Here is a 144,179-nt window from a genome sequence, read left to right on the forward strand (position 1 = left end):
AAATATCTTGGAGCAACATTAACAAATATAAATGATACTCGGGAGGAAGTTCAACGCAGAATAAATATGGGAGAAGCTTTTATCATTCAGTCTGGTCTCAAAAAAGCTGAAAGTTAGAATTTATGAAACGATCATATTACCGGTTCTTCTGTATGGTTGTGAAACTTGGACTCTCACTTTGAAAGACAAACAGAGGGTAAGGATGTTTGAAGATAAGGTGCTTAGGAAAATATTTGGGGCTAAGAGGGATGAAGTTACAAGAGACTGGAGAATGTTACATAATGCAGAACTGCATACATTTTATTCTTCACCTGACATAATTAGGAACATTAAATCTAGACAGTCAGCCCGAAGTTGCGGGTTCGATCCCGGGCCAGGTCGATGGAATTTAAATGTTCTTAAATACGACAGGCTCATGTCAGTAGATTTATTGGCATGTAAAATAACTCCTGCGGGACAAAATTCCGGCACACTGGCGACGCTGATATAACCTCGACAGTAGCGAGCGTCGTTAAATAAAACATAACATTTTAAATCCAGACGTTTCAGATGGGCAGGGCATGTAGCACGTATGGACGAATCCAGAAATGAGTATTGTGTGTTAGTTGGGAGGCCGGAGGGAAAAAGACCTTTGGGGAGGCCGAGACTTAGATGGGAAGATAATATTAAAATGGATTTGAGGGAGGTGGTGTATAATGGTAGAGACTGGATTAATCTTGCTCAGGATAGGGATCGATGGCGGGCTTGTGCGAGGGCGGCAAGGAACCTATGAGTTCCTTAAAACCCATAAGTAAGCAAGTAACGAAAGTGGGAGAATCTTAACTGAATCTTATATCAGTTACTCAAAATATTCATTATAATTGTTCTATATATTAGGTCGGGGAAATCCGAAAGCCATTTGTTAAAGAGCAATTTAGCAGCTCTGTAGGAGAAATCTAGTAGTAATTGCAAAAGCGAATATATAGGTATGACTTAGGGTCGTATTTATAGACGAGAGTCCACACCTGTGGAGTAACGGTTAGCGCGTCTGGCCGCGAAACCAGGTGGCCCGGGTTCGATTCCTGGTCGGGGCAAGTTACGGTACCTGGTTGAGGTTTTTTCCGGGGTTTTTCCTCAACCCAATACGAGCAAATGCTGGGTAACTTTTGGTGCTGGACCCCAGACTCATTTCACCGGCATTATCACCTTCCTCTCATTCAGTCGCTAAATAACCTTAGATGTTGATAAAGCGTCGTAAAATAACCAACTAAAATAAATAAAAAAAAAATACAGACGAGACTTTGGACCAAAGTTGACTTTTGGAAAGTACAAAGTCACCATTTTCCTATTCACAGTCGACACTTTGACGCAAGTAAATTTCAATCGTGACTTTACTTCGAAGTCGCCGAAAATCTAGACTTTGACTTTGACTTTGACTTTGACTTTCGTTCGTGGACATAAGGAAAATGGCTAATATTTGCAAAATTGTCGTATTTGCCGAGATTATTGAGGACATCCAGGAGATTATTAAAGCTTTTCATGTTTCTTAGCGTATTTTTATAGATTATAAATTCAAATCGAGGTACAGATTAAAATATATCCTCGTCATGTTTCAACTTTCATTGATGAAGAATCAAAAAGGATTATCTGTTCCACCAATACATAATACAATTTATTTCATCGCGATTTTAAGCTATAGGTAAGGATTGATAGCTTGATAATGATTCTGACTATTTAATTCCATAAAGGATAGGTTATACAGTTGGATATGCAGTTAATTTATAATCCTGCTGTCGTCATAATACTGTTTTCTGCATATTGATTTCAGATAATTTTTAAGTAGTTTCTGCAGACATGCAGGGAATAACTGTGCCAACTGACAGCAGGATAATGTGTCTCTTTTATAGTCTATCATTGGTGGCATCTTCTTATCATCTATATCTTCAGAATAAAATTATTTTACAGTGAAATGATTTGAGGGCTTAATGTGAAACTAACGTAACTGCAATCGATGTTTTATTCACAAAAAATTTCTTAACAGGCAATACTATTTCATATGAACTCTACCATCATGTTTTTTAGTTACGAATTGTGTTACATACAACAGTGGCGGTTCCTGCATATTTCTTAAGAGGAGGAAAGAAATTAACAGCATTAAATGACTTCTTCTTGAATGAAACATGCTACAAATTAGCCTACATGCATACATGTGAGACCAGGTTTTGTTAGAGTTGGCCTTCCCTTCTGTATAGCAATAATCTGTTCTTGTAAACTGAGTTTCCTAAATTGTCCAAAATATATTATGTTTTCACTTCCATTCATTGTTGAATAATTGCACAAATTAACAATTACAAGGAAATTCACAACCTCGTAGCATTTTTCGAGCACACTACAGCATCACACGTGTTGGAAGAGACTAGCTACTAACTCGTAACCGGAACCGTTTTACGGAAATGGAAATGGGAATGGGAAATAATCTGATGAAAGCGAGAACACTGCACCCACCCACATGGTATGTGTTGCCACATGTACATTTTACAAGTTCAGTATCACATACGTTTGAAGAATGTCAGTTCTTGTAAAGTCATACAATCATTATTGTTCAAAGCTGCCGGTGGCCGATTAATTTTTTATGTTAAAAATTATGTAGTTTGGAGTATCTACTTTCAGTTTCAAATATATTTGTACAAAACTGACAACTTGGCTGTTGCCCTCTCTAGTAAACAATGAATAGAAGTGAATTTCAGGGGCCAACTACGTAGAACTACTTCCTCTTTGTTTTACATAAACCCGACTTTAACTTTCAAATATCCACGAAAATTTCAAACCATGAATAGTAGCCTATATAAAGTGCAATGAATAATATTTTTGATTTATAATTAAAAAAATAAAGTTTACATGGTGTCTTTCATAGCGCTGCGTTAAAACTGTTTTTGTTGTGTCTCCTCCTAGATGTGTTATAGTCCGGTTGAATGCAGCATCGTTAGATAGCAGCGGTAGCGAGCTTGCTGCACGACCAGTCAGTTTCTATTTCCCGCCCAGAGGAGGATCTCCTCACTCTCCGTTCATTTACTTGCTTTAAAACTCTGCTTTTTTTCTCTGGCCGCTAGTGCGCTGTTGTCTATGTGTGTTAACTGCAGTAGAGGAGGAATGGAGTGCCTTTCCTCTACACAGACAATCTCGCATCTTTCTCACATTTTTCTACAGCACATGAGCGCTCGTGTTTAAAACTCGATGAACCGAGTTTTTCTTATAGCTGTGAACTTAAAAATTATCGAATCTTCCTCGAATTTCAAGGCACATATTTTATTTGGTATTTACTTTCAAAAGAAGAAAATGTGAGGAGGACGTTCCTCCCTTCCCTCCCCCGAGGAACCGCCACTGACATACAATAATTTTCGAACTGAGTTACGATTTTTGTGACCAAGTAGAAGAACAAATTATTATCGATTGGTGTAAAAACCTAAAAATGTCAATTTTTACGTTAGTTTCACACTAACAAGGGAATCTTCTTTCATGGTGAATTGAGAAGGCGGTAATGCCGTATATTTTTGGAAAGAGGAGACAAAAGTAAGTCAGCAGGTGAAATTTTTCCGCCTGAGCTCCATAGGGACAAAAGTTATGGGACTGTAAATTTAACATGACAGCCTGTGAGAAGTGACTCAATGTGCATACTTAAAGGTTAAAATGAAGTTGTTTTTGAAGTCACTGAATTGTAAACGAGATATTACAGCTGTTGTACGTTTTAAATATCGCTAGGAGGCGGTCACCTACTTTCATTTTACGGAAAGGTAAGTTTTGCTCGAGCTAATTCTGCTGATAGCTACTCTTATATTTCATTTTTGTTCAGATTGTGTGACTAATCAGACACTCCTCGCCTCGCATCGTACGAATTAGTAAGCCAGCTCTTCTCCGCTTACGGAAGGTTATGGAAGAGTACGTATGTTGACGCTACTACTTGTTAGAGCTCTAATATTATTTTTGTTTCTCATTCGCGTTCTGTTGGGGCGCGTGACAAGTAATTGTTGCCGTTTGTATCATATACAGAATGCGTCCGAAAATAGTGGTTCTGCTGCTGGTATGCGAGTTTGGGATCAGTGACGCTAATCCGTCAGTCGCAGACATCCGGATGTTCCATCAAATGAGGGATAAGTTAAAAGACGAACAGGAGGTCGTGGAAACCTACACGTCGCCAGTTTTTTTATGAGATACCAGATTTGGACGTGGAAGATGGGAAGCAGGATTATGGTGACATCAAAGACGAACCAATGGCGGGACGCCTAAAAGACGATCAGAAAGCGGAGGACGCTGAAGAGACGGAGACGTCGTCGCAAATCAGCACGTCTTCTTACGCTCCCTCTTCTAAAAGAACCAGAAACGTAGTCGACGACGATTACAAGCAGAAAGCGCTCCACTATATGAACGATGCAGTCAGCGGAAAGAGACGATTTTTCACCTCTGTAAAAATCGATTCCCTCTAATCACACAGGGGATGCTTTACGATTACGATGGAAAAGTGAAGAAGAAGAAACCTGAAATGTTAAGTAGCTACGAACGCTATCATTCATGGCAGAACTATCAGGCTTTGGGGCCTACAGGTGAAGGCTCAAATTGATCCTGATAACCATCTTAACTTCAGAGCTTCTGACTCGTGGGTATGGGGATTCAAACAGCGGAATCGTATCTTTCTCGTTCTGTGACGCATAAAATTAGTAGGAACTTCTCATCAAAGGAGGCAGAGGTGAAGCAGAAATCAATTTCATGTCAAAGATGAAGCAGTTGTTCATCGATCGCCGCTTCACTCTTCGCCAAATCGTCAACATAAAGTCGATTTGTAAAAGAGATTCACTCCGGGCGAACCCTGCTTTTCAAAGGAGGGAAGAAGATTTATGCCACAGTAGGATCAGAGGCTGCTACGACGCACTCCTAAATGATTATGCCAGTCATTTCTATGGACGGACAAATCTTCCCCCCAATGTATCTTCTGTCAGCTGAATCACAGAAAATGTTCCCTAAAGTAAACCTGCTGACCCATATAATATCAAATCATATGTTTCTGTTTCAGCGAGTATGCGGAAACCAGATATGAAGGATATATTTTCGCAAGTATTTTCACCCAGAATTTCTTCGTTGCATGAAGATGGTGTCCTCCTGTTGCTGGATTCATGGTCAGCAAATAAGGACAAGGCACTCATCAAGTCGACAATTCCTGACTCGATTAGGACGTTTTAATGGCATTTGATGCCCCATGGATGCACTGGCTTCATTGAACCTTTTGATGTTTATTTCTTCTGCCCATACAAAGCGTTTGTCAAGTATATCACGGATATACTACTATTATAACTACGACTGATTTCAACATCTGGCACAGAGACAACTTCATTCAATTGCAGTCCTTTGCTCTGTATCAGTTCCACCGCCCTTTTGTTTAAAAACTTTCTTCTGTACGCCTGGTATACAGCTGGCTACTTGGACGACGAGCCAGAGCCTTTTCAAATGCCAAGTCAATACTGCTTCGACTCTGTAGGAGGTAATGAGTAGAGTGCTTGTATATCTTTTGCTTTCGTACGGTGTGCACATTGCACTAAATGTTACTGTTTACATCATTCTGCATTCTATCATCGATGTCCATAATGTTTGCAATTCAATTATACAACAGCTGTAATATGTCGTTTGCAATGTAGTGACTTCAGAAAAACTTCATTTTAACCTATAAGTGTGCACTTTGAGTCACTTCCCACAGACTATAGTGTTAAATTTACAGTCCCATAACTTCTGTCTCTATGGAGTTCAGGCGGAAAAATTTCACCTGCTGACTTACTTTTGTCTCCTCTTTCCAAAAATATACGGCATTAGCGACTTTTCAATTCATCATGAAAGAAGGCTCCCTTGTAAGCCCTCGAATAATTATTCTTATGTAAAGCTGCAATAACGGTTAACAATCGCTTAACATGTACCGATGTTCAATTGCTTAATTGATTTGCGACTCAAAAGATTGGCTTTGATTGTGGCAATGCCTACTCTATTTCAACTATCTATTAATTTAATTCGTTTACAAGGCAGTGAATTTGATTGCCAACATTAGAACAAGATCGTCAAATCTCGACTTACTAAAGTCAAAGTCAAAGTCTCAGAAGTATTTTCTATGGATAGGACTTTTAACAAAGTTAAACTTTGGATGAAGACTTCCCAAAATCGACTTTCGTAGTAAAGTCTCGTTTATGAATACGGCCCTTAAGGGGACACTCAACTTAAAAATTGGAGAAAAAGTGTCATAGAAATGAAAAATTAAATTTCTACACTAATTTACATGACAGAACTAAATCAATATGCAGAATTCTTCCCCTCTTCATTGAGAAGTCACAGTCAAATGCACAAAGCCAAAAAATAAAAAATTATAATTAAAAGTGATATTTCAATTGATTGATTAAAAATTGAAATATTTTTTATTTTGAAAAGTATTGGATCTAGTGAGCTGAGATTTTGCATGTTACTTTCCATGTGTGCATTAAACTTTTCCTCCAAATTTGAAAAAAGATTGGTCAAATAGGAAAAAAGTTCCAAAATATAGTTGAGTGTCCCCTTAAGACTTTGAAGGTATTCAAGTTTTTCGTATTCTGCACTGAACTTTAGATGTAAAGACATCCAAAACTTAGGAGCTATACGCCATTCGGGATCTCGGGAAACTTACCAGCGTGTCAGAGGAAGAAGAATATGGCCTGAGAAACTTCCTTCCTTCGCTACGCTTCTATTCGCAGCAAGCCAGCTCACTCAACCCCACCATAATGTTCTTTCTATTTGCTACGACACCCACAACCATTTTGCTTCAAGAGGTAACGATTGACCTATACCTATCACCCCTCACACGTAGTTCCCTTTCCTTGCATTGCCTAATGCAGAACTGCAACGAATTCGAAATATGCTGGATATTCCTACAATCGGTATCATAATCTTTCGTCAGCGGACGCGACAATTGTAAGTAGACTCCACCACTACAAAGTCAATACTTGGTATACAACGTCTTCCCTAGGCCTATCACTTTCACAGTACAATATAAATCTACATAGCCTTCTTATAATTATCTACCAGAATTAAAACTGTTGCTCTCTGGATTACACACATTTTTGACACCCTTTTGAGAAACTCCCAATTACACGTTTACCTGTAAGTTCCTCTTGTAGGCCTATATTTGAACGAATTTCCTTGCGAATGTTTTCCTCTAAGCCTTGGTTTTTCTGAACCGACACATGCGAGATGCGAGGCCCGCTTCGCACAAATCCGGACTACACTAGAGATAGTGAGTGGTTTCTATAGCTACAAGGTATGAGGTCTTCTTTGCTTGTCCATCCTCGCCTACTTAATCGCACGCCACCTGGATCCCGTTACAACAAATGAAATTATTTAACTTTTAGCAACTCAAGCCGATTATCAGTGTCTCGTGTTTTCATTCAGTTTGTGTGTTTCTTGCTTGATGAGTTGTTTTATGCGATTATGTACAATCAAAGCAAACATTAGAAAAGATAAAATCTAACGTATTTTCCTTCTGAAAACTGGACCGAGGTTAAGAAGAGTTTTCATATCGTGGTTTGAAAAGGGCGCGTCAGCTACTATGGCTATTTGCGCTCTTACCTAAAATTCTTCACAAAACAAAAACACAAACATTACAATAACCAGAATGCTAAAAGGAACTAAAAAGCGTTGTTACGGTAAAAACGAAGTACACAAATGCAGTATCCACAAGGTGATTTGTAAAGAATCGTAAAAATGAGCAGTTCTTAGACTCTAGGAACTATTCAAAACGAACCAATAAAACGATGAAACTAAGACCATCTGAGATAAATTCTATAGCACATTTCAAAACAATAAAATTTTATATAATATTCGGATGTAAAAGGTCCAAAATGTCAGTATGTTAAAAACACTACAAAACAACAAATGTTACCTCCGGATTTAAAGGTTCCGCAGCGTAAGTAAAACGGGTCAATAAAAAACTAAATCACCCTGTCAAGTCTTTTGATATCGTAGGGAAAAGATATATTTTGTCAAGTGTGTTCGAACAGAAAGCTTTCGTTCTATATTTTCAAAGAATATTTTGAATATCTCCGTAGATTCAATTGTTTTCGTTTACGACGACACGTTGTTACAGACTTACTGCATTTGAATAAATCACATCGTTTTATGTTTCAAATAATAGATGAACTGCACAAAAGAATTCCACGCGAATCAGCATTTGTAAACTGCAGCTCACATAAAAAACAGTAATCAGCCTTTGTTGAATATGAGATCAAAAGAAAATCCTCCGCTGTATGGAGTTTAGCTTATTGGTGAAGCATAAAGAACCCTATGCTGTGCGCATTTTCTATTTTGAATTCATGTTTTCCTATCTTTAAAGCATATGTTAATGACTTTAGTGCATATGAATCCGCATTGTAGTCATTATATGCACTGAATTCGCTATTAAACTCGGTTGCGAAGATCATGAAACGTCTTACACAGGGCTTTCATTTCAAAACTTCCCAGTCTAAATAACTGATTAATTAAAATGAATTCAATTTAAGCAAAATATACGTCAATTTAGATATTGAAAGGGAAGTCTGAGACCATGCTTAATTGCATTTTAGATTTCACCCGCCACCCCCCCCCCTCAGCCACCCTCATTTTGAAATTTCAGTCCACACCTGTGGAGTAACGGTTAGCGCGTCTAGCCGCGAAACCAGGTGGCCCGGGTTCGATTCCCGGTCGGGGCAAGTTACCTGGTTGAGGTTTTTTCCAGGATTTTCCCTCAACCCAATATGAGCAAATGCTGGATAACTTTCGGTGTTGGACCCCGGACTCATTTCACCGGCATTATCACCTTCATCCCATTCAGGCGCTAAATAACCTAAGCTGTTGATAAAGCTTCGTAAAATAACCTACTAAAATAAAAAAAAATTTGAAATTTCAAATGGCACTCCTACATTTTTAAACTTAAATATGAAAGAGAATTCAATTGTTTATACATCTCATTCATTTGTTTTTGCACCTTTTGTTTTCCATCGTCGCCTGGCAATCTGTATTTTTGTTATTAGCCTATCAGTTATTGTAGGATGAAAACACAGCTTATTTTGTGTAATTTCCTAAATTTAATCAATAAGGATGATTTATGTTCTCTCTTGAAGAGTATACACCATTTTAAAATAATTTAATACAGAAACACAACTAGTAAATGATATGCTCAATAAGTTTTTAAAGCTTTCTCTCCAGCTCTAATCAATAATAACAACAATCCTGGTTTCCAAGCGACGATAGAAAACAAAAGATACGAAAACGAAATAATGAATTACCTGAACATAATAGCTAAAGAATTTAACTTAAATATTAAAAAAAAAAAGACAAAAGTTATGGGATTCAAAGAAAAAACACCAATAAGATTAAAAATAATGCTTAATGATGAACCAGTAGAACAAGTGAACCATTTTGAATATTTAGGCTGCACATTATCATATGACAATATAAATGATTTTGACAAAAAAAATATTAAAATTTCAAAAACTAGTAGGAACAATTAAAAGAACCTTCGTTAAGAAGGTAAGGACAGATACAGTTCTGAAGTTTTACAAAACAATGGTCATACCAACATTGATATATGGCTCAAAGATTTTGAACCTAACTAAACAGCAAGAAAGAAGAATGGAGGCAGCAGAAATGAAATTGTTGAGACCATTGGCAGATCATAAACAAAACAAATACATTAGACAGGAATTAGGCATTTCAAATATAATTGATGTAACTCATACCTATATAAATAGATGGCACGAACATGTAGAGAGAATGTCATCAGACAGAGTTCCAAGAAACTGCACAACTATAAACCCATGGGACGACGGGATGTAGGAAGACCGAGACGACGATGGAGTGACCAGTTTTAGACTTCTATTAACTATTGGGACGGAACAGGCCGGACGGCCTAACCCGTGATGTTTATGATGATGATGAACAATTGAATGCTCTTTCATATTTCAGTATAAAATATAGGGGTGCCATTTAAAATTTCAAAATGTGGGTAGCTGAGGGGTGGGGGTGAAATATAAAATGCAATTAAGCCTGGTTTCAGACTTCCCCCCTCAATATCTAAATTGAGGTATTTTTTGTTTAAATTGAACTCAATTTAAATAATTAGTTATTTAGACTGGGAAGTTTTGAAGTATACTTACAGCATGGTGAAAAATGTAAATATCTCACATCAAATTAAATCAAAATTGACCCTAAAATCATTGTAATTTCTTTGTAAAATTACTTTTTGTCTTGTTTCAGGTATGTGGGAGCTCGGCGAGTTGTTAAAGAAAGAAAGAAGTCGTAGTAAAATGGAGAATTTTCACCTTATTTTAAAAATCGTTACACAAATTTAAATTAAATTAACTTTTACAGTTTACTTACACTTACATAGTGTTGGAAGAAAACTATCTACTTAGCCTTTTGTTCACTGGGAAAATATATTAAAATATAAACGGTGCAAAGTATAGTGTGTCAATTCAGCACTGAAGAACCAAGATGAACGGAGAGCCTGCGGAACTTCTGATGCCAGCCGCTGGCTACATGGCTGCTGCTATCGTCCTTTTCACTATCGGATTCTTCGGCTTCTTCTGCAACCTGTTGGTCATCATACTTATGATCAGGGAGAAGCAGGTAAGCCATAGCTTTACATCTAGCCCTCTTCATATTCAGTTCAGTTTTTCCTTGTGTTGAAATTTCCTTCATTGTTCCATTGATTGCATTTTTTTCGTAACAATCTGATAAGTCAGATGTCCAACACGGCCAAAGACTCAACACGGATTCTCGTGGACTGAGTTCCAACAAATGACAACACTACAGAGTTGTTTCCGATCTCTGATAACGAATTTGAATGACATCATGTGCGTCAGGAATCACACCGACAGCTGAATTGCGGCGAGAAGTGACAGACCAGTAGTGAGTGATTTCATAGTCAGAGTGCACGGTGTATCACATAGCAATGCTCAAGAAAATCGAGCCTCTTTGGAAGTGGTACATAACAACCCTTTCCGATGCCAAGTACAGTTACACCGGGGACAGAACATCTAGAAGCTTGGAGACCGTTACTTTTATGCGGTCCGACCACCCCTTCCTACAGCACTAGCAGGTACGGTATCATTCATCTGCAAAACATTTTCTGAACGGAAGTTATTGTATTGTAAGAGCGCAGCCGGATCAGTAAAGTAGGTGGCCAACGTTTTCAGTTTGTATTGCAACGAACAATTCTGCTGTGTGTGGGCTCTTCTGTAGTGACGTCACTGAAGCCTCTAGTTGTTCTGTCCCCGGTGTACGTGAAAATCATAGGAGCCTGCAAAAAACGTGGTTTCATTATTTCCAAGAAAGATATCTTGTGCGTACCTAATAAGACTGGCAAAGCTCGGATGGGATTAATTCCGTAATGGAAAAAGCAAGCAAATCCACCCCCCGTCACAAGTCGCCGCACCCCACGAGATGATACAAATTAATTCCATTCGAGCTTACCAATCTTATTAAGTACACAGAAGATGCCTTTCTTGGAAATAACGAAACCTCGTTTATTGCAGGCTTCTTTTATTTTCACTTAACTGTACTTGACATTGAAAAGGGTCGTAATGTACCCCTCCCAAAAAAGGCTCGATTTTCTTGGAAATTTCTGTTGTGTGTCGCCGTGCACTCTGTCTATGAGATCACTCACTACTGGTCTGTCACCTCGCACCACAGTTCAGCTGTCGTGTGACTCCTGATGCACATGATGTCATTCAAATTCGTTACCAGAGATCGGGAAGGATCCTGTATAACCCCAACCATCTCAAACGTCAATATTATATTTTTAAAACTGCAGCGTAAGAGCATGTCTGCATAAATATTCCGCAGTTGTGCACCTGTACAGCATCTTGAAAACCACGTCTACAATGTCACTATGCTAATAACACAGCCAATACTCAAGTGCAGTCATGTTAGTATATTTCATGTGCACTCAATTTTGTTCTTTATTTTGGAAAATAAGTTACATTTTTCTTTTGTTTTTACGTTCGTGACAATGACAAAACCATAATTACGAGAAGGAAACATGGAGATACTGACAATTATGGTACAAGTTTCGTGTGCAATTAAATATATTTATGAAGAAACTATTGATCATAAAGATGAAGACAATAATTGAGGTGCTGGGTGCAATAACAGCTTAACTCTACTTAAGCCGTTATTCCGGCGATGGCATTTTAATAATCTTCCATGTCTTCTCTATCGACTGTAAAAGTTGTATTTCATTCCATTGACTCCAAATGGCAGGGGAGTCCATTATGTGAAGTACTGTGCTAAGATGAAAAGTTGTTCTGGCTGCGAAACCAGGTGGCCCGGGTTCGAATCCCGGTCGGGACAAGTTACCTGGTTGAGATTTTTTCCGGGGTTTTCCCTCAACCCAATACGAGCATATGCTGGGTAACTTTCGGTGCTGGACCACGGACTCATTTCACTGGCATTATCACCGTCATTTCATTCAGACGCTAAATAACCTAGATGTTGATACAGCGTCGTAAAATAGCCCAATAAAAGAAAGATAAAAATTTGAAAATTCGCAATACAAACATATGTTACACTCATGTTTTATACACCAGGGTCTTTGGCAGTATCATATACTTACAATACTGTTTTATAGCCATTCAGTCTTTCTGTAGGACATAATATACTAGCAGAGAAAAAACTTAACATAAAAAAATCCCTGTCGTCCTTGCTTTTAATTATCAAAGAAAGATTATATTATTTCATTATTGAAATTCTTAAAACCAGAACATTCATGTTCTCTTCAAAATATTTTGGGTTGTGAACGAGTGCTAGATGAAAATCATCCTGAGAGTGAAATCAGTGATCATGAATATGAATATTTGACACTATAGTAGAAGAGTTTTCATCTGTAGCAGAGTTTCAGAATTGAACTTCTTAATACAATTCTGTTTTTCTTATTAGAAATTTAAAACATACGTTATTTTGTTCTTACAGTATATTTCCATAAAAATATGAGAGCTTATCGGCTAAAATTTTTATTGTGTATTAATTTGATAAGCTGAAGTATTAATGTATGCACTATTATTTCTTATTGTTCGTTCAATAAAGTTCATGCATGTTAGTGAAATAACATTTTTATATTGATTTTAATGCCTAGGTTTACCGGTTGTACTGTATGTTTGTGAAACTTGGTCTCTCACTTTGAGAGAGGAACAGAGGTTAAGGCTGTTTGAGAATAAGGTGCTTAGGAAAATATTTGGGGCTAAGAGACATGAAGTTACAGGAGACTGGAGAAAGTTACATAATGCAGAACTGCATACATTTTATTCTTCACCTTACTTCATTAGGTACATTAAATCCAGACGTTTCAGATGAGCAGGGCATATAGCACGTATGGGAGAATTCATAAATGAGTATAGAGTGTTAGTTGGGAGGCCAGAGGGAAAAATACCTTTGGGGAGGTCGAGCGTAGATAGGAGGATAATATTAAAATGAATTTGAGGGAAGTGAGATATGACTGAAGAGACTGGATTAATCTTGCATAGGGTAGGGACCAATTGCGGGTTTAGGTGAGAGGTTCCTTAAAAGCCACAAGTAAGTAAGTTTAATGCCTAGGTACTCTAATTTAAGAGGTCTCAGTCTTTCTATGCAATAACCACTTACGTTTTCCACACTTTATTTACAAATATTTAAAAATGGGTTGTGTTTAAATTATAACTGATATTGCATTTGAATAATTTATACAGCCTAAAATATTGTACAGAACAAATGATGCGAGTATATGTACTATTAACATTTCTACATTGTTATAAAACTTTGACATTGTTTTTATCAAAACATGGGTTTTCAACTTAAGCTGTTATTACACCCAGCGCCTCAATTTATAAAAACAAAGTATTATTTTAACAGCAAAAATAAAAATGCACTCGAGTTAATTAATTATATTATCTGGCGAAATTAGACAGTATAAAATCGCTGATTGAATTGGGACAGGATGGTGAAAACAAAGAATCTTAATTTAAACTTGAATTTAGAACGCCATCAGTCCATCAGGAATGCCTCCTCATTTGTTAAAATTAAAACTAGTACAGTAGAGATCGATTATCCGAAACAATTGGGGACGGAGGGTGTTCAGATAACTGATTTTTCGGATAACCAATCATTTACGAAAACAATTTGTACCTGTGTCATAGGAGAAGTATGAAACAAAGAAACACTGATATTAAACACAAAACTGTACATATGGTATATATTTTGTATCACACAAATAACACAGAGAACTGACTAGCCTAGTTTGAAAAGTTCAAAATGGCCATTAAAGTAGGCCTAAAATTTAGGAAAAGAAGTCCACATTTCTTTTTTTTTTTTTATTTTTTATTTTTTTTTTATTTTTATTTATTTATTTATTTATTTATTTATTTATTTATTTATTTATTTATTTATTTATTTATTTATTTATTTATTTTTTGCTTCAGAGCAGATATTAGTTTTTTTCCCGCTAAATGTCGCAAACAGCGCTAGCGAAACTTCTACATGACGCGAGCGCAAATTTGAATTTGCCGATTGGAACGCTTTCGGTGAACCGATTTTTTTTATTTTATTGGGTTATTTTACGACGCTGTATCAACATCTAGGTTATTTAGCGTCTGAATGAAATGAAGGTGACAATGCTGGTGAAATGAGTCCGGGGTCCAGCACCGAAAGTTACCCATCATTTGCTCGTATTGGGTTGAGGGAAAACCCCGGAAAAAACCTCAACCAGGTAACTTGCCCCGACCGGGATTCGAACCCGGGCCACCTGGTTTCGTGGTCAGACGCTCTGACCGTTACTCCACAGGTGTGGACCGGTTAACCGATGTTTCGGTTGAACGGTATTCGGATAATCAACGCTCTACTGTACTATTATATTAATTCGAAATGTAAATTTGAACATTGGATTATGTAATGGCAGAAGACTAATTACAACTGCTCTTCATGATAATTATATTGATGGAAAATTTTCAAGTGAAAGTTACAGAGGTAAAATCAAAGTGAGAATTAACGGAGGGGAAGCATATTTAAAAAAAAATTGGGAGGTTCTATGAATCGTTAGTGTTTTGAATTAATATTTTTTATTGTTACAATAAATTGTTCATAATTTGAAAATAGAAATGTGGACCGCGCTGTTGAGATATATAGTCAGTTGAACTGAAACAGAATAACTACGTAGGTAGTGATGGCCCCCACGAGACTATGCAGAGTGGCCAAGTTCAGTGGAAAGACTCCTCTAGCGCTGAATTCCAGACCACAGTTCGCCACTTGCGCGGAGAAACGTCTCAGCTCTACATGCTCAACCCCTTGTAGAAGAAGCAATCGCTGCACCAATGCCAGGGTGTCCTCACCACGAGAGGATGCCAGATGACAGCACAGCATGACGGCGCCTGTTCGCAATCCGTGGAAAGCGAGCCAGCAGGCCAAGCAGAGAACCTGGGCCATACATGGAACGCAGTCCTTCAACGCCAGGGACAGGACTTTCATCAAGCGATAGCCTGTTGTAACGGCTGAGACGAAGACGAACATGGCCTCCATGAGTAGCGGCAGCCCGTACAAGGCGTTGACGAGTCTGGCCACTGCGTGCACTCGCATGTGAGTGGAACGAAGAGAGTGGATATCGAGATCCACTGGAGCCATCCGCGGTGTTGGGTTTACTGCTGACAGCCCATGGATTGTGACTTTTGACGATCCTCTTAGGAAGCCATTCAGCATCTTCATCCAGCGGCCCACCAACCTCACGAAAGTCACAAATTGGATGACAGTGACAAGATTAACCAGATGTGCCAGGGACTCGTAGAAGATGAACACGTTTCTCTCAGTCAGAGAAACTTCCGTGTTAAAGTACAGCAAGACACCCAAACTGCTGCTCGCCAGTGAGAGCACCCCCACCTGAGAAAGATCATAGACGGAATAAGCGTCCTCTAAGGTTCCACCAGTTATCTATTTTCGTACCAACTAAAAGTGGCCCACTTTGCTTATCATCAGACTTTCCTCTTTATATGCCCTAGTAGATTACGTTATATATTAGGACCCCTCTTTTCAATATATTCTTTGAACGGATGAACGCAGAGTGAGACAACTGACCAAGAGACTTAGAGATCATAATATAAGTAAGGTACCTGAGGATATTAAGGCCCAGCATGTTATAAGGCCCACTAACTAGATTTTCCATTAGTTATACACTTTTGCAAAAGAGAGCAAGAGCTCTTAAGAGCTATTTCTTCTTGCATTCGAGTGAGATATAAAGAAATTAGGTTCCCGTTCTTGTTTGTAGCTGATTGATGGCAACAAGTTATGTGTGATTATTTCTGCTTTCTTCATAAAATTCTGCAAAATTTAAGTTGATATTTAATCGTTTTACAGTGTGTTATTAATATAATATTAAATGCACGTTATTGTGTAAACATTAAGAAATTTGGGGTTACCGTGAAACTTTCACTAATGAGCATATGAGCATTCCATAAATTAAAATTGGCGCGAAGTAACAGAGCAGGAAATAAGGCCCATGAAATAAATAAGTGGAAACGCCCACAAGTTCATAGAAGTCCCCGAACTATAAATTTCAAACTCTGAAGCACAATCTTTTTTTGCAAGAAATTAAACAAATGAAAGACTGACAATTCCTAATGCAGAAAGAGCATTGGATGAACCATCAATTTCAGGATTTATACACATCCAGGGGATGCGGATGTGTTCTGTCTGCGAAGAAAATTATTGTAGATATGCATGTGTGTGTGTCTCTTGTGAATGTTGGGTGCACGATGAATGTGTAGGTCAAAAAAATTGAAGACTTTTTGTATGCCCAAATTGTGTTCAATACTTAAATTCTTTTTTGTGGGCTTTATTACGTGTCACAGCAGGATATAAGACCCAGTGACATGATGTTAATTTTCGTTGCTCACACCATTTATGTGTCTGTCTGAATATTTATTTGAAGTAAAATATTATAGGATAACTATAGAAGTATGCTATTCCATTATTTAAAAATTGCTAAAAGTCTCCATTTCAAAGAAAGAACGTCTCATTCCTTAGGTGGGCCTTATTACCCCCGGTTACCTTATTTCAATTAATCTAAATAAATAATCCTAGATAAACACCTCGAATCTCTGTGCAAGACATTTGAAGAGTCCACTGCAAGAATGATGGATGTCACTTTCTTGTCGAAAATGAACCAAGACTGTCAATGCATAGCTTAAGACATATAGAATGTACATAGAGAGTTATATGGCATTAACACTGATAGTCATTGTCCAGTAATGACCGGAAAATCACAGTTAAGCTTTGTGCGCTAAGCATTTCAAAATTTCAATTGTTTCTCCTGCAAAATGTATTCCAAATGACATCCATCATTCTTGCAGTGGACTCTTAATCTAGAATGAAATGAGGATAATGGGAAGTAAAATCAACTAAAAATTACATGAACATGCGTTCTTGCTAGAGAATTTTGGGCAGGAGAAAAACTATATATGCTCCAAGCCTGTAGTCCACTTGTCTCACTCCGTTTGTCGCCATTTCATTGAAGAATTCTAGAAAATTTGAAATGAAGCAGGATTTCGCGTTAATTTACATTTTTCTCTGTCTCAAAATCTTCCTTTCTTATTGTCACTATCATTGACCTGCAGAAGAAGTTCATTCCTCAATCGGCTGCCATGTTCTCCGACGAACTGCCCATCCATGGTCTGGATCTCCGTCCATAAGGAATCAAAGACACGTCTGTTTAGCACTCCCAGGCAGAGAGATGTGGCACTGGTGCCGTATAACGCCGCCCTGGAGATTACGTCTACCAGGACAGTCGTGGACTTCTCGTTAGGATACACGGACCCCATGTAGTTGACCAGCTGGTGGATGAAGCCGGCTACTACAATCAACGACACCACACAGCTCCACAAAATGCTCGCCTGGGGCGCGAGACCTAGAAGCGCAGATGCCCAAAGAACTGGTCTCATGGCGGAGACGGTGCCTTGGGGTCGAAGCGGCGACATTGCGGCTCGCAGAATGCGCTTACGTAAAGTGTCTCCAAATCCATAATCCACTGCTCTTTACGTAACAATCAATTCTGAATGAAGACTAATTCCAGCTTTTCCATTATGACGAAGCCCACTAATGAATGACGCTACCGGATGCCTCGAAAACAGGTTAACTCCATTAGTTTTTGTTATAATCCTAATTTAAGACAGATATTATACGAAAAATAAATTAATCTGAGACAGATTTATACTGCTTATTTTTTTCTTTTAATGTTGAATAACTCGGTTGAGTGGAAGAGAAGGCCTTACGGCCTTAAATCTGTCAGGAAAAGTAAAGCTACTGTTACTACTGTTGCTGCTCTACTGTTATTTTCGAATAACACTAATGCAACTCCGTCTTCTTTTCAATTGGATATTTAAGGATGCTGTATCAACTACCAGGTCCTTTAGCGTCGATAGGATTGGTGATAGCGAGATGGTATTTGGCGAGATGAGGCCGAGGACTCGTCATTGATTATCTGACATTCGGGAAAAACCTCGGAAAAACCCCAACTAAGTAATTAGCCCAAGCGGGAATCGAACCCACGCCCGAGTACAACTCTGGATCGACAGGGAAGCGCCTCTGCTGACCGAGCTACGCTGGGGCACTTCGTCTTTGAATGCTAATAATTTAATACATATGGCGAATTTATAGGAATCTTATATGTAAATCAAATGATAAATGACTGATCTATCCAGAAATGTTTGTTTTGTTCCCCGAAATAAAATTGTACATTGTTTAAATAATAACACAAAAATATAATATGTAATACCCTTCCTAGTTTTGCATACTTTCAACCGCTTACTACGGCTAAACCATGAAATATATAGATCGGTACATATTGTGTGTGAAATACGTTAATCCATTCCGTTTTGATCCACTTTTTACGGTTTAGGAGTAAGAATAATTGAACCGAGCGAGGTAGCTCATACTTTCCGCATGGGACTCACATTCGGGAAATCTGTGGTTCGATTCCCGGACCGACCAACCTGACTGTGATTTTTCCGTGGTTTTCCACAGTTACTTAGGCAAATGCAGGGTTGGAATTTTCATTACCAGGGTCCATTTCCCTTCCCCTCCTGCATAAAAAGAATTTAGATTTCATATCATGCATCATCTTCATCTCATTCCATATACATATTCAGGTCAAGACGCATGTCTTCGTCCACTTACTGGGGGGGGGGGGTCCTCTCCGCAACCGTCCCTGGGTTCCTAGTCTTCTGAAATAATTCTGCCAGGATTCATTTCTTAAGAGCGCTTCAACAGCATAGAAAGGCCGTTGGAATGGATCCTGTGCTAATTGGTCACCTTAGCGGTATGAACTTAGGGCGGAGGGTTAGAAGGCCCTCATTGGGTGAGCGGGTAAGGGGTCACATGCGACCTGTGGGCTGGTACACCTCATTCATTCCATAAATTCGGGATGCACGATAGACCTGAGTATGGTCGACGTGCAAAGGGTCGTCCCTAACCCGCCCCTACCCACCGTTACCTAACCTAAGAATAATTGAGGCGCTCAGCGCTCAAATGGCTCAACCCACAGAATTATATTTCCACTTAACCTCTCTGTGAGTGCGCGAAATTCTATACACAAACTAAAATTGTGCTGAAAACTCATGGAAAGACTGGAATTGATTATTAGACCGATTTATACTTTGAAGAGAACATTATGAGGAGCTCTTTAAAGCAATGAACTCAATACGCAAAATTTTGTGGTACATAATGTCGTTGGTGATAGCGAGATAGTATTTCGGTGACATGAGACCAAGGATTCGTCATGGATTACCTGATATTCATCTTACAATTAAAGTTTTGGAAAATCAAACTAGGTAATTAGTACAAGCGGTATTTTAACCCACGCTCGAGAGCAGCGGGATCACGAGTCCATCTGGTGGCATACTAATAATGGAGTAATAATATTGTATACAGGGTGAGTCGGGAGGAAAGGTACATGGTATGAGGGGTGATAATTTTGGTGATTTTGAACTAAAAGTATTCTATGAACATATGCCCTGTTATACAAATCTGGCTTTCAGGTAGTAGCTCCCTGTGAAGCAGGTTTGAATAATTTCAAGGCTCCGGAACAATTTTTCCTTGAAATTATTCAAACCTGCTTCACAGGGAGCTACTACCTGAAAGCCAGATTTGTATAATACACTCGTTATTGGAGGTACGTTAACAGAAAGCCACAATTTAAAGTCACACAGTATTTGTGTGCACTCACAGTTGAGTTCTGGCGTCTTGTCAGACCATGTGAGTTGTGTGGATATAAAAGGAAAAATTGTGACGGTGTCGTGTATAGTTCCTGTGGTAGCTCAGTCGGTAGAGCGTTCGCGCGCTAAGCGAAGGGTCCAGGGATCGATACACGGCTGCGGAACAATTTTTCCTTGAAATTATTCATATGCCCTATTCTTAACAGAATCTGACATACAGTCGTTTGAAAATCACGGGCATCAGTCTCATGTCCTTCATTAGCACTTATATGCGGACGCAACCAAAACGACATTATAGTAGGATCAATGAAACGTATCCTGGGCTTTGGATCGGTCGCGGTGGAGTCATTTCTTGGCCACCGAGGTCACCCAACATTACATTGGATTACTGTGAATGGAGTTGGCTTAAGAGCGAAGTCTACAAGCGCAAAATGGAAACTTCTCGCTCACATTTTATATGCTTTTGCTCAAGTAAAGGAATGTCCTAATCAGCTCAGATCAGCAACACAGCAGCTTCCTACAAGAACTGCAAAGTGCATTAAAGTTGACGGTGGACTTTCTGAACATGTTCTGTAAAGAAAAGTACATAATTAAACAGGATATAAGGTAACAATGTTTTAATTTACTATCACCTCCACTTTTCAAGTTTCTCATTGTTTCCATTAGTTTTCTCCGAAACCGTTAAGAACAGGACGTATGTTCGTATAAACTTTTTTTTTGTTCAGAATCACCAATATTATCAACCCTCAACCATGTACAGTAGTGGCAAAAAAAACCGGACCTACCCTTGTAGCTGATTCCAGAACCTTTTCACTCCAGAGCACGATAGACTGGTAACTAAGACTTTCATGGTTCGAATCCTGCCAAAGAAAGAAACTTTTTTTGTTCCTTATTCAAAATTATTCCCAATACTTTTCGATTGCTGGCAAAATTCATGTTCTGGGAATAATAAGTTAATTAAGTAGTAAAATATTGCTGCAAATATAGTTACCAATCTATCGTACTCTGGAGTGAACAAGGGTCTGAAATCAGCTACAATTGTCGGTCTGATTTTATTTGCCACTACTGTACCTTTTCTCCTGACTCACAATGTATATGGGGCGACATACAATCATTTTTCCGAAGCTAAATACATAGCCTACTTTTATACATAAGGACCAAAATATTTGAAGATCTCTTAAGTTTGAGTCAGTTAATATTACTCGAGCCTTAACGCTTGTATCTAAATGTTATATGTCAGATGCATTTTAATGTTTATCCCTTCATTGAAGACTTTGACCATAATTTATAAGCTGATGTGGAAAATAGCTGGCAATAATAACAGAAGTATAAAAAATTTATTTCACAGCTGCATTTTTCTTCAGAAATTTAAGAGAATCTACCAGAATTTGAACCAATAATCATATGGTGAAAAGCTGTAAGCTCACTAAGTTACAAAACAAGGGGTATGTTCCGTCAACTAGTTGCTCTGACATTCAACGTTGCTGGTGAAATGGAAGGCAAGAAGCACAAACGACACCTGGATCCAATTTTTTAATACATAAAAACTTTTTAATTGCTGAGCTGGGGCAGATAATGAAAATTTCTGCGAGATGACGACGTCTAACATGCATGAAATGGCTTTCGACTTATTTGTAATTCCACTCTTCTCAGCCAGGTTCTCGTTCTGCTGTATTATTGGTCTGTCTTTGTACTGTTTTGTTCTGTGCTATATTACTCTACTATTCTCTGCCCGTCCTCCACTTTGTCCTAATTTAAATTTTCCTCCAGTTTTTTCTCAACAATTTCTATAATGATCTATTTCCACCGTACCTCTCCTGCTTGTTTCATGAATACATCATCATCATACTCTTACTTCAGTAAATCTTTTGTGTGCTTATAACGTACGTCTCCTCTTTCTGCACTCACGGTTATGCTAAAACGACTCATGTTCATCGCGTTACGATAATAATACATTACCAGATGTTTTACAAATAATAATATTAATCAGAAATAAAGTAAGATATGGAAAATTTGATTTTCGCATAGGCTATTTTGCACTGAGCATTTCAGTATCGATTTCTCCAATGCATGTCTCTTCTAACATCGGAAAACTAACAGAAATAAATTTCTCAACATCATCTTTTAGGTTAGTGATGTTTTCAAATGAAACTCTATATTTTTTGTAGTCTTATTAATTCAAAATTAGTAATAAGAGATTATTTTGTTACTATATTGTGTCCTGTGTGACGGAAGCAGCTAGTGCAACTGTAGGCAGCCACTTAGTGGTTCATTCATAGTTTTCTGCCCAAGACAGGTCCTCTGTCTTCCTCTCAGTCACCGTACATGATTCCTATGTTTTAATGTTGTCTATCATCTGATATTCTCTTCTTCCCCAAAGTTTTCCCCGTTCACCATTCCTGCCACAGAATCCTGTAGTAGACAGTTTTTTTTGGCCAGTACCTAGTATTTTTTTTTCCTGATCAGTTTCAGCATTATTTTTTCTTCACCCACTCCTCCTTTCATTTATTATTTTGTCTATCCATTTAACACGCTCCATTCTTCTCCATATCCACATTCCAAATGTATCCAGTCATTTCTCTTCACTTCATGTTTCTGCCCTGCAGTGCCACACTCCACACAAAGCACGTCACTAGTTTATATTTTGGTTCTTTTTCCAAAGGTCCGCAGAAAATATTGTTTTTTGTATTCCCTTACCATTTCTATCATCCCTTTCACTTCCTGCAGCAACTCTTGTCACTACTTGTAGTACCTTACTTACTTACTGGCTTTTAAGGAACCCGGAGGTTCATTGCCGCCCTCACATAATTTTAATATTATCTTCCCATCTACGTTTCGGCCTCCCTAAAGGTCTTTTTCCCCCCGGCCTCCCAACTAACACTCTATATGCATTTCTGGATTCGCCCATACGTGCTACATGCCCTGCCTATCTCAAACGTCTGGATTTAATGTTCCTAATTACGTCAGACTTGTAGTACCTACTTACTAACATATTTCAAGCTGTCCACTTCTAATACTGCTTCATTTCAAATTGCAGGTTTACCTTCTTTATGTTTTTTCCGATATTCATGGTCTTCATCTTGTTTGCATTTATCTCCATCCCATATTGTTTACAGACATCATTTAGCTCCATTACCATATTCCTTAGTATCATCTTCTCTTGTGCTAACAATACCATATCATCAGGAAATCTCATGCACTTTATTTTTCTTTCTCCTACTATCACTCCTTCCATTTTCAGAAAACAGTTCTTCACTAAATATTCTTATATTTTTTAATTGGAAATATAGCAGTAGTGATAATACAATATATTTTTCTTTCATCTTTTGTCTTAAGGACTCGAATTTCCCTTCCTGTTTAACTGTTTATTTGAGCTGTATTTTAATTGGAATATATATACAGGGTGTTTCCGAGTTGGTGTTACAAACTTTCAGGGATGATGGCGAAGGGCATATCTATCAATTTGAGATAAGGAACCCTGGTCCGGAAATGACCGAGTCGAAACTTACAAGCAAAAATTGTTCTGTGGAAATGAAATAATTTTATTCCTCTGTATACCTTATTTATATGTATTTATCCGTACATCTTATACATACTGTATTCATTTGACGTGTTTACGTTGTCTACTTACAGTATTCCATTCAATGCGCTGTCTGAGGGATGGGGACAGGAAATTACACTAAATCAATGCAGATAGCGTAATGTGTAACGGACATGGTCGGTCCTGATAAGCACGTCTGTAAACAGCAGTGTATGTGTACAAGTTGCAGTGTCCAGTCGATCAGTCCTACTGAAACGGAGGAGTACACGAGAGCGGAATAAGCAGACCTGATTTTCGAATACGGATGAGCCAATGGGAACAGTAGTCAATCTCACAGATTGTATCGGAACAAGTACCCACGTAGGAGACATCCGACTCATATCATTTTTCTACGACTGTTCCAAAAGTTAAGGGAAGAAGGACACGTAGTGCCAAATTACAATTCCATTTCCACACAACTATTTTTGCTTATAACTTTCGACTCAGTAATTTCCGCACCATGGTTCCTATCTCAAATTGATACATGTGCCCTTCGCCATCATCCCTGAAAGTTTGTAACACCATCTCGGAAACAACCTGTGTATATATTTTCGTTGCATCTTTATTTGTGTAGCGATTGTAACCTAAATTTGTTGTAAAATAGTAACGGGACTCCCTGATCATATATCAGTAAGCCATAGAACCGAAATTCAAGACAACACAGTACAAACCTAGGAGAAAGGATACGCACGAGGTTCATGCGGAAGAATTAAATCTGAATTTATCTTTAAGAGATCGAACTGAAGTGGGTTGAAGTTTAGTTATAACGTTACAACTTGAAGTTTATAACAGGCTTGTAAAATAATAATAATAATAATAATAATAATAATAATAATAATAATAATAATAATAAAGAAAATAATAGAAATTTCGTAAATTGCACTTGAAACAAGGTCGTAAAACACACTGTGACTCCCTCTATTACCAGTGTGTAAGGCAGGTATCCATTACTCATCCTACTCACCTTACTGCAAGAACGCTGTATAGAAGAATTTAATATGCGAGCTACTTTTCAATTTATATCAGTTTAACGTTTCCTCTTCACCTTACATTTGATATTATGTTTACGTAGAAACTCAGTCGTGCCATCGGTTTCATTTATGCTATTTCTTTAATATAGAGATTCTTCTCCAGTTCCTTTCAATTAATTAACGATATCTATAATTGGAAGCACTTTAATGTTCCGTGTAAATCTCAGACAATAAAAGCTTCATGTGTTAGTTGTGTTCACCCTTTCAACAGACGCACGTTAGAATTCGGTTTTTGAATAACAGACACACAGACACATAGATCATCAACAAATTCAATTTAAATGAAGAGTATATACGAAAAAAAGTCACTTTGCTAAAACGTTGTCCTAAATTCCAAATCTGAAATATTTTAAAATTGAAGCTTTTAAAAAAGAGATTTACAAAATTATTCATGATATGTAATATTAACAAATGTGTGTATTTTTTACCTTTTTATTTCTGTCGACTATATTCGTGTTTTTATTCAATGTCACTGGCTTCTGTATGACTGTCAATTTACATTAAAATAATGTGTTTTTTGTTCTATTTTCTATTTTTTCCTTTGTGTGTTAGTTGTCGGTCTGAATTAAGTTAATTAGTGTAGCCTATTTAGTAAACTGCCTCTGTAAATTTCATGTTGTATTATTGGCTAAGACCACACCGTACACGAGCCTGCACTTACAGTAGTGGCTAGAAACATGTTTTGTTGTATATTTTTGAATTTACTCATTTTGGTTACTAGCTAAATTATATATATATATATATATATATATATATATATATATATATATATATATATATATATATATATACAGTAGCGTGCAAATTAATCCGAAAACGACATATTTTACATTTTCTGTCATTGTTGGCCTTACAGCTGCTCATACCGCTTTAATTGACATCTGAAGTACGTGTAATTCCATTGTTGAAGGTCTGCAGTTATTATTTTCTTTATAATATGTGACATTTTGCCTGTCGTTTTGTACTTATAAGCATTTCAGTTGTGTTGAAGACTTAATACTGCAATCCTGTGTACATTCTGTCGTCTTCACAAATGGATACAACTCTACGAAAACGGTCTAAAATTATAACATTAGCAGAGCATTCTTCTATGACACAGAGGCAAATTGCTGCAGAATGTCACATCGGTTTGGCTACTGTTAATTCGATCATAAAACGATACAGGGAGACTGGATCCATCACACCCCAGAAAAAAGGAAACTGTGGCCGGAAGAGGAAGACTTCACCTGCAGATGATCGTTTAATTGTCAGGAAAAGTTAATTAAATCCTACACTAACTGCTGTCGACTTAACCCGCGAGTTAATGGCTACCACTGGGGCGAATATTCACGTCACCACAGTGCGGCGTAGGCTTTTGGAAGCTGGACGAAGGGCTCGTAAGCCTATTAAGAAGCAATTGCTAACCCCTGTTATGTGCAAAAAACGCTTAATGTGGGCAAAATTACATCAACACTGGACAGTGAATGAATGGAAGAACGTACTTTTTTCCGATGAGTCTCATTTCGAGGTCCACGGCCACCGTGTTCCTTACGTACTGAAAGGATCCGAAAAAGTAATAGCAGATCATCTCCAACAAGCACCCAAATACCCCCCTAAAGTAATGTTTTGGGGTTGTTTTACTCATGAAGGGCCTGGAGCATTAATATCTATCAAGGGAATGATGAATTCTGACAAATATATTCACTTATTGGAAACCAGAATCGTACCCCAGCTGCAAAAATCATTTCCGGATGGCAGAGGTGTGTTCCAACAAGACCTGGCACCATGCCATACGTCTCGAAAAACTACAGAATTCTTCAACAAGAAGAATATTCAGGTACTCCCCTGGCCAGGCAACTCACGCGACATCAACCCCATTGAGAACTTGTGGTCAATTTGCAAAAGAAGAATGCAAAAAATGGATTGTTCTACAAAGGAAAGATGATTTCTGCCCTCATTGGTGTATGGTTTCGCGATGAAGAAATGAAGAATATTTGTGGGAAATTAGTGGAATCCATGCCAAATCGTCTCAGAGCTGTTATTAGGAACAAGGAAGGCCACATATATTACTGAGGTATATCTTAGATCCTTTTTTTTAATCCCGTTTGAGCGTTTTTGCATAAGTAATTACGTTGTTCGGATTAATTTGCACGCTACTGTATATACGGATGACGTGACTATATTAGGAGAAAATCCTCAAGCGATTAGGGAAAACACGGGAATTTTACTTGAAGCAAGTAAAGAGATAGACTTGGAAGTAAATCCCGAAAAGACAAAGTAGGGGAGGTCGAGGCAGGTTCGGCACGTTAAGGTAAACACTCACATAAGTACAATAAAAAGACAATTTATTTTTCAAAATCTTAATGATAAGTACACTTGATATATTTATATTATGTATATGGATCAGAATTTGTAAAAAAGTGAAGAATTGAATTAAAAACAAAAATAAATTAAAGACGCTACATTTGCCGAAGTTGCCCCGCACTCTGGAGCAACTTCTCAGTATTTGTATCCTCAACAAAATAGGTCATTTCCGAGTTCAGATTTCATTTACAACATAAAAAACTCTCACAGGACTAAATTTAAAATCTGAACGTATCACAAATGAAGTGTCCAAATAAATTTTTCACGACTGTACATGTTCATATGCTCAACATATGTGTGGCTAATCTTTGTTTAGACAGTTTTTTGACTTCATGAAAGCCTCAAGTCAGGTAGATCCAGCCATCTTCTGGTTTGTGTTCAAAGGATGCTCTATATGATTGGATTCTGCGAATCCGAAGGCTTATCTTCGAAATTCCACTCTAGACTTTACGAAAAACATTTTCTTCAGATTGATTGCATGCTCCTTCAAATTTTCAGCCATATCTGAAGCAAACACTCTTTTAAACCGGACTTTATTTTATACATCTGGTGCTGAAAGATCTACTTTCAGCGAATACTTATGTGTAGTTCATGGCACTCCATAATTTTTTCGGCAGATGTCAGGCTTATCTTCTCTTATTATGCTCACATAGAGCTTTCTTGAGTGCGTCCTGGTCATATTTGTTTTCAGTTTTCCACTTGTAATTTAGAACCATTTAACTGGTAATAAATAGGCAACTAAAGTGTACGAGGGTCACTCCAAAAAGTAATGCACAACATTTTTTAAATTTATCTTTTATTCTACACCTTTGCAATTTGTGGAGGTCATAGATAAGACTTTCCCGCTTGTATTCATTTTTAATTTAAGTCGTTCTCGTTAGTGGCTCCATGATAGCACTCCTTCAAGATGGTTGCTGTACTTGACATTCGTCAGAAGCAACGTGCTGTTATCGAGTTCCTGTGCTGCGAAAACGAGACTGTGGGAAAAATTCACAAGAGGTTGGAAAAGGTGTATGGAGATGCAGCTGTCGATCGCAGTATGGTTAGTCGGTGGGCAAGTAGATTATCTGGTGAAAGAGAACACGCCAATATTCAGGATACTCCTCGCAGCGGCAGACACTGCACTGCACGACGTCCTGACAATGTGCAGCGTTTTGACAACATGGTTGTGGCTGACAAACGAGTAACAGTGAAAGAATTGTCACCCCAAGGTTTGTGCCAGGTGGGTTCCGAGGATGTTGACAGAAGCTCACAAAGAAACCCGAAAAATAGTGTTCAGGGAAATTTTGGACAAGTATGAGAATGGTGGAGATGACTTTATTGCAAGAATTGTAAAAGGAGATGAAACATGGCTGCACCATTTTCAACCGGAGACAAAGAGGCAGACAATGGAGTGGGATCATGCTAATTCACCAAAGAAAAATAAATTCAAAACTGCGCCTTCAGCAGAAAAAGTTATGGCTGCTGTGTTTTACAATTCAGAAGGGCTCTTGCTTGTGGACATCATGCCACACGGAACCACCATTAATTCTGACGTGTATGTGGCAACTGTCAAGAAACTTCAAGCTCGACTGAGCTGTGTTCGACCACATCGGGAGAAGCAGGATGTTCTGCTATTGCACGACAACGCCCGGTCACATGTCAGTCACAAGATCACAGACCAGATCAGAAAACTTGGATGGGCAACACTGAAACATCCGCCTTACAGTCCTGATCTGGCACCATGCGATTATCATCTCTTTAGTTAACTGAAGGAATCTCTTCGCGGAACGAGTTTGAAGATGACGACTCCCTCGTGCACGCTGCTAAAGAGTGGCTCAAACGTGGTGGTGCAGACTTTTATCGTGTAGATATATAGGCCCTTGTTCCAATGTGGAGTAAGGCAGTTGAAAGAAACAGGGATTATTTGTAAAAGTGACATTTTGTCCCTAAAGGATGTATCTACGTTCTGTGAAAATAGTTTAGCTATAGGATAAAAATGTAATTTTCAAATATTGTGCATTACTTTCGGAGTGACCTTCGAATAATTGCTTTAAATTACTTTAAACTTTATAATTACTTATTTTATATAGTTAACAAACAATATAGAAACACTATCCTCTTCCTCTTTTCCATAGGGCAAGATCGGCAGCTTACTGCCGAAGTTGCCCCAATTGGCAAAAAAAATTATTAATCAGTACCCTTACTAGGGGTTTGCAACCAGCTTGTCAAGCTCATAGTCTGATACAGATTTAGTCGTTCTAAATAATGATCCCACTCACTAATCTCGTCAATGTTATCGTTACGGATTCTTTAAGACATTCAATATCATAATTACAATAAGCCATGAGTTAAAAAAATATATTTACCTGTCAGATCTGCAACTATCTATATCACACAAGCGATATTCACAGCAAGCGGCCATGTTTTCTCAATACACTACCTCTGAACAAGCCCTTATTTGCTCAGGTCTTCGAAACAAATGCTAAGACGAAGTTGCCCCTAATGCCGAACTTGCCCCGATCTCCCCTATATGATTATGCCTCGTGACGAGAATATTGTACGAAATGGAAATATAAAAATTAGAAATTTATCTTGTGAAGAGGTGGAAAAATTCAAATATATATATATATATATATATATATATATATATATATATATATATATACAGAGTGTTTAAAGAGTACGGGGCATAATTTCAGGTATGTATTTCCCACATGCAGACAATCAAAATAGTTCATTACAACATGTGTCCGGAAATACAACATGTGTCCGGAAATGCTTCATTTTCGAGTTATGGCCTTCACAACATTGAAATTCACCGGAACGTTTTTCTTTCCGCAGGTCGTTGTCATTACAGAAGATGTTCAAAATGTCCACCTCCTGCTTGAATACAGACCTCACATCGATGTCTAATTGACCTGCGAACACGATCCCATACTCCAGGAGTATTGCGTATGTCCTCAGAACATGCCACAATTCGATTCCGAAGGGATTCCAAATCAGGCATCGGAGACGAATAAACCAATGATTTTAAATGGCCCCACAAGTAGAAATCGAGAGGGTTCAGATCAGGTGAGCGTGGAGGCCAAGCAATTGGGCCACCTCTACCTATCCATCGATCAGGAAACCTTCGATCCAAGTACCGGCGAGCCGTACGACTGAAGTGTGCACAGTCTAACGCCTACACAACACTGAATGTAACCTTCGCCTCGGAATGAACTGTCAGAGTGCTCTCTTAATGTCTCCTTTGACGGCAATGTTGTGAAGGCCATAACTCGGAAATAAAGCATTTCCAGATACATGTTTAATGAACTTTTTTAATTGTCTACATGTGGGAAATAGATACCTGAAATTATGCCCCGTATTTTTGGAACACCCTGTATATATATGTGTGTAAGTATACTTACTGAATGGAATGTAAAAGAAAACAGAATTATCCCACAAAAAACTAAAATATATCTCACGTCGTAATGATTCTCCGTGACAAAAGTATATGATATCGAACTCTCCTGAACATATAAAGACCTAAGCTTGACAAGCCTAAAATGCCTGATAAATTCAAAAGTTATGGTAAAAAATGTAAGGCACCTATTTAAACCGTACAATGTATTAATGAAGTCAAATATCTTAATTTTAGGATTAAAGAAAATGTCTTTTGTGTATGGTCCAGAAAACGAAAGTTCCTGATTTTATTAGGGTGCATATTACATACCTAATGTTATATTCTAGATCAGCTGTTCTCAACCTTTTCAATGACGTACCACTATTTTTAATTTAGGACATTAGCTGTACCACTAACCAAATTTATTATGGGAAAAGGCTTGTGTTGCTCCCTGTGTCATAATTAACGTTTATATGTTCCATTGATCATTGTATTTAGTCGTGTTTAATTAACAAACAGTTACTCTTTGAATTTACTCAATGGAGTGCTCCATAAAGTATACAGGAACATGCATTATGTCCCTATTTGTTACATAACAGTAAATTATTGAATATTAGAAAATTACGTAATGAACACATAATATCTTTATTGATGTTGTAATCTGTAACTGAAATACACAAACACTTTCAGGTTCAGTGCGAAGTTGTACTTGTTTAGGAAAACACAACCTTGCATTAGGTTTCAATTGAGTTAATTTGAATATTAAATCAGGTTCAATATTCAACTAGTTCCTGCACTTATTTTTTAAATAAATTACATAAGCAAATCAATATTAAAAAAGTAAGTTGTTGTAAAAAACATAGAAAGCACCCCTGCTTCATTCCCAGATCCGTAACCTAATCGTTATAGGAAATAGTTACTTCGTTGTATCTATCGTAGCATCAATATGCCTAGAGATTCTTTTATGATTTGGACAATATGCACGGTAGACTTTTGAAGAGATTATTTCTCATAATTTATTTCATATACCACAATTTCGATTCCACAATCTTTCTTGCTATCATAACTTAAATACCCTGTCATAACACGATAACATGCTAGCAATATTCCATTTTACACATCATCTCTGTATTCCTCACCTTTCACTGTTGCTACTTCTCGCTACTGGAATTCTTTGCCGCCTGAAGTCAAGGGCTGCCGAACTTTGATTTCTCTCTCAGATATCAATTAGAAGAATATCTTATGAGGAGTTGTCAGACCTAACGCGTTATAAATATTTAATGTATTGTATTCCACTGTGTTATTTTTATTTTTTGTTTCTTATTTTTATTGTGTACACTTTGTTCAATTGTCTTCATAATGTTATTATTAGGACTGAAAAAAAAGTATTGGTTATAAGTTAACAAGCAAACATTCTGATGGTGGCACATGAAAAAGTTATTTTTTTTTTTCCATCATATTAATCATGTCAAAACAAGTGATTATACAAATTTTGGCCACTCAACCACAATTACGAGGGTCGTAAAAAATAAGTTCTCCAGGGGCCGTTAAGAGAAAGAAAACACAATTTCATTGCAAAAATTTATTGAAACAGACACAGCAATTGTTGAGCTATTTTTTAACATATTCCCCACCGGAATTGAGACATCTGTCACATCATGGGATCGACAGAGAGGTGCAGACGGCTGTTAAACGTTGGTTCCGATCCCAGGGGACTGACTTCTACGACACAAGGATACAAAAATTGATCCCACGATATAACAAATATCTTAATTCCAGTGTGGGATATAATGACAAATAGCATAACAATTGCTGTGTCTTTTTCAATAAATCTTTCCATGAAATTGTGTTTTCTTCTGTAAACGGCCCCAACGAAACTAACTTTCTGGACGGTCTCGTAATTGCGGTCGAGTGGCCAACATTTGTATAAGCACTTGTTTTGACATTATTAACATGATGGAAGAAAAAAATAACTTTTTATCTGCCCCTCTCTCCATCAGAATGTTTGCTTGTAAGCTGCATCGTACGTAGAGCTCTGTGCTTACAAAATACTTGTGTGTACGCTCGACTAGTTGCGGTAGCGGTTGTTTGTACGGTCCGCTCCGTATGAATGACCTCATAATACTCGTAGAATTTACATTTACAGCATTACTTGTGTTTCAAATTAATTAACTCAGAACAAACATTGTATTTACAAAAAATATCATTCGTATCAATTAAGTCAAATACATTTTCCCCATGTTCTGAATTCAGTCATTTTATTACCTGTTCGTTGTTGGATTTTTGTTTCGGCTTTCTGATACAACCTCACGTCACTTAAGCAGGTCTACTATTGAGGAATATTCACTGTTCAGCTCTTTGCTCCTTACAAGACTGTAGAGACACCCGGCAACGGTAAGCATTTTGTAAACAATGTACAATATTCAGAAATTATTTACTACCCTGATACCAATACTTTTCTTCAGCCTTAGTTATTATGTCAATCGTGTTTGCTTCTAATTTAATGCTTATAATATGTTTTCCACAGTGTTCATTTTTGTGCACTCTTTATTCAAATGTCCGTTTATGATTTTATTATGTAAACCATGTTTATTTATCACTTAGCACCAATATGTATTCCACTGTGTTGGTTTTTTATTATTACTTTTTATGTACATTTTATTTAATTTGTCGGTTTCTGGTTTTATTATGTGAATCATACGTCTTGCTTGCAACGTTGTATCAATACGTCATCCAATGTGTTTATTTTTAATTTTATTGTGTACATTTTATTCAATCGTATTTGCTTCAAACAATATTAATGTGTATTTCACTGTGTTTATTTTTTCTTTTTCTAAGTACATTTTTATTTAACTGTCTCTTTTGATTTCAATATATAAACCATATCTGTCTATATATTATTATTATTATTATTATTATTATTATTATTATTATTATTATTATTATCATCATATCTGTCTAGCTTGAAACTAATATGTAATTACTTAAATCGGATACAGTTGTATGTTCAACTGTATGTAAACAAGTTTTAATCCTGGTTTAATGTAAGTCAGGGCCCTACGACCTAAACTCTGCCACGTTAAATTAAACCTTTATTATTATTATTATTATTATTATTATTATTATTATTATTATTATTATTATTATTATTATTATTATTATTGGCGAAGATTTTTACATACGGTACTCTATAAACAACATGCTTACTTTTCGTTTCCTTTAGGCCTACATTTCATTCCGCATAATGAATATAGAGCTACATGAGAATTGCAAATTTTGAAATTGTACTTAGTCTATTTCTTAAACACTACTTTTGATATTTATTTAAGTGCTTGATTATACGTGGTATATGATTTATGAGTACATTACAAAGGCTTACTATTTTTTTACTAACGTCTCTGCTGGTAAGCAGAAATAATGTTCATCGTACAGGGTGCGTCAGAAAGAACGGATGGATTTCACATGGCAAGAAAATTGTAAAGATTCATCAACTCAAAAATTTATTGTTATGAACATATTCACCAATACATGCAGTTTATTTATGGAAAACAACATTATCCATATGATGTCCTTGGCTTTCAATACAGGCATCGAGGCGTTTTCTGATGTTCACCATCACTTTCACAGTCATAGCTGGTGCAATTGCCACGATTTCTTCACGAATCGCTGTCTTCAGTTCGTCCAGTGTATGTGATCGATGTTTACAAACTTACGCCTTCAAATGGTCCCAAAGAAAGAAGTCGCAGGGCGCGAGATCTTACCGTAGCCTCGGACAATCTCAGTGCAATAGAATTTCGTCCAGGTGATTTCTTCTTTAATGTTGAACCTGTGATACGAAATGAAGCCACCCACCGCAAAATTGTATTCCGAGTTGGAATCCAAGCGTGGCATCCGATGTCGAAATGGTCCTGAGTGGCGATCACAGACTCTTCATTTTTCAAAAATGTCTCTACGATGAAAGCACGTTGTACACCAGACCAACACCATATTCTCAACTGAAACTGCTGACCCAACAGTCGTGGTCCCCCTCACTATATCTCTCTCCTCGTTGCGTATCGATAGTTTGAAATCCATCCGTTCTTTCTGACGCACCCTTTAGAATGTCCTATGCACAAAAATGTCCACACCATATTGTCCTGCACTATATCGTTCAACCCAAAAGGTCCATCCTAGGAAACGTCCACAAGGCAACTAGTCCATACCAAAATGTCCACGAAGTAATGCTATGTCAGTATGATACTGTGACCAAGGAAAGGAAACTGCTGCGAAAGTAGACATAATAATGAGGCGGAAAAGTAATTAACACAACGTAACTACAGTAACTGGAATTCTGAAATATGTTCAGTCATGATTGAAGTTGTAACATCACAAAAATGGAAGCAAATTCTAATGGTAGACGGTTATATGTATAATTTCCACTCAAAGAGTAAAAATGAGGAGAGCTTTTATTGGAGATGTTGTGAAAAACTAAAGCTCGCCTCACGACAAATAACTACATTGGAGAATGGTGAATACTGTAAATACCAGAACCGAATGAGACCTCGAAATTGTTTTAGCTTGAGAGGACTTTGGGCAGGAATGATGCAATTTTCTTACTTTAATGAAATCATGCAATTTCTGTGACTCCTCACTTATTTGCAAACATTTAGTAACCATTTTCATTAATAAATTTGTCCCCATCTGCTATTAAAAATAATTTAATCTTAATATCTATTTCATTCAACAGATGGACATAGGTGGACATTATTGCGTGGACATTTTGGCATCAGGAAACTGAACATATTTTTAATGTTGACATTTTTGTTTTTGGACCTATATTTAGTGTGGACATTTTTGTCTTTGGACTAAATAAAGACTGGACATTCATGTAGTGGACATTCAACGATGGACATTATGACCTGTAACGCCTCTGCTTACTTTTTCGCGGTCATGATGAATCTGGCTATGAGGTTGGGGCACTTATTATGTCGGATTCTGTTAGCCCCGTCTAGCAGGATGACACTAGTATGGAAGTAGGCAGATGGATGAAGCGATAACAATGACGGCAAAATGAACCCAAGTCCGGCGCTGAAATTTACCCAGTATTTGTTCTTAATGGACTGAGTAAAACCCCGAAAAACCTCAACCAGGCAACTTGTTCCAATCAGGATTCGATCCCGAGCCCACTAGTTTCGCAGTCAGATACGCTGACTACTAATCCAAAGCAATCTATGCGCTTGACTTAAGCGTCTATAACTATCCGACTTTGCCGGCAAACATCGTGCTTCCAGCCGCCACACGCGGTCGCACACTCACGGATGAACGTCTGTTTGAAGGCTCTGTAGTTGTACAGTAGAGGCAAAAATACCGGACCGACCCTTGTAGCTGATTTCATAGCCTTATTCACTCCAGAGCGTCGGTGCATATTCCTTGGACCCGAAACCACTTGTGCAGTTGAACAACAGCCACGCAGCTGGTTTGTTATACTAAAGGCCGCATGTTATCTCTTTCCAATACATTATATTAAAATCATATTTGTCATCTCTCTAGTGAGGATAATTTGTGCTGGCATAATCAAAACTCCCTGATTGTTTTAATAACAATACTGTTGCACATCAAAAATCATTATTAGCATAGCTATCTATATTTATATGTCCAAGGAATATGCACCGATGCTCTGGAATGAACAAGGCTCTGAAACCAGCTACAAGGGTCCGTCCGGTTTTTTTGCCACTACTGTACAATGGCCTACATGCCCAAGAAATGGGTAGCATAATAAAAAAAGCCTACTGAGAATGCAAATATGCAATCAATCAGAAACTGAATGTAGTACCCATACGTCTTGCTGTTGCACTATGCATTGTATAGAGGTAACATGCTTCCACTGGACGTTAATTATTAATTCACTGCTTTTCAATTGAGGATTTGGGGGAAAAACCAGGCAGCTCCAATTTTTTTTTTTTTTTTTTTTTTTTTCATTTTTGAGTTATTTATGCACAGAGGACAAAAAAAAATACGCTCTATCGTTTGGTCGAAGAACCAAGTAGTTCCAAGAATTACATTCACATGCATTTTGGACCTGCCTCTTCTGTACATGCTTATTGTTTGGCAGTACGTTTTTCTTTATTATCTCGAAAAATACTGAATTGTAACTGCCTGATTTTTCCCCTAAACCCCTCAATTATAATTTTCAAGGTTTACAATACGATGAAAGAGTAATGGAACGGAGAAAAATTCTCTCCGGCGCCGGGGTTTGAACCTGGTTTTCAGTTCTACGTGCTGACGCTTTATCCACTAAGCCACACCGGATTCCACCCCGGCGTCGGAAGAATCGTCTCAGTTTTAAGTTCCAACTCTTGGGTTCCCTCTAGTGGCCGCCCTCTGCACTAAGTCATAGATATCTATGAACCTAGGACCGAAGTCCACACAAGTGCTGAGGTGCACTCGTAATGAGTGACTAGTTGGCCGGGATCCGACGGAATAAGCGCCGTCTTAAATCACGAAGTGATTTACGCATATCATATATATTATTATAATGTACCGAAGTACATATGATATTTCCATGCAGAAATTCTGCGTTATCATACCGTTCCATTACTCTTTCATCGTATGATAACGCAGAATATCTGCATGGAAATATCTTATATACTTCGGTACATTATAATAATATATAAGGTTTATAATGTTAATCAGTTAGCCATATTATATCCCGATATACAAGAACTGAATGGATGAGAATTGCAAGAGAATCCCAGATACTCTGTGAATACATCCTCATAAGCCGACATGTTCCTCTTCATGTTTCAGCTGTGGACGCCGCTCAACGTGGTGCTGTTCAATCTCGTATGCTCGGACTTCTCTGTGTCCATCCTGGGGAACCCCTTGACGCTGACGGCCGCCCTCGCCCGACGATGGATCTTTGGCCGCACGATGTGCGTTATCTACGGTTTCTTCATGTCACTTTTAGGTACTGTGTTTCTTCATCACGCTCAATTAATATCAACTCGCCTTCTCTCCGAAGGAGAATTTCTCTTTTCAAAGACGGATACATTTCAATGACCATCACCAACCAAAACTAAAAGTAATTCGATCCCTGTGCCATCATAACGTTGCTCTCTGTGCACCATGAGAGGTGGATCTACTTTACGTACTTCAGTTGGACGACTCGTAAGATACACGTTATACATAGCCGTTTCACGGTAGTTGAAGTATGACCTTGGATGCGCTGTGGACGAAAATGCGTCTACTCCGTAAGATTTCCACGTGCTGCCGCCCACGTAACCTGCGCGAGATAGCTAAGCCATCGTTAAACTACAGTGAAACGGCTTCTACTGGGTGTTCATTTCAAAGTGTGTCATGACGTCACTGTTGTTGGGTCACCGATTTGAAGCGAGTTTCAGCTTATATGTTAGAGAAGTTGCCTATTATTTAAGGCGTTCTTCAATCTGAACTTGAGAACGTGTACGATATAACTTGAACGTCGTAGCAACAGATGGCGGTCTGTACGGTCTGTGTGCTACCATAACCTCTTTCGAACTGTGTTTTGCGCCGGCAAGTCGTACGCAGGGTATTCGTTATCATCGGTTGCGTACGGTAACATTCCACAACACAAATCAAATGTTCCGTGTCCATGTTGACCGTCGAAGTTAAGGTCAACAAATACGTAAGTAATCGTCTTAACCCTCTCCCGATATCCCAACAGTATGTATTTCAAAACAGTTCACATTCCTGCCACTACCGGCGTTACCGTACGTATCGGCACGTACTCTTCAGAATGAACGCCGTACTCGCTAGGCAACTTCTCTGCCTCATAGGTTATACACCTCTGCGGAAGTGTAGGAAGATTGAATTGTCTAGGCTCATCGGCTAGCCACATGACGGCATACAGCGAGCCATGACACACTTTGAACTGAACACCCAGTATAGCTGTTCACTTGGTCTTTTCTCTTAGGGTTGAAGGGCGTGACTTGCTGATTCATAAATACAGACATTGGTGTACACTCGGCGCAATGGATAGCTTGAGAGTGTAAACAGTCACGCAAGGTCACATGCTCTTTACCTCGCCATGTGGTTGGCCCGTATGGGGAGGGAACAGACTGCGGCTTGTTTACATACTCAAACATCCACTGCGTCGTCTATACAGTCATTAACAGGCATTAACAGAGAGGGTAATAAATATTTAAATAGCCATAAGTGAAAGGTACGGAGACTTTAAAGCTGGAATATTAAAGTAGGTATGTTATATAATATCTGTGATGGTTGGTCAAAACATTATAACTTCAAAAAACCTGTTTTGGGATACAAGCATTTTTATTTTCACTTTTCCTATACAGAACATAATTCTAGTTTACATACAAATGTGAATGAAAATAACGTAAGATTAGATGGAGATATCACGGATATACCAAACGAAAGAGAACTGTTTTTTTTTTGTATAGGACTGCGCTTTCAACTATAAAGGGCCATTTTTTTAATTATCGTATTCTGACCAAACACCACAGATATATACTTGTAATTATAATATAGGTATAGTAATATATGTACATTATACAATGCATCAACACATTTAGGTCTATAGAGTAAAAAATTCATTTGTTATTGACAGTTTCTCTAGGCTCCAGGGCATCCAAAAGAATAACATCCTGCCTATCCCAAAAAACTGACATTTTCGCCACTGTTGAAACTCACCACCCACGGCCTCACTTGCTTGCATCTACTACAGTGATGTCAACTGATGCCCATAGGAGCAAGCGCGCGCTTTAGAGCCCAGGAGAGCCTGAGCGGTTTACAGCGGAAAGGAAAGAGACAGACGAAAGAGGTAGTACATGCCGCTTGGTCGAGCTATATACAGGGATGGCCAGCACTGATTCAATGGATAAAGGGAAGAGAACTTATTAAAACTGTATCCATGTTAATTTTTAGATTTGTCTGAGAAGTATAAGTGAATTATAAGAATGTAAGTTTTAATTTTAAAGTTCATTTTTCACAAGTTTGCTGTTTTATTCAAAAGGAATATTTTCTCAACTTTTTAACAGAAAAGTGAAATTTTCAGATATGTTTGTTTAGTAGCCTTACAGGTGCTAAAACAAGTTTTCGTAAATCTAATATATCGTAAATACGTATTTCTGAAGATAGTGTATTAAAATGTTTGAAAATATTCGCATGAAAAATGTTTGTAAGGAAATTAATTAACAAAGCAAATACTGTTACATCAGAAACAAAAGATATGTGCCTATGTGTTGGTAAAACGTCAGCTCTATAGCTTCAGCAGATTTCAAGATAATTTAATATTCTGATAACAGAAAGTTGCGTACCAATATCATCTAAAAGCATAATGCGATAAGAGTTTTATTATGTAATATTAGTTACAGTTAAAACATATAACTAGACAACTTTCCTTTGTACTATAATATCGTTGTGATTACTTTTATAAGGCTAAAGATACCATCAATATCAATTTCAACTTATCATGTGATATTCAGTGTCTTTCTTTGGGATAACACTTTCTTTATGTTTAATTCACTTAGTACAGTACAGTTGTAGGTATTATGGAATTTGTATGAATATTCCTTCTTTACTCTTTATTATGTTATTAACGTTTAAAACACAACTGCAATATTAGGCTAAGAAATAGGTGTTAGTACTTTTGTTTTACAGACAATATAGAAAATAACAAACAGAAAGAAGCCATATAAAATTAACGACATAAAATTTCACGTTCCGTTTGAAGTTTGTGCACCAGTGTTTTCTTAATCCAACAGGTTGCTTATTTCTCCTTCCTTACCTTGCGCTTAATGCCCGCGCACGAAGTCAAGGTCAGAAAAATGCGCTTGCTTTGACATCACTGATCTACTGTATGGTGTCCGTACACCTTTAGCAGACGTCGATTGATGTCAATGGGTGCAATTTGTTCGGCAGTGAGGAATTCCAGTAACACATCTGTTTCTTGCGCACCTCTACGTCAGATACCAATTTTGGTAGACTGCCCTGCTGCCACTATTTCTCACATGGCAATCAATCTAACAGGACATTAGCGTGAAGTTTTAACCAGAGATAGGAAGCTGGTACAGAAACTGTAAAGTTGTGTGAGATTGGACTATATCTCTACCAAAAGAAATGTAGTAGCGCAGCTCTCAATGTCAATGAACAAAGACAAACATGTATCGCCGGATGGTAACCAAACTTGTGTCCCAGTCTTTTACGGCTTAGAACAAGAAAACAATGAACGAATAATAAAAAAAACAATAATTTGTAATTATAAACTTCATAACTGCCAATCTAAAATAATTTACCCATACATATAAAAAGTATAAAATTATGATTCTATATATTCACATTATAATAAATAACAATTCATTTTATCAACAGCAATCTCACTAGAGGTATTGATTTATCTAGAGAAAATCAAAACTCGAGGAGTGGGATTTCATTGACTATTACATGATTAGAAGAAAGTATATAAAGATTATAAGTAACAAAGTACTCCAATACAATAAAATATTAATTGGCTTACGAAAATACAAGTGTCTTCAAATGTATTATTGTACCATCTCAACATTACGCTAGATGGCAGTAGTGTTTTATGATTATGTTTTCTTGTTATCAGTTGTGTCAACTATGGAATCTTCATTGAACTCTGTGGACGGTTACTAGCAACGAGTTAAATACTAGTATCTAACTCGTTGGTCACTAGTCAAGAAGGCTTTCTTGATTCAGTTTCATTTTTATTAAAAGATTTGCATTTCAGTTCAATCATCCGGATCCCAGTAATCAACGTCACTTGACAGATTATTTTCAATAACTCTTAGTATTAAACAATCTCTGATACGTGACTATCCATAATAATATATAGCAGAAGCTATAACAAACATAACTTAAATAATATAAACAAGTGTTAGAAAAGTTTTAATTAGGGATGATGAAATAAACAAGAAACGTTTTAATTAACGATAATGAAATAAAAAATAAACATGAATAATTTTAAAAGAAACAATTATTGAAAGTAAAATTTTAAAATTTGAATGTTTTAATGGTTGGTGGTTCAGTTGATGTTAAATTGGACGTATGCGTAAAAGAAGTGAACTCGTTGATGTACAGCTGTCAAAAGAAAAAGTGGCCGCTCTCCTGAAACAAAGTTCCCTTCGGGTATCTTCGCTACAATTCGGAGACAGGCGATGTTACATGTTGCTGGACCAAGTTGCCTGATATCTACAGTTATAATTGAAGTATTCTGTGTGTTATTCGATAGCGTAATGGTAGCGTTCAGGTCTCTTATTCATGAGGTCCTGTGTTCGACTACAACCTCGTGCTTTTTATGTTATTCTTTGTTCTGTTTTTTAGAGAGACAAACTATACATAATGGATCCTTTCTCTTTTACGATTATTTTAGTAATTAACATCAGGTTCATTAATATATTATGCCATAACTTTATCATTATCATATTGTGGCTGCAAATGGAAAGAAAAAAGATTTTATTGTCAATAAAATATCTTTCGTGGCATAAACAAAACAAATTTACTGGCGTCGGCCTTAGAACATTCAAACAATTAAGCGTTCAAAAAACAAAACAAAAAGCCACAATTCAATATTTAGTCTATCGTCCTCTTATCTCGATCGTCTTGCAGTCGAGTGGGCATGGAATCGATTAGTCTTTGCAAATAGCGACTGTTCTTAGACACGATATTCCAGGCATTCTGAACATACATACATAAGTGTTCTGCCCATGGGCAGGTCTTTCATTGCAAACCCAGCAATCTACAATCTTTCCTTTTTCTGCCTTCCTCTTAGTCTCCGCATATGATTCACATATCCTAATGTCGTCTATTATTCTTTTCAACCAGAGACCCAACCAATCCCTTTTTCTCTTTCTAATCAGTTTCAGCATCATTCTTTCTTCACCCACTTTTTCAAACACAATCTTATTTCTTATTCTGTCTGTCTACTTCACACGCACCGTTTTTCTCCACATCCACATTTCAAATGCTTCAATTCGTTTCTCTTCATTTCGTCGTAACGTCCATGTTCCTTCTCCATACAATGCCACACTCCACACAAAGCACTTCACTAGTCTCTTCCTTAGTTCTTTTCCAGATGTGCGCAGAAGATCCTTCTTCTTCTATTAAAGGCTTCCTTTGTTCATGTTTGCAGTTTTTCTTGGGAAGGATAGGCCTAAATGCGGTAACATCCCGTTGCTTTCCGCACACCACTATCTCTTTCGCATCTTATTAAATTCCAGGGGGCCCAAGCGTGGCGATGAGGAGAGTGGATTTGACTAATTGGGTCCTCCGGACTTCACCGAAAGTCACGGCAAGGGTTAAATATTAGTTCTATCAGGATGTTTGACCCGATCAGAGAACGGGAAATCCCAATTAGCCTTTGCCCCCCGCATCCTGGACTAACTTCTGCGAATCATCAAAATCTTAGAGTGTGATTGGGCCAATTTTTCCGAAAATGTTTCCACACTTTTGCCCTCGTAGCTCAGCGGACGAACGTCGGAATTTAGATGTCAACGTCTCAGGTTCAATTCCTCGTTACTCCTTTTCATTTTATTGTGGTTCAAGATAGTATAATGTAATAATACAAAAAGAAAAACTAATACCAGTATTATGCAACTGCATTTTTCCAAACCTAATATTAAATTTATGTTATTTATATCGCTAAAGAACGATTCCAATATAAATAACTTGAATATTATTTATACAGTATCACTAAAGAACGATAACACAATATAAATGATAAATATCGGTTTGTTTAATTAATATAAGATATTATATAATACGTATTTAATTATCTAAATAAAATAACCTATTTTACAAAGAAAGATGGTTATTTGTGTTATAATAATTACATACATAATATATAGATTATTTATATTGCGAAAGAACAATAACAATATAAATAACTTGAATATTATTTTATAATGCTAATGAAGGAAAACAGAATATAAATGATAACTTGGATATTATTTATATCGCTAAAGAACGATAAGAATATAAAAAACGTGAATATTATTCATATCGAAATTTCATAGATTTATTACAGATGTATTTAAGAAATTGTAGAAGAATTAGTAATTAGTAACAGTGTCCTATTTATTCTTCTTGGAGCCAAATTTGTAACTTTTAAAAGTGTGGTTACTATGTTGAAGTGTATATGTTGCTACGGATGCTTGATTTGTTATGTATGTGAGTCAGTTATGGGATGCTTGATGTCGTCGCAATGTCGTAATTATAGTTTGATTGTGTTTGTGTGACTATTGTGTATTAATTTATGATGTATGGTACGGAAAGCTGCATATTTGTGTTATAGAAGTGTTACGTATGTGTGTTGTTAATGTTTTTGTATGTTTCAAATTGATAACTGATATTTGTTTTGCAATCGCAATGCCTAATTTACGGATTGTTTTTTGTTTTGTTTACATCGTGTAAGCTAATTTAATTTTCTTTTCTATTTCTCTTATGCATATGTTTTTTGTGTATAAAACTATAGCCCTAACATACATATGTAAAATAGGGCTACTCCTATTGGAGATACAATAATAATATTCATATCGTTATAAAACGATAACAGAATACAAATGATGACTTTAATTTTATTCATATCTCTAAAGAATGATAACAAAATATAAATAACGTGATATCCATAAAGAACGATAACTGGATATAAACGATAATTTGAATATCATTTACATCGCTAAAGAACGATTAAAAAATGAAATGAAAACTTGAAGAAGGCCCGAACCCACAACCTTTGAATCGTTAAACAAGCACTCTGCCGCTGGTCTACGAGGCGCAGATATAGAACACTTTCATAGTTCCGGAACTGCTTGTACAAGCACATGCATCGTGTAACATCGCCGCGACCCGAAGTGGACTTTGAAAATATTCGCTGTTCACGAGTGCGGCCACTTTTTTTTTTTTTTTGACAACTGTACTTGGTGTATCCCTCAACTTATTCAGGATTTACGAATGGTGTTTTTCATATATGACCAGTGATGTTTATTAATTCTTGTTCTTGAATGCCAATGCGAGTCATATTTGAAAGTGCTGTGCATCGACTGGAGTGGTTTGTAATTTTCTGATTTTTGACGTCCAGACCAGTGCAGTTTGAAATGTTGGCAAACAAAGAAACAAATGCTAGGGTAGTGATAAAAATAAACAAATGCTAGGGACGCGATATAATTAAACAAATGCTAGAGACGCGATAAAATTGTTCGATAAGCAGCCATGATTAGTTGAAAGACGTCCTTTCGTACCGTTTTATTGGTCAAAAGTAGTGTGACGTAGTGTGACTCTGAAACATGATACAGTGTATCTTATTATCACCAGGTGAACAAACAACTTTAATCTAATAGTGTATCTTATATGTGGTACATAACATTAAATTCATAATTGTTTTCAAGAAAATTTTTCATTTCTATTTTAATAACACTCAGGAAGTTCGTATCGTAATTCTTCCTGATGTTGAACTTGAACTGTAACGCAACCGAATGCATAGTAGCACAGCAGCACGAGACGTCAACAGACCAGCAAAACAAACAAGTATTGACGGCTGGTAAATACACTTGTATTTCAATGAGCATTTAACGAAGAATAATCTGGGGAAAAATAAACGTATTACACACTCTTATTTGGATAATGATTTAATAAAATATGAGTTTACTTTATGCAATCATGCACAATATTAACATCACGTAAATAATACAATAATAACAGAATATCTCACTTTGTTCAAAACCTGAACTATTAATATAAATTAATAATATTCTTCAAACTATTCACGACTCTACACAGCTCCACAGAATGCCACTATGCGTTGTTTATGTTAAATACGTATCATCTGCAGTGAGAGGGAGCAGGGCGAGGCGCGGGTGAAACCTATACTCCACGCTGTACTCAACTAAAATCTACTGTTTTGGTACGAACTTCGTACCTATGGTTTTAACCTTTACTACAACGTTACTAACAACCGGCTCAGAGGTTGTAGGTATATATATATAGAGGGATTAGTATCCTCAACACATGTTATAAGATATTTAGTAGGATTTTAAATGAAAAATTAAAAAAACATGCTGAAACTTTCCTTCTGGAGTGTCAAAATGGCTTTAGAAAAGGAAGATCATGTGTAGATCCATTATTTAGTATCAAACTATTGTTGGAAAAAAGAAGAGAATTTAATTTAGAAACCCATATAGCTTTTATTGATTTTGTGAAAGCTTTTGATAAAGTCCGAAGAGACCTTTTATTCGACATATTACAAGAAAAAAATATTCCAAATTTGCTATTCCAAAATATAATAGAAATCTACACGGACAGCAAAATAAGTGTCAAAATAAATAACTGTATATCCGAAAGAAAATTAGTTAATAATGGAGTTCGACAAGGTTGTCCACTATCACCGACTTTATTTAATATTTATATAAATGAAATTATTTTAAAATGGAACCAAATCTACACATCAGGAATCAAAATAACCAGTGCTCTAACATTAAATACCTTACTCTATGCCGATGATCAAGTCATAATTTCCAATTCAGAGGATAATTTACAAAGAGGATTGTATACATTAAATGAAATATTAAAAGATTTTGGGATGGAAATTTCAGCACAAAAATCAAAAGTAATGGCATTTTTAGGACAAGACCCAGTGAGAAGTAAGATAATACACAATAACCAATGCCTCGAACAAGTGCAAAATTTCAATTATCTGGGTTGTGAAATATCTTATCAAAATGAAAAAGATGTGAACAAGAAAATTACCAAATTTACACAAATTCTAGGAATAATAAACAATACATTAAAAGCTAAATTAGTACAAAACTCTACAAGAATAAAAATATATAATACACTAGCATTACCCACCCTTCTATACGGAAGCGAGATTTGGACATTAAAGAAAAAAGACATGAACAGAATCAAAGCAACGGAAATGAAATTTTTCAGGAGAACAGCAGGATATACTCTTTTAGACCGAAAAAGGAATGAAGAAATTTTAGAACAATTAGAAGTAGAGTCAGTAGAAGAAAAAATCACCAGATACAAATTCAATTGGCTAGATCATGTAAGAAGAATGGAAAATTCAAGAATCCCAAAAATTATGATGCAATATAAACCTAGAGGACATCGTCGACCAGGAAGACCGTTAAGAAGACTGCTAGATGGGGCCGAAACAGGTCTACAGAGGCCTAATTCGTGAAGGATGATGATGATGATGATGATGATATATATATATATATATATATATATATATATATATATATATATATATATATATATATATATAAGGAGGTATTAATTTCGGAACGACTATCGCAAAAAATCAATGTTTTCTTCCTTTTCTGGATTGGTAACATTTTTTTGCGAGATCGTGCGTATTTGCTTGCTTTCCGCACAAAACCAATCCGCGGTAAGTCTAAAATTCCACATTTAGTATTCCCAACCTAACACACTTAACAATTTCCCTCTTCTTACCGCTTAAGTGGCATATTGATTTTACTGCTTTAGGCTTCTAACATATTATTTTTAGAGACGTTCAATATAGTAATAATTATAAATTGGAAACTTACCACTGCAATCTCACCTAAATTCCACTGTTAATTATTGTTTTTAAATATTTGCAAAAATTAAGTAAACTCTACAACTCCACTAAAGTTACTGCATTCGTGATGCAAGTAACATTAAGGAAGCAGTGAAAAAATCAACAAGATTCCAGATGCCGATGTTACTACTGCAATATGTTATATAAATAATATTGTTGAAATATTAAAATGAAAAATAAATCATTACATAACATTACCGTTTGTTTTGAGTTCGCATTTATGGACTGGGGGGGGGGGAAGACAGATGTATATCACGGCTTGCTGGAGTATAGTAAACACAGAAAACATTTTAAAGCAACAATGTTGAAGATAGATATTTTTGTTTTAGAAATTTGCCGTCATTGAACAGAAATCAAGATGGAGATTTCATTGCAACTAATTAGAAATTCCTCTTTCAGGTATGTAATAAACGATCTTCGCACAAAATAATGTACGATATATGAGTGGTATGTTTTCTTTCAATTCTCGGAAATTAAAAAAGCTCAACTACGTTTCGCTTTTTCAAAGTTTTCCTCGAACATGAAAATTCAACATACCGCTCTTGTAACGCATATTACTATTATGTTCGTCTGTTATGCATTCCCAAGTAATTAAGAGAGAGAGAGAGAGAGAAAAACTCATCCGGTCTTAATTAAGGATGACCACGAGGATCCGGAAATGAATAGCAAACAATAGAATTAATTAAATATGAATATTGTTATAAAAATAAAGTGTAATAATTAATCACCATTGATTATCAATTATAAAATAAAATCTGAGAAGATGACTATAAAATATACTGATAAAAAATGATTTTATTTAAAATTAGCATATCCTTAATTAAGGCCTTCTGAGTGGTATAAATGAAATTGTATAATCTGCAGGGAATCTTTGAGAATTTACGAGGTGATTTTTTGAATTTCAAAAGATGATATTGATAATTGTTTTAAAAAATGATATGTAAATTTTGGTAAGGAACTCCGAGCACCAAAAAATAAACCTGTCACTGACCAATTGAAGAGAGGGATGTTATACTTGGCACTAAGGTAGGGAATACAAGGTTCATAAATGGCCCTCTTTTCCTGATCAACCTGATGAGCTTGGTTTAGATTTCTCTCCATGCGTATAGTTGGATCTATGATAATAGCCTTTTGTTGTTGCCTGTTTATTGCTATTATATCCGCTCTTCTGTGAGAGTCGTCTTCAGAAATACAGTGGACCTCTTCATGAACTTCCCAACCCTTGTTCCGAAGAAGACAGGCGATAGCTCCACGGACTCTATGATGCCTGTTGTTACGCAATAACTCTCCTTTCCGACAAAAGCCCAACACGTGGCCAAGAGTTCCTGTCTCGTTGCAGCCTGGTTGACGGCAATGGGTCGTGCTGAAAGCTCTGCCAGGAAAGGAGCGCACTGCAATAAGGTTGCAGGACATCTTGATTGCATTAATATATTCTGAAGACGACAAATTCCTTTTGGTGCTGACCCATGAATTGGCTCTTGAATATTCTTCATAGATGACTACACCTTTCCCCTTATGAGGTAACTGACACCAGGAGTCAAACGATCTCTTTCGCAATTCATCACGCAGATGTATTCCAGTTGTTCGAGGTGTTATGTTGGCTTCAGGGATTTTCAGGCGCTTGAGAGCAGTTTTCTTCTCCTCTTCAAGATTCCTGACAAGAAGGAGATGATCATCACTGACTTGTGAGAGTCGTTTACAGATGTTAAAATGCTGAATATTAGTTTCCCATTCGGCCTTAATAAGTCCTAGGCCACGTACTTTTTTTAGAAGAATATAGCATGTCTTTAGGTGTATCATCAGGAAGAGATATCATTTCTTTGACAGCACTTCTAATTACTTTATCTAGATCTTTAAGGAAGCTGTCAGGGAGCTGATCAAGTGGAGCACATTGCAAAGGATAGATGAGCCCAGGCCATATATATTCATTCACAATCTTCAATTTCTGATCAGGCTTCAGTAATGGAGTTTGTGTAAGATTGTTAAGATCACTTGTTAAATTTGTTATAATTTTATTTTTATCTAAGAATATTTTGTCGCGAAAATCAACTCCCAGATATCGAATTGTTTCAGATTTATCATCAGTACTATGTATAGCTGATCCATGAAGTGAAATGAGAGCTCCTTTAGTTAAAACACCTCTTTCGAGAATTATACACTTGCTTTTAATAGTGTTAATTTCAAGACCTAGTTCATCTAATTTACTTTCAGCCATATCAATGAGAGCTGTTGCTGACTTTTCATCTTTTCCAACGAGAGCCAAATCATCAGCAAATGCGAAAGCACTTAGGTTTTGAAGATCATTGGAAAGTGTAAAACCATATTGGTTGCTAATTTCATGATCTGTTAAATTTTCAAGAACGCAATTCAGTGCCAAATTGAAAAGTATTGGAGACAATGGAGAACCTTGAGTAACGCCTCCCACTCTTTCATTGGATGAAAACTTATATGATCACTTTGTGTATTTTCTGGATAATATATTACATCTTCACTCTGTTGGAAAACTTGTATAGGATCCTGATTGTTTTTTTATTGGGTTATTTTACGACGCTGTATCAACATCTAGGTTATTTAGCGTCTGAATGATATGAAGGTGATAATGCCGGTGAAATGAGTCCGGGGTCCATCACCGAAAGTTACCCAGCATTTGCTCGTATTGGGTTGAGGGAAAACCCCGGAAAAAACCTCAACCAGGTAACTTGCCCCGGCCCGGATTCGAACCCGGGCCACCTGGTTTCGCGGCCAGACGCGCTGACCGTTACTCCACAGGTGTGGACTCCTGATTGTTAACTACTACAGAATTTCGATTTGTTGTTTCGAGGGGTTTTTGCAAACTCTGTTGATATGTAGCTGAAGTGTCAGTAATGATTTTGTTGGGTGAAATATTGCTTGGGTTATTAAAATCTGATGAATTAGAAAATGCTGTGGTATGCCTATGTGCCAGTTTTTTCTCCTCTCTTCTGGATGGGCTTTACCCATATGTATATTTATTCCTGCATTGGATTTACATAATTTTCAGCAAATTAGACAACGTGCTGTTTCTTCATTTGTGCTATCTTGTGACATTTTATAAGATAATTGTATATCAAACAAAATATTTGTATTTCACTATTGTGACTGAAGCATTTCAACATTTAAATTTATAAAATACATAGTTCGATAATAATATGCACCAAAAAGTATAGACTATAAATTGTTTGTTCAGAAGTAAAAGTTTCGTAAGTTATTTATAATTATGTCCTTAGCAACCATGTATCAAATCCACAAAATATATATAAAAGTAAATTTCTTCTGAAGAAATGAAAAATAACTGTCACTGACATTCACCTATATAAATAAAACTGTATTCTTCAATATTATCACTTCGAACAATAAATACTTAATGATATTACCAAGAAAGACTATATTAAATTATAACTCCAGGTGGCCTAAAACTCTTTTGGAATGGTCACCTCATGGTAGAAGGAAGCGGGGTAGGCCAAGAACAACCTGGAGAGGACAGATCCATAGATTGATGAGTGACAGGTCTCTGGAAGGAGATGAATGGCTTGACCGGGAAGATTGGCGAATGGGAATACAGGGTAACCGCTAAATAGTGGAGAAACCCTCAAAAGCAAGCAAGCAGATCAAAACAATACCATTCAGCTCAATCAGTTCATATAAAAGAAAAAAAATTGGCAAAACGTCATTTCTCACACTAGTTTATTATACCGTGTCGGACTGTAAAGAAAACAACTATAACAATGTCCATATTTTGTGTGTCGTACAATATAAATTATATAGTATTGTGAAATTTTAATTTTCCTACCAATTTTTTTATTGTTCTATTAAAATTATAGCATCTAGCCTATTAACCTGTTATATACTATAGCATACATTGCGAATTTAAGGGTTAAAGAATAGTTTATATTGATTACAGGATTGTCGAAACCACCGCAATCCTTATTCATGTTATTGCGTGACTGTGGAAAGTGTAAAGCAAGCTTGATTTGCTTTCTATGACAACACTAGTAATTAGTGCACCACTCATAATACGAAAACGTTACCATTTGAGTACTAAGTGAATATTATAATTATGTCAATAATTTTCTCAAACAATACTACTGTTATTATCGTTCAACACAAACAATCTTATCTATGTACAGTCTTAGAAAAAAAATGACCGGTTATCATACGTCGGAAGACCGGTCGATTACGTGAGAGCCTAGGTTTACACGTGAAGAAATTTCTTATGCACGATTCCGCTCTGTTTTTCCTTTGTTTTATTTGTTTGATGTTTTTCAGTCTTTTTTTCTATAAGTCAAATATTACGAATATCTAAAATGAAGATATATTCAAGGAGTAGATTAGGTGTAAAATAAACATCCTTTCCCTAGTCGTGTGAACCAGGAGCTGTCCGAAATGAAGTTAGACAGATTTTATGCTACAGGAGAGCGGTCATTTTCGTTATACATATTACTGTATCTATGTTCAACACTTTTTCACTAAATCCCGCGGGATATTTAGGGATGATTATTTCATTAACCACAAACAGGTAGTGATAGGATGCAGTAAGTCGAAGGCAAACGCGTAATTTCCATTTTGCAATTAGTATTATAAATTTTTACACTTGATAAACACTCATTACCAGGGAACGGATTTATATGGACTAAAAATATATGAAATATGTAAATATATATGTAGTTATTTTTACCAAAATATGGAATTAAATATGGATTTTTACCAAAATATGGAATTAAATATGGACTTAAAATTATAAAAAAATGACTATGTACGTTAAATATTGGTACATTTTAATCAAACTAAACAAAAAATATAATGGACGTACCTTATCTTCCAATGTAGTTTCAACAAAACACAATTTTTATTGTCTGTTACCATAACAATAGGTTACAAACATTTCTTTCAAGTGCTGAAAAGTGAATCTTCTTCTATTGTCTCTGAGGATAGATTTATACTGACTAAAAGAGCGTTCGACGTCACAAGAAGTAACTGGTACATAATTCAATTTCACAATGTCTGCTGGGGATAAGTCCAAGTTAATCTTCACTGTTGATTCACCACTCATCACAGCAACAACCTTTTGTAGTTCTTCATATCCAGGGTTTTTTGAAAGTACAGTGTCCACCTTAGCTCTTACTGCATCTGCAACTTTACCTCTACCACGATTCAGTTGTTCCACAGTACTATTTATAATTTCAAAACTTTCAGATAGTGAAAGGTGCCTATTTTGGAGACTTTTGAGCGTTTTTATGATGCATGAAAATGTATGCTGAATGTGAGCTAAGTCATTCTTCACACTTATGTCACAGGTAACTGTTTTCGCAGTATCAATTGAGACTGCATCTTCAGAGTCCAATGCAAGGAGAACATTGTTAATAGAGTCTATATGTTCGGCATAATATTCAACTGCTTCTAGCCATGTACCCCATCTAGTTAAAATTGGCTTTGGTGGCAATGGAATTTCAGGGTACATTTCTTTCAACACGTTAACTCTACTGGGAGCTTTGAGAAATACTTTTTTCACTGATGAAATCAACAAATCTACTTTAGGGAAATTGTCTCTGACCACTTCTGCCACACGATGAAATGCATGCGCCACACAAGTAAAATGAGTCAATTTAGGATATACAACAGATAATGCTTGTCCAGCTTTGACCATATAAGGGGCAGCATCGCTAATAAAGAATAACACATTATCGTACATAATACCCTTTGGCCACAGGATACCCATAGCTTCGTTGAACAGTTTAACTATAGTTTTGTTATTGCACTTTTCTAGAACATCACAATGTAAAAGAATTCGTTCAGAATATTGTTCACTTAACAAACCGATAACTACATTACCAACAAGTCTACCTTCTTTGTCGGGAGTCTCATCAATGGAAACCCAAATTGAACTATCTTTAATTTCATCTCTTATCTTCTGTATTGTCTCATCGTAGATGGATGGAGCATACGTCTTCCTAAGTGTTGACTCATCCGGGATTGTATGTTGAGTATATTTTTCAAGGAATTCCCTGAAGACCTTATTCTTTAGTTTGTAGAGAGGAATATCAGCAGAGATGAGAGAACGGCACAGGTCGATGTTAAACTCAGATCTTACATTCGATGTTGTTGGTTGTGTTAAAAACAATTGTCTCTGCTTGGAATTTAGTTGTTTGTTGGCCTGATGTTTACTAGTTGTAATGTGTTGTTGCACCAGGAACTTTTGTGTAGATGATACTGCACACTGACACAAATTACAAAATAATATTTTATTGTCAGTTGATAAACCATCTTCTTTAAATTCTGAAATGTAACTTGTTAGTTTTGATTTTAAATTGACTGAATGACGTACTTTTGGCATATTTACCGTCTTTATAGTATGATTTACAAAACTGAACCTATGTGTACTCTGACTGGCATTTAACTGTTGAGCTGCACAACTGAAGTCTGTTAAAAATTTTAAATTAAATTAATACAGTTTTGTAACTTACTTTCCCATTGTTGATAGGACTGCTAATTTTCAAATAACTCTGATGTTAAAGGGATTACTGAACATGTGTTTAAATCTCTATTGTTGAAATGTATTTTTAAAAGTTAATGGAATTTTGTTTTGTTTTATTGTTAAACCTAATATAATATGGACTGTTTTATATGAAATATGGAAAATATATGGAAATTAACGAAAATATGTACTAAACTCTAAAATATGGAAAAATATGGAAAATAAAAGTAGGATTTTTCAACCCTACACATTGTGAAACATAAAGATAATGCAAAATATAAATTATATTAGCTTTATAAGTAAATATGTATTTACATATAAATCCTTTCCCTGCTCATTACACATAGGATAGTTACGTCTTGAAAAATTATAGAAACGAAAGTTTGTATGCTATTTCATTTTTTGATTTAATGCCAACTATCAGGGCCCGTTTACCCCACTGTGCGTCGCCTACTTAGAATTCGTGACGTAGAAAGCGGAAGCTGAAGAAGAGTTAGGGTCTAAGCCTTGGTTTTTCTGAACCGACGCATGCGACGCGAGGTGCGAGGCCCGCCTCGCACAAATTCGGACTACAGCTGCGAGAAGCGAGATCTGCGCACCTCGCAACTATAGAAACCACTCACTATCTCTCGTGTACTCCGGATTTGTGCGATGCGGGCCTCGCACCTCGCAACTCGCATGCGTCGGTTCAGAAAAACCAAGGCTTAATTAATCCTTTTCTACAATGAATCATCTGAAACAAGGTTACTTCATCGCTCTATGTCAGCTGGACAGGAGCATACACTTCTACTGTACTCCAACGAGGAGATAAAACGTGAAAGGAATGTGCTTACTATTGCGTCATCTATTGGAGCGAAGTAGATAGATAATATTAGAGTTATAACGTCAGTTTAAAAATCATGCGCTTTCCTGCATATGTTATTTCCTGTATGTAGGGATTAAAAGACCAGGAGATTAACAGTGATCTAATTTTGTAACTAGGGTAGTATAAAAATGTGTATATCAGTGTTATGGTTTGTGCTTTGAGAGGTAGGCAATAGAGATAAGAGTACCCACGTGTGTGACCTTATGACATCTTATGACATCAACATTCATTCACAGCATCACCCCGCTTCGTTTCATTCCCTGGAGACTTTCTCGGGGTTGGAGTACAGTAGTTGTTGGCACGCAGCATTGGAGAAGATAGGAGGGAGAGGATAATCAGACTGCTTAACATTGAACGAACAAGTGATGGCTAATGAGAGGGAGATCATGCCTTACCCCTCCACTCTGCTTGTGAATTTAGGGTTTGACTCGCGAGTCACGAAATACATTTCACTGTTGTAAACAATTCCAACATATTGAGATGATTCTGAGAGATTACAGTGGAAAGGTGGTTATGAATGGCAACAAATTATATTTTGATTAATAACAAATATTGTAATGTTACTGGAATGATCGAGCTAATTGTTGCACACCATGTAAGAGAAACAGATATAGGCTTAATGTACTTAAATTTTGTAAAAACTTCAGCATACCCACGTAATAGCAATTGTAAAGTCTACATTACAACTATATAATATAGATCATAACAATAATCGATAAAAGGAATATGTATATATTTTATAATGATGAAAACAAGCAGACAACTTTAACCACTATCCTGTCAACCCAAACAAATAATGACATTGGATCTTAAAAGGGTGATCTAATTTATAACGTATTTTAACCGAATGTTAATTGAAAAAATAATTTTAACCAATAATAAATATTAAAAATATATATTCCTTGATATTTTATACCAATGTAGACAACAGAAAAAATATTATTATAGGAGAACATTCTTATATTTTCAGTAATATAAGTTGTGTTCATAAATATTAATGTAACTACTAAATAGACCTGAAGATAACTAATTATATTTGAAAACGTTAGCCTAAATAAGTATGAAAACTTAAAGTATGACTATATTTAAGCCTTATATATAAACTTTGATAAGTTATAGACTGAAACTTTCCAACAGATGCTATCTTTGAAATCAAGTAACTTATCGGAAAATATAACTGCTCAAGAAAGATACCACATTTTCTGCATCATAGATTCTAAAAAGTTTATTACCGTGAAATTTAAAAATCATCTTTAGTAGAATCAGAATAGTTTCCCTTTACTCTTACATCGTAAGCTTAAAAGAAAAAAATAGCTTGTTTCATCGCGATAATTTAATTTTAATCAATACCGGCAAATCAAGATACGATTACTTGAATAGTTTATATAATCCGTGGCGCTACAGCCCGTGAAGGGCCTAGACCGACCAGCCGGCTGCTGGCCTCACGCCCACATGCCGAAGCAGAGGTGGACGATCATCCAACCAGAATGGAGGTATCGTGTGGTTAGCACGATGATCCCCCCCAGCCGTTATAGCTGGTATTCGCAACCGGATTTCGCTATCTATCGTAGCTCCCCAAGTGCATCACGATGCTGGGTGGGCACCGGTCCCATACACTGGCCGAAATTTCATGAAAAAATTTCTTCCCCCATGAGGAATCGAACCAGCGCGCATTCCGTAACGCGAGTCCTAGGCGGGATGCCTTAGACCACGACGCCACGGCGCGGGACACTTGAATAGTTTAACTATCAAAATTTATTACTCCAAACGAGACCTTGTGGGTGATGATTATGACAATTATTAAATTTAAACAACTCTAGTCATTATACGATTTAGTGCGAAAATTATACCAGCATTTATGGTAATGCCTTAGATATCACTATTAATTATAAATATCTTCTCATACTTATTTTCATAGCGAATCTTTCCATTAAAATTTAAATACAGCTCACTATTTTGCGAAACATCAATCAACTTTCACTCTCAAGTAGCACATAATTAGTTTCTTTTAATGCTCTTAAATTTGAGAGCACCTCTTAACTTGCTTAAGCGCTGCCTGTGCTTTTATAATGATTTTAAGACTTCAAATAGTAATTAGTTTAATTCCTTGCAAGTCTCTGCGTTATTATATCTAATGAATTAATTAAAATCTTATGCATAGTGAACATAAGGAATTTCTCATGTAGGATGAGTTGAAAAATAAATTAGTTGTGTCTACAAGATTATAATTTCACTTCTCCTATAGAAAGCGTCCATGTAATTAAATCGATTCCCTCCAAATTAGATACACTTCAAAGGCAGCTAAGAATATGTCAACACTGTAAGTTTCGCTTTCACAATGTAATAACACATATTTAATATATGAATAAGGATTTTCCTGTTAATCTTTACTTTAGAATTTTTTTTATAATAACCTGCGTTTCTTTTTATCTTTTCTTGTTTTTATGTTATATCGTTTCATTAAAAAAATATCTTATACAGAATAGAGTACTAACCTGTTATCCTATGGCGATTGCAACCCTGATAAATTATAGCTGTGCAACTTACGTTAGTAGAGAATAATTTTTCTTCTGCCACCGTTTTACCATTTATTCACGGTTATTCATAATCGAAGACATTCAATCTTCAGCAGATAAAGAACGAAATAAATATCGAGTACAAATAAGCATAGAGAGTTTCCAAAAAATAAACGGCTTTACTTCGGGAATGTGTTCCTCATACGCAAACAATGAAAATACTAGTTCATACGAGTATGTGCACAGATTCGGAAATGGTTGGTTTTCAAGTTATAAACTTTCAAAACACGTGGTAAGCGGAATGACTTCAGGTAATCTGTGACACTTTAGTTCTTTAGAGTAGATGAATTATTCAAAATGTCCACCCCCTGCCTCAATACAGACAGCACATTGACGTCTTATGGCTCCATATTCTTGGCGTGTCTGTTATTGTCTCATAACCTGCTACAATTCGACTGTCGAAAGTGACATATCTGCACCGGAGACGAATACACCAGTTGCAGTGCTTTTAAATGTCCCCAAAAATAGAAATCCAAGAGGGTTTAAACCAGGAAATTCGAAGGTACCCTGGTTGGTGGATCAGTGGAGGTGAACAAATTGTCTGGTCTTCACGCTCACCTGATTTAAACCCTTTGGATTTTTACTTGTGGGATTATTTAGAAGCACTGGTGTAATCGTCTCCTGTGGCAGATGTGACTACTCTCCGTAACTGTGTTTGATTGCCGTACGAAGTTCTTCGCCCGACTGTACCCGTACGGAAGCGAGCAGTGCCTCAGAAACTGGTTGCAAATGCATTGTGTTTACATTTCTTTCAAGTTTAGGTATACTTGTTGCGCATTTAACGGTACCGACTAGAGTAATGAAACCTGAGCTATATTGTTCTCACCAAGCTTAGACGACCTCACTCACACCATTCTGCTGACTCGTGCCTTATCCAAAACATAATAAAACATACGGTGCATGCCTGTTAGTTATGCAGCGTTGTCACATTATGACTCTGAATTAGCCCAGCCGCTGGGCTGAGGCAAGTACGATGCTTTTTTTTAAACAGAGAAGTTATATCCCGTCGCCCTAATTTCCGGCAGCCAATCACGTTGCAGGTCGGCTACATTTAAACGTGTGCGTCTTGTGATTCGCTGATGAAGATGTAAAGCATTTCCTAAGGCTGGATAAATACTTAATATACAAATCGCCCGCTATTTTAGCTCTTTCGTTGGCGTTCGCAGAAAGCACACGAGGACGTTATTTGCCGCTCAATTATTTGCTGAATTACAGTGCGTTTGATTTATTATCATAGGAGCTACGACATGATAATGTTTAACGGTGTGGCAAATAGATCCCTCGTCTGATAGCTCGGCAACGAAAGAACGAAAATGGCGAACGATACTACCTATCTAGACTTTATAGAGTATTGACTTCCTAAGACGTAAGCAAAGAGGAGGAGTCACGCCGGAAATAACAGCGTCGCGACTATAGTAGTTGTCTCTTGCGAAGGATAAGCTGCGCCTGAGGCCTTCTATGTTTGACAACACTGTTATAAAGCAGATGCGGCCAACTGCATAACATAAACATCGAGAGCATGTTGATATGACTTCTTTGACGTCTTTCCTCTGAGCTGGGGCTATCTAACTTTGGCGAATACAATAGTTATGATGTCTTGTGACTACTATGAGTAAGTGTGAACTTTCTTAACCAATCATTGCATCCCTGCAGGCATTGTGTCCATCACGACGCTGACGGCACTAAGCTTCGAGCGGTACGTGATGATCAGCCGTCCGCTATCCCGGCACAACCTGAACAGACGCGGTGCGTGCGTGCTGGTGATCGGCATCTGGGCCTACTCGATATGCCTCACCGCGCCGCCACTCGTGGGCTGGGGCGACTACGTCCACGAAGCCGCTAACATCAGGTAAAGAAAATACAAGGTGGGGCAGAAACAATTAGACGATTTAAATTTTGCGTCATGCCGCCATATTGGTAGAACGGTTAATAGCTTTCAGTAACGATGGAACGTTGGTCGGAAGATCACAGGGCGTTTGCTGTGGAATCATTGCTTTAAAACAACGATTCCACGACGATAACACACCGTATCTTCAGACCGTATCCAAAAGCCTACTCGCAAGTAAGCTCCTGAACGGAACCGAAGCCAGTACGTAATGAGCGCGCTCCGCCTCACCCATCCACATCTGTAATGTACTCAATGTTTATGCGCAAACGAAGAGCAGTGGCGGGCTGCCATTATCACTGTGTTGGTCGGAGTGTTCCACCGTTTCACAATGTCTTCTAATCATGGACGTAGTACATTCAAGGATGAATAGGAAGGGACATTTTTTTGTGTTAGTGGGGAGAATGTGAAATGCTTAATTTGTTCGAAAATTCTTAAGCGTGTGTTAAAATTCAACATGCGACGACAATACTCGACTCTTCACAAAGAATATCATACAATTACAGGCATGTTGGACATGTGGAAATAATTTATTTTGTGGCTATCAGTATAACTGTTGGCTATACATAATAATCAGTATATTACAATACGTTTACACTCAGTTCCGCATGACAAACATATACAGGGACATCATTTTATTTTTACTAACATTTTTAATATTAACCTGGCTATACCTTTCTATTAACAATTGAAACAGGAAACACTGTTTGCTACCCCTTCCACGACTGAAGTTCGATGATACTGGCGTAAAATACAAATCACTTTACTAGGTAGGCCTATAGGAGGGAAGAAAAGTAGTTCATTTATGTAAACTAGGAAATATCGTAATTTTGAGTTTGATAATTTTCATTAGGTTTTTGTTTAATCAAAATACAGTACTGTATTAACACTTAGTGTTTTTACACACGAATTGAGCTATCCATTCGGACGTATTAATTATGCAGTGTATATTGTACTGTTACAGCACATTAGCGTACACTATAGAGAATGAAGTTAAATTGAAAAATAATCATAATATGGATATTTAAACACATTTTTCAATGGTGGCCGTTCATTTTGATACAGGCTTCAGTTCTTTTGTGCATATCATCGCACTATAGACTATTGTACCTAATTCCAATTACCAGTTTCGTCCTTCGTACGAGTAACTCATGTTGAAATAATTCTGTACCTACTCTATAAAAGAGTACCTTACGTACTGTAAATTCAATCTTCACTTGTGCCCGATCCGAAAAGACAAAATTACTCAGAAATGCTATCTACTGTCCGTCCAAGTAGTTATGTCGCAGGGTCGTAGAAAGGGGGGGGGGAATCACGCGACAGTTAATTACTTAATGAGGCCCTTTTATTTAAGTTAGAGCCTATTTTAAACACTTGTATAATATTACGTACACGTCCAATTCCTAACAGAAATTAATGTTTTCAGAAAAGAGCTAAGATAGCCCAGCTACTAGACTTAACAGAGGGGCGAACAGAAGCAGGTGGGGAAACCGGGATGCGACGTAGGCAAACGGACGACAGTACCTGTACAAAAATATGATTCAATATTGAAAGCTCTTTCGTCACTGGAAAACGCGGACATATTTCTGGAACAAACTATACTCACTAACTCAGTACTGCTTACGCGCCCTCGGCTGTGTGTCGTGAACGGTTGGAAGTTTACTAGTAGAAGGTGTGGGAGTGAAGAACATTCCAAAACTCAGGTACAATAAAAATTGAAGTAAAAATAAAATGATGTCCCTGTAGTTTTTCGTTTAATTTTAGGTGAAATGCGTAGGCCTACAAATATTCTGATAAATATAAAACAAGAAAATACAAACATAAATCACACATGTGTTCTCAGTCTTAAACAAAAACGCTTCTTGCTAGCTATGTTCTAGCTTGAAATATTGGAAAATCAATGAAGCCCTTTACAGAAAAGTCATTTATAAAATCGTGCATACAGGACGTTACTAAAAAACTATGTCTAGAACAAAGTCAAAGTTTAAGAAAATTAAATTGTTTCGAATTACAGTTCAGAAGAAGGTATTTCAAGATTGTAAATGTAATTGAATCTGAGGTCGAAACCACATTAACCAGTTTGTAGCTTACTCACTTGCATTGGACGAAAGCACAGATAGATATGACAAAGCTCACCTAGCCATTTTCATCCGAAGAGTTAATTAATATTTTACTGTGTCTGAACGTCTTCTAGATGTAATTACAAAATACAAATGGAGAAGATCTTTTCCAGGCACTGAAAGGCACCATATGACAGGAGAGGTTGAATTTGCAATGGCTTGTGTCAATAGCAACAGACGGGGCTCCAGCTTCATAGTATTTAAAATTAATATACAAACGTATATTTCTTATTCTTTTGAGATTATTATTTGTAAACATAAGCAGACTGTTGCCGCGATCCCCCACTGATCGCTTCCATCTGTTGAGGTACGAGTCTCTCCCCCTTCTCTAGCCTTACAGCTCACTGTGTTCGGCGGGCAGCATCGAGAGCACGAATGACTATACACTTTTTGGAGACCTCTGCTTTAGACATTTTGAAATCGAAAGGAATGGAAAGATTTCTACACGCCAAACAATATTGAATTGGGTCAAACAGTTTAGCACTACTGCTTCTGTTCGCAACAAACGGCCTCCTGGTCGTCCTCGAACAATGAGAACACCGAAGAATGTGCAACGAGTGACAGCCGCATTTCAGCGCAATTCTCAGCGTTCTCCTCGTCGCTGTTTAGTCGCTCTACACTTAACGCCTAGAACTGTTAAACGCATTTTAGACGAGGATTTGACACTCCATCCATTCAAAATTTAAATTGTGCAAGAAGTTCTTGACCGCGATTTTAATCGATGAATTGAATTTTGCTGGAACCTCTTGAGGATGATCTAAACAACACCACAATTCCTGAGTCATCTACTCATGTCAGATGAGTCGCACTTCTATTTAAATAGATATGCTGACAAACAAAACTTTAGATATTGGTCACCAGACAAACTACTTATGTTGTATCAGAAACCGCTACACAGTGCAAAAGTGACAGTATGGTACAGTGTTAGTGTTTTTGGAGTTATTGGACCCTATTTTTTCGAAGAAACTAATGGACAGACAGTTACGGTAACGTTGAATCGATATGTCGAGTTTTTGCGAGAATTTCTCCATGACAAACTTCGTCGGCGACGTATTGATATGCGAATGATATGGTTCTACAAGATGGGGCTACCGCCCATACAGCAAGAGAATCCATAAGAGTCGTTCGAGAATTGTTTCCACAACATTTCATGTCTCGTTTTGTGGATGTTGCCAGGCTTCCGCGCTCATCCGATTAATCGGTATGCGACTTTTTTCTATAAGGTTACTTGAAGGACAATGTCTATGCTCATTGGCCTCACACAATTCAAGAACTGAAGATTACATTCGAGAAATCCGAAAAATTCCAGAGAATATGCTGCGTAAAATCATGGACAGTGTTAGATTTGCCTGGCATCGAGTGGAACTCACTTATATTCTAAAAGTGATTTTGAACAAGTCGGCTTTCCAATATACTTTACCACAGTAAGCCAGTGATAATTTAACCCTTAAATTGACAAAGTATCCTATAGAATACAACAAGTTAAAGGCTATATGCTATAATTTTAATAGAACAACAGAAAAAAATTGGAAGGAAAATTAAAATTTCACAATACTATAATATTGTACAACATATAAAATATGGACATTGCGATAGTTGTTTTCTTTACAGTCCGACAAGGTTTAATAAACTATTGTGAGAAATGAAGTTTTGCCAATTTAAGGGCTAATTTGCTATATTTGTATACATAGGCACCATGCAATTAGAACTACCCTAAATTGGCCGATGCCCTTAGAAAACTAAAATACACGGAACCGCCGACAATGGCAGTAACAGACGAATTGACATAATCGACATTAGCGAATCCCTGTCTCAGGGTATGATAATCGACCCCGCCATCAGGTTTGAAACGTACAAAGGACAGCCCGAAGACGTACATGAGGAGAAACGAGCAATCTACGTTCCAACCATCCCGTATTATAAAGATAAATACCAACTTCACGATATCAGTGTTACGGGATTGATGTTTGGAGCAAGAGGAACGATACCCAACTTCTCTTCTAAATTCTGTAAGATCCTAGGACTGCACAAATATTTTCTGAATGAACTGGCCCTCCTCATAATTAGAAAGTCAGTCAAACTTTTACGGAATCACGTATATGGACTCTAATTCAGTGTATGGAAAAAATTGACGCACCATTACCATTTTTCTTTTTCCTTCTTAGCTTTCATTGATTCTTTACTTGAATTTTTTTCTTCTGTAAACTGCCATTGTTTGTTTGTGTATTTGTTTGCCTTTGTTCTTACTCTTTTAGCTCTCATCATCTATTTGTTCTTGTATTGTTTTGTATGCTTTGTCTAATGGCAGCCTCTAATTTGAGGAAGCTCTGATAAATAAATTGCACTTCTTCTAGTTAATAATCGTCTAATTGTTTCCGCGCCACCTTGCATCATCCAAGAACAGCACCGCAGGATAGAAGACATGCATGACACTGTTGGATTTAAGCGTAGCAAGCGACACTTCAAGGCCCGTCTGTGGCTCAAGAGCGCTGGTTTTCCTTTCAGGCGGCCGGCCAGGTCGCGATGGAATTGAAAGAGTGTGATCCCAAAATGCGTTAAGTCCATTTTATGAAAGGACTGGGCTAGCTTCTATATTCACCAGTCTATGGATTGAGCGAGTTTTTAAGTGACATGCACAATAGGCCTAACACAAATTTTTATACAAGGATTGGTTGGCGTTGTTTTGGAAGAAAACAAGCTTAACATATAATGATAGAGGTCTCAAACGTAATCATATACAGGGCGATTCACAAATATCTGTAAAAATTTTGTGGCTGTAATGTAGAGGTAAAAATAAAGCTAAAATGTGCTATACAACTTTTCCCGCAAATCCTTACTTTCAGAGTTATGATGCATAGTGCCATATCTTGCCAGGCATCAAAAACATGGGCCAGTAAAGCCTTCGGTTGTGTCACGTTCGCATACATAGCGACTGCGGTAGATGTTTGTTATTCGTACACCCCCACCACAGTTGATTCCGACCTGATAGGACTTTGTTTACTGTACGTAGGTATGTTTAGTTGTATGGAACTGTTGCAGTTCCTACAGTCACTATGTTCCTTAGGTACACATTCATTTTGTCGTTAGTTCAGTAGGCTTCAGTTGTGTACGGTAAGATAGATCGTGCAATATCAGTTGATTGGCCAGTCAGATCACCAGACTTCTACCTTTGGGGTCGTCTGAAGGTGCTCGTTTATGCCACACAAATTCTGAACGTAGCATAACTACAGCAGTGACATCAAAATAGCTGTGAAACAGTTCGGAATTAGTTGAACGGGGTCTGTAAAATTATAAGATCAGTACATACACTGGATCATTTGCAAAATTTGTATAACAAATGGACGATTGAGAACGTCAAAATTAAAATACTATTTAGTACATATTCTGCATGTATTAATATAGTGCAATGTCTCTGCCACAGTAACCAGCCACTGTACACTCACCTTGCTTTACAGCACTGTTTTGAATGACGGAATAACAGATCTGACAAGTAACAGACATGACAAAGCAAACAAGCATGTACTAACCTAAAATTTTTTTTGCTTAAAATCTTCAAAATAGCAACTTAACTACTGCACACGTGCACTATTATGTCCTCTTGATCTTGACTTTATATGTTATTATTTGTGGAAAACACAACACAAACAGATCTGACAGAGTAAAAATGCACGCTTAGACTAAAACATAAAGCAGGAGTATGACACACAATCTCGCCAAATCAAAATGGGTGAACATAGCAGTACAATCAAAATGACTCTTTGTGCATCATCTTGGCTTGTGCTGACATCTGTGGGATTTCTTTTTCAACTGTGTATCCATAGGAACAGAATGGTGTAACAGACCTGACTGACTTACTGGACTAGAGTAATTATGTAATCATATTTAAGGAAATATAAACTCAGACATAAATGAATAAGTTTAGATAATATCAAATGTTTCTTTGATCTTTTTTCAATTACATTATTGAACAAACCTTTATCTGGACATAATCATGCTCCATTTTAAAAACTTAACTAGTATGGACACAGCATTTTAGCTGTTACTATGAGAATTTTATATTATTCTCATGAAATATTTCACATGAAGGAAATAATTCTTGTGACATTTACTACATTAGTATTGAAACTAGTCACTGTTAGGAATTTATAACTCTATCGTTATAAATGCAATAATGGGAAGGGTAAGAATTTATGAACGTCATTTGTTATATAAATTCTGCAAATGACCCACCTACGTACAGTAAACGAAGTCTTATCAGGTGGAAATCAACTGTACGTAATACGAGTGTAAGAATAATAAACATCTAACGCAGTCGCTATGTAGGCGAGCATTACACATCCGAAGGCTTTGCTGGTCAATGGTTTTGATACCTAGCAAGATAGGACATTTTGCATCATAACTCTGAAAGTAAGGATTTGCGGGAAAAGTTGTATAGAACATTTTAGTTTTAATTTTACCTCTACATTACAGCCACAAAGTTTTTGCAGGTATTTATGAATCACCCTGTATATGTATAAATCATAAAAATGTCCAAATGAACTAAACGAGTTTTGGGACCACACTCTTCAAAGCAGATGTTGCAGAGGTTTTTTATCGGATGTATTCCCATTTCCCTCTTATCATTCCACCAAAACTTTCCACCTTTCCCTCACTTCATCTATAATCTGCAATAGTAAAAAATGGGCTGGAGTGAAGTCTTGAGGATTGTACGGGTTTCTGATACTGATACAGAAAGGACTCTGGCTCCAGACTCCTGAGGCTTATCAGCTATTCGTCTGAGGATGGAACCCGGTTCTGTCAGAGCTGAGGCAGAGATGCTCACCTGTCAGCGTCGGATTCACGAATGTGATCCAGGCTACATTTCGAACTTGGACAGTCACTGCATATACAGGTGCAAGTAATATAAATATGCAGATATTAACAGGATGGAACTCAACGAAAAATTGTAATACCATATTAATTCCAAATAAATATTTTTCTCAGAAAGAAGAATATTTTCCTCTAAATGTTAACACTGTTTTACTCGATAAGTACTATCGGCACGATTCTGATTTTTACACTTATGATTAGAGAATCTGACATGGAATGATTTACCCTTTTGTAGTTTTTCAATAGAATGAACGGTTTTCTTACAAATCAAACAAAAGATTAACATATTTCATCTGACTAAGGGTAGAGTACATCAGTTATTCGTAGATTTCAAAAAGGCATATGACTCGGTTAAGAGAGAAATTTTATATAACATTCTTATTGAATTTGGTATTCCCAAGAAACTAGTTCGATTAATTAAAATGTGCCTCAATGAAACTTAGAGAAGAGTCCGTATAGGCCGGCTTCAGTCTAAGCTTTACCAATTCACTGCGGGCTAAAGCAAGGAGATGCACTATCGCCTTTACTTTTTAACTTTGCTCTAGAATATGTCATTGGGAAAGATCAGGACAACAGAGAGGGTTTGGAACTGAACGGGTCACATCAGCTTCTTATCTATGCAGATGACGTGAATATGTTAGGAAAAAATCCACAAACGATTAGAGAAAACACGGAAATTTTACTTCAAGCAGGTAAGGCGATAGGTTTGGAAGTAAACTCCGAAAAGACAAAGTATATGATTATGTCTCGTGACCAGAATATTCTACGAAATGGAGATATAAAAATTGAAGATTTATCCTTTGAACAGGTGGAAAAATTCAAATAGCTTGGAACAACAGTAAAAAATATAAATGATACTCGGGAGGATATTAAACGCAGAATACATATGGGAAATGCCTGTTATTATTCGGTTGAGAAGCTTTTATCATCCAGTCTACTGTCAAAAAATCTGAAAGTTAGAATTTATAAAACAGTCATATTACCGGTTGTTCTGTATGGTTGCGAAACTTGGACTCTCACTTTGAGAGAGGAACAGAGATTAATGGTGTTTGAGAATAAGGTTCTTAGGAAAGTATTTGGTGCTAAAAGGGATGAAGTTACAGGAGAATGGAGAAAGTTACACAACGCAGAACTGCACGCATTGTATTCTTCACCTGACATAATTAGAAACATTAAATCCAGACGTTAGAGATGGGCAGGGCATGTAGAACGTATGTGCGAATCCAGAAATGCATATAAGAGTCTTAGTTGGGAGGCCGGAGGGAAAAAGACCTTTGGGAAGGTCAAGACGTAGATGGAAGGATAATATTAAAATGGATTTGAGGGAGGTGGGATGTGATGATGGAGACTGGATTAATCTGGCTCAGGATAGGGACCAATGGCGGGCTTATGTGAGGGCGGCAATGAACCTACTGGTTCCTTAAAAGCCATTTGTCAGTTGTAAGTAAGTACGAAGTCTGACTACTCTACTGGAGTGACTAAGGGACAATAAAATGAAAAAGAATAAACAGAAAAGTTTATAAACACAAGTGGATGACCGAAAATACGATTGGAGAATGAATTCTTCTAAGGCAGAACTACTGACCTCTATTGTGGAGCTCAATGGGCGGAACAGACCTTCATGCCCTTCCTTCATTTTGATGTTGATGATGATTATCATTACTGACGGAAGTACAGTAACCGAAACCCGCCTGTCCGAAATGCATTGGTCTGCAAGATAGAAAGCACCAAGTTTATGCTATTAGATGGCCCAGGAATCGCATTACTTACAGCCACAAGAGCTGTTGTCAGGGAAACAATGCTGATCAAAGTGATCAGTAACCAAGCAATATCATTTTCGGTATTGAGATTTCGATGTTGTATTGGACATGCAAAGTACTCTGAGGCTGAATTAACTGTATGCTTTATTTATTAGCAAACTGCTGATCAAGTGGAATATCTTATGCTTGTAATAGAGGAAGCTTGCTTTAGCATATTCAACACGCTAGATATCCGAGACTGGAATACTGTAAGGCGATCATTTCAATACCACATAACAGAGGGAGGCAGAACTATGAACTGCTATTATGAAAAAATGGCAAAAAAGTAAAGTACGTCTAATGTTCTAATACATTGCTCCGTCGATATAAGAGGAAATCAATGTTCTCCTATTTAGATATAACACGCGGAGCAAGTCACTGTAATCGGCAAATGCTTGAATATTAAAGTCGAGGAATGTTATGGACAGAAAAACATTTGTCATACGGGAATGTGTATTTCAGAGTTGTTAATTCATCATAAAAAGTGAATCTGATACAACGTTAATACAAATTAATTTTATTTCCTAGAATATATCTATAAAATACACACAATAATAAATAAATAAATACATAAGTAAATAAACAAATAAATACATAAGTAAATAAACAAATAAATACATAAATCCATAAGTAAATAAGTGAATGAATGAATTATCTTAAAATCTCTAGCAATTTCCTTAATATTTCTAGGCGCTTAATAATATTTACGTTAACAAAAATACTTAGGCATGAACGTTTCGTGCCTTACCGGTATGCTGGGACTTGGATTCTCATCACAACAGACCACTTTGTACTGTGTTTTGCTTTGCTTAGACCCAAACGCATTCTACTAAATCGGCGAAACAATATACATCTTATCCTATTTATGTATTAGTTTCAATTTGTCCAAAAGTGTGTTTGTTTAGTGGATTACCGATGAAGCATAGACAAATAACGAACAGAGCGAATAAACTAACACCTCACACTTTCAAAATAACGTAGGAGTTAAATATAGCTGAATTTAGTAAATAATAAAATAACTCTCAATGTTTATTTTCAGATAACCTTGGTGCTATTTGCTATAGTAATGGTCATACACCACGTTTATTCAAGTACGTTAAAGAAGGCAGTGCAAGCACAGTCTAGTACAGGCATGTCAAAACCCTGCACATCGTGCAGTCGCGCACATTGTGCACTTGTCTCTGTGCGATGTGCAGTTCCTATTCCCCTACCTGCAGGGAGTGAATCGGCTTGGAGGGGAACGCGACAGGGCTGTACATTACCTGCAGTAGCAGAACAGCTTTGGTTTCAGTAACACAGATCAGTACGGGTGTGCTCATTGAGCTGTGATTGTGAATGCGTTATGAAAAATAAAGTGAGGAGTCCACAGATATAACGAAGAAGAGAAATCACGAATCATATAACATAACTGTTATGTTGTTTTCCTCAGCCAACAGTAATTATTTTAAAATGAAAGACTTTCATCATATCATGTGGACCTAATAGTGATGTGAGAATTTAAATCAGATTAGTAAAGTTCTCAAAATATGATATTCGCCAGCTCTTATTTCTTAATTAGTACTCTCACGGCAAGACAAACATGACAGTGACGTTCTTTCGGAGTCTGTACTAACACAGCCATGAATGATTAGACGACTTACAACTTTTATTTGATAAGCTGATAAGTGATGATAATATTGAATGAGGAATACGTGTGAGGGTCTTGAGGTTGTAAGGGAAGGAAGAAAGCAACTATTTTTCAGACGGAAAAATTTTCTGGAAAAATAATACATAATGGCGAATTTTCCATCTCACGTTACTATATTATCTTAATATACTTACGTTAATAAATCTTTAAACCTGACATAAAGAAAATCTCCTCGCTTCACAGCTTGTGAAGCACTCTTTTAACTCAATTCAGTAACGCTCCCAACTTGCTAATACTTGCTCTCAACGTTTTCCAAATAAACTATATATAAATTTAAATTCAAGCTTAATTTATCCAATTTATTAATAATAATGTGAATTGATATTAATATACAGCAAGGAAATGATTCCAGTGTAAAAGCCTCACAATGTCCTATTGCATGTAATTGGGAGTAAAATATTTTCTTTAACATTTGTGCACCAATGGTCCCAATAATGCTTGAGGAACAATGAAAGAGTATTACTTTGAAATAATCAGTACCTACTACGTAAAATGAAATACTGTGTTCGTTTTTTGTTGTTTCGAAATTACTGCAGTATTTATATTTTCTCCAAATACTGTATACCAATCATGTAAATAAATGATTCTTTACAAACGACTGCTTTGTGAATTATAACTGAGTAAGTCTATTGTTTCTTGTGTTACAATTATTGTCAAATACAGACACTGACAATAATTGTGTTTTTTCCTTCTGCTAAGTATGTTTATAATGTCCAAATGTCAATTTAATTGAACACTAGTAGTGCAGAATATATTCTTGTACATCCCTCCCGCTAAGAACTGGTAAGAGCAACACTTGAATGACGCAATCTGCACAGACCGGCGTTCCGTGCACATACACTGCACTTTCATTGTCTGATTTCTGACATGCCTGGTCTAGTATATACAGTCACGAAGCTCAATACGTAGGGAATATGCATCTATAGATAGTTACTAACCACTAGGATCGCTACTAACACCTCATCACTGACAATGCGAAATAGTACCTCCACAGTCTATTGTTCCTAGTACTCAAGCTTCGTGACTGTATATAGGCCTACTAGACTGTGGTGCAAGCTCTGCTATGGGATCTCAATATTGCGATAGTGTTAGCGTCCCTATAAACCAATAACTTGGATTTCCCTTATCGCTTTGCAGACTTGGGACTGACTACGAAATTTTAATTAACAAATTTCTTATATATTAAATTATGTGCTAACATATAACATGCTATTTTTAATGAAGAAAAATGTGAAAATATGTAATTTCGTAGATGTAATTAAAATTATTGATTGTCTGTAGAAAATAATGGCGAATTATTCTGAAATTCTTATCTTGTAACATGAATTATAACATTTTACTTTTTCTTCGAAATCTTACTTTCATATAATCCTACAGGAAGTCATATCGGATATTATTTCTCTACATACATATAACTGTAGGTCCTACCAACTTCGTAATGCGAGAGTAGGCCTATTTATCTTTGAGCTTTCTAGCTTTATCATTGATCATTCGAATACGGCAGCTGCAAATTTTGATATAGGCTTGTTTTGGATATCCAGAAGAGTATTTGAGAATAATAACCTATAATAGAATGAAAAGTTTAATCTGCTATGGAAGGATTCAGCCACGTTTGTGGTTTCTCGAAGGACAACGAAGCTATCAAGACTCCATATTGCGGCAACTGTGGTTCATACAACACCAACAGCACAGTCCACTTTTCGCTTCATGCTTCAAGTAAAACTTGCAACCGTAAAATATGAGTAAATATTCATCATTTCTGACTAAGCATTTCAGAAAAGAAAAAGCCTCCCATTTCGGAGATGGCTCGTGGGGTTGAAACATGCACTGCCAGTCAGCAGCAACCACAACATGATTTGATTACGGATGATCCGGTGAACAACGAATGCAATACGCGTTCGCTGATTCATGAGAATCATTCTGAAATAACCCTATATGATTTAACAAATAAATAGTCAGTTCTAAATCTTGGCTTCTTCTTCTTCTTCTTCTTCTTCTTCTTCTTCTTCTCTTTCCATGTAAGCGAAACCGCTTTTTTATAGATGAATCAAGACTTCCCTAATCTTCAATCGAATCTTCCCACATTCTTTTAGGTCGACCTGGGCTCCTTTTCCTCTTGAGAAGTTGTCCCTTACTATGCGTACAGTTCATCAGGAATCCTGGATACATGAACCATTCATTAATTCTTTCTTCTTTTTCTCCAATCTGCCACAGGCTGGATTGTACATATTTCCCTTATATCTTCATTTCTGACTATCATTCAATGTCTTTCCAGTTATTTTCCTTAATACTAGAAAGACAGAGGGATCATTTTGACCCCTTTTTCCATATTTATGAGCACAATTCTCCTATTCTACATGTCATATCGTACACACCTGTGGAGTAACGGTCAGAGCGTCTGACCGCGAAACCAGGTGGCCCGGGTTCGAATCCCGGTCGGGGCAAGTTACCTGGTTGAGGTTTTTTTTCGGAGTTTTCCCTCAACCCAATACGAGCAAATGCTGGGTAACTTTCGGTGTTGGACCCCGGACTCTTTTCACCGTCATTATCACCTTCATCTCATTCAGATGCTAAATAACCTAGATGTTGATACAGCGTCGTAAAATAACCTAATAAATAAATACATGTCATATCCAATTGTGGCTCTATGACATTTCTTAATTTTACTAAGATATTGTTCACCTGAAACCTGGACGTTGAAATTCTTATAGAAGTGGAGATATTAAAAGGAATACCTAGAAAAACCGAGAGGTCAAATTGATACTCGTCGATATTATCAGTATGTATGTAAAGTCAGCAGCCCGAAGATTGGTCTGAACCTCACAAGGCATCACTCATAAGGAACTAAGCCAGGAGATAATGAGGTAGGTTGACCAGTTCCTTTCTTCCTCCATTGCATACATCGCTGACTAGATAAATAATACACAAATCAGACTTGAGATTTAATTATTATCAGTAATGAAGTGTAATATTATTCAATTAGAGACTAGTTTTGGACTCAATTCTATGCTTTCATACGTAAAATACATGAAAATGATAAAATTGCTGTGTTTGAGATCCATGGAGTAACGGCACATTCGTAAACATGCCGCCGATTTGCCGATACCACCCAAAGGTAGTCGCTCTGAAGCGGCATATTGTGACGCAATAACAGGAAATAGAACTATTAACCAACAGATGTTTTATTATTATTAACGAAATAATACTTATTAAAAAAGACAATAATTTTAATCCATAACACTATAATATTTAGAATCCTACTGTTTTGTGCTACCTATTGCATTTTTATACTGACTGTATTTCTGTTGTGAAAAGCTATCATTATGATGCTTAAAACTACTCGTATATTGTTAATGAATTACATTACTTAAAACACAACCAAATCATTCTTTTCGTTCATATTAAGGCAATGTAAAATAAGGGATCAAAATGATTCCCTCAGTCTTTCTAAGTATGTCACCATATCCAGTCTTCCTAGTGTTAATACTTTCATCGTTGTTTCCAACATTCGTCTTGTGTTTGTAGTTTCTACTCTTTTCTTTAAGATATAAAGTCATTACTGGCCGCTGGATAACTATTTTATAAATTCTTACCTTTGTCTCTTTCCTTATATATTTCTCCATACTAAATAATTAATGCATCCTGATATTTTAACTGCTTTTACAGTTCGGTGCCTTATTTCTTTGAATAAGTTTTCTATAATAATATGTCCTTGGTATAGCTCACAAGAATGGAGTGCAGTGTGTTTTTGTATACAGGGTGTTAACAAAATGAGTGCAGATTTTTCGTGTGGTGATAGGGAACATCCATACGAGTATTTTAATACAATGAACCTTGGGTCGGAAATGCATTGGTATTTCATCTACTGTAACTGCAATATTATACAATACAAGCCACTTGAGTCTGCAGTAGGCCTATGATAAGCTGAACAGGGCTTTCCTTAACAGATGATTTCCAGGTCCGTGGATTGGTCGAGGTGGAGCCGTTCCATCGCCACCGATGTCCCCAGACCTCACACCGTTGGATTTCTTTCTGTGAGGACATGAAATGAGACTCCGGTGAACACAGAAGCAGAGCTTGCAGCGAGGATCGTGGCAGCGGGCGTGGAAATTAGGGAGCAGTCGGATATGCTACGTAGATTTCATCAGTCCGTGGTGAGACGCGAAGAACTGTGCAGCCAGATCAGTGGCCGACATTTCCAACAATTGATGTAAAACAACATGTAATAGCTCTGATTTCTTACAATTAACATAATAAACAACAATTTGTGTTCAACAATTTGCAGTGCATTTTCACTGTTTATATCCATAACAATGCATTTCCGGCCCAAGATTCACAGTATTAGAATACTCGTATGGATGTTCCCTACCAGCAAACAAAGATCTGTACGGAATATGTATCATAAGAACTTTCTTGTGTTAAATTTTAACGTACCTTGTTAACATGTTTCGACCTATTTTCGGTCATCTTCGGAACTGGTCGTTGTTGGTCTTGGCGCCTCTTGTTTCCTGTGTGGGTGCGTTCGTAGTGTAGAGTCAAAGAGTGTATGTGTTTTGAAATTGAGTTGTGTGTTGAGAATATCGTTGGGGTGTGTTTTCGTGTGTCTGTATATTTAATATTGTTCTAGTGTGTTGAGTTTCTGGCTTTTTGGTTGGATGTGCAGTATTTCTATGTCTGTGTTAAAGTCTCTATAGATGTGGTTGGCATTTGTGATGTGTTCTGCATATGTGGAGGTGTTTTGTAATTTTGTTATGGTTGTGATGTGTTCTTTGTAATGTGTTTGAAATGATCTGCCTGTCTGTCCTATGTAGAAGTTGTTGCAGGTGTTACATTTGAGTTTGTATACGCCTCTGTGGTTGTATTTGTTTGTTTGTGTGTTGAGATGTTTTTGTAGAGTGTTATTTGTTCTGTATGCGATGTTGTACTCTACAAAAACATCTCAACACACAAACAACACAAACAAACAAGTACAACCACACAGGCGTATACAAACTCTAATGTAACACCTGCAACAACTTCTACATAGGACAGACAGGCAGATCATTTCAAACACGTTACAAAGAACACATCACAGCCATAACAAAATTATAAAACACCTCCACGTATGCAGAACACATCACAAATGCCAACCACACCTACAGAGACATCAACACAGACATGGAAATACTGCACATCCAACCAAAAAGCCAGAAACTCAACACACTAGAACAATATTAAATATACAGACACACGAAAACACACCCCAACGATATTCTCAACACACAACTCAATTTCAAAACACATACACTCTTTGACTCTACACTACGAACGCATCCACACAGGAAACAAGAGGCGCCAAGACCAACAACGACTAGTTCCGAAGATGACCGAAAATAGGTCGAAACATGTTAACAAGGTACGTTAAAATTTAACACAAGAAAATTCTTATCATACGTATTCCGAAGTGATACAGTGTTAAAAGTTGTGTAATCAAGATGTATAAAAATCAGTACTCATTTTGTTGAAACTCTATATATTTTTTTATAAATAAGTACATAGTTCAGTATTTATTTATACATTGTACAACACATTTAAAGAGACAGGTTGTATTTGCAAGACAAAGAGTCCAAGGGCCTGTTTCTTAAAACGACTGCTTTGACTGATGGCAAGGAAAGCAAGTAACAAATACCAACTTGTCGAAATTTTATCTTTCCTAAAACACAGAGATATGTGACTTGTTACAAGGATAAGTGACAAACGAATTAGGAGTGAATTTTACTAGTCTGACCAGTGTTCTGTTTCTTGAAAAAATGTACTTGTCACATTTGATTACATAAATAATAAGTTCTGTTGAAAGTCTAAAACGTATAGCTCAACCTATAGTCAAGATGTAAGCTTATACTTTTGGAGCAGTGAAGAAGAAATAGCAGCCAAGAAATGTGGTCAAGTGATTCAGAATGGAAAATTATAATGCAAAACCATACAAGGAAAATAATATACAGAGAATATGCATGAATTTAACGAGAGATTCGGGTTAACTTCAACAAAATTGAAGAGCTTCGAATCTCAATTAAAGGTGAATTTAGACGAGAAACTGGTTGAATTAATGGATTATCAACAAACAAAGCAATTTCCTTCCATTTAATATTTTATTTTTTTATTTAAAATGCATCAAAAACGATCTTCTTTTCTTCTCTCATTTTATGAAGCAATGCTATGTTGCAATATCTTCACTACCTTTCTTCTCATCATAATCTGAATATATGTTCTAGCCATGAAACAATATACTAAAAATTCCAACTCATCGCACTTTCTTATACTCATCCTCTTTTACAATAGCCTTGTAAAGACTGGAAGTCTCTACTTGCTAGCATCAGGGACTATCGAAATAAAGTTGAATTCAAAAGCAAACTTACTAGGCACTTAATCAGTAAGTGAGACAGCATTCGCTGCGCCAGCCACTAATAATATTTTTTTAATGTAAACGCAAACACACATTATATATATATATATATATATATATATATATATATATATATCCAGGGTGGATGGTAACCTCTGCACCGAAATGATGAAACTGGTAATAATCATGAGGAGAGATTTGACAAATCTAAATAAGTTTTTCTGTAACATTCACCGTTTTAGAGGAAATTGTTATGTTTCTATGAAGAATTTGGCAACATCACGGCTATTGTAATAAGTAAGGAGCGGATTCCTATGTAATTAAATATTATTTTTTCGTGTGATAAAACACAATTAACAAAGTAAAAAATTCCGTGCATGAAGTTTCAAGTTTAAAACCCGAATTTTATTTCACATAAAAACACATATTTTGACAAAAAAAATTATGTAAATACATATTTTCAGGAAATCTATTATAAACACATAAATCTTGGATTTTTTTACTTAAATAATTTTTTTACAAGAACTTTTAAACATTTTAAAACTAAAGCAAATATGTCATTCAGAAGTACGTTATCTTTTTAAGAATTCTTGGTTGCTTCGTGTTTCTAAGCGCTGTGTGGTGTATCCGTGATACATTTTTGTAATAGTTTCGCCTCAAGTTCTGAGAACTGCTAGGCAGCATATCATTGTTATTATTAGAGAATAAATTAACATGGACAAGGAGGGGAGATCTTGCAACACATAATTAGGAATGCTTATTTTTGCTGAAAATGATTTCATTCCACACTTTGTTTGTGAAACACAACAGATAAGAGCTCGGGTATGAACATTATTTAATTTAAAAAAAAAATCTCTCGCCTCTCGCTAATGTCCATCAAGTGAGGCAATACGTCTTGTTGTGATTCCCAGTTATCGGGCTTCGTCAATCGATATCCTTCAAGATACACTGAAAAATGGTTGTTTAAAAAACGATTTGGCTTTCCTATTAGCAAATCTAAGGTTTTTGTGAGATACCATAAAAAAACTCGGAACATCCAAAAACCTGCTGTCTGAAACAGGGAGGTGCGTGCCGTGAAAATTAAACTAGACTCGCTACCAGGTTCAGAAGTACAAGTACTAAGGGACAAATTGCAGAAAGTGTTTGGGAAAAACAGTGGATATAAAAAAATGTGTAAAGTTGCTCAAGTATTAGGGGGTATGCCTGTAGGTGAAATTGACGGTGTTTGTGTTTGTGACATTCCTCTCTTTAAATATGCACGTCTGACGTCCTATGATATGGAAAGATCATTTTCACAGTATAAGTCGTTGTTCGGAGATAATCGGCATGCATTTGTTATGGAGAATTTGGAGATGACCTTTGTTGTTCACTGCAATTCTCGGCCAATTACTAGCACTCAAGTGTGGTGGGTGAGTACCTAGTAACATTTTTTTTCCAAGCTAAGTAAGATATTTTTGTCACATTTAAAAGAAATATTTTTTTTATTTTTAGCAAATATTTTCGTACTTTTTAGCGCATAAAAATAAATATATTTAAACTTTTTAGCACATAAAAATCCGCTCCCTAGTAATAAGTCTAGCATGAGCGGCTTGTACTCCTTACTTCTTTTGTTTGCAGCTGTTCTGTCAACTGGGAGAGTCACACTCGGAATGCCACGTCATACGTAGTCTTTCTCTTCGTTTTCGGTCTAGTAGTCCCCGTCTGCGTCATTGGTTTCTCCTATCTCAACATTATGAAGACTATGAAGCAGGTAAGTCTTTCCTCCACTCTTAAAATTCCTCATATAAGCCTGCTGGCTGTTTCTCAATCCAATAAACAAGCTAGGAGGGTTAGTTCGGTAGGCAAAAGTAAATATTTTTTGCCAGACAGCATTGCATTAGCGACCGTCTTCCTATTGTTCCGCTATGATTAAATCTAAATACAGTACAACCACAGTCTAGTATATACAGTCACGAGTCCACACCTGTGGAGTAACGGTCAGCGCGTCTGGCTGCGAAACCAGGTGGCCCGGGTTCGAATCCCGGTCGGGGCAAGTTACCTGGTTGAGGTTTTTCCGGGGTTTTCCCTCAACCCAATACGAGCAAATGCTGCGTAACTTTCGGTGCTGGACCCCGGACTCATTTCACCGGCATTATCACCTTCATATCATTCAGACGCTAAATAACCTAGGTGTTGATACAGCGTCGTAAAATAACCCAATAAAATAAAAATATACAGTCACGAAGCATGAGCTTATGAGAGTACTAGGAAAAATAGACTGTGCAAGTACTATTTCGCATTGTCTGTAATGAGGCGATATTAGCGATCCTAGTGGTTAGCAACTACCTATGGATGCATATTTACTACGTATTGAGCTTCGTGACTGTATATACTAGACTGTGGTACAACCTGGGTTATACGTAACCCAGTTATATGGCCCTCAGTTCGGAGACTTTTCTCTTTTATTTTCAAAGTTCAATATAATTCTACATTTAAAAAACAGTCACTGAAATGAGGAAAAATGCTGGAAAAATTCTGCAGGTTACAGTTAGGACGTAAATGCAAGTATATTATACTATATTTCGGGTCTCTGCGTACATCTTATATCATATTTTTTTTACACTTAAAATGTAATGTTTACTGTGTATTTCGAAAGAATGTCCTAAGGTGCCTTGGCGTTGAGTTACGTGTTGAAACACGCATTGCAATGATTGAATCGATCTTCTTGTGCTTCCTAAGTCCCAAGAGATGTCAGGAGCATGACAAGCACAGAAAAGAAGTAATTGATAACGATTTCATCTAGTGGGAAATTTGAAATTAAATGCAGGTATGAAGTATAGTATACTATACTCCAGGACACAGGAGGATAGGCACACCAGAAGAGGACAGCAATGTTAGAATTAAGATATAGACAACTAAACTTATGTATCTAAATATCTAACTATGCAAATTTTATTTCATTATGGATATGGTACCTTAGCCTCTTCAGTCCTGAATTTCTATTAAAATAAAATTGAAAAAAAAAAACTGATCACATAATCATTCTGGGGTTCCAAAATTCCCAAATCAAGTCTTCACAGAAAATCAAAATTTGGGGACAATTTTAACCCCTGGGGTCCTAAAATTTTAAAATTTATTTTTAATTCAGGTATAGAAATGTTCCAAAAATAATATTCTCCATTTATATCACATTAAATTTTTCAAAATATTTAAAAGTGTCGAAGATATTCCAAAAAAAAAAAAAAGAAGAAGAAACAATGTACACTATAACGTATATCAGGCCTGAAGGGGTTAAAAGGGGAAAGCAGTGTTAGAATTAAAACATAAACAGCTAAAATAATAACAATAAGTATGAACAATAAGTATGGAATATTGCTAATAACTTATTAAATTTTAAATTTACAAAAAAAGTTTTCCGTTTCAAAAGCTGTTGGAGATAAGCGCTACAATATGATACCAGTGTTCTAAAACTGTTAGTTATTCAGGCATATAGGATGTGATAGCGAACTTTAGTTTTTTAATGACACTCTATATTAAAATTTACATATTCCGAATCTCCATTAAATTTTACATATGAATGTGTAGAAATGTTACACATTCATCCGTTTCATGTTTTTTTAACTGTTTATTAAACTTATATCGTGGACTTCAAATTTGAGACGAATAAGTATGCAAAATCATGTTGATTAGGCCATAAAACTAAACAAAACACGATGACTAACCAAACTTGACAACAGATGCTCAAAATGAGAACCAATCATAGCCAAACCATTTCCCAGTCTAACACGAAACAGTCTATTGTAGATATGAGGTGAAACAGCTCTGTCGTATAAAGCTGCGGTTTGTTTACGGCGATCATCGCCGGGCGCACATCGCTAGCGATTGTCGCCTGGAGTTGCTAGCAGTTAAAATGAATGCGCACGGTTTCTTGGCTAACGTAGATCATTGGACGCGACGCACATCGCTGGAGGTTGCTTCTGAGGCAAATTCAGGAGCACATCACCGCATACATGTTTAATAATCGATATTTAGAGAAGGCTATGTAGATATATTGAATCGAGTTATGGCAGCAAAACAAATGAGAACTGACAGCGATGTACACTAATAAAGAAACCACTTCCTGACGATCATTGCCAGCGTTTATAATCGCCGGCGATGTGCGTCCGGCGATGATCGCCGTAAACAAACCGTAGCTTAACTGTGAGAAAGGCGATTTCTCCCCAGTCGTTAGACCTATGTCCAGGTATATCGCGTTAAATCGATGTAGGTTAACCTAAACTGCATTATCCTGAAGTATTTTACATTCCTCCTCCGACAACCTGTATACAGTACGATGTCCTTATTCTTCAACTAGGCCTAGAACAGATGATATGCTTACAATTCTCCATCGGACAATAGTCGAATCATAGAGATATGGAAGACCAAGTAAACCTACTATACTTGCCCCAGGATCACGAACTGAGTTTCATGGGTCGAACTGTGTTCCAGAGTGCTGTACGCGCTGGCCGCGTCACTAAGGCGGAGTCGAGGGTGGCTTTGATGATCGCAGTGATGATTATTGCGTTCCTGGTGGCCTGGACGCCCTACGCGGTACTAGCTCTCGTCATCGCGTTCGGCGACCCTCAGGTGGTCAGTCCGGGACTAGCCGTAGTACCCGCTCTTGTCGCTAAGTCAAGCATCTGCTACAACCCCGTCATCTACGTGGGTCTCAACACCCAGGTAAATTTTACTGCTTTTCTCTTTCTGAAAATAGACTCTAAAACTAACCCTATTCCAAAAGTTCTAGCCGCTAAGCAGACAACTGACAGAAAGGCATTTCTTAAGGGGAGAGAATAGTGAAATTTAAAACTAGTTCCTTTGTCAACATAATCAAACAATATTTTGTGGGTAACATATAAGCCTTAAATGCTACATTTACACAGGTTAAAAATTTTAAAAAATATTTTGGGTGTCTGTTTATGACCCCGCTTGTAGTATAATGCAGTGGTATGTCTGATATTTAATATGTCATAATTTTTATGGTAGACTAAAATTTCTGACATCAAAATTATCAAAATGGGCAGAATTTTAATATTCACAGGGGAAGTATTTTTAACTGAATTTGTGTGTGTGCGTGCGTGCGTGTCTCTGTGTGACATATTTCCCGATTTCTTTTATTTACATTTTCCCGAAATTCCATTTTCCCGAATACAAAATTCCCGATTTCTTGATTTCCATTTTCCCGAATACAAAATTCCCGATTTCTGTGATTTCCCTTTTTCCCGAAATTCCACTTTCCCCGAATACAAAATTCTCGATTTCTTTGATTTACATTTTCCCGATAATACATTAGGCCTAGTGTAATATTACCAAATATATTCAATATAATTATGGCATAACTAATTACACTTTCTCTTTACAAAGTGTCCTCAGGTAATCGAGGTATCTGTTATCGGCTGCATAGGTCTGATACTCCTGCACAATATTCGTGTTTGAAATTGTAGCCACTCTCTCTGCGGCTGGCTCTTTTAGTACTGCCAGGTTATTACGCGGTCCAGAAGTAATCGCCCGCAAAGAATATTCTTTGGAACGTACTTTTGCACAGTCCCAGTATATTTTTCCTCCTGCTGCACTCTTGCTCTTTAAAAACAGGTAACCTTCCAGCAAAAGCTTTTTACCTCCTCGCGCTGAAGTTATAATTATTGTAGCTTCGTCTGCCATGTTTCTCATAATACAAATTTAATAAATTTGTTTGCATAAATGTATTCTAGTTTTTGTAATTTTCTTGTTTCCTGGCAACATTTAGTGATTGTAATTTCATGTCTTTCACTGCTCTGAAAGTTCTCGAATATTATAACCTATTCGGAAAACTGAATAGTAAATGAAATTCGGGACCATGGCTTCTGGAAAGTAGCTTCGGGAAAATGTCCATTCGGGAATGCGGATTCGGGAAAATATATATTCAAATTTCAATGCAGAACATCATAATCTCTATTTATTGCATGTATCAGAATTCTACCCAGTAAATTTTTCTCATGACATCTTCGGAATGTTTTGTAAAAATTACATGCTTATATTTGTAATAATGTCTGAGTTATTAAACTTTTAGTTTATTGCGCGAGAAAAATGTACATGCAGAAAAAAGCTCTCAACCTTTTAAATGCAATGAGCCACTCCAACGCTGACCATTTAAAATGACGTCTCTAAAAGTGATAAAAGTTACTTAGGCGTATAAAGTAATGAATATAAATTTCTTCAGACATCAAATAATTGTTTGATCTTTTTTTTTTCTTCAAAATTTTAAGGTTTTCTGTTTTTTTTTTTCACTATTCCCTTCCGTTAAGGGGGAATATACAGGTTTCAGTACTAAAAATTAGGGAAATTCAATTTTTTCTCAGCAAATATTGACTCTTTTACCTTGCAATTTGTCATGCTCAGTATTCACTGCTTCTGCAATTATAGAGTATTTTCAGATTTACTAAAAGTTTCACCATTATGAGTAAATGTCATAACAAAAAGTGTCCGTTTTTGTACACTTATCATTTATGACATAAATTAAAAAAAAAATAGATAGGACTATATTAATCTGCGTATAACGATAACAAAACAAAAGGACGATAAAAGCGCGCTTCAACAAGGTTCTTGTAGGTGCTGTAAACCCACGCAATGGAGTCCCTGGCTTTATTTCTGTTGGACGATAAGCCAAGTATTTTTATCACCTATTATAAATTTAACGCCTTCCACCAGATTAGAGTCCACAAAACCTAATTCAATCGTCCAGGGGACGAATTTTAAATGGGTGTGGTTGGATATTACATGGTGGTGTTATTGTAAGTTTAAATTAGTTTCACGGATACAAATTAAATACTTTAATTGCTTATTTTTCTTAGCAGATATAGGCATTATTGTTATTGGTGGTTGATTTATAGCCTTGAACGATATTACTTTAAAATTAATTTGAAGCCTTTTAACAAATGTTAATCATTCATTCATTCATTCATTCATTCATTCATTCATAGTTTTCTGCCCAAGGGCAAGTCTTTCACTACAATCTCAGCATTCTCCAGTCTTTCCTATTTTCTGCCTACATGTTAGTCTACGCATAAGACCGATATATCTTAATGTCGTCTATCATCTGATTTCTTCTGCCCCGAACTCTTCTCCCGTTCACCATTCCTTCCAGTGTATCCTTCAGTAGGCAGTTTTTTCTTAGACAGTGACCCAGCCAATTCCTTTTTCTCTTTCTGATCAGTTTCAGCATCATTCTTTCTTCACCCACTCTTTCGAGCACAGCTTCATTTCTTATTCTGTCCGTCCACTTGACACGCTCCATTCTTCTAATCATTTCTCTTCACTTCGTCGTAATGTCCATATTTCTGCCCCATATAATACCACACTCTACACAAAATTCTTTACTAGTCTCTTCCTTACTTTTTTGTCCAGAGTTTCGCAGAAGACGCTACTTTTTCTATTAAAGGCTTCCTTTGCCATTTTTATCCTCCTTTTGACTTTCTGGTAGCAGCTCATGTTACTGCTTATAGTACACCCCAAGTATTTGAAGCTGTCCACTTGTTCTACTGCCTCGTTTCGAATTCGCACGTTTACTTCCTTTATTTTTCTTCCGATAACTACAGTCTTATCTTCATCCCATACTGCTTACAGCTGTCAATTAGCTCCAATAACATATCGTTTATTCTTCTTCATCCTACTATCACCACTTCCATGTTCTGAAAACAGTTCTTCACTAAATCCTCCAAGTAGATGTTGAGCAGGATAGGTGATAAAGGGTATCCTTGTCATACTCCTCTTCCTATTTCAATTCCTTCTGACATTTCTTCTCCTTGTCTACCTTTGACTCGTTTTTTCATATAAATGTTACAATGCCTCCTCTCTTTCCAATCCACACCTATGTTGTTCAGAATCCTCATAAGTTTATTCTAATCCCCTCTGTCAAAAGCCTTTTCCGTTCGCTTGTTCGCAGCAGTCCAATTGCATCTCTGGTACCTTTTCCCTTACTGATTAAATTAAACCTAATTTGGAAATTTATGTTAATTTTTAGTATGTTATTTTACGACGCTTTATCAACATCTTAGGGTATTTAGCGTCTCAATGAGATGAAGGTGATATTGCCGGTGAAATGAGTCCGGGGTCCAGCACCGAAAGTTACCCAGCATTTGCTCATATTGGGTTGAGGGAAAACCCTGGAAAAACCTCAACCAGGTAACTTGTCCCGACCGGGAATCGAACCCGGGCCACCTGGCTTCACGGCCAGACGCGTTAAACGTTACTCCACAGATATGGACCAATTTATGTTAAAATTACTCGAATTGCAACTAGGATGTTGTTATTAAAGCACCTTCACAAACAAAGAACGATAAAATATTATTCCAAAACTAATTCATAATTGATAATATTTCACGGAATATATATTACAAGTCTTTCTGGTGATAAATTTTAGTAGTATGAAAATATTTTAATACATATACAATATTAAAAATAATACTTCTTTTTTGACATGTCATGCACTTCAAAAATATGAAACTTACCGCAGCTTTTAAATGTTATTATGATACTTGCGACGTTTTGCTTCTAAATTGAAATATTGTGGTCCGCAATAGTTCACTTATTACAATGAGTGATTCTAGCAATTAAATCGTCAAACTGACGTCTCTATGTGTAATTAAATACACTATCCATTAGAGCCTAATGGACAACAGAGGCAGAGAAAAACATGTTCGCAGTGTTTACTTAACGGTGTTTTGTTGTATACAATTAGATTAGTAGCAGTGACATGTTTTCTGATGTACAGTAAAACCAAAAGTAAGGTGTCCCGTGATGTGCGGCGTATGGGACATGGAGTTAGAGCTCGCAAGCTTTCTTGGTCTCGAAAAGTGGTGAGAACCACGCTACCGCCGCTTTTCCACCCCGGCAAAAACCTACTTAAGGGTATAATGTACATGAACGCCCACAAATATTATCAGAAAATGTAGGCTTTAAATTTCTAAAATTTTATAAGAAAATGAACTCGCAATTGGGCAAAAATTACAAGTTACCACAACAAGACTTATTAGAGGTTAAATATCTGATAAAGGTATAAAAATGATTACTAATAATATTTTTTTGAATTCACTTCTTACTCTAAATTAAATTTTCCAACATTTGAAATTTTTCATATATATTATTTCATAACTCCACAACCATTAGAGATAGAATTCTGAAATTTTGTACACTGATTTAACACGCATTTTTAAAAAAAACATACTACAATAATGCCCATATCTCTGAAAATAGAAAATTAGGTTACAAAACATTATGTAAATTTTAATATATTTTATTTAGGACAAATAAAAAAATTAATTGTATTAAAATAAACAACTCTACACGTCTGAGAGTAGTCTACTTTTCAGAAATAAGTGTTTATTACATGCAGGAGAAATATTAAAGATGTCAGAGAGATCATAACAATGTTATGGTTACCAAATGATGTAACTGCAGAATTCTTTTTTTTTTTTCATCTTAATATATAAAATTGAATGTGGGTATGTATGTATGTATGTATGTATGTATGTATGTATGTATGTATGTATGTATGTATGTATGTATGTATGTATGTATGTATGCATGCATGTATGTATGCATGCATGTATGTATGTTCTCTATACAAATCTACACGCTTTGACCGATATGTGCCAAAGTTTGCACATTTAACCTTCATAACCAGGAGAAGAACATAGGCTACATTAAAATTGTGCAAATGGAAGTTAAATTAATTAAATATATAAAAAAATAAAAATAAATAGATCAAATATTCATGTATTATATTAAAATGCAAAATCTTCTACAGTCAATTGTTCTTTATTATTGTCTGTTGTATTCAACATCGACTTTCACGAGGCCTTGGAAATTTTAACACGAAATTAAATTACATTGTTGTTACACATCATGAAGGCTAAAACTAGATAATTCATGCAATAAGTATCTTTACGTAGTCCAGGACCGTATTATGAATTTCTCGATGCAGTTTTGTAGATAGTGAGCAGACTGTTTTATCCAATTGAATTCTAGAATTCTTTCAAACTACAAGGATTGCTACCACATAATTTACTTAATATTGAATAGCATAGTAGACTTACTATTGCGAAATATTGACTCACCAAAATTATGCACTAACAAGAATTTGTGTCAAAAATTCATGCGAAACGTAATATGAGTGGCAATATTAACTGGAAAAACGAAAGACGATAATGTTTTTATCCCACGTATTGCTATTATAGCCAATCGATTTTAAGCAATTATTATAAGTTATAGTAATATTTGTGATAATATTACAATATTATAATATTGCAATAATAATATAGAGCCTATTTTACTGTTACTGTTAACCCGTCTCTTATTAATAAGTTATGGTCAATAATGACTTGGCCGTTTATAGAAAAATATGGTTTTCTGTTGTGGTAGTGTTCTACATTGCCTTCTCCAGGAGAGTGAATTCTGATGAGTATAGTCTCCGTTACTGCAAAACACCCGAAATCCATGTATTTGATAGAATCCATCCGTTACAGATTGTAGTTTGGCCTTGAAGGAAATTAAATATATTGTGGGCAGAAAGGCTTAATAATGCATAATGCCGTGGCACGATAAATATTATCATCAATCACAATGTTAAATATCTTAAATATCCCTGTAGCATAAGGTCTTAATGTTGTTAAAACTCTATTCATAATGAGATGGAATTATTTCGATTAGTCAGTTTCTTTGGATATTCGTGGCACTTTCTTTAATATTCGTCACTAGGGAGGAGAAAGCATAAGTAAATATGGTTCGTTTTGGTTTTATATAGTTCCCTTGCCGAGGTCTCCGATAAGTCTAACAAACAGTTTATTTAGAAATAAACCAAAATTTAAATCCCGGGCAACGCCGGGTAATTTAAGCTAGTACTTTAATAAAACTGGTTTAAAAATAATATTAGTAATCTTTTTCATACTTTTATCAGATATTTAAGTTCTAATAAGTCTTCTTGTGGTACCTTGTAATTTTTGTCCAATTGTGAGTTCATTTTCTTACAACATTTTAGAAATTTAGAGTCTGTATTTTCTGATATCTGTGGTCGTTCACTTACATATACCCTTAAGTTCATCCCGAAGCCCGTCTTGAACGAAACTAATCTCGGCACCACCCCGGCGTAATCCCGGGACCTTCCCATACTTAGTTCTTTGCTTTACCAACTGAGCTAGTGCGGTTTTCGATCCATACCTAGCCGTTAAACACAATATTTAAATAGATTCAACATTAATACACTTCCAGCATTATTAAAATACATGAACGGTGTTATCAACCTATCTTCTTAATGTATCCAGCTGTTTGGTGACAACATAAAATCCAATATAGTCCACTGTAGTCTATTCAGTTGTTGTTTTTCACGAGAAATGAGCGGCATTTTGATCGGTGTTCATTATAGATGCCTGTTGCTAGTAGCCAGAGTTGGGGTGTAGTCAATATATACTGCAGGGCTGTCTTTTCTGCAACTGATACTGATGATTTTAATTTACTTCTTTTGTAGTTTATGGATGGACAGTATAGAAGAATGTGTTCCAGATCTTAATCATGATTATTGCACCACGAACAAGTAGGATTATCACAAATGTGAAATCGGTGTAGGTACAATTGTAGGACAATGTGACCTGTTCTGGCTCGTGTTAAAAATGTTTGAACATGTCTGCTGTAGGGATAACATCACGTTGCTTTCGGACAGCTGTCTCGACGAATATTTTTAGAACTAAATATTTTAGAAATTTTAATATATTCTAAACAAAAATAAAACTTACATTCCTATATTGCACTTATACTTCTCAGACAAATCTAAAAATTAACATAGATACAGTTTTAATAAGTTATCTTCGCTTTATCCATTGAATCAGTGCTGACCATCCCTGTATGTAGCTCCACCAAGCGGTATACTCGTATACTACCTCTTTCGTCTGTCTTTCCTTTCCGCTGTGAAGCTCTCAGGCTCTCCTAAATGTACGGTCACACATCGCTACTTTTGCAGCGCAACTTTTGTACTGCAGCTGCAAAAGTTGCGTGTCGTGTTCACACGGAAGCCAAAAGTAGCGCGCTGCACGCTACTTTTCGTGCTGCGCAACCCGAGTGCTGCAAAAGTTGCAACTGGAGGTTGCGAGTCTGTTCACACACAAGGCGCTACTTTTGCAGCCGCAGTCATGCTGCAGGTTTCCATCTCCGTGTTGACTTCTCAATATACATTTTGTGGTTATGTTCGCATTATTAAGAAACTCATGCGAAAGTTTCCTTATCTATTATTTGCTTTTCTGTCGTATCTAGTATTCAGAAATTGACATTATTTTACTATAAAGCTTTTAGAAGCGCCTATATACTTAAATAATAACCAACAGTGTATTCACGTAATCAATGTTGGCAACCCTCCTGTTTGGAACTACGCTACGGAAAATTTAAAAAATGAATTATATCGTCACCAATTATGCTCAGACTGTGTTGTGTATTTAATAACTGTTACAAATAATTTATTTTCATCACATTTAACATTAAAATATATCCAAACAATAAAAGTATCATTGGCACATTTGGGTGGTAACGCTGGTTGCAACCGCAGCAAAAGTTAAAAAAAAAAAAAAAAAACCGATATCAAAAATGCTGCGGCTGCAACCCTGAGAACCCTGTTCACACGTCGCTACTTTTAAGCTGCGCGCAGCATGGAAAAGTAGCGGGCAGCAGGTTCGGCAGCCGCTACTTTTCGGGTTGCACCGTTGTTCACACGTCGCAGTACAAGAGTTGCGCAGTTTTTGTATTGCAGCGCTGCAAAAGTAGCGACGTGTGACCGTACCTTAAAGCGTGCGGTGGCGCCTATGGGCATCAATTGACATGACTGCAGTAGGGTGATATACTAAAGTTGATTTTGGTCATCGACTCCTCGGCATCCTTTTCACATGTAGTTCTATATTTGTGTAGGAAATAAATGATGAGTGTAATTCCTAGTTCTTTCAAAATTTCTTCATTTCGTTTTCTATCCCAAAGTGTGTATCCTGCTATTTTCCTCACAAATGTCATTTCTCTAGCCTTTGTCTTCCATGCTTCTGAGCCATAGACTAGAGTAGATCTTGCCAAAATATTATATACTCTTAATTTAGTGTGACGTTGTACTAAAGTGAGCTTAAATACTGAGTTAATAATTCCCATGACTTTTAAATAAGGTAGTTTTGAAATGTATATCTTTATCTTGTTCACATGAAAGATTGTAGCCTAAATATTTAAATGTGTCAACTTGTTCTAAAATTTTATCTTCAATGCAAATTTTGCTTCTTACGAGTTATTTTCCACAGAATGTCGTTATTTGGATTTTTCCACATAAATTTCCATTTGAAAGTGTTTTGCAACAATATATAGAAAATGTATTGATTTTTGGAGATCGTCTTCATTTGTGGCCTATAATACCTGATCATCTACAAAAAGAATATATATATATATATATATATATATATATATATATATATATATATATATATATATATATTAATGGGGATGTATATTCTATTTGGACATTGGTATCGCCATTTATTTGCCAAAGAATTCATATATTGTATATTACAAAAAGTAGTGGAGAAAGTGGACAACCTTGTCGAACACCTGCATTTATGGATTGAAAATCTGTGATTTCTCCATCTATTTTGGTAGCGATTTTTGTATTATATATATATATATTGCACCGGTCGATCGTCGCCCTCGGCTGCCAGCTCAGTCGTATATGGAAAGTATCTCAAGGATGGCACGTCGATGTCAATAATTAACTATGTACACTGATTAATTTGGGCGCCAGCCTCCTCGAGATTACTCCGGTAGAGGTATGAGATTCCCAGGTCAGCTGCAAAAACGGTCGGGACATGGGGTTTGGGAGACGTGCTCGTAGGTTGAAATGATGTAGGCGCACACCAGAAGTTGTTGGTAAGAACTATGAAAACGTTTATTATTATTATTAAGTGTTCGTTTCAGATTAGCAGAAATGCGCGTCCAAGTGTATAATATCTCGCTCTCACTTCCCACAAGTTGGTAGACTAATTTCTGAGCTCACGTAATGATATATTTTGTACTATAAAACACCAGTAATATAACGGACAGTTGATAACGTGATGAGAGGAAATAATTCAGACTTATAATAATATTGCAACACACGACTTCTTACTACACCCACTAAAAAATTCTTACTACACCCACTAAAAAATTCTAAGTCCGTAAATTGTTATACTTCCGAGTTAGGTTTGCCGAGAATATGTGGAGTGTGACCTCTCCGAACACTGTCTATCTGCCTTCTGTCTATCTGCCAAATCTATCCTCTACTTTCAACCACCAAACATACGATTTCGCCCTCCTATCTATATATCACGTGTCTCTATCAAGAATCCTGATTGGCCATGATTACACTTACGTCACTTAAGACGCGTTCTTCAAAAATTGTTCGTTAACTAGAACATCTCCTTACTTCCGGCGTCCTGACAATTCTCTGACATATACCAGATCATCTCTTTTGGAACCTGGCTTGGCGTCATCTTACTGACCACCCGCAGGCAAAGTCCATACATTCCCTCATCAGTCAACTCCACGCCTGGACACATGTTTCCTGTCCGCCTAGCTTGGCTTCGGTCTTCCTGCTACCTGTTACTTCCGTCTCAGATTCTGGAACTTCTTACACGTCCCACACTTACTATCCATAAAAGAATATTAACACGAAATACTAATCTAATCAAAACCTCCTTATCCTATACGAGGAACCCTCTCATAACAAAGAATATTCCCAAGGGAATATTTGTTGTTATGAGACGCCCCATAAACTACCTTCGCTACTAGTCTCCGGTGTCCCCTAATTAGTCACACTTGGATACACCTTTTGCTAAGCTTATAAACAATGTACAAATTTACACTTACAAATATTACTTATTTACAACTATTTACATGTATGAATCCATGTACACACCTCACGCCTGCTTACATCTCACACGTCAGTTTAACTGACCTCTACCTGACATATATACAGCATCCAATCGTAACATTCAGGGCACATCCGAATACAATGGCGCTCTCTCACTCACATTCATGATCGGTTCCTGGATACATACTTATACTTATAACATAGAAATAAGAATTATGAACCACAATAAAAAAAATATGCTAAATAATACATAATACATTTTAAAATACCAATTAACCCTTCATATCATACTTCATACATTAGCTTCAGCCTTGAAAACACATTTACATTCATAGAACCGAAATAATTATTAACCAGAATCAAAATTATACCAAACGATACATAATACTTCTGAAATACTAACTGACTCTATTTATCATATCTCATACACTAGCTGCAACATTGAAAGGTCTTAACAGCTGTTTGTGGTATCGCCCAATAAGTTTGCTACTCTTTGGGTCTATCAACTCATAGGTATGGTCACCCAATTTTTTCTGAATTGTCATCGGGCCCTTATACAACAGTTCCATCCTCGAATAACGTCCCCTCAATATAGAGGACAACTTTACGTCTCGGACAAGGACCGCATCCCCAACGGATGGCTCCCATTTACGCTTGTATCTTTTAACATCCCTTAGGCGCTTCTCGGTTTTAGCTTTTATCCGTTCAATGACCCTTATACACAGCTGTTCAGGAGTGGGAGGTGTATCGCTACTAATGGCTTTTGGCAGTCTCTCTATCATGGGCTCCGGGTCCTGACCCAACATCAATGTAATCGGGGCTACGCCGGTGGTTGGATTGATCGAATGATTCATCACCCTTTCAATAACTTTACAGTATTTAAACCAGTCCCTATGATTTTTGTGACACAATACCCTTGAGTACAGTGAAATATCTCTCAGTGCCCTCTCACAAGGGTTACCACTAGGAAAATAAGACGAACAGTTGTACAACTTCACCCCAGTATCACACAGCATCTTACTAAACACTTTGGACTTATGCACTGACACATTATCACTTAGAATACACTTAATCGGCCCATAAGCCGGCATATAGTCCTCAATCAACTTCTTAGCACAAGATCTACTCGTGATCGACCTCATAGGATATATTTTCACAAACTTAGTAAACACGTCATAAGTCACAAAAATGTACTTGTAACCGAAGGAAGATGTCGGCATAGGTCCATGCTCATCTACCGCCACCAACTCATTCTTAGCTTCTCTTACAATTGCCTGTGGTACTACATCATACTTCACGTTAAGAGGTTTTGCTTTTTGGCATAGTTCACAGCAAGATATCACCTTTCTTACCTTTCTTGCCAATTGCTTAACATAAAACGTGTCGGAGATCATGAGTGACACTCGTTCACAACCTGAATGACACATGGATATGTGGAAGCTCTTTATCAGCTCCTCCTCCAGGTTCTTAGGAATGTAGACTTTCCACTTTTGTTCCTGCCGGCCATGTAGCTTATACAATACACCATTATACACCCCCACTATCTCGTCGGTGACCGAGGAAATCTCTGTGGCGCCGTCTTTCACGCACTTTACATCAGGATCTAAGTCCTGTAATTCCGAGATCCGCTTGAATTTTGCAACTAATGAGTTATCGTTGCCGGTAACGTGCATCTTCATTACCGCTATTTCATAATTAGGAGCGGTAATGTTTTCGGGAAGTCCCGACTTGAAATTCAGGCGAGAAAGACAATCGCCGAATATATTCTCAGATCCTGGGATGTGCGTAATGGTTACGTCATACGCCAGGATCTCATGCACATATCTCGATATCCTAGAATTAGTCAGCTTGCAGCGATTCAAGAATGCTAAGCTCACATGGTCAGTGAAAACTGTGATCGGCTTATTAAAGACGTACTGTCTAAATTTCTGCAACGCAAAATATACAGCCGATATTTCCATCTCGGTTATGGAGGCGTTGCTCTCAGTTCTCGGCAGCCCTCTGGAGGCTGTGGCGATCACATGTCTTTCATCATTTTCGTCTACTTGACACAGGACGGCGCCGTATCCGAGTCCAGACGCGTCTGTATAAATTTGATATGGTAGGCTACCATTAGGCCTTTCCAATAAGACAGATTCGGCAAAGAGAGCCTTCGAGCGTTCGAATGCTTCTTGTTCTTCTTTGCCCCATTTAAATTGCGTCTCTTTCTTTAAGTTCCCGCAATGGTGCTACGTGCTTTGCAAAGTTGACTAGGAACCTGTTCTGGTATTGTAGGATTCCTAGGTACCGGCGGACCTGTTTCTTGTTTCGCGGACACGGTATCTTCAAAATATTATCGATCCTGTCCCTGTTAGGACGTATTCCGTCCGCGGAGATCACATATCCCAAAAAGTCGGTTTCTCGTTTAAAGAAATCCGTCTTACCCAGTTTTACAGTCATACCGGCGTCTCTCAGCCTACCCAAAACATAGTCAATGTGCTTTATGTGCTGATCGACGTCGTTGCCGTATATCAAGAAGTCGTCAACGTATTGTGCAAGAAAATTTCCCGTTGTCTCGCCGAAAACAATATCTAGCGCCCTTAACAACGCGGCTCCTGAGCTCGCGATACCAAACGGGCATCTCGTATATTGCTATACTCGACCGTCATGTAAGAACGCTGTGTACTTACGAGACTCGGGTGCTAATGGTATCTGCCAGAATGAACTGGTCAGATCCAAGCTAGTGAAGACAGTACACTCACCCATTCTACCCAATAAGGTATCTATAGCCTCGGTCCTAAAATTGTTTCTGACAGAAAATGAATTTATACGGCGCGCATCTAATGTAACTCTTAAACTCCCGTTTGGTTTCCTAACCCAACATAACGCGTTAACAAAAGGTGAATCCGAAATCTCTATAACACCATCTCTCAACATGTCGCTGATTACCTGGTCGGCCTGCTCTCTTAATGACAAGGGGATTGGCCTACATTTATGCCGGAATTCTTCCGCGCCTTCTACCTGAATTTTGTGTGTGTAAACATTACACAACCCGGGCTTTTCAGAAAATACGTCAATATTCTTCACAATGACCTTCGTCAAATAACCTCTTTGTCCGTCACTCAACCCGTGCGCATTGTCCACTTTCTCCTTCACAGAGCGAAACCTGTCCTCTGATTGACAGCTTGTAAACATGGGTCTTCTACCTAAGTGGTCGCGTGTCGCGCTTTCCTCGCCGTCGACACCCAAATACTTCGAATAAACAACCTGTTCCATACATACATCACAATCGTTACCAAGAAAATCACAGACGTCCTCATAATTACCACGCTCCTCACACGGATTAACTTCTACAATTATATGGTCAAAAATTTTTAAATTTTCGACAAAGAACAGTTCCCCTTGTAACTCTTTTTCCTCGCTCATTCTCTCGTCTATCATACCATTATCAACATCCGGACCGAACGGTATCTGATGCAACGATTCCATATCTTTTCTAACGGTCAAACTACGCGTACTGAAATCTATCAAGGCCTCCCACTCGTAGAAGCTTTCTACTCCTACTATAACATCTGTGGTGAGACGCTGTATCACCAGAAATATCGCACTTAGCTTCACTCCACCAACATCTAATTCAAACAGGACTTGAAAGCGAACTTTTTCACGTTTCTTTCCTAGCGCGCCCGCACAATACAAAGAACACAATGGCAACACTTGCAACTTAACCCCTGATTCCTTAATTCGGGAGAAAAACTCCATACTGCAAACGTTGTTCGTGGAACCGGAATCCAATAGCACGCTACACTTAACATCGTATATTGCCGCGTCTACTCGCGGCAGTTCGTATACACTCTGATTTTGGTTATTGGGATATGCGATTTCGCGCTGTTTTCCCACATTAACAAAATTTGTGGACCCTCTAGACAGGATCTTGCGATCTATCGCCACAGAAATCTCCGAGTCCGTAAGATTCCCGGGTCTCAGTTTCCCTGTTGAGAAGTCCCAGCCTGTCCGGGACGGACGTTCTCGGTCACTCTCGGAGGACCTGACACACTGTCACCTGGTTGTCTATTAAGACGTACCTGATCGCCATTTTCAGAATGGGATCGTCTGCGAACTCCGTCATACGCCATTGGGTCATTTCTACCTTGATAAACTACATCAGGAGACATACTTCTCCTCTCATTGAATCTACCGGGGCGCCTCCAATTGCGCCTTTCTCCCCCTGCAAAGAAATTAGGCCTCCAGTAGCCCTGCCTATATCCCCGATTCCTTAACCAGTGAGGCTGGCCTCGGATCCCGTAGTTATCAATCCCATCATTATTTCGACACCACCTTAAGTGGTTCACACGCCTGACGGGACCACTCCCTCGGCTCATGCCGTTTCTATTAACATTACATAGTACGTTTTCACTCCTTTGATCATTGCAGTACCGTCCTCTAACATTGTTAGAAAATCGGTTTACATTATACTGCCTGTCAATATCATAAGGTTGTAAACCACGACCGCCAGCATTGCTTGGCCGATCCCTGCTCCAACCGTCATTATAGTTAGTACTATTGTACCCTCTGTGGGGTGGGGAGGCTTCTCCTGCCCTCCGCCCCAATTTCGTCACGGTTTTGACATTTTCTTTCTCCAGTCTACTATCGGGTCCTAATCTACACGATTCATGGCTGGAATCCGACAAGTCGAAGGCCGCCAACAAATCAATGGTTTCCCCGAAATCCCTCGGACTGGCTACTATCATGTTGTGCCTAATATTCTCCGGGTAGTGGGAGATTACCATATGTATTAATTCGGAATCCGGGATGGGCGGATTCAAGCTTTTCCCCTTCCTGACTAGATCTAGAAAATAATCGATTTTTGACAATCCTCTTTTTACGTCATACCGCCCCTGCGTGATTTCCGCCCTCAGCTGCTGTTGTCGCCTTGGGCCCCAATATTTGTTCGAAAAATTTTCTCGAAAATCGCCGTAGCTGACATCGTCACCTAGCGCAACCAACACCCAGTTCAGGGGTCTTCCCCTCCAACTTTTCTTTACGATCGTCATCTTTAACTCATCCGGTACCCCTTTCAGCTGGAAATATTTCTCTAACTCGCCGATGAATTGGTGAGGATTTGTAAATTCCTCCTCATCAAACGTTGGATACATTAGCTCGTTTATAACATGGATGGGGTAGTTCGGACGATTTAAAGATGGCTGATCGCTTGATTGAGACGGAGGAGCGTTTTCGTGGCTTCGGGACGCCTGATTACCTCCTACTCCATCTACATCGTGGACACCTGACGTCGCACTACTTCCCGAAGCGACGGGCCGGCTCCCATCCGTGAAAACAGGTAGCGTTGGCTCCGAGGCGTTATCATTTTCCTCCATTCTAGCCTGCAGTCTACTAATTCTCTCACTCAACTCCATGACTTTATTCGTAACTTCCTTTTCCCTATTATCCATTAACGTCTTCAGATTCACCACTTCCTGTCCTACGCTGTTAAGTCTTTCCTCGATCACATGGCTTATTTCCCTGACCTTACCATCCATTTCCTCTATAATAGCCTCTCTAAATTCCTCGTTCTCTCTATTTACACTTTGTTTGACTCTATCCTCTATCTCTTGTAGACTATCTACTAACCTACTTTCCAACCTGTCTATTTGGTCCCTATTCTCCCTGGAGTTCTCTATCATCTCATTCTTCAATTGTCCAATCTGTTCCTGGTTTATTTTAGAGCTTTCCATCAACTGGCTCTCTAGCCTACTAATATTCTCGGCTATTCTGGATTCCAATTTACCCATCTCACTCTTCAAATTACCGAACTGGCTCTCTAGCCTGCTACTATTCTCAGCCATCTCACTCTTTAATTCACTCTTCAATTGGTTAATCTTACTTAATATTAGCTCTATCGCACTGTTCGTCATTCCACTATCCGAGTCTTGTGACTTCTCTTTATCCTGACTAGGACTCGTCCCTATTGACCTCTCCATTTTTCCACTTTTAGTTTGGCTCCTCAGTAACATGTAATATACAATATAACTTCAACAATGCCCCTTAAACTCAAAAACAAAATAAACCCTACCAAAATGAATTACACACATGTACATATATATGGACACGACAATTGAAATGTAACCCTTTATGCTTACGTATCGACGTCTTCTAGGTTACGCCTGGTTGATCGTCTCCCCCACCGTCCAACGTTGTTCTCAGCTGTTTCGGGTCTGCACGGTGTTGTGGCCGTCGGTCGTTGACACTGCATGACACTGCAAGCTGCTCGGGGTCTGTATGATGTTGTCGCGTCGATCCCTGTGGACTCCTCACGCCATCAGGTTTTCATCTTGTAGCTCGTTGTTCATTCGGGCCTCGCTGCTCATCTCGTGCCCGACGTTGGGACGCCAAAATATGCACCGGTCGATCGTCGCCCTCGGCTGCCAGCTCAGTCGTATATGGAAAGTATCTCAAGGATGGCACGTCGATGTCAATAATTAACTATGTACACTGATTAATTTGGGCGCCAGCCTCCTCGAGATTACTCCGGTAGAGGTATGAGATTCCCAGGTCAGCTGCAAAAACGGTCGGGACATGGGGTTTGGGAGACGTGCTCGTAGGTTCAAAAGATGTAGGCGCACACCAGAAGTTGTTGGTAAGAACTATGAAAACGTTTATTATTATTATTAAGTGTTCGTTTCAGATTAGCAGAAATGCGCGTCCAAGTGTATAATATCTCGCTCTCACTTCCCACAAGTTGGTAGACTAATTTCTGAGCTCACGTAATTATATATTTTGTACTATAAAACACCAGTAATATAACGGACAGTTGATAACGTGATGAGAGGAAAGAATTCAGACTTATAATAATATTGCAACACACGACTTCTTACTACACCCACTAAAAAATTCTAAGTCCGTAAATTGTTATACTTCCGAGTTAGGTTTGCCGAGAATATGTGGAGTGTGACCTCTCCGAACACTGTCTATCTGCCTTCTGTCTATCTGCCAAATCTATCCTCTACTTTCAACCACCAAACATACGATTTCGCCCTCCTATCTATATATCACGTGTCTCTATCAAGAATCCTGATTGGCCATGATTACACTTACGTCACTTAAGACGCGTTCTTCAAAAATTGTTCGTTAACTAGAACATCTCCTTACTTCCGGCGTCCTGACAATTCTCTGACATATACCAGATCATCTCTTTTGGAACCTGGCTTGGCGTCATCTTACTGACCACCCGCAGGCAAAGTCCATACATTCCCTCATCAGTCAACTCCACGCCTGGACACATGTTTCCTGTCCGCCTAGCTTGGCTTCGGTCTTCCTGCTACCTGTTACTTCCGTCTCAGATTCTGGAACTTCTTACACGTCCCACACTTACTATCCATAAAAGAATATTAACACGAAATACTAATCTAATCAAAACCTCCTTATCCTATACGAGGAACCGTCTCAATATGTATATATATACATATATATACAGGGCATATCAAAAGTCCGGTAACACTTTCAATATTTTATTACACAAAAACTACAAATGATAGCACATTCAAACACACGTCAGTTTAAAGTCAAACTCTCAAAGTTCTGCTTACACCTTACAGAGATTCAATGTGTGAACCACGAGTGACTCGGCAGATGTCCAAACGATAATCAAACTCTTCCCATACCCTTTTCAACATATCCTCTGTGACCGTGGCGGCAGCTTCTCGAATTCTGGTTTTTAGTTACTCTAAATCACGTGGCAAAGGCGGTACGAACACACGGTCCTTTAGCTACCCCCATAGAAAAAAGTCACATGCAGTCATATCGGGTGACCTCGGTGGCTATGTCATGAAACATCTGTTCCTTACTCCAGCACGTCCTATCCAACGATCAGACATCTCCGTATTCAGGTAAGCACGAACTGCATTGTGGAAATGTGGCGGAGCCCCATCTTGCTGAAAGATGAAATCGTCATCGAGATCTTGTCTAAGTTGAGACACTAACCATTGCTACAACATTTCCAGATATGAATGTCCAGTCACAGTAGCCTCAATGAAGTAGAAAGGTCCGTATAGTTTTCGTTGTAAATTGTCAACGAAGAAGGGCAGCGTCTTTGTCCGCTTTGCAAAGAAAAGGATTCCTATATGCATATTTTATTACTGTGTGTTGAATTGGAACTTGTACGGAGGAAATATTTACCAACCTTGATGCTAAGTCAGAGTAGGAGTTCGCTTGCATGTCTTGACCTCATGGGGAATAGAGTATGGGAACAAAAGACTTGATTGTTCCTCTTGAAGGCGAGGAAGATTAGAACTGCAGCTGTTGAAGTCTGCGACGCGAACTGAGGAAGGGATAATAGTATACACCCAACTGTACACTTTTAGGTATTTTAGGTTAGGTTATATTATATAATGTGTTTTATTGTGCCATTTCCATTTTAATATGTGTGTTCTTATAGAGAGTAATTGGATGTAATCATAGGAGAACTTGTTTCGGGTACAAAGCACGAACGGTCAGAAGACCCGTGCATTGGATTAGACAAAATTATGATAATATAAAATTTGTATGTATAATATTACTCAATAAATCCATCCATCCATCCATCCATCCATCCATCCATCCATCCATCCATCCATCCATCCATCCATCCATCCATCCATCCATCCATCTATCTAGTTTTCGTTGTGACAACGCGCAGAAAACGTGAATCACGCTCATGTTCAATGACTCTGTGAGGTTTCTGTGTACCCCAAACACGACAGTTGTGCTTGTTAATTTTTCCGAGTCATTCGTGGTTCACACATTGAATCTCTGTAAGGTGTAAACAGAACTTTGAGAGTTTGACTTTAAACTGACGTGTGTTTGAAAGTGCTATCATTTGTAGTTTTTGTGTAATAAAATATTGAAAGTGTTACCGGACTTTTGATATGCTCTGTATGTATATATATATGTATGTATATATATATATTTATTTATTAAATACTGATTATATTAATTTATTTTAATTTAATTATAAATAATAATAATCATCATCATCATTTTCATTACTATTACTATTCTTTTTTATTCTGTTTATGACGTCTGACGACGGCTTCCGATTCCCCTTTTCCATTAATTTCCATCTAGTCATATTCCCTGTTGCAAACCTCGGTCATGTGCAGCTTCCTGGCTTCCATCCTGCCAAGTCTTCCTTGAACGTCCTCATATTCCTCTTCCCAAGTAGCACAGTTCATCATTTGTTGAGGTAATCTTCGGGTCTCCATCCTGTGGGCAGGCCATACTGTGGAGTGACTATTAGAGGAGAAAAATTCGCTCCGGCGCCGGGGATCGAACCCGGATCCATGGTTCTACGTACCAAGTGCTCTAACCACTGAGCTACGCCGAAGCTCAATCCAAAGCACCAGATCGAATCCCTCTCCTCTAGTGTTTTTGAAGAAAAAGTTGCCGTTACTGTAAGACAAAAATTAATCTTTACTTATATACTGTGGAAGTTATTTTGTTCTGATATCATCTCTAATTTTATTCTCCACTTTTATTTTTCGTCTTATTATTGTGTTAGGTACAGGATCTGATTTATTAATTCCTGCAGATTGATGCCAAAGGTCCATTTCCAGTGAAAATATTTTTTTTTTTATTATTATTATTTGTTCGGATATCTGCCACACTTCACTGCCATATGTTGTAATACTTTGAACTGTGGCATTAAAAATGACAATTTTTCGGTGTCAAATTATTTTTGTCCTATAAAAGGAAGTTCAATTACCTGCTAATATTATGGCCGAGAGAATTCTATGGTTTATTTCTCTGTTATATTTGCCATCTGCTGTATGTGGCTTCAAGATATGTGTCAGATCTATATGGTTTCTTGCACGCAGAATTATTTTCTTGTGTCAAGCTATGAATTAACTTTATAAATTAGTTGAGGGTGAAGGAATAGCGTGATTCAAGTAAGACTGCAGTCATTTTCGTTAAAGAATTCGATTTCGTAAATGTTAAGCAGAACTTTGTCTTTACACTCAGATCTACAAAGAATGTAACGAGACTATTTCATTTGAACGTAAAGTGTGGGCAAAGTTTTGTAAGGCTACAGATAATTAAATAGTAAAAAAAAAAAATAATAATAAGTACGTTTCCTGCACTGCAATCTTAGCAGTAACTTATATATCTAAAATTCCAACGGGTCCATGTTCCATACACGTCACAGAAATGTAGCCCAGTCTCCATTACTAGCGACTGAGGAGTGTGTCCCTTGCCTTGTGTTTGTTCTGTATTGTCGCAAGTGAAATTAATGACATTATTTACGTTTCACTCTGTACTTACATCAAATCTCTCTTACGAAGGCCAATGTATGAATACTCTTCAATGAGGTACGCCTACAGTTCTTCAATTTCCTCGTGTGCAGTTCGGCAACTTCTTTGAACACCCACTTAATAGATTTAATTACTTCCTCTCAAAACAGCTTTGGCCACCACATTCTGCACAGTTGCCACATTTCTAGAGACCTTCGACCGCTCAATGACTGATACAGTGTCACTCACAGATGTGGCAACTCTCTCTCCACATGGAGTTGAAAGCACGAGGACAGTTTTCCTAACGAGGGTTATGATTGGTTATTAATAGGCGAAGACAAGATTTCTGTCGCAGTAAGAAAGATATTTACTTATGACAACCAATTATTAGTAGGCGGTATAGGGTCTGTTGGCAAACTATACTCGAGGAAATTCTAGCACTACAGTTCATTTTCGTTATATTTTTAGATGTAGGCCTATATCTATATCAAAACACTTAAGGGCTTAGGTACAGCTTACAGCAGTAAAAGTTTGGAAATATTCAACGTTTTTTACTCCATTATTGTATCTTGTACAATAATGAAAATTAGTATGTGTAAAACACTGTCCTTTTGCTATATGATAAAAATATTTTTACGATTTAAAAATAATTATATATATATATTTTTTTTTTCAAAATGTTGACAGTTCACTGCACAGTGATGAAGCGTTTCCCTCATAACTCAAAAACTATCTAACATTCTATGACGAAATTTTTTGTATATATTTATGCATGTCATATCTACAATATGATGCAAAATTACTTCTCTACCTTTGATAGATTGTCTGATAAAAATAAATTCATTTTAAAAAATGATCAAATATCAGTATTTTCTTCTAACAAAAAATAAAAAAAATATATTATTTATTAAGGAATGTAGTTGAAAGAGCATGATAATATTGTAAACATGAGTTTCAGAAATAAAATAAAAAAGAGAGAACATGAAAAATTTAAGAAGTTTTTTGGGTTATGAGGGAAACGCTTCATCACTGCACAGTGAATTGCTACCGTTTTGAATTTTGAAAAAAAAAAATATATATATATAAAATTATTTTTAAATCGTAAATATATATATATATATATATATATATATATATATAAAACAGAAGGACAGTGTTTTACACATACCAAATTTAATTATTGTACAAGATACAGTAGTGGAGAAAAAATGTTGAGTATTTCCAAAAAAAATTACTGCTGTAACCTGTACCTAACCCTTTAATTATAATCATCTTATTGTTACTTACGGTTAATCGCTCTGCATTAAATCTATCATGTGTATACATAGTGGAAGTGAAACAAAATGCAGACTGAAAGGGGTTTAAGTGAATAGAAAACCTATATTACGTTTTGTGATTAAATGCACGGTTAATTAGAAAATTAAGTTGGAAGTTTCAGCAGTTTGGCAACATCGCCTTAACACACTGCTCTTTTATCTCGAAATACAGATGTAAGAGGTCAGCGACCTCAGGTCTGTCTCCTTACCTTCCACCTCCCTGACTACAACGTTGCAATCTCTTCGCATCGTTCAGTGGCTTGAAATTAATGGTCGTTTAATTAAATTTACACGAAAACCGTCCACGCTATTGAAATACGACAGAAGGATAAACTATTCTATATTAGATTTTCTATCGGTATGGACTAAAATCACGAACCTAGTCGCCATAGTTACCGAATAAGAGGGTGTTAAACATTTGGGAAAAACATTTTTTTCTGAGAAAACTATGGATTTTACACCAATATGGCATTACACATTTTTGTTACATACAACATGAGCTATTCGCTCTGAAAATCTGCAAAGTTATTGCACTTCCATTCTGTACAAAAGTACTTTTCAGTGCAGACTTATCAATTATAAACAGAAATACAGGGTTGTTTCCGATCTATGATAACGAATTTGAAAGACCTCATGTGCATCAGGAATCACACCGGCAGCTGAATTGCGGCGAGAGGTGACAGACCAGTAGTGAGTGATCTCATACTCAGAGTGCACGGTGTATCACAGTAGCAATACCCAAGAAAATCTAGCTTTTTAGGGAGGGGTACATAACTCTTTCCGATGCCAAGTACAGTAACGTGACAATCATAGGAGCCTGCAAAACACGTGGTTTCGTTATTTCCAAAAAAAAAAAAAAAAAAAAAAAGGCATCTTGTGTGTACCTAATAAGACTGGCAAAGCTCGGATGGGATTAATTCCATAGTGGAAAAAGCAAGCAAATCCACCCCCGTCACAAGTCGCCACGCCCCACGAGATGACAAAAATTAATTCCATTCGAGCTTTACCAATCTTATTAAGTACACAGAAGATACCTTTCTTGGAAATAACGAAACCTCGTTTACTGTAGGCTTCTTTTATTTTCACTTAACTGTACTTGGTATTGGAAAGGGTCGTAATGTACCCCTCCCAAAAGGCTATATTTTCTTGGGAATTTTTGCTGTGAGTCGCTGTGCACTATGACTATGAGATCACTCACTACTGGTCTGTCACCTCGCGCCACAATTCAGTTGTCGTGCGACTCCTGACGCACATGACGTCATTCAAATTAGTTATCAGAGGTTGGAAACAACCCTGTATTTGAATTAATCTACATATTTTCTTGTTCCACTGTTCATAAACAGATCATGAATTCCTATTAATTAACAAATATTCATTCAAATGCAATTACTCATCTCGGCTAATGACTCCACCCCTTTGTACCTATACAGTTTCGAACAGCTTGGCAGCGCCTATTCGGGGTGAGCCCGCCCTCTGACACGTCGCAGGGAGTTGCTGGAGATCACACTCTCGCTACCATCACGAGGGTCACCACGGACGTCAGTGGGGGTCGGAAGCTGCTCTCTAAAGTCCCCAACAGCCCCAGTCTTCGATCTCCTGGCGCGTCTAGGGCGTTGGTACTGATGAGGCTGCAGGGAGAGGAAAGCGACGAGCCTGCTCTCAAGCTGGTGGCAGTCACAGAGATAAAGGAAGAGGAGGATAAAACACAGCAGTGCAACACGTTTGTGCAAGCTGATTCAACATTGGGACCGCAAGAGGGTTGAAATTAGAAAAACTTTCAAATATGACCTCATCTACTGTAGGGCCTACAGTAGGCCTATTTCAGATTCATCCTGTGACATTATATTATGACCAAAGCCACCGTTTCTGGCGTGTGAAATAAGTAATGGGAACATTGAGAGCGAGTATCATATCTTTGCCAGAATCTGTGGGCGTAAAAGCTAACAACTACTGTGATTCGCAGATTTTTTACGTCACATTTGTTTAGGAGGTGGTACCACTCTCAGCCGAAGTGGCAACATGCCACTGACTGGACAGTGTATTCAAGGACACATCCAGAAACACCTTTGAGCAGTCAGTGTTGGGTGGTACCGTTCTCAGTTGCACTGGCAGCAAGTGCTCACTGACTGGTTTTTTACTCAAGAACACGCGCCATAAACGCTGGCACTGGCTGTACCACCAAAGGGGAAATAGAAAGGTAGAACTTAAACTGAGGAGGATTCGATCCGCCATCGGAACTAGAATCCGGTGTGGCTTAGTGGATAAAGTCTCAGCACATACAGCTGGAAACTCGAGTTCGAGTCCCGGTATCGGAGAGAATTTTTCTCCGTTCTACCCATTCTTCACCTGTGACATTATGGTTCCCTAAACACTGTCACAATTAAACCACTCTGTGAACTCGGTAATGCTAATGCAGAGCTGAAAAATTTCCACATCCTTCCAGGATTTATTTTGCTTAATATTATTTATGGATGTCGCAAATTATTTATAATAGCATAATTCAATTTCTAAAAATTGTAATATTCAGTTTTACGCCGACAAAGGAACGTTCGAAATATTGTTAAGGGAAGAAATAGGCCTGTATTTTTTCTATAATTTTATGTAGGACATCACGACACGGTCGTACCTATGTTGTCGGGGAGAAAAAATATATCGTCGCTGTTATTCCAAAATTTCGTAACTCCACGAACGAACATTTTTCTGTATGAGCAAAATTAATAATGGGATTTTACTTTTTTTTACGAAAAAAAAAATGAAAATGAAATATGGCATGTAAATACATATAATGTGTTTCTTTTATAATGTTATTCTCGCAAAAAAAGTGAAGTTCCATCACTATCATTGTTCTTACTGAAAATGTTGGTTTCTGGAGTTACGAGGTTTTGGAATAACAGTAACGATATGCAGTATACTTCACACTACTCGCGAGAAAGTTTCTAGAAGAAATTCGCCTTAAAAAGTGAGAAAAACGTAGGAGTGTATATTAATACTATTGAGTTACTGCGCCTACTTTATAAGATGTTACGAAAGTCTACACTTTATAGGCCTACTCGATTCCGTAAACACAGCAGTCATAAACAGTTCTGAAATACAAAATGAAAAATAATGCGTCTGACCTACCAATTCAGTTTCTTAAGACGTGAAAGTAATAATGTAATATTGAGGGTTCGAATTAGACACTGTATTATTTTAATAATTGTATTTTAATGTGAGGGCCTCAGATCTCCTATAAATTGCAATATTGGTTGGAATAAGATTCTAAGTTTAAAGAACAAGTAATGTACAGACATGGACATAATTTTGATTTACAGGGACGAAGGTTTCATAATGAATTCCTATGAAGGACTCCTCGTCCACCATTGTTAGTGAGGGGTTAGCGAGTCTAACTCTGAACCCAGCGTGATCGGGTTCGATTCTCGGTCGGGACGAGTTGTCTGGGTGAGGTTTCTTTCGAGGTTTTCCCCTCATTCCTATGGATGAATATCAGGTAACTTTATCAGGCGATTGGAACCCCGTTCATCTTCGCCACTTCCTTTCCTCCCCTATCATCCTTTCATTCATCATCCCGTTACTTCTTCTGGTTTTCAGGTCGCTCTATAGACGGCTCTCCGAAGCTGCTGGCTCTCTCGACCGGCCTCCATGGATTGTATTCAAGTGACGATGGCTAGCTTCTGCAACGGAACCGGGGGCAGACCTCGGGGAGAGGACTTCCGTCTCGGACCGTTAAGGGAGCCTTGGGAGAGAGGTTGCCGAAGCAGGAGTGGTACATGGACTCTGTTGGCCTCTATTTATTTGTCTATGCTGTTGTCTGTAGGGACCGGTCGTTAAGGGGGTCAAGTGGTTAGGTCGGTGCGCGTAGAAGATCGGTGGGCACGGAACTCAGACCATATAGGGCAGGGATGTCGAACAGCGCTCTCGAGCTGTGAAATGAAGAGTCTTCACTTCTCCCTTACCGTGTAACAGTTGCACAGATAGCAGGCAGACTAGGAGTAAACAAAAGCGAAACTGCGGCGGCTGATACTCCGATAACTTTTATACATCTTACTAATTGATTAGGAGCTCATTTTAGATTTTCACTTGATAAACTCTGATGTACAAAAAATGTAGACCTACATGACGATGAATGCTGCTGCCGCTGATATTATTAATAATAATAATAATAATAATAATAATAATAATAATAATAATAATAATAATAATAATAATAATAATAATAATAATGTTCTTAATATCATGTTTAAAATATGAACTGTGTGTGTATGTGTTGTAGCAGTGCAACTTCAAGTTCAGAAACGTAAACTGTTTTGATGTATAAAATTAATTACCTTTAGCGTGACTTGAAATTTGTTCATAGTTTTTATTATAGATTCAAAAATATCTTCGCCTCGAGTTCGATCCTTTAGTGAAATGACATCTACAAGATCTCCATGAACATTGAAATCTGAATTAACAGTCCTTATGAATATAGCTAGCTGCGCAGTATCTTTGCGGTCGGTACTTTCAGCAAGAGCTGCACTAACTCCCATTTTTCATTCTTGCTATCAGTTGTCACTCCAAGTTATCTCCCATTTCTGATATTTGCTCTGCAATAATATTACGAGACAAAGCATTAACATGTTCCGGACATATCTCTTTTGCAACAGCTATGAGACATCTTTCACAAATTTTATAGCTAGCACAAACCAAGCTTGTTCTGCTAACACCCGATGATGATGATGATTATGATGATGATGATTATTATTATTATTATTATTATTATTATTATTATTATTATTATTATTATTATTATTTCACGAGCGAAACTGGGTAACTTTTCTGGTCCATAAGCTTCAGCATGTGTTGAATTAAAATGCCTTTTAATATTATGATGGCTTAGGTATCCAAATTCCTTTCTACATATTAACCAATGTGTCTTTCCGTCCTTTAAGATAAAGAAATATCTATCTATCTACTCATTATTGAATCTTCGTTCCATATCCATACCAGCCGCCAGAGTAGATAAACACACTGCGTACAGACCACTACTACTGCGAGCTCAAGTTGACCGTACTGACTGTCGTTTGAGCTCTGCTATGGTAGGAAACGAATTAATCGTTTCACAGTTTGAGAGCGCTGTTCGACATCCCTGATATAGGGGGTGTACAATAAGCCTCAAGGTCATAGTGCGTGGGATGTTCCCTCCCTCCCTCCTAACAAGAAAAAAAAGGACTCCTCCACCATCGCACACTTCCAGACACAAACCCGCGGCTTATCAGGTTGTAGGCAATATTGCTGGATTGTATCATAAACGCATTGCAGAATGAGGCAAAACTTGTCAGCAAGGGTGCCCGCAGGATCCAATCTCAGTGGTAGCAAGATGGTTAGAAAATTAGAGGAAATGGCTGGAAGAGGAGAGAGTAAATTGAACATAAATAATAGCCAGTTCTGAAACATAAATTATCCTGCACACACATTCATAGTTTGGAGCACTCGCTTTTGTTGAATTGTTTGCTGAGGGTTTGAGAAAACATGTCGCCCATCCGGAGAAACGTTTACGTAAATGTAAATTTTTCCGAAACCGAGTTATTGGTGTCAGATTGTTTTTGAACACGCCTTCATCTGTGGAATCAGAAACAGAACATGTAACATTAAAATTTACCGCTAGATAGCACATATGTATTTGTAGAATTGGTGCGCATTTGGTACGTTACTGGAGCAACAACGTCGGATGGGTCAGTAGTGCCCATATAGTTGTGGCGAGTGCATGTGTGTTGGGCAACAATGGCATAAAGGTAATTGTATTATTATTTTCATTTGAAGGAACAATGACGTAAATATGCATTTTGTGGTGTTTTCCGCTAATACTGTCTATTTCTCTACCACTAATTTTGGACAATAACAACACAAATGTATCATATGTCTTTGTTACCCTAAATAATATTTATCCATCATTGAGAAAGAGAGAAGCAAATGTGTTTTCTGCTATTGTTGTCTTCACTTTGGCCAGTTGGCCTGAAGTGATAACGACAGAATTGTGTTTTGTGTAGCAATTGCTATAATAGCAAACAAGTAATGTGAACAAATAAACATGCAAATGTCTCGTGTGTCTTTTTAGCTCAGATAAAGTTATTTTATACAGAGTGTTAAAAAAAAAAGTATCCAGTATTTTAGGAGGTGATAGTATGCATCAAAACAAGAAAATAATGTCTAATAAACATGGGTCCTATAACACATACTTTCTGAGATCTGATCACTTGTTCATAGGAGGTGCTCAATGTGACGTCCATTCATGGCAATGCATTCCTCTGCCCCTCGGCGTAAGGAATCACGCGCTCTTTGAAATTTTTTTAATACGTTAATAAGAAGGTCCTGATAACGAGCACCAGTTAATCTCTGTGGTAGCACGTTTGGCCCTATTAATCTATCACTAAAAACGCCTGCCAATAAGTTGATTGAGAATCGGTGCTGATGCCTTGTTTCTTCACCTGCATGGGGATTTTCATCAGCCCACACATGCTGATTAGTTCAGATCTCTGTGTTGTAGGAACCATGTTTATTAGACATATTCTTGTTTTGATGCACGCTAGCACCTCCTAAAATATTGGATACTTTCTTCTTAACATCCTGTATAATTTAAAAACTGCTTTTGTGTCGATGTTTCACCGGAACTTCATTATTAGTAAGCATCTTTAATGCATATATTGATGATAATGTCTTACCTCCAGAACTCAATTTAGAATAAATAATAACTTATCACAAAAAAAGAGAGACACATGCCTGATGAACTAGGTGATCATTCAAATCCAGAGTACAGTAGTGGCAAAAAAAATCGGACCGACCCTTGTAGCTGATTTCAGAGCCTTGTTCACTCCAGAGCACGATAGACTGGTATCTAAGACTTTCGTGGTTCGAATCCTGCCTGGGAAGGAAACTTTTTTTTTTGTTCCTTCAAATTTATTCCCAATACTTTTCAATTGCAGCGATATTTTACTACTTAATTAACTTATTATTCCCAGAACATGAATTTTACCAGCTTATTTTCTAATGGCTTTCGAAATGGGCTAAGTCAGCAGTCGAAACTACAACAATTTCAATAGATTACTCGCTACCTTGTGAATGCGGGCGTGGCATGCGCAGTGGCTCATTTCGGGGTCTTTGATTATTCCGTCGGTCCGGTTTCTTTTGCCACTACTGTACATTACAGCACAAGAATTTAATTTAACTAATTAACACGAAAACGGTAGGCTACTAATTTGGAAACTAGCATTACGAACTATAAAAACTGTAATAAAATTAGTAGATGTCTGATGCAGACAGTTATTGTTATGATGTTCTTGTTTTTTCTGATCTAACTTACTGGTATAATCGATTTAGTTTATCAGCTATGGAACGGCGTGCATCAAAGTTTGTGTGATAGTCCCTAGAGAAAGACAGTGTTGACGTTCCTTCAGAAAGCAGTTTTTCTATCGAACCAGGAGTTCATCAAGTATACCCAAATGTGTGTACGAAAAAAGTAATACTTTTATTTATGTGCGAATATTATTCTTGTAATAAACAGACTAGGTATAACATATTCCACAGCCATAATACAGTATTCCTTCATATTTAGTACTATAGCAACCTGTTCATTAAATTGAATATGATTAAAAAATCTATGACAAAAGGAGAAGTGTTTAAAGACAAATAGAAATAAACCTGGAGCAATTATTATTGTAACTGGATTTCCTCAACAACAAAATTCTAGGCAGACATCCCACGACTGCCATGAGGAGGAATAAAGTTATTTGAAAGTTACTGGAGTATTTGCTTATTCATTTTTGTTTAGAATATATTCAAATTTCTAAAATATTTGGTTCTAAAAATATTCGTCGAGACAGCTGTCCGAAAGCAAAGTGATGTTATCCCTACAGCAGAAATAGATAACTGTGACGAATGTCATGTGAGTAAATATACTGGCTTGACATTATTATTACTCGACCGAGGCGAGTGGAGCCGCGGGCGTAATGTGAACTATCACGATGCGGTATTACGAACTTAGGAACAATAGCGCCACAGCTCCGGGCTGCAGGACTCCACTGGCCTTTGTCGAGTAATATATTTTATAATAATTATCTCTTCTAATAAATATTTTCTAATTGAGACAGTATATGAAAAAAATATTTAGAAATAGATACCGTTGATCTAAAAAAAACATATAACCAGAACCGTGCTAACAAACAAAGAAAGAATTTAAGACTAAACTAGCTTACACAGCAAAAATAGTCATCCTCGGGGAGGAAAAGGGATGACCTACTGAAATTGAGCAATACTAACATAATACCAAAGTACTACGAAAATGTATGCAATTTACTGTTTTGAATTTATTCTTCATAAAATAAAAATTCCGTTTACAATTAAGTTGTTTTCATTTAAAATCGTCATTCTAGGTTTGTCGTAATAGAGAACGATAACAAAATCGTATGGTAGCAATGACACAATTGAGAGGTACGTCTCCCTTAAACGCCTCTTGAAAGGGTTGATTTACAAAATACCATGAAAGATACAATAAAATACAATAGCTAGATAAATGACAAATCATTTGAATCCATAGAAATTATTACTAGTGCATTTATTATAGGATATCTTTGAAAATTTGTCTTTGCCAAAACTCGATAAGTCTACATAACATTTTTTACTCTGTGGACATATCAGTTTTTTGCAAATAAAAATTTATCTGTCATAACTTGGCAAGTCTACATAATATTTTTTGCTCTGTGGACATATCAGTTTTTAGCAAATAACCTAACTCCAACCTTGCTTTCTTTTCTTCCGATGGCTATAACTTTATCTTTATCTGCCGGAACAATGGTGATTGTATTTATTTACTTAATAGGTTATTTTACGACGCTTTATCATCATCTTAGGTTATTTAGCGTCTGAATAAGATGAACGTGATAATGCCGGTGAAACGAGTCCGAGGTCCAGCACCGAAAGTTACCCAGCATTTGCTCATATTGGATTGATGGAAAACCCCGGAAAAGACTCAACCATGTAACCTGCCCCGACCGGGAATCGAACCTGGTTTCGCGGCCAGACGCGCTAACCGTTACTCCACGGGTGTGGAAGTGATTGTCTGTAGGAAGCCTATTTTGAAGCTGTTGCATAGCTTATAAGTTTCACCATAGGATATTAGTAGCAGAATACACCAGGCTATAAAATAACTGCATTGATCAGGAGTTAAAAATCGCAAATCTTTTCGGTCATGTATACGAACATAGGCCTAATTGTTAACAACATTTGCTTCGAGTGGCTAATTATGGAATTCCAAAATGCAACTGTAAATTATAACGGAAAGTGATCATTATAAAGATCTGAGGAATGGTGAAATGACACTGTACCATATAATTAGAGTCTAACGCATGTCGGAGAAAAAGGACAAAGTGCACAGAGATGCTGTACGTTAACAACATGTATTTAGCGCTTCAGTCATTGAACTAAACTAGGTAGCGGGTCCTTTATGATCATGTTACAATTCTCTCCCACTCACACGTTCTGTGTAACAACGTATATTTAAACAAGAAATCGATTTATCACATCAATAGGAAGCTACTAACTCTAACGATTAGAGATATAAAACTTGCTAATGTTTTTATATATTACTAATTTACACAAAGAGAAGAAATAGTGTCAATACCCGATGACTTGTTTGAAAAGTCATAAAATAAAAACACTGTAACATACGAATTCTGGCTGTTTATTTTTCAGTAATTTGTAAATACGTTCTAGAAGGATGGGAGTTTTATTCATATTACCCTCAACATTCTACCACTGTGTACACAACACAATTCATTTCATGACTCATATTTCTCCGATGTGTTATGTAATATTTGAGGAGCGGTTTTTTCCAAAATCTGAGACAATCTTTGAGATCATCAATATCCATTATTCTCTGTGCATCTCTTCACAAAATAGGCTACCTAAGAAATAAATCGGGTGACGTCAGGTCTGGACACCATGCAAATGGCCACTATGACCTCACCAGTTGATGTTAAATATTATTCACTAACTTCTTTCCTTCAATGCGGTGATGGCAATCCTGCTGGAACACCATGTCCATGTTGTTTTCCTGTTGTATTACTCGGACGGTAACACCTGAACCAAACTCGCGCAGCTAGATTCTCTTCCGCCGGTAGCGAGAGAGAGGAGTAGGGGTAGAAGAGAATGGATATCACTTGCTGTGAAGGTCAGGCAAGTCGAAATTACGTCATCGTAGACGTCTGCACAATCGTTTGTTTGGTTCAGGTCTTACCGTCCGAGTTATAGCTGTGGTATGAAAAGTGAATGTGATCCGTTTCTGAAGAACCACATGGTGCAATGCCTGAATATCTTACATGCGGTAGAGGTATAGATGAAGAGGCGAGACCTGGCATGTGAGCTGTGCAAGAGAGGAAAGAATAAGCTGTCAGAAAGAGAATTTGTTTCATGATAGTTAATATTATACGGATCTACCAACAGGGAAGTTCATCTAAGACTATCTTCCTCCTCCGTACCCATTGATGCTATTGCGACGGCACATGATAAGGTCAAAGGACAGATCCTCTCTCCTCTACTGTAACGTTGACAAGTTGGGTATGTCATAGCTATCTCTGCGAACAGTCGTCCAAGATTCTTCTTAGGGCTTGCGCTAACAGCAATTTCTGTTTCGAGAACACGCCTATGGCCACCAGTATATATGGCATATTAACAGATCACTTTTTTTAGACGTGCGGTACTACAATCTCATCGAATTTTAATTCGGAGCTCTCCGAACATCACACTTAAAGTCAAAACGTCGTTGAACTGATGTTACAGTTTCATATTTTGTAAACATCAACATATATTTCGTTTATTAGCTTGCAGTAAACATCATTTTGTTTATTCAGTCGTTTCTAAGCGACAATCTCACACATTTAGTGGTAAAAGGAATATATAAAAATTCTCGTATTTCAATGTCATACTGGAACTAAAGTAACTTTTGTATTATTCCTGATATAATTTTATGGCGATTTTATTTTAGAGCTTTACAAATGGATAATACTATACTTTCTAATTACATGTACTGGAATTAGCCTATAGGAAAAATAAAACAATTATAAATTTTTATTTAAAAAGTCAGAATAAATTTTTGGTGTGATATTTCAATTGCTTCAACGAAAAGCAACTAGTGGCACTTTGGCACTTTAAAGAAAAATGTTGAAATTTTTTATGCATTTCTCTTCAAATTAAAAACTACGCTTCCATTTTAGCTGAAATAGAACTTCTAATTACCGTTTCTGAAATTAATTCCTATTTTTATTTTTAGTCAAATAATCGAAAAAGTATGGACGTAGCTTTTAAATTGCTTTTCTCAGAACAAAAAAAAAAAAAAATCTATTATTTTTATTTTTCTTACGTAATCTTCCTATTTCTGTAAAATTGAAAATTTAAATATTTGGGTTTCATAATGGAACAATCCGAAGAATATTATTGTAACTTTGAACTGGATTACCTGTAAAGTAAAAAAAGTGATATTATCTTCCTTTTACTTAAATACTCGCACAGAATTCTAAAATTTCTTCTCTAAACACTTGAGAAATTTTCAATTTTTATTAAACATTTGGGATTTTAGAATAATTGATACCATAATCTGACAACCTTCCACTCTTAGTATTCCTGATTAAATAATCTGAAAATTATTGCTTCTACCTTCACACATTTCGAGAAATCTAGCCTAAATATAATGGTATTTTTAAGTTTTATTTAATTAAAACCAATTATGCAATGCTGACTCTTCACCGGAAGTTAAACTCAGTGTACTTAAACGTTTTGAGAGCTACCCCTTGCATAGCTTGAATCCTGTTACTTCTAGATCTTGATATTAATATTTCCTAGATATCTACTGTGTAATATGTGCCTTTGGGGTAATTTAATTAACGAAGTGTGTACATTCTCACAAGTTACAGAAATACAAAGTCAATATCGGGTGAGAGTAAGTTCCGACGAACATTTTATGTAGACGAAAGTTATGCCTTGGTAAAGACAGAGAATATTTCCAGCACCTAATTTTATACTGGAAATTGTGCTGAAATATTTCACAAGCGAAGTTAAGGCTGTTACAGTACGAGGTCTCCTTGTAAGGCATTATACTTTTGCAAGCATTTTAGTGACTTCTAGTTTTCTGTTTCTTAATTATTAATACCGTTTAGTATTTCTGAAGATTAAATTCGGAGCAATAGGCTATTCCTTTGTACCATCACAACCACCACCACCACCACCACCACCACCACCACCACCACCACCACCACCACCACCACCACCACCACCACCACCACCAAAATTATGACTCGTATTTTCATTACCTAAAATTTAAAAATGGCAGCACTATATATCCTTAGTTGTGTCTCAGAATATACAGAGTGAGTTATAAGTATGTTTGGAAAGCGCGTGAGCGTGATCCTGGATAAAAAAAGAACAATTCCTTACAGGAAAATTTGACGGAAAATGCTTATTTATTGTTTTTGTTCTTTTTTGTTGTGTCACAAGTACATGTTTGGAAACTTGTCATTTAACGTTTACAAAAAGTGCCCAATGTGTCTCCTTCATTGTTTACACATGTCTGAGCACGACGTTGACACGACTGGCGAATTCGCTCAAACGCCATGTTGTCATCACGGATCAATTGGCATGAATTTTCAACACGTTGCAATAGCTCTTCTGCATCATTCACTGGTGTTGCATAGACGACAGCCTGCAAGTGACCCCAGAAGGTAAAAATTCAATGGGGTGAGGTCGGGTGATTTGGGTGGTCAAGGCACTGGACCACCGCGTCCAATCAAAACAAAAACAATGTACTACTGTCTTGCCACTGTTTTGTTTGTAAACAAACGCTGGTACAAAATCAAAACAAAAACAGCACAATAATATGATCAGATACTTATGAAAACAAAAGTTATTATTACTATTTTTTCCAATAAATAAGCATTTTCTGTCAAATTTTCGTATAAAGAATTGTTCTTATTTTTGATCAAACATACTTACCACTCACCTTGTATAAGATAAGCGCCTAGTTTATACTTCATCGGAAGTCAGAGAGTCTTTGTTAAGCATGCGGTATTGGAAATGAAAAGAATCGTTTCTTGTATAAACCACGCACCACAGATTTAGTTGCCTGCAGGGACGCTATTGTAATCTTTATTTTGTTCACGTTCATTGTCGTAGAATTGGTAAATAGATTTTGGAGGCAATGTTCACTAGAACGTAACGAAGAACCCAATAGCAATGAGGGTTCTACCTGAGTTAGAGGAAATGTTTGCTGATCTTTTTATTTTCAAAAATAAATATTTGTGGATTTATTCAACAGTTATACATATACTCGACATATACTCGTACAAATGTACGGTCTTTTGACCGTAAGTGCTTTGCACTATACGTTCTACTTTGTAAGTTGCGGCCCCCTCATCTATGAGTAAAATGCAACCATTCTCCATAAAATATATAAATTAATATGCAAGTGGTACACATAACAAATATTCTAACCTTGAACTATACTATATTGCAATGAAAATTCAATCCCTAATCATCATCATCATCATCATCATCATCATAAACGGTACTATGGGTCCCGGCTTCTTCAAAGACTTTCACTATTCTTCTAATTCCGTTTATATCTGTTTCTCTCACTTTGCAAATTTCAACACTCCCGATTCACCTTATCCCTCCATGTTATATCTGGTCTTTCTTAAATTAAATCTCTTCCCAATCTGGTAACAAATTTACTTAAGTCTTATATTAAAATTAAATTCCATCAAATATGTACCCCAAAGTATTCAGTAAATTCTAGCAAATTTAACCAGATCAGGCTCAGCATATCTGCTTGCATATATATGTATATATTTAACAAAATAATCTGCCCTCCATGAGGATGACCATAAAGATCCAGAATAAAAGCACTACAGAATAATTTAGAAAGAGAAAAAGATTAAATACAGGAGTTGTTTAGTAAAAAATCCGGAGAAAGGCAAATCCAATAGAATCATCAATAGCCAAAATATAGGTGGTAATGTAATATTTGGATTGAATCCTTAAGAATATTCAATAACAGTTTTTGAATTTAAAAAATCGGAGACCGAGTGCTTTTAAAATATTACAAGTGAATTTAGGAAGTGTGCCACGTGCACCAAACAAAAGACCAGAAACACTCCACTGACTAGTGGGAAGGTTATATTTCTCACTTAAGTATGGGATGCAGGACTCATAAATGGATTTCTCCTGCTCATCAACGTGTTATGCCTGCAGATCTTCCCTCTCAAACCGGATTGTAGGATCAAGAACTATTCCCTTAAATTGAGTCCTGTGGATGGCTAAAATATCTGCTCTTCTGTTCGAATCTAAGGATGAAGCGCAGTGGACCTTCTCGTGTACCTCCCATCCACGACGCTTGAGGACATCGGCAATAGCGATCCTGGCCTTATGGTGTCGATTTTTGCGCAGCAGTTCCGTTTCTCGACAGAAACCCAACACGTGACAAAGAGTTTCCGTCTCGCTGCAGCCAGGATGGCGACAGCGGGTTATATTGAAACTTCTGCCGGACACAGATCTAACCGCAGATATTTTGCTGGACATTTTGCTCACTGTTTATTTTTCTTCGCTTCACAAGAGGAACTTAAAAACAGTACATTTAAGAAAATGCCATAGATTGCGTGAATCTTCGATACTTAAATTAAGTATAGGTGTATTGCATACAATAAATAATTATGACGGACTCCTACCTTACAGCTTGTCCGCTGATTTTCCTCAATCATACGCAGGGTTTGCATGCAGAATCAGTATTAGCCAATCGGAGTCACAGTATGACTTGGAATCCGAGCTGTCATTTGTCCTGTAGGAGGATCCGAAACATTAACACGTGATTTTAAGGAGTGGTAAAGTGATATCCCGCCGGTCCTGCTGATGGGAGACATAACGCATGTGCATATGGATTATTTTTTGCGAGTGGCTCACCTATAGTAAATTACAGCAAGTATGCACCTTCTATAACTTTGTAGTGTATTTTACTTATTAATGTATATACATAATCCATATTATACACTGTATTGCCAAAAAAATATTATGTGGAAAATCTCGAAGCTTAATACAAAATTTAGAATGGAGCCAGATGAACCCCCTGGAAAATTACGGGGCACGTCTGTTTCCATTATAGTGTCACAAATTGATGTAGATATACATTTTGAAACGTTATTTCTCAGCAACGAGATGAGACAGAAATACAATTTTTGCGGTTATGTATTTCTTAAGCCCGTACATGTTCAAAATGGTCCCCTTCCATAACAGTACACTCCAACAACTATGTACAACAGAGCGACACACCAACTGGATTGTTGCTAATGGAGTATCATTATAAGCATGTTCAATCTGAACTCTCAGTTCCTTCAGTGTTTGTGGTTTTGTGGCGTACACTGTGTCCATAGGTAGAAGTCTGGAGGGGTTAAATCCGGAGATCGAGGTGGGAACTCCGTAGCACTTCCTCTTCATCCTATCTATCTCTGGGTCGTCCTCATTTAGTACGTGGACAAGTCTCGGAATGTAAGGCTTCCATTTTTGAGCTCGCAAAATTCGATGGGAATTGTGTAAAAGCCTGCATGACTGGATCAACACTCTCGTTATCGGTGGAACTTCTCTTTCTTCCACACCGCTCTTTCAATACGTCTTGCACAGACTTCAAACTTGTCTCGGATTCTTGTGATAGTTAACCTTGTTAGTGGTTGTGTTCCAAATTCAACCTCCCCAACGTCGTTGAACCTCAACAGCATTCTCCACTTTCCAATAACATTTCAGTATTCACTTACGTTCATCGAACGATAATTGCACCGCCATGTTTGTTTATAAACAGATGAATATGATTCCATGCTTTCCCCTGCCTTCTGAATCATAAACCGCAAAAATCGTATTTCTATCTCATTTCTTTGCTGTGAAATAGTAGGCCTATTTCAAAGAGTGTATACATCAATTTGGGACATTGTGTACATTAGAATTCATTAGAAATCCAAGTAAATTTCATATGGTTTTTTTAGCACTGCAGAAAACATGGCGAGGTCAAATTTAATTCATTCTGAAGAATTGTCCTAAATATTATTGAACTTAATTCTTACTTAATTTTAAATATCGTATTTATTCATAACTGCCCCTTATTTCACCGTCCTTAGCAACCTGAACAATGGCTTTATTCACAGCAGTGAGTTATTTTTTTTAAATAACTCTCTCCATGACAACCAACAAATTAGTAACAATAAAGCCCATACATTCAATCATTGTTTATAATTTTTTAACAAACAACACATTACAAAGAAAAGGTCAACAATAAAAATTACATTTAGATACCAGTAATGAATAAAATATTGTATAGCACACAAAGTAAACAAATTTTATGCGCTCGTTGAAAAATCTAATTTTACTCTCATACTATAAATTACTATTAATTGTTATCCATATTTTATTTTACAATTAACAAAATATATTTTTAATTATTACCTTAACGTCGCTATATTAAAAATTATGCAAACAAAAGATGAGTTACGAAATGTTGTTTTAACCCTTTATTTAACAAATGTCACCGCATGAGCTAAATAAATTAAATTCACTTGAATATATTAGGCCTATAGTTCTTAAATTAAAATTCAGCAATGATCTAACTTAACTAAATCTGAGGAGAAAATGAACATCAGCGAATGTTGACTTGGAGATTATAACACGTTTGATATCGTAGGAATGTGTTTCTTTTATTTACCAATATCCTCGTGAAACGATAAATATTTACTGTGATAAGTATAACAATTTACTGGGATTTGTAATCAACGCTGGTGTACCAGAAGCAAAGTCAGAGTAAACATTTGATGTCAAAACGTAACAATTTTTCTCTTTTGTACCTCGAACAAAGACATTTCACGTCATTATATCAAGACACACCTTTCATCTATCTATCCTAATAACAAATGTTTGAGATAAGTCTGTGAGGCACGAAAATAATGTGCTTTGGTAACATTGTAAATCCAGCCATTCAATAGGTTAAACTAAGTTTGTTATTCTACTACTATTAACTGAAACAATTTCCTCACCAGCAATTTATTGTACTAACTATATAACAGGGAAGAACTACTGACGACTTATGAAATTAATGTTTTCGGTTGTTCCTACATAACTCTTATACACCGCAAAAGTCACACTTCTAGTATCTACAAAAAGAAGATTCCCTATTTCCACCCGTAATTTCAACCGCCGCGCCAGGGCCGCAGGACCTCAAGTCATGGACAGTATTGATCTTATTAAAACATAATGTTCTTGCTTTCGATATCAGCTGTCACTAAGTAGGGCCATATGGTTTATCCTATGTTCATATACACAGGATAGTCCATAAACGTTTGTGTACATCATTTTGAATTACTTTATACATTTCTTCGTTAACTTCAATGGCCATACAAGACTCGTTTCCTTATATTTGCTCTATTTGCATTATCCATATTGTAGAATGGCCAATTTATTACATTTCTTCCATACTGCAAAGGATTCGCTTGCTGTTGATGATTTGTCTGCTGCCGAGGATTTGTCTGCTGCCGAAGATTTGCCTGCTGGCGAGGATTTGCCTGATGCCAAGAATTTGCATGTTGCCCAGGTTTTACTTGCTGCCGAGGATTTGTCTGCTGCCGAAGATTTGCCTGCTGCCGAAAAATTGCCTGCTTTCGAGGATTTTCCTGCTGCCGAGGGTTTGCCTGATGTGAAGAACTTGCCTCCCGCACAGAATTTGCCTGCTGCCAAGGATATGCTTGATACCAAGAATGTGCCTGTTGCCAAGGATTTTCCTGATGCCAAGAATATCCATACTGCCCAGGATTTACTTGCTGCCAATGATTTGCCTGCTGCCGAAGATTTGCCTGATGTGAAGAACTTGCCTGCTGCCCAGAATTTGCCTGCTGCCAAGGATATGCTTGATACCAAGATTGTGTCTGTTGCCAAGGATTTGCCTGATGCCAAGGCATTTCCTGTTGCCAAGGATTTGCCTGATGCCAAACATTTGGTTTCTGCCAAGGATTAGCCTGTGTCATTTGTTGCTTCGATTTCTGAATGGCACCTACTTTCCACGGATTTGGGTACGCTGCTGGTTTCCAAGAATTCACATCATACGCTGGTCTGCTGATAGGGAGTGACACGACGGAATCTGTATCCCACGAGTCAGAGTGGCTTGCCGCGAGAGACGTCAGAGCGGTTGCTTGACTCTCCGACGCCTCTGACATGGCGGACGACGCCGAGAGGGAAGAGGGATATTGGGAGGCTTGAGATGCCGCTGCCGACGGTGACGATCCATAGGCCGAACTGTCCCCAGCCTCCGCTGCTGCTTGCGTCAAAGAAGACTCGCTCTCAGATGCCCCAGCTGCCGAAGATGAGTCCAGCGGCGAGGAAGCGGCTGCAGACGATGATGAAGCGTCCTGAACTTTGGCCGTGGCGCCAGACGACGAAGAGAAGGGAGACGCGGCCGATGTCGCCAACGGGGATGATTCCACAGCAGGCACGAAACCCTTCGACAACGTTAGAGTTTCAGCCTTGGATTCCGCTTCTGATTTTTGTAGCGAGGACGATTTCTCTGAAGACAAAGATGTTTTCGATGACGTCTTCGTCTGGGCGAACGATTTGGAGTTCGGATGTGATGACGATGAGGTATGTGACGATGAATTAGACGACGAGTTCATGGGTACTACTGTCAGAGTTGCGGGAGAGTTAGCAGTGGAATTCTTCATGAATCCTACCGATTTTGAAGATGATGAATGCCACGACAATGTCAGCGGAGGCGAACTTCTGTCAGCAACGTCTAACGAATCATTTGCTGAAGAAGACGGACTGCTGACTTCTGAGTAATTTGTTGGTGAAGATGGACTGCTGACTTTCGAGTCATTTGTAGGTGAGGATGTACTGCTTACTCCTGAATCATTTGTTGGAGGAAACGAACTGCTGATTTCCGAGTCATTTGTTGAAGGCGATGTATTAATCACTTTCGAATCATTTATTGGTGGCAAAGTACTGCTTACTTCTTCTCTTGTGCCCTCTTTGCTAGGAGCACAGGTTGTAAAATCTATCACAGAGACGATAATTCCAATCCCAAGAAAAAGTACAGTAGTGTCCATTTTTATTCGGATCGTTGTGCACTCCAGACCAACTGAAAAACAATAATCTTGTAAGTCAAAATATATTAGGCATGAGGGAGTACCGTTTAGTCGAACGGCTAGAGTACTGATTTCAAGCTTGTCAACCTATGGAGCGCATTTCTCATCTCGAAACAGTGTCACAGAGCATTGCTTAGAAAGCATGAAGAAGAGCAATAAAGTATGTCGAAAAAACATAAATCATCATATTAATGCAAATGATACTATTCGATAAAAGCCGGTATGAATGGAGCAAGCGGCAGAGGCACGGAATGTCTTTATCGCTTACGTAGTCCGAAGGATTGTGGGTTCGAGTCAAGCCTCGGACATGGGTGTTTTGTTAATGTTAATTTAAGAAAACAAAGCAAAATAGAAAGAGGAAAACAAAGAAACTTTAAGAAAACAACTTCTGACCGGTAAAATTATATAAAAAAATAGAATAAGAATGTACACAGTTATGTTGACGTTTAATTTTAAGAAATTTTGAAATGTTATTCACAGACAGATACTTAACTGATGTATATTCCTTGCTTTAATTTGTTATAATTTCGCATGAAAAAGTAGTGGCCGAAATTAATATGTCGTACGTTAAAATATGTTTAAATAAAGTCCAAGAAAATTACTTAGAAATATATTAAATCCTATAATCAAATTTGTTAACTGAATGTACGATATGATTAATCGATAATTATTAAATTATCCTTAAGCCAAATGTCCACCATAAACTTTAATTTACCTCGTCATTTCATTAAACTGAATCTAAACTGGCAGAAATACGATGCCTGTCCCATAAATGAAAATAAAATTACTCGATTTAAATCTGACTGTCATCTCCTTCAAAGTAGTCCCGTTGGGCAGCTATACACTGATCCCAACGCGTCTGCCATTTTTGGAATGCCTCCTGGAAGTCCCGTTCTTGAAGCCTGTCAAGCACCTTGTGCTATTCGCGTTGGACCTCCTCCACAGTGCCAACATGGAGACCTTTAGCTTGAATTTCATCTTCGAACACAAAAAAAGACGCAAGGGACCAAATCTGGTGAATACGGGGTGTGAGAAACGACGACCATCTTGTTACGGATGCAAAACTGGTGTTTTGCGAGAGCTCTCTGAGCCGGCACATTGTCGTCATGGAGCATCCATTTGGATGTGGACGTCAGGATCATTTGAACGTCTCCAAATAACATGTTGACTACGTCAGCAATTTCTCTGATGGTGATGCGTCGATCATCATGCACAATTGGTAGAATTTTTTTGACATTTTCAGCAGTGTTGCACGTTTGCGGTCGACTTGGCCTCTCGTCGTCCTCCAGCAATGTTATGCCATTTCTGAAACGCGAATGCCACTCAAAACACCTCGCCTGACTCACTGTTTCATTCCCGTACACTTGCTTCAACATTCCATGGGTTTTGGTTGCCAATTCCCCGAAGAATTTGATGTTGGCTCTCTGCTCCAGTTTCGAATCTATCGTAATTTCGCAAATGCGCGGAAACATGTGCTAAACAAAACCTTGTGCAACACAGGTCTCAATGAAGATAGCTCTTTGAAACTTTGTGTTGCGTCCCTTCAAGGTCGTCTAGTGTCACTGCTGCGCGCGCATGTCAAGCAAGTGATCCCTTTGCCCACAACAGACACAGTCTCGAAATTTAATAATCACACCTCGTATCCTCTTTTTTATATTGATGTATTATTTTATTTCTATTTCCACTGTTGTAATTATATTCTGTAGTCTGATTATTGTTTTGTATTATAATATGGTCTGCATTATTATATAAATACAGTTCCTTTTTTTATTTCTTCACGGTAAAGTCATATTTTAATTTGCAAACTATTTCTACTCAAATTTGTAATATTTTCTGTAATATTTATTTGATTATAATATCACTGATTACCCAAATTTATTAAACTTTATTTACACATATTAAAAGATGATCAAATAGATCAGATGAAATAGGTAAACCTACAGAGTGCATTATATAGGGTGTTTCCGAGATGGTGTTACAAACTTTCAGGGATCATGGAGAAGGGCACATGTATCAATTTGAGATCAGGAACCATGGTCCGGAAATGACTGAGTCGAAATTTATAAGCAAAAATAGTTGTGTGGAAATTGAATTGTAATTTGGCACCAAGTGCCCTCCTTCCCTTAACCTTTGGAACAGTCGTGGAAAGAAGGTATGGGCCGGATATCTCCTATATCCGATACAATCTGTGAGCTTGTCTACTGTTCCCATTGGCTCATCTGTATTCGAAAATCAGATCTGCTTATTCCGCTCTCGTGTACTTCTCCATTTCACTAGAACTGATCAACTGGACACTGCAGCTTGTACACAAACACTACTGTCTACAGACGTGCATATCAGGACCTACGATGTCCGTTACACATTACGCCATCTGCATTGCTTTAGTGCAGTTTCCTATCCACACCCCTCAGACAGCGCACTGAATGGAATACCGTAAGTAGACAACGTAAACAACGTCGGATGAATACAATATATGTAATATGTACAGATAAATACACATAAATAAGGTGTACAGAGGAATAAAATTATTTCATTTCCACACAACTATTTTTGCTTGTAATTTTTGACTCGGTCATTTCCGGACCAGGGTTCCTCATCTCAAATTGATACATATGCCCTTCGCCATCATCCCTGAAAGTTTGTAACACCACCTTGGAAACATTCTGTATAATACGAACAAACAGTTAAAATAGATTAAAATAGAATAAAAATATAACTAGCAATCTACTCAATGTTATCTTGCAACAAGTTACAGGAACTGATTCTTTTGCATATGCCGTTATCATTCTACAATCCTGTTTTATTTATCTGCAAAAACATTTGTATCTGGTACTTGTAATTTTACGAACTTAAGTGTCGTGATATTGTCGTATGTATGTTACCCTCGTTCGGCTCGCAGTTCCTTCCTTACATACAAGTTCTCAATGATTAATTTTATTACGTCCTACCAAAACGGAATTCTACTACCTTATATATACCGATATTTTCCATTGTTAATGTTTTATGTTTTTATTCTATTTTAACTTATTTTAACTAGTAACACCACAGGTTATACTATATAATACAGTCACGAAGCTTTAGTTTTGAGGGTGCCAGGAACAACAGACTGTGCAAGTACTATTTCGCATTGTCTGTAATGAGACGATAGTAGCGATCCTAGTGGTTAGCAACTAACTATGGATGCATATTTATTACGTATTGAGCTTCGTGACTATATATGCTAGACTGTATAACACTCACATCCATCTGTTCATTCCTCCCTTCATAGATATTTCACTGTTTATTCGTTTTATAGAGTATAATGTACTCCTATCTGATTATGGTTCCTTTGAACCGAAAACGTTCATTTTTAATATGTATAAATAACATCTGTGTATTCAAGCATGTATGTTTATTGATAAGTTTGACGGTTTAAACAATAAAATTGGAATATTTAAATTTCCAGCTAAATATAGCCTATACGTAATTGATAAGGCAGTAATACAGTTACTGATAGATATACATGGGGGGAAAAAACAAGTACTTTCTGCTTAGTCAGCTCTAAAAGTGTTCAAATAGTAATTTATTATAATATCATTTGTATGAATTTATAAATAAAATTACTATAAGAATTTTGCCGATTTTTCTCTACTTTCGGATCACTGCGTGAAGCCCGAACACAGCCTCGGATCATTGGGCAAACGCGCTAACGCCTTAGCTAAAATAGCATTCTATTACGAAATTTCATAATTGCAGTATTTATGCTGTTGTATTATATGCTTAAATACAATAAAATTAGTTCGTAACACACACTTTTTATCGTAGCTACTAATCACAATTTCACAAGTGATGTAACAACAATAAGAAAACGGAAAAGTCGCCAATATTACGACAAATAAGTCATGACTCATGATATAGATAGGCGTACATGAAAAAGTTGTAACTTTCCTATCTTGTGTGTTCTACATTGCGTTACGTTATCTTTTCGGATCCCCCTCCGCAATACAGTCTGGCCCCTACATGATATGTAGACCCGGATTTACGTATAAAATTCCATGAAAAATACCGGAAAGATACAGATAAGTCTGACTTTCAATTGTTTGCGTATATTGTCAGTTGTTCTTCACCGGATGCCACTTGTCAGAAATTGCAACCGATGAATTAAGCGGTTCAGAGAATAGCAGGCCTACTTATAAAAAATTTCTGTTTTTGATTAAGAAAAGTACGCAACCTAAATAAATTTTTTCAACAACTATTTTATTGTTTACTACATGAAACAAATAAGAATGAAATTGTGTCACAAAATAGTGACACCCGGATTTGAGGCGGAGACCTCTCGATTTGCAGTAAAATGCTCTACCATTAACAAGCAAACATTCTGATGGGGGCAGATAAAACAGTTATTTTTTTTCATCCACCATGTTAATAATGTCAAAAGAAGTGCTTATACAAATTTTGGTCACTCGACCGCAATTACGAAGCCGTCCAGAAAGTGATTTTCCCTGGGACCATTTACAAAAAAAAAAAAAAAAAAAAAGCAGGTTTGCACGGAAAAATTTGTCGAAACAGATACAGGAATTTTTGAGCTATTTGTCAACATATTCTCCACTGGAATTAAGACATTTGTCATTCCATGAGACAAATTTTTGTGTCTTTGTGTCGTAGAAGTCAGCCACCTGGGATCGGAACCAAAGTTTGAAAGCCGTCTGCACCTCTCTGTCGATCCCATGATATGACGAATGTCTCAATTCCGGTGGGGAATATGTTAAAAAAATAGCTCAACAGTTGTTGAGTCTATCCCAATAAATGTTTCCAATGAAATTGTTTTTCTTTCTGTTAACGGCCCCTGGCGAACTTATTTTTATGTCCCTCTTAATTGCGGTCGAGTGACCAAAATTTGTATAAGCACTTATGTTGATATTATTATGGCCAGTTTGTCCAAGAAATGTTTAATTTGGCTTAATGTTAAATTAACAGCCTGTTTATTTCTAACCTTTTGTTCATGTATTTTCCATTTCTTCAACATCATGTTGTTTAAAACAACCAACACTTAACTATAACAGTCGTTAACACTATTTTAACCACCCAATAGCAGTTGGCAATGATTTTGCACATGTAAGACAATTTTTATAGGCTGATATTATTCTTTAAATTCTGTATTGTAGAGTAAGTCATGAAAAATGTATAAAATCATAACCTGGTACAGTAGGCCATGATCGATAAAGAAGAAGACAAATGAAAGTTGTGGGTGACTACTATTGAATAATAATAATAATAATAATATTATTATTATTATTATTATTATTATTATTATTATTATTATTATTAAAAAGTGAGGTTATAGTCCTAATGCGAACATGACTTCTCAAAGAAGCAATTTTTGCTGAAACCTTTTTAATATAATATTCACTGTGTATTTTGAAACACTATTGACATTGGCTATGGTTAGTTGAAGATAGCCAGTACCATAGAATCAAGAGTAAATAGTAGATCCTGAATTGGAGTAAGTGGTCTATTTCTGTTTGTAGGATATTCAAGTCTGGTTTAAATTTTTTGTAAAATTTTGAGGCCTTATGAACATCTATATCGTCACAAACTGAGTATCATGCATAATATATAAATCATCATTCCTAGTTACCTTGCCACGTTGAGATCCCACATTTTTTAAATATTCAATAATAGCTCAGTATCAAAATAAGCAGCCAGTATGATCATCAGTTCGCTTTTGAAGATTATCTTCCCTATATTAGCTTTTCAAAGTGTCTTTTAAATGTTATATTTTCAGTCATTCATGAAATATTCCTTAAAGAGAGACATAAAATAGGATATTATTTTCACAACTTCTGTTTGAACAGGTGTGGTGTCATCTGCCATATTTAACTGTCAAATAAGTTAACTGCCTAAAATCCTATATTTGAAGTTAACAAACACTTAACCATCTGTTAAGCCTAACTAGTGTTGAAGATATGAAAAAACTATATTTAACAAACTGTTTAGAGTTTAACATTCATTAAATATTCCAACAATACTTGGAGAAACCGGACATTAATATGGTGAAAGAAAAAAATTTAACATTTTTATCTGCCCTCATCAGAATGTTTGCTTGTGACTCACAAGCAAAATTCAGAAAAAAAGAAGGAAAACCAATAACTATTTGTGTGCCTGCTCAAACATGTTACTTATCGAAACGAGGAAATGTGTATAATGTAAAATGTAGGCCTACATTATTTCTACACGTCCATTACTTCAGTCTTTTTAAGCATTCGTGTGTACTTGAACAGTAAAACTGTGGCTTTTATGAGATACGAAAACGTTTCATTTTAGCTGCGAAGTAGCTCATTGGCTCATTGTACTGCTTAATAATCCACGAGTACGACATGGAAAACAAGGAAAACAACAGTTTGTGTAACTGTTCACACAGGTTACTTGTCCAAACGAGGAAATCTGCGTAATGTAAAGTGAAGGCCTACATTAGTTTTAAAACATCCATAAATTTAATTTCCTCTGAAAACATTCGCGTGTACTTGAAAAACAAAGCTGTGTGACACATCAACATTTCATTTTCGCTGTGGGGAGTAGCTAACTGTACATTCAATCACTCTTACGACAGATAAAGAATGACGACTTTACGTATAACTCCTCACATGGGTTACTAGTTTAAACGAGGAAAACAGGTGTAATACACATTGTATAGTAACCTGTATTAATGGGATGGAATGGAATAGAATTTCTGGAGGAGGGTAGTATGATCTAGCACTGCACCCTTTCAAGAACTACTGCGCTAATCCTCAAGTAGTGTTGCCAACTGGCTATCACTGAATCCCGCTAGACGGAACTTAAATTTAAGCAATTTTCGAGCGAAAAAGAAAAACTAGATTTTCATAAAATACTTTAAAATCAAGTAATTCAAAATTTCATTTACAGGCTGTTAATTATAGCCTATATAACATATGTTAATAATGAATAATTGAAACTGATGTAAATAGAGATTTCCTCATGATCACAAGGTGAATGTCTGGGTCCTCAGTGTTTTTTTTTTAAATAATAATTTATTTATTTATTTAATCTGGCAGAGCTAAGGCCAGTAGGCCTTCTCTTACGCCCAGCCAGACTAATTATAATTGAATACAATTGCTTACATAGTTATTACATTAACATCTAGACCATAAAACAACATGAAAATAAATAATGAAGTTGGATAAGTAATGTTAGTGTGACAATAATAAACATTGGTAAGAAATAAGTTATAATAATAATAATAATAATAATAATAATAATAATTTCAAGGGAAAAATTGTTCCGGGGCCGGGTATCGATCCCGGGACCTCTGGTTGAACGTACCAGCGCTCTACCACTGAGCTACCCGGGAACTCCACCCGACACCATCTCAACTTTTCCCTTTATATCCACACAACTCGCGTGGGCTGACGAAACGCCAGAGACCCACAACGAGTGCACACAATCTCTGTGTGACTTGGAATTGTGGTTTTCTGTTAACGTACACAGTAACGTATATATTATGCAAATCCAGTCTTTCAGGTGAAGCTCCTTGTAAAGCAGATTTGAATAATTTCAAGGCAAAAATTGTTCCGGGGCCGGGTATCGATCCCGGGACCTCTGGTTCAACGTACCAGCGCTCTACCACTGAGCTACCTGGGAACTCCACCCGACACCGTCTCAACTTTTCCCTTCATATCCACACAACTCGCGTGGGCTGACGAAACGCCAGAGACCCACAACGAGTGCACACAATCTCTGTGTGACTTGGAATTGTGGTTTTCTGTTAACGTACACAGTAACGTATATATTATGCAAATCCAGTCTTTCAGGTGAAGCTCCCTGTAAAGCAGATTTGAATAATTTCAAGGGAAAAATTGTTCCGAGGCCGGGTATCGATCCCGGGACCTCTGGTTGAACGTACCAGCGCTCTACCACTGAGCAACCCGGGAACTCCACCCGACACCGTCTCAACTTTTCCCTTTATATCCACACAACTCGCGTGGGCTGACGAAACGCCAGAGACCCAAAACGAGTGCACACAATCTCTGTGTGACTTGGAATTGTGGTTTTCTGTTAACGTACACAGTAACGTATATATTATGCAAATCCAGTCTTTCAGGTGAAGCTCCCTGTAAAGCAGTTTTGAATAATTTCAAGGGAAAAATTGTTCCGGGGCCGGGTATCGATCCCGGGACCTCTGGTTGAACGTACCAGCGCTCTACCACTGAGCTACCCGGGAAGCTTCACCTGAAAGACTGGATTTGCATAATATATACGTTACTGTGTACGTTAACAGAAAACCACAATTCCAAGTCACACAGAGATTGTGTGCACTCGTTGTGGGTCTCTGGCGTTTCGTCAGCCCACGCGAGTTGTGTGGATATAAAGGGAAAAGTTGAGACGGTGTCGGGTGGAGTTCCCGAGTAGCTCAGTGATAGAGCGCCGGTACGTTGAACCAGAGGTTCCGGGATCGATACCCGGCCCCGGAATATTTTTTCCCTTGAAATTATTCAAATCTTCTTTACAGGGAGCTTCACCTGAAAGACTGGATTTGCATAATAATAATAATAATAATAATAATAATAATAATAATAATAATAATAATAATAATAATAAACATTGGTAAGAAATAGTTATTATAATAATAATAGTAATATTAATAATAATAATAATAATAATAATAATAATAATAATAATAATGAGGTAATTTAGATATTTATCTGTGATATATATAACCATTAAACATTGAGAAACCTGAAACAGCTATTATTGTTAACAAGAATTGTTGGAAAAATATTTCGTTAGCCTATTCTTAAATTGGTTTGATGTCTGACAGTCCCTGACATTACTCGGTAGGGAATTCCAAATCCGTGGAACAGCCACAGTGAAAGAAGATGAATATGAGGATGTTCGGTGGGAGGGAATGGATAATATTGAGGAGTGTTGTGATCGTGTGTCTAGGTTATGATGGGTGGATAAATTTTGAAAACGAGAAGCAAGATAGACAGGAGTGGAGAAATGCAATATGTGAAAGAGAAGGGAAGACAGTGGATTTTCCTACGATCTTCTAGACGGAGCCAGGACAACATTTCGAGGGATGGTGTTACGTGATCTGCCCGGCGAATATTGCAGACGAAACGGACGCACATATTATGAACACGTTGTAGTCTCTGCGCCGAAGTAACGCTTAGGTCAGTAAGCAGAATATCACAGTAATCGAAGTGGGGCATCACGAGTGTTTGCACTAACATTTTTTTTTCATGGAAAAGGGGTAGAAAATTCTTCAATCGCCTAAACGAGTGGATTAATGAGAATACTTTTTTGCAGGTTTCTGCAACTTGAATGTTACGATTTAAACTTTTATCCATATAAATACCTAGATTTCTTACTGATTCACTGAACGGAATTTCGGCGCCGTAGGCTATATTTTAATCGGGGACAAATTTGGTATGATAATAGTGCTTAGCAAACGTGAATGGCCCACAGTGATTGACTGTGATTTTTCTGGATTTAGTTTAAGTCGGAATTTCCGTGTCCATGTCCAGATTGAGTCCAGATCGTCATTAATTTTAGTTATTGCATCATTTATTTCGTCAGTGTGGAATTTTATGTATATTTGAAGGTCGTCTGCATAGAGATGGTGTCGGCAGTACTTTAGAGATTCTGATATGTCGTTGATATAAATTGTAAATAGTAAAGGGCCAAGTACTGATCCCTGTGGGATCCCTGTCCTCACGGCCTGCCAAGAGGAAGAACGATTTCCGGCTGTCACACTTTGTTGGCGGTCATGAAGGTAAGAGGCAAACCACAGGACAACGTGCTCTTCTAGGTGTAGTCTTCTGAGTTTACATCAGTAGCAATGAAGAATTACTTGCAGTGGCAACAATATTTCTGCTATTAGATGTATGTGAAGTACACTGTGAGTCGTCACTTGATCCCTTCTTGTATGCTGCCAGGGTCTCTACTTTACGTATCACATTTATCGGCAATATGTAATCTTTACAACTACTCAACTTTCTTGATGAAGAAAATGCATAGTTGATGTAATGTGTTTTGGGTTTCCATATATGGATCACGTGAGTCACGTTACCTCAACAAGAAAGGGAAAGAGTAGCGAGGGAAGGATGATAAGCAGATCATATATGCATGTCTTCCATAATAAAATATGTTTCAACTCGTCTCTGGATTAGAACAGATCCTTATGTGCTTACCATGAATAGTTTGACATTAATATTTGTACAATATTAAATACATGTATCTAAAATATTGCATTAAACCAACGAAGCTTCTTGCCTACTATAGTGGAACACAGACTTCTGAAGTTTTCAAGGTCGTACCACAGTCTAGTATAGTCACGAAGCTCAATATGTAGTAATTATGCATCCATAGATAGTTGCTAACCACTAGAATCGCTACTATCGCCTCATTACAGACAATGCGAAATAGTACCGACACAGTCTATTGTTTGTAGCACCGTCACAACTCAAGCTTCGTGACTGTATATACTAGACTATGGTCGTACGTAGTTTCGGTCACTTACCCATCCTCCTCACGAACTTTTCCCTTTGCAAGTTAGACTGCAAAAAATAATCTCGTCAGTCTCCTTGTGCTCATATCGTCAATTTCATTCTTGATCGTCTCAGTTCCATTTAGGCCTATAGGTCGTTTATAATTTACTACTGATCGTCTCGTCATTTGTGAAAGAAGGCTTGTGAAATAGTGTTGTAGTAACACGAGACAATCACTAGAAAATAACTGATAAGACGATCAGGAGCGATTAAATGATTGGGGCGAAAGTGACAAGAGATGATTAAAAAAAAAAAAGATTTGAGGCATTGGGAAGGAAATTAAAATTAGGGACTATTAGGGTAGAACGACTGACGAGACGGCATGAAATAACAGATTGCTGAGAACATTTTAATAGTGAAATAGCTGAAAGAACAATCAGAACTGAGTTAATTTGATCGAGAAAATTAATGAAGAAATAACAACTATAAGTGATATGAAGGGGGAAAAAAAAGATAGACGAGATTAATAATAGGCCTAGTAAACTGGTTGAAGAGACGTTCAAGAGGAAAATTAGATGATGGACGAGAATGTGAAACGAAAAATGAATCAAGAGACGGTTAGGAGAACGAAAAGGTGGGCGTGGATTATTTTGTAGGGACTCAATCGAGTCAATACAAATTTTTCTTACAATGTTTAAACTAACACCAAAAGCTGTTGCCATAACTCTTTGAGTTTTTATAAGCGAAGGAAATAAGCTAGATCCCCCGGATAAGCGGGATGGAATTTTTTTTTACCGCTAAGCTTAACACGAAAAAAAAAACAAAATTAGGTTGAAAAAACCTCAAGCTAGGCGCTTTCCCAAACTCACACCGGCTTACTACTGTGGGGAGCTCACGAGATCAGCCCTGGTCAGAATCTTGTGCAATGCCAATCATACACGCAGGAAACATACAGTCTAACGCCACTCTTGCTCGCACTACTGACAAAATGTTGCGTCGCGCCGCGTCTGAACTTTTTGTCAGTAGTGGCAAAAAAAAAAAACGGACGAAAACAGTAACCTGCAGCGTGGCTGTTGTTCAACTGCACAGGTGGTTTCGGGACCAAGAAATATGCATCGACGCTCTGGAGTGAACAAGGCCCTGAAATCAGCTCCAAGGATCGGTCCTGTTTTTTTTTTGCCACTACTGTACCATAAGTGAAAGATGATTGCTTAAAAATATTTAGGTGTTCCTTACAGTGGACAGGCCAACTCGGAATTAGAAAATTCGCTATCCTCCGCACCCGAAGGCTTGCACTGCAGCCTGAGGCTTATTGTGCTTGCCACTCCTATTCTGTGAATGATTGAGTAGCCGAACAAATACAGCACGTTGTACCGTAAACTCAACCCGGGCTATGGTATGGATGATGATATGTGAACTATTAATGATGGCGAAATGAGTTAGAGGTCCAAAGCCGAAAGTTACCCAGCAATTCCGCTTTAATTGGTTGAGGGAAAACCCCAGAAAAAACCCAACCAGGTAACTTGTCCCAACCAGGATTCGAACACAAGCCCGCTCGTTTCACTGTCAGACGTGCTGAAGTTATGGTTGGTTATGTTGGTTATGTGAGATGGAAATGGATGGTTAAGACATAGAAGAAATTACAGTGCAAAACTATTTCCAAAAAGAACATTTATTACAATTCGAACATTCTTCATAATCAAGCTTAACATTCACCACGCTTCATCATGGTCACTGTTTTTTACACTCAGAGCATTTAAATTGTGATTTCTTCTTCTTCTCCTTCTTCAGCTAAAATCGAGACTGGAGATGCAGTATCATCTAAATTAAAATAAAAAATAAATATTGTGAGACATTATTAACGCTATGGCTGCTATTACACTACCAAAGTTTTTTTGACAAAGATCTTTTATAAAATATGTATTATAAAATATATGATAGTGTAATAGTTGTATAAATTCGAGCGTATTATTCATCATCTTGCCCCCCTCCCACTGCTGTCTAAACTTGTTCAATGTCAATTATTCCAAACTGCAATACTTCTTTCATTACACTTCTAAATAATTCACCTCATCATCCAGCCATATTACCTCCAACCGATATGTTTGTAGCTCTATATGATACAATTACGTATAACTCCTCACACATTCACACTTATACTGATATAATTAAGCAATTGTTACTCACCTTTCTTTTTCTGAAACTCCAATTTGTGCATTTTCTTTCCATTATCTATCTCCATCTGTCCTTTGTATAGTAGAACAATGTCTGACTCATCATTCACCTTATTCAACAATGCGTCCGACATACTGCTAAATCGTTGTGGTAGAAAAACTGAAAATTCCTCTAGAATTGCGAGGATTGTTGTCCCGTATCGAGTTCTTTTCTTCTCCATGCTTTTTATTAAATATGGTTTTCCAGTTGTTAACTCTCCAATATTGTAAATCTTGTTCACGTATTCTCCGGTTCCCAAACGTGTAAGCATCGAGCAGGAATCCATATTGATTTACTACTACATATCAATTTCATAGCCTTATATAGGTGGTTATTATGCTACATAATCAAAAACATGTTTTTTTTATCATTACTCAGCAATTTCATCGTCGGATGTAAAATTAGCAACCTTGCATAATATTTGCACACATAGCAGATAGCTATTATTTACTTGTAATCAATACAATATTTGTGTAACATAAAACGCTGTGAGAACAATCGCCGGATGTCAATTAACAGCTTGCATATTATTTGCCTCATGCAATATTTGTGTAATATGACACGTTCCAGGTGCTTCAAAAACATGTTTTTATCATTACCTAGCAATTGCATCGTCGCCGGGAGTGATTAAGCAAGCTTGCATAATATTTTCACGCTTATGCATTACACAACATATACATCTACATTGATTTATCTGCTACAATTAATGTATTACGAAATAATAATGTCACATTCTGATGAATTTAATGTTGGTAATAATGTATGGCATCAATTAAATACGCTAAACAAACCACTCAATTTTACTTCAAAATTTATTACATTGGAATAATAATAATATGAGAAGAATATATGTGTTTAATTTACAAGTGTGCTAGATTAATTTTTTTATAAATTGGCTTAAAGTACAACCATTTACGCCATAAATAATTCCCCCATTCCAATTTCCATTTCCCATTACTATTTATCAATTTAATTACCAGTACATTAGAATCTTAATATTTTTTATCAATTACTCAACAATTGGCTTAAAGTACAACCAGTTTCAGGACATGCATTGGACAGCTGGCCATTATTCAGCACTTGCGTCTTCACCGGATGTGAATTAACAGCTTGCATATTATTTGCATCATGCAATATTTGTGTAATATGACACGTTGCAGGTGCTTCAAAAACATGCTTTTATTATTACTCAGCAATTGCATCACCGGATGTGAGATTGCATAATATTTGCACGTGTAATCACATCATTGTGTAGATGAAATCTCAGACATGTATGAACTTGTGTATTTCAACTATACAAACTTGTATGAACATATGTAATTCAAATTATTACGTTACGCCCCAACCTGCACTTGCGAATGACGTCACACTTTAAGTTATGCCGTGTGTATTTCAAATTATTACCCCCTCCCTCATTTCCAACTTCAGCCACATCCTGTTTAATTTACAAGTGTGCTAGATTAATTTTTTATCGGAAAGTACAACCATTTATGTCCCACATTCCAACACCCATTCCCCATCAATTAAATTACCATTACATTAGAATCTTAAGAAAAAGAATGTATGTGTTTAAGTGTGATAGATTAATTCTTGGACACTCGCCGGATGTGACCTTGCATACATAGCAGTGCGAGTGAATCAGCATATTTGCACATATAATATTGATGAGATAAACATGTATGAACTTGTCATGCCATTACATACCTGCACGTCATACTTTAACCTCGAACTCTTAGATTGCCATTTATGACGTTACGCCCCTTTCCTACGTCATAATTTAAGCCCCCCACATTGAGGAGATAAACATGTATGAACATGTCATGCCATTACATACCCGCATGACGTCACACTTTAACCTTGAACTCTTATGACGTAATTTAAGTTACGCCCCTTTCCTACGTCATACTTTAAGCCCCCACCCCCTCCATGACGTCATACTTTAGCCACGCCCATGACGTCACTTGCCACGCCCACTATGACGTCACTTGACACGCTCACCTGTGACGTCACCCCTACCACCACCCTACCACCAGGGGTACCCGTCATTTTTTATCTACTGTTGTTTTTCTACTAAATCTGTTTTTTTTTTCTATATTCCTTAGTTTCTAAGAAATAGCAATTAAATATTGAACTTTAGCCTTTTACACTTCTGGTTTGATTGTCTTATTACGACATTTACTATTGTTAATGTAGGATTTTAGTTGTTTTCCACTCACGATTTAGTTTCTTTTTGATCATGAGTGTTGACAACAGATGAAAAAGCAGTTGATTTTCCAATTTGAACTATGAAAAGAGCCAGAAACCAGCATACCAGCAAACACGGGAGCCATCGACGTACTCATGAGAGCACCAAGCTTGCTGCCCGGCAAGGAAACAAGCAACGAAACAAGCACAGTGGGAGCTGGGCTTAAGGTTCGCTGCGAACCCAGGTTTCGAGGAGAAAATTCCCCCCCCCCCCATGTTCCTGAGCAAGCCCCCTCCATGCGTCTCCAGCCGGCGATCGGGGAATGGTATGGAATGATGACGAAATGGAGAAATGTTGACAGAATGATGTAGATGCCTGATATGGGGAAACGGAAGAACTTCGAGAAACACCCCAACTGCAACCTTGTCCGCCACAAATGTCACTATGGATTTTTCAATGAAAAATGCCTAGCCTCATTGAGGACTCTAACCCATGACAGGCTGAAGGTCTGACCACACTCAGCCACCGCAGGGGACAACCTTAATACTTATTTGTGTTTACAATTTCGGGGAAACTACCCGCTCTCTTGCTACTACCACGCAGACAGCTACTGTGCACACACAATTTTTTTTTTTTTCCTGTGACGTTCTATTCAAGTTCACATTTATGTTTTATTACTTTTCTTAGAGTCTCTGTCGAATTATGTGAATTTAAAGGGGTATGTGTATGTTGAGGAATGAGGATCACGTAAGAGTAATTTCTAAAAGGCTAATTTGGCCGTTTCTTCAGTATTGCCAACTAATAGCAAATATGACCAAAGAGAATAAAATCACAATATAATAATAATAATAATAATAATAATAATAATAATAATAATAATAATAATAATATACTATTAACAATAACGATGTCTTGCTTATTTACTTATTTACTGTATTTCATCTTTATGTTGGGAGGCGTTTTCTCGCACATTATGTTGGAAATTAGTATTCGTACAGTAATATGATCTGATATTAAAATGTATTTTGTCAAGACAAAGTATATGAATATGTCTCGTGACCAGAATATTGTACGAAATCGAAATGTAAAAATTGGAGATTTATCCTTCGAAAAGATGGAGAAGTTCAAATATCTTGGAGCAATAGTAACAAATACAGGGACATCATTTTATTTTTACTAACATTTTTAATATTAACCTCGCTACATCCTTGGATTAAGGTCTACAACCGGAAACACCGCTTGCTCCCCTTTCCAAGACTGGAGTTCGATGATACTGGCGTAAAATACAAATCACTCTACTAGGTATAGGAGGGAAGAAAAGTAGTTCATCCATTTACGTAAACTAGGAAATATCGCGATTATGAGTTTGATAATTTTCATTAGGTTTATGTTTAATCAAAATATAGTACTGTATTAACAGTAAGTGTTTTTACTCACGAATTGAGCTATCAATTCGGACGTATTCATTATGCAGTGTATATTATACTGTCTACAGCACATTAGCGTACAATATAGAGAATGAAGTTAAATTGAAAAATAATCATAATATGGATAGTTAAACACATTTTTGAAAATGGTGGCCGTTCATTTCGATACAGGCTTCAGTTCTTTTGTGCATATTATCACACTATAGACTATTGTACCTAATTCCAATTTCCAGTTTCGTCCTTCGTACTAGTAACTCATGTTGAAATAATTCTATACCTACTCTATAATAGACTACCTTAAGTACTGTAAATTCAATCTTCACTTCTGCCCGATCTGAAAAGATAGACATACTATCTACTGTCCGTCCAAGTGGTTTTGTCGCAGGGTCGTAGAAAGGAGGGGGAATTACGTGACAGGTAATTACTTAACGAGGCCCTTCTAATTAAGTTATTTTAAACAGTTGTATAATATTACGTGGACGTCCAATTCCTAACAGAAATTAATGTTTTCAGAAAAAAGCTAAGACAGCCCAGCTACTATACTTTACAGAGGGGCGAACAGAAGCGGGTGGGGGGAAACCGGATGCGACGTAGGCAAACGGACGACAATACCTGTGCGAAAATATGATTCAATACTGAAAACTCTTTCGTCACTGGAAAACTCGAACATATTTCTGGAACGTACTATACTCAGTAACTCAGTACTGCACACGCGGCCTCTGTTCTGTGTGGAGAACGATTGGAAGTTTACTAGTAGAGGGGGTGGGAGTGAAGTACATTAAAAAATTCAGATACAATAAAAATTGAAGTAAAAATAAAATGATGTCCCTGTATGAATGGCACTCGGGAAGAAATTAAACGCAGAATAAATATAGGAACGGCCTGTTATTATTCTGTTGAGAAAGCTTTTGTCATCTAGTCTGCTGTCAAAAAATCTGAAAGTTAGAATTTATAAAACAGTTATATTACCGGTTGTTCTGTAAGGTTGTGAAATTTGGAGTCTCACTTTGAGAGAGGAACAGAGATTAAGGGCTTTTGAGAATAAGGTTCTTAGGAAACTACATGGGGCTAAGAGGGATGAAGTTACAGGAGAATGGAGAAAGTTATTTAACGCAGAACTGCATGCTTTGTATTCTTCACCTGACATAATTAGGAACATTAAATCCAAAAGTTTGAGATGGGCAGGGCATGTAGCACGTATTGGCGAATCCATAAATGCATATAGAGTGTTAGTTGGGAGGCCTGAGGGAAAAACCTTTGGGGATACCGAGACATAGATGGGAGGATAGTGTTAAAATGGATTTGAGGAATGTGGGATATGATGATAGAGACTGGATTAATCTTGCACAGGATAGGGACCGATAGCGGACTTAAGTGAGGGCGGCAATGAACCTGCGGGTTTCTTAAGAGCCATTTGTAAGTAAGTAATTAAGTAAGTTATTTTGTCTGACAACATGAAATTCATTGCTTTGACTAAACAGTTTATGATTCACGAGACCTAACCTAAAAATGTATATTGTTTGAAATGATTAGTAGAAACTTCGAAAACCGAATGCCGGTTTAAAAGTATGCTTAAGAATACTTACTTACTCCTAATAATTTTGCTATTGCTGTCGCCATGCGCATTTTGTATCGATCACCCAGGTGTATGTATCACACCATATGTTATATTTATTTACACTTCTCTGACTATAATCTTGAATTGTAGACTAACCACAACGCAACGCAAAACATAAAATAACTATTATGTATTAATATAGTACCGATATTAATTAATTATTAGTATGTTCGAATTTCACTGGCTTCCAGTAATCGGTTCAGAAATCTAGAACAATTTGAATTTTCAGAATTTGCACTACCGAAAACAGCTGTTTCTGCTGCCAACATAACAGTTAGAAAATCACTACCAGTTGTAGTATTTCTCGATACTGAAATTCGAAACGAAGTTGGCAAGAGAAAATTCAACTTTCAAACTAAAAAATCACCATAATCCACCAGCATATGTAGGAATGGGGGAAAGATGGTTAGGTTTTACCCTTGGGGTATTAAGTAAGCTGATCCTGACTATACACTTCACTATATTTAGTAAAATTCAAAATTTAAATTTCTTCATAACCTGAATTACCAGATGGGATCATAAAAGGAATGAACACATTCTTGAACTGAATATGGAATCCATTCTTACATATCTAAACATGCAGAGACAAAACTGGCAGAACCACGTTAATAGGTCCAGATTTTGAAATGAATCCCAAAACAAATCCTGCAGTATATACTCGTACCTCGTGGCAGAAGATCTATAGGACGACCGTATAAACAATGGATTGATTCCGCAACAGACCATAATATGGTCTAAAGAGTAATGCAGTTGTGCAAGGAAAATTGTTTTCCCTGATATCTCATAAAATTTTGAATATTCTTTTAATGCTTTCTTCTCTGTTTTATACATGATAAAATAATGTGTTAAAATTTTCTACGGTTATGTTCAATACATAAATAAGAAATATTTCTTGTGGCACTTTTTACCGTGAATTGTAAAATTTATATATTTTACATAAAGAATAATTAATTAAAAATAACGAGAAATGATAAAACAGTGTTAAAGACATGCTTTGTTAACATATTTGAGTTACATAGTACTGCAAACGGGATAGCTCGATCATTCAACGTGGCTGCAAAGCTGTTCAAAAACGCATTCAAGGTAGGCTAACAACATCAATATTGCAACAATTGAAACCCAAGAAGAAAGTGAAGCGCTATGATCTATTGCAGCCTTGTGGACAAGACAACTATAAGATTATGGCCAATAACTTATCTTCAGCAATGAGGGGACCTTCCACTCGTCAGAACTAATGAACTTTCATGATTTAAGAATCTGGTGCAATGAAAATTACAACCACTCGTAGTTTATTGCACACTAAAAAGACAGCATAACAAAGTAAATGTTTATATGGCAACGTCTCGGGAAAAACGGTACGAGCTATTCGTCTTCATCCACAATGACAAGGTGATGCATCTGGACATACGTTGAGAATGGTTAATGCCAAAGCTGTAAGGATATTTCAAACCTTACTGAACACGATCCGAGGTTCGCAAATCCAAACCAAGTATAGGCCTTCGGATTTTATAGGGCGACACAATACTCAGCATGGCTTTCTCCAGGAGGGAAGGGAAGCTCTAGGTTCCGTGGCATAGATTTATGGCACATAAAACCACCCTGTTTTTAGACACAGCCCTTGCGGTGGTTGAGTGGTCAGACCTTCAGTCCGAGTTCGAGTCCCGGTCATTGAAAAATCCATAGTGACACTTGTGGCGGACAAGATCGCAGCTGGAGTTTTTCTCGGGGTTCTTCCGTTTCCCATAAAAGTCATCTACACCATTCCGTCATCATCCCATAGCATTCTCCGAATGTTGGCTGGCGACGCACGGAGGGGGCTGGCCTAGGGTCGAAGGGGGTTGCCTGCTCGAAACCTGGGCACGCAGCAAACCTGCGTGTAATAGTGTAATCAGCCGGTGTTGGTTTAGGAATACGCCTAAGTTGAGAGTTAGCGCAATAGATCATGAAAGATCGCAGTGCTGAGTCTAGTGCCCTCCTTTAGAAATTCCATTCCCTTCCTTTGACAGAGGGTTTCAGGCTGATTTGTAAGCTATTTCCCACTCATATCGACTTTCAATTGTAAATAATCCCTACGGTTCAAAGAATTGTTGCATTAAATGTTGTTACTGCTACTACCATTGCTACTACATAAGCGAATAACTTCCTTAAATTGATCAGGCACGGAGGCCGTATGAATTTGTTTCCAGATCTCCTAATTTGACGACAGTGGATTTATTTTGTAGGAAGAAACCATATTGTTCTCAGGATATGTCAAACTATCTAAAGGCACCATCTTCCTTCACGACACGCCCGACCTTCCCTTCTACTATTACCCCCTCCACAGATACGTTGTTCCCCTATTGCGCATCGCAAGTGTCTTGACAAAATGCATGAGCTGTACTTAGTCTATGTTGTATTTCAATCTATACATCTCTATTTCACTTTATTGCATTGTGATACTATTTTCATTTTTATTGTCTCAATTTTGTTACCATTTTGTAATATGTTAGTATTTTTGTTCTTTTTACTTTTCACTTAATTTCACTGCTTGTGTATATTGTAACCTGGTTGAGTGTAAGGAAAGGCCTTATAGCCTTAACTCCATCAGTATAAATAAATTATTATTAGTATTATTAATATTACAGTCAGAGACAAAATGAACTATCCTTAAATATCGAATCGAATTACACAATCTAAAGAAAAAATTGTTCTTGCTTAAATTTTTCATCCCGGTCTCCTTAAATGAATTTTCACATACATATATTATTAAATAAAGCATATTTAATTGGATTTCTATTACTGAGTGAATTTTTAATGCGTACAAACTTTCTATACAGGCAAACATTTTATTATACAGGACTTTCATTTCAAAACTTCCCAGTCTAAATAACTAATCATTTAAATTGAATTCAATTTAAACAATAAAACCACGTCAATTTAAGTATTGAGAGGGAAGTCTGAAACCAGGCTTAATTTCATTTTAGATTTCGCCCCCCACCCTCAGCCACCCCCACTTTGAAATATGAAATGTCACCCCTATATTTTTATACTTAAATATGAAAGAGTATTCAATTTATTTAATTTTATTGTTTATACACCTCATACGTTTTCGCGTCTTTTGTTTTCTATCGTCGCCTGGCAACCTGGATTGTTGTTATTGTTGATTATAGCTGAAGGAATAAAGGTACAAAAATGTATCGAGAATTTCATATAATAGATGTTTGTGTATTAAATTAACTTATTTTAAAATGGTATAATCCTTATTGATTAAATTCAGCAAATTACACAAAATAAGCTGTGCTTTCATCGTACAATCAACTGATGATAATAACAAAAATACAGGTTGCCAGGAGACGACAGAAAACGAAAGATTCGAAAACGAATGAGGTATATAAACAATTGAATGCTCTTTCATATTTAAGTATAAAAATATAGAGATGCCATTTCAGATTTGAAAGTAGTGGAGGCAGGGTGTTGGAGGTGAAATCTAAAATGCAATTAAGCCTGGTTTCAGACTTCCCCCGCAATATCTAAATTGACTTGTTTTTGTTTAAATTGAATTCAATTTAAATAATTAGTTATTTAGACTGGGAAGTTTTGAAATGAAAGCCCTGTAGAAATGACAAAAAGGACGAAGCCAAAATTGCTGTGTTAGTTTATACTGTAGGCCTACTTATTTTAACGATAAGATAATACAGTGGAATTAATAGAAGTGTGTTACTTTTATATGGATTTACGCCTTTATTATTTGAAGAATGGTAACCTTCACGGCCATTTCTTATCGACAGCGAGAACAATGAGAAATTTAAATTTTGTGAATTATCCACGTCATTTTCAAACGACGTCGATCTAATTATAAAAGAACCGAAGCAATTAAATAATATAGGCTAATGCAATATCAAACTCCGAGAATAAAATTCACTACAGATAGTGTATATTAACATCTTTTAGGCCATTCAATTTGGTCTACAGCAGCACAAGAGGAACTGTAACAATATTGTATATAACATAAATGAACCGTTAAAAATTTAGCAAACATATGTATCTTAGAAATGCAAGTACTAAGATGATGTTAACAGTCGTGTCATGTATAATATTATGTTTAAAACAAGGAAATAACATCAACAGGTTGATCGAAATCAAATGGTGCGTACACTTAGAAAAAGCATAAATTTAATTACTTCGAAACTTCAACTTCACGCCCATTGTTTCCGAACTGTTAAATGCTCTGATATCAGCGAATGGTCGTCATTAAATTTAATGAACCTGAGCGCAACGTTTTGCCTCGCTCACCTGCGTATAGGCCTTAATGTTGACATTATAGCTAATTGCCGTCTCCCTGCTAAGAGCCATAGTAGGCTACCACTACGTCTCAATTATTTCAAGGACTGAGCCCATTACTCTTGTTTTCTTTGTAAAGTCTTTATAGATAAATAATAATACGTGGCGCGACAGCCCTGAAGGGTCAAGAATGACCAACCGACTGCTGTCTTCACGTCCATATACCTCACCAGAAGTGAACGATCATCCAACCAGAACTGGAGCAACGTGTGATCAGCAGGATGATAACCCCAATCGTTATAGCTGGTTTTCGAAACTGGATATCGCTACCTATAGTAGCTCCCTAAATTCATAAAGATGCTGGATCGGCACCGATCCCATACATTGACTGAAACTTAATGACAACTGGAGGGCTGAAATCAGCGCTCATTCCGTAATGTGATTCCTTAGACCAGAGGTTCCCAACCGGTGTGTCGCGTAGCCCCGTGGAGTGTTAACAATTAATATTTGAGGAGAAAAATTC

At 37.2% G+C, this 144,179-nt stretch overlaps 1 protein-coding gene across 1 annotated transcript; it reads left to right on the forward strand.

The window, feature by feature from the left end:
* The first annotated feature begins 10,430 nt into the window (after positions 1 to 10,430).
* On the forward strand, positions 10,431 to 80,625 carry LOC138698933 (pinopsin-like). Its single transcript, XM_069825131.1, has 6 exons — positions 10,431 to 10,644; positions 37,348 to 37,507; positions 58,722 to 58,917; positions 77,428 to 77,560; positions 78,446 to 78,448; positions 80,278 to 80,625. Exons 1-6 carry the CDS (start codon positions 10,510 to 10,512, stop codon positions 80,623 to 80,625), a joined length of 975 nt encoding a protein of 324 aa, XP_069681232.1. The 5' UTR covers positions 10,431 to 10,509.
* The last annotated feature ends 63,554 nt before the right edge of the window (positions 80,626 to 144,179 follow it).

The sequence above is a fragment of the Periplaneta americana genome, chromosome 4 (assembly GCF_040183065.1).
Source record: "Periplaneta americana isolate PAMFEO1 chromosome 4, P.americana_PAMFEO1_priV1, whole genome shotgun sequence".
Taxonomy (NCBI): Eukaryota; Metazoa; Arthropoda; class Insecta; order Blattodea; family Blattidae; genus Periplaneta; species Periplaneta americana.

Coding starts and splice junctions, on each gene's coding strand:
- LOC138698933 (XM_069825131.1), top strand. CDS start 10,510: ATGAACGGAGAGCCTGCGGAACTTCTGATGCCAGCCGCTGGCTACATG. Junction 10,645..37,347: donor TTATGATCAGGGAGAAGCAG/GTAAGCCATAGC, acceptor TTCATGTTTCAG/CTGTGGACGCCGCTCAACGT. Junction 37,508..58,721: donor TTTCTTCATGTCACTTTTAG/GTACTGTGTTTC, acceptor GCATCCCTGCAG/GCATTGTGTCCATCACGACG.